Below are 121,896 nucleotides of genomic sequence, written 5' to 3'. Positions count from 1 at the left end.
CCCAGTTTATCAATATGCATAATACACCATGCTACTCTTAAAGATAAAAGTTCAGGGCTTAAAAATAACAGACTTTTAAAAAGGCTTTTAGGAGGAGGGAAGAGGGATATTACTAAATGATCAGGACACCCCAAGCTAAAGACCTTTTTAGGTAGGTTATTTAAAAAAGAGAAATATTGAAAGTACTTTTAATAGAATTCAAGCAAGACAACAGAATTTGCTGTGAAAGGGCTCAAACCTCTCCTATTTGAAAAACAAACCATGTGCGCCACCTCCCGGGGTACAAAACACAGAGCACAGTAACCACTCTTCTTCGGGCTCTCTCAAGGTAAGAAACCAACATGCAGGGTGGCTAGCTGTCTTAGGGACAGGGACATTCAATTTGTGTGCCTTCTTGATTTATAGTTTAGTGGACTAGACAGCAACAGTCTCAAATATTACTTGAATCCATTCCAGGTGTTCAGAAGCTTCATCTTCTCAAGTTACGTTTTCTGAGCCCAATTTCTGTCCAATACTGAATGAACTGATGAATAGTTGAAGCAAGAACATCTCAGTTATCTGGGCATAAGCTGGAAAAATCACCTTGGAGCTAAACTTGCCTGCCTCCTCCCTTCCCTGAAAGATTCAGATGAGATCTAAAGCAGTTCTGCTTTCTTTTCAGAGCTAAAGCCAGAAGTTAGAATTGAAAGTCATAAAGCACTTGGAAGAATTGATGGATGTAATTTTTTTGGCTATGAAGAAAATCTTAACAGGATTTAAAAAGACACATAGAATATGTTGAAAGAATTAATCATTTATTTTAAAGCAGCATAAAAAGTTGATTTTTTTTTTTTTTTTACATACTGTTTATCTGAAAAGGGCAAGACCTGAAAGTACAAAGTATCAATTTTTGAAAAATTCAGTAATGAGGCTTGACAGTAAGTGGGATCGACATCCTAACATCACCTGAAGACTGAATTAAAAATATTATACCCCGTTTTTCAAAGTTTTGATCCCATTTTCCTTTCAGGCAATGATAAAAGCACTGTCTATTAAAAAAAAAAAAAAAATCAGGTGAAGAAATGCCTCTACAAGATGGAATCATTTCCTTAAAGGTGAAATCCTTTCCACACTTCCTAAATAACTATCAAATAACAGTGGATGTAGTGTTAAAGTCTTAAAAGATTTCTGTATCTCCATATAAAATTTTCAATAAAAACCATGAACTGCCTGTTTCAGATAAATCTTATTTAAGCACTCAACCTTGTATAGTTTATGCACACAGAGAGTATTAGCTAGCAAAGCAAATTTTTTCCAGGACATATTGCAGTAATGCCTTGGTGCTATTGAGAAATTGCCCATTGTCTTTTCAGTACTACTTCAACATGACTTTCTTGAGTTCATCCTTTTCCCCAGAATTTTCCAAAGGACAGTAATGTTACAAATACGGCCATTTAAACATTCAACTATATAATTCCTCTCTAACAACACAGGAATAAACGTACTCTTCACAAGTTTGACATGGCTCTGTGAAAATTTCCCTCTTCAAAGAGGGATGTGATGAGAAGATGGTTACAAACAATGTGGTTTATTCAAGTATTTTGCATAAGTACACATTGCAGGCTGAGTTGCTTAACTGGAAAAAGCAGAAGTGTCAGTCAGCAAGAACAGCCAACAGACAGTAAGGGTCCACTATAGCTGGTAGTAAGATAAAAAACGGCAAGGCCTTCAAGGAAGGAGCTGTCATCTGCTTAAGGAATGCCACTAACTCTCACAGCTCCTTGTGGTCCTTCTCTCCACCCCTGTATTTCATAAGAACAGAGAAAAAGGAGAATATACAGGACCAGTGAGGAAGACCAAGCAGTTAAGTATTTCCAGGCGGGAAGTGAAAAAGAACTAGTAAATGCAGTCAGATGCGCAAAGGAGTTCTTTGCACACAGACAAATTCACAGACCACTGACATACTCCTTCTAATACTGGTGCAAGTATTTTCAACCTAGAGTTAATTTCTCAAGCCTTACAAACTACTTTAAAATAGGTCTGTGAATGGTCACCAAGAAAAACATATCTTTTGTTAGAAGGCTGAATTTTGGATATAGAGGCTTTCAGCTTTTAGGAACTTTTTTTTTTTTTTTTGTGGGAGAACGAGGGGGCCAGAAGACAATCAGAAAAATGAAATTTACAACCAGTGAATTAGTAGGACAGCAGCCACACTAAAATACATTGATTTTAAGTGATTATCATCGATTAAAAAAAAAAAAAGAGGAAACACCTATTGAGGGCTACTTCCTTTTAAATGTTGAAAATTACCTTCTGTGCTTTACTTCTCAGCTAGCTTAAAAGAAATTCTGTGTGTGCTTTTGTAGTCTAATCTAAAATTCCCAGTATGTCAAAAACTACCTGACCACAAAGATCCTGTCAAAACCTAGATACAATGAAAAGGACAAAAAAAGAAAACACAATATATTCTTATATTACTGCTGTACAGTCACCAATGTCAACATGTTTTAAAATAACCTGTTTTGTTGCTTACAGACAATTACTAGGGCTGAGACATAAACACTATGCACTTTGTTATATGGAGAGGGGAATATTCAGTAACTGGCCAATGATTCTACTTAAAGATGATCATGCCACTTATTCACCTGTGAGTGGATTATGCCCAGTAGCAGCAATGGGCACCTTAAAGTACACTGGCCTTCAAAATATTCAGACAAGTGAACCCTTATCAAAGCAGCCAGGTGACTTGACTGACATTACACTTACAGCAGCTTGTCAGCAACTGCAGTCGCTCTCCCATTCTGCTCTTCCAAGGAGGCTCAGCCCTGACCTGGCAGCCTGGTAGAAGACTCATTTAGCATCTCCACATTTCACACCACCAGCCAGCTTCAGCTCACCCATAGCCCCTCTTGTCAGTTACTGCAAGTCATAGAAGTGGCTTTTGCAGTATGAATCACATAATCACAGAAACACAGAGAAGGACCTTGACGATTATCTAGTCCAACCCTTAACCTAGCACTGACAGTTCCCAACTACACCAGATCCCTCAGCGCTAAGTTGACCCAACTCTCAAACACCTCCAGGGATGGGGACTCCACCACCTCCCTGGGCAGCCCATTCCAACACCTAACAACCCATTCTGGAAAGAAATGCTTCCTAATATCCAGTCTAATCCTTCCCTAGTGCAACTTGAGGCCATTCCCTCTTGTCCTATCGCTTATTACTTGGTTAAAGAGGCTCATCCCCAGCTCCCTGCAACCTCCTTTCAGGGAACTGTAGAGGGCGATGAGGTCTCCCCTCAGCCTCCTCTTCTCCAAACTAAACACCCCCAGTTCCCTCAGCCGCTCCCCGTAAGACCTGTGCTCCAGACCCTGCACCAGCTTCGTTGCCCTTCTCTGGACACGCTCGAGTCATTCAATGTCCTTTTTGGAGTGAGGGGCCCAAAACTGAACACAGGAATCGAGGTGTGGCCTCACCAGTGCCGAGTACAGGGGTAAGATCCCTTCCCTGTCCCTGCTGGCCACGCCATTGCTGACACAAGCCAGGATGCCATTGGCCTTCTTGGCCCCCTGGGCACACTGCTGGCTCCTGTTCAGCCGGCCGTCAATCAGCACTCCCAGGTCCCTCTCTGACTGGCAGCTCTCCAGCCACTCCCCCCAAGCCTGTAGCGCTGCTGGGGGTTGTTGTGGCCCAAGGGCAGCCCCCGGCATTTGGCCTTATTGAAACTCCTCCAGTTGGCCTCAGCCCATGGCTCCAGCCTGCCCAGGTCTCTCTGCAGAGCCTCCCTACCCTCGAGCACATCAACACTCCCACCCAACCTGGTGTCATCTGCAAACTGACTGAGGGTGCACTCGATCCCCTCGATCCCCTCGTCTAGATCATCAATAAAGATGTTAAACAGGAGTGGCCCCAACACCGAGCCCTGGGGGACACCACTTGGGACCGGCCGCCAACTGGATTTAACTCCGTTCACCACAACTCTTTGGGCCCAGACATCCAGCCAGTTTTTTACCCAGCAAAGCATGCAATCATCCAAGCTTCGAGCAGCCAGTTTTGCCAGGAGAATGCTGTAGGAAATGGTGTCAAAGGCCTTACTAAAGTCAAGGTAAACAACATCCACAGCTATACCCTCATCCAATAAACAGGTCACCCTGTCGTAGAAGGAGATCAGGTTTGTCAGGCAGGACCTGCCTTTCATAAACCCCTGCTGACTGGGCCTGATCATCTAGTTGTCCCGCATGTGCTGTATGATGGCACTCAGCATGAGCTGCTCCATCAGCTTCCCAGGCACCAAAGTCAAGATGACAGGCCTGTAATTCCTGGATCATCCTTCCAACCCTTCTTATAGATGGGCATCACACTGGCCAATTTCCAATCTGTTGGGACCTCCCTGGTCAGCCAGGACTGCTGGTAAATGATGGAAAGCGTCTTGGCGAGCACCCCAGCCAGCTCCTTCAGCACCCTCGGGTGTATCCCATCTGGTCCCATAGACTTGTGTGTGTCTATGTGATGCAGCAGGTCACCGACTGTCTCCTGGATTGCGGGGCGGTCGTTCTGCCAGCCTCTGTATTCTGGCTGAGGTGCGTGCCACCACTGCTGCTGAGGGCACGGGGTGGGCAGAGGGTTGATGGCAATGCTGCTGTCGCTGTGGTAACTGGGAATGGGTCCTCAATGATGCCAAGTCTACAATAGGAAGTGTCATACTTCACTATTTCTGCCATGGGTGCCTTTTCACATCTGTGACCTGGACACTTCTGCTCTTTGTTTATTTCAACTTCAGTGAAGAAAACCAATCCTTCAAGAATGTGCTCATCAAGGGGCTGGAACCTCAGAGGCCATTTCCAAAAAAATTCTACCCCCATTTTACACGGGGGTCAGTTCACATACCTGAATTGCAACAGAAAGAGAGTAAGATAGGAAATCCTCTTGGAAATCATGTCCAGGACCCAGTTAAGGGAGAGGTAGAATTCTGTCCTGAAATGGGAATGATTTTTAATGAAGAAGATCAGGAAGTGGGAGACTTGGGCTATCACAAGCATGCTTTCAATATGCTTATCAGTAATCGGCTCTGATACCACAGGGATGTGTCTGATACAAGAGATGTAAAATGTAGAGAGAAGTCCTACCCTTCTGATCTGCCCTCTGCCAGTGTTGTTATCTGTTTCTATAATGAAGCACTTTCTGCCCTGCTTTGCACAGTACACAGTGTCCTGAATCGCACTCCTGCACACCTTCTTCATGAAATTATTTTGGTGGATGTCAACAGTGAATTGGCTGACTTGAAGAAGGACTTGGGTGAATATGTTAAAACTCAGTTTCCAAAAACCACAAAATTGGTAAGAAATGAGAAGTGGGAAGGCTTGATTCGAGGAAGGATGATTGGAGCCTCTCATGACACAGGGAAAGTGCTGGTATTCCTGGGCAGTCACTGTGAGGTGAACGAGATGTGATTACAACCTCTGCTGACTCCCATCAGAGAAGATCGCAGGACTGTGGTGTGCCCTGTGATTGACATAATCAGTGCTGACATGCTTACCTACAGCTCTTCCCCTGTTGTGCGTGGAGGATTTAACTGGGGCCTGCACTTTAAGTGGGATCTTGTTCCTTTGTCAGAACTGGAAGGACCAGAGGGAGCCACTGCTCCAGTCAAGTCACCTGCTATGGCTGGAAGCCTCTTTGCCATGTATTATGAGTACTTTAATGAACTTGGACAATATGATAGACTTCTGATCATCCCCTGCTCCAGGGTGGGACACATTTTCCGTATGGATCCATCTTATCCAGGGGTTTGGCTGAAGCCAACAATTCAACAATTGTTGTTTCAGATAACATTCCTGAGGAGCCATTACCAGGACTCTGGATTACTCACAAACCTGGCCTTACATCTAATTAGGCCTGAGAAGCCAGAAAATCTGACTGGAAGATAGCTCATATCCCATTACCAATCTGTCTTTGCTTATCTGAACAGCAGCAAGAACTTCAGCAGCCAGAAATGAACAATTTATCAATCAGAGAGTCAAGTTTGACAGAAACTAATGTCTTGGTAAATTGTACAGACCTTTCTTAAAAGGATCAATCCGTTATGCTCTTACAATTTTTAATGAAGTGTAGCTGACTTATTTCTTTTTCCATAATTTCCTTTACTTTCACCTCCATAGGTCATTGTACCAGCCCCCTTCATTATGCAGCTCATATTACTACTTATATATATGAGGCTGATGTCTGAGATTGGGATATGACAACCAACCAACCTAGTTGTTGGAAACCTCCACAGAAATCAAAGAAGCTTTCAGCAGCACAATTATTCTGGACTATCAGAAAATTTAAGGACCACTCTCTCTCTCTGAAAATGTTTTGTGTTAAGCAACATTCCTAAGCCTTTTCATATTTAAAAGAAAAAGGCTAGTATACAAATGGTTCATTATTCTGTGAAATGCAGCCAGCCTATACACAGCAAGCAACTGGGTAGAATACCTACAGATTGACTTTAGATGATGAAGAGTTAACTGTTGTTAAACCAACTGATATGCTAACAAGAGACACCAACACAAATAGCTCTGTGATTACCACTAGTTAACCTGCACAACATCAAAGCTGAGAACTGGAATGGTACACTGCCTTGATATACTGGGTTTAGGTTGATCCAACATATTAATCCTAAATGCAAGCTCTATCTCCTTAAAAACAGAACAATCCACTCTACCTAGCTTCTTTTACAGAACCTGAAAAATTGGTTTATTAAAATTCTTAATCTATTTTCTTCAGCATTTAAATTGAGCCAAAAAGCCCATGATAATATTTCTAAAACTTGTGAAGGCAGTGGGATAGAACTAACATATTCGCATGCCTGAACTCAGGTTTAAGTACTTGAACTCAAATCACACATCTTCAAATCCCTAATGGCCACACTGATAGCATCAATTATCTAAAAGGTTGCATGCAATGAAACACAGCTTTCTGACATTTTCATGGTACATGATATTACATTCACATTAGGAGAACGCTGGTTCTGCAAGAAATATTGATATGTGTACAAGAAATGATTTGGAGTGCTGTGATTTGGAGCATCCCATCTATAATAAATAGAGAATATTTTCCAGCATCATCTTTACTCAAAGCTTTTGTTTTTTAGGTATGGTTTAATCTTATCTCTGAAGTTAGTTACCACAGCATAAAATACCTCACAGCACACTCTGGTAAAAAAATCTCAACAAACAGGGAAAGAGATCACCAGTAAGACACACTTTGTAACACTGTGGTCTGTCACTGTATTTCATAGAAAAATGCTCAAGAGCATTATTTTTCTTAATGTGCTGTAGTCTAAAAATGAACCCTCAAGGGTTTCTATTGCTCTTCTTGTTGCCAGAGCAACAAAGCAATACTCACCTGAATATCTGCCAGTGTAAGTATCAATTTACAAGCTAAGATGAAGTTTGTGCTGCTAGCAGATGTTGCTAACAGCATTTTTACTGTAAGCCAAATCTTAGTGGCAAGGGATGCCATGAAAACTCAACAATATATTACTATTTCATTTGTGCTACTTCATTATTGCTCCTATAATTCAAGTGTTTCTATTAAAATGTCTTGACCAATGACATTCAAAGTGAAAAGGTAAAACTGAAAGGCTTTTACATGAAATCTAGCACACTAAAAAGACTTTGTTAAGCAACTCACAAGAAATCTCACTTGTCATTAGAAAGCACACTAGAACCTTTCCCAATAAATTTCTTCCTAAAACTCTTGTGTGGTAAGGAGACAGGAGCAGCTGGGGAGAGGGAAGCAACTAAGAAGCATTTTAAGAGCGTACAAGTGTTAGTATTTCTGAAATGAAAAAGGGCTCATTGTTTGCCACTGTATCGATCAAAACATTCATACTGTGTTTCTGTTTGAAACAGGTGACAGAAGCATTACTTATATTACCATACTGTACAAGAAGGAATACAACTTTGAAATTATTTGTTATGTGTAAAACCAAACCCAGAAGGACCTTATGGGAACTGAATCACAGAACTGGAAACATCACACTCTTTTCAGAGAAAAGTCTATTGCTTTAAGAAAAACTCAAGGGAACTTCATGTTATAACATGTACTAAAAATTCTAATTATAAGACATTAAGAAAGAGATGTAAGGAAAATGGAATACAGAGAAAACACCTAAGCTGTATAGTTTTTTACATTCTTCATAATTCATGATTTTTCTTCTCTTAAAAACTAAGAGGCAGAGGAAGAAAGAGGCAAACTCAACATTTCCTCCTCTTTCCAACTCCTAATTGAAAGAGAAATAATTTTCAGATGTTGGATCACAACACCAATTATTTTACTCTATTCAGCCAAGCAATCTGAAAGTGCAAGAATTAAAAAGGAAATAAAAACCACAGGCACTTCCAGTTATGAAGTGAAATACACAAGTTAGTTTAAAAAAAACAACAGTGCTTTATTTTCACACACATTACGTGCACCTCTGTAGAAGCACCATTCCTGGGAAAAAAAAAATCTTTGCTTATTCCATGCAGAGTCAGATGCAGAGGCAGTGTGAATCAGAACGCTGTATGAAGGGACTATAGGCAGAAAATTTTCTAGGCGAGAGATTGGGAGATTCAGATCTAAGCTTCCTTTTTTTTCTCCTTGTTTCCCACACAGATATGCAAACTGCTCTGCTATTGAAATGCAAAGGAAATTTTTTTTCCTTTTATGTATTTTTTTTTAAAATCAGGTAACTAATACTTATCACCAGACTCCTCATTGTTTATCTTTCAAACCCACTATGCCAGTGTTATAGAAAAGCCACAGAGGTCCTGCAGTGCTCACTGACTAGATACAAGAAAAATTGTCCCATCTGCAAAGAAAAATACCATGTTCTGACCTCAGCATTAAGATCTGCACTTGCACAATGGAGGTCTGGTCAAATATATTCTTCTCTGCTCTCTCCCACTATTGTTTGCAGTCTTACCACATGTTTGTTTTCATCCAGTCAGTACACACACTTTTCATTTGATTGACACACCGGTGAAGCTGAACTAAACACCTCCAACTGCTGTTCAAGTTGAAAAACAAGCCAGCATTAAGACTTTCACTTCACAATCTGTCCATGAAGACAGATACTTTTCCCTTGAACTTCTAGGTTGCTGAGCTCAGCCAAAGGAAAAAAGGATTGTCTGTCTTATTTTGTTGTTTTCTTTTTGTTACATGCTCACTAAACATACCAAAAAAACATGGCAGAGCATGGACCTTAGCTTTATCATCTGTCCATACATATGCAGACCAGCCTTTTCTAAGTATCAGTCATCCTCAACTCAAAAAAACCCAACAAAAAAACCCCACAAAACCCCACAGTAGGGGGAAAACTGAAAGGGGTTTTTTTTGTGCACCAAAGTGGAAAGCATTTAAGTATTAATTTTTATAAAATCCACTACTTTGAAGCTAAGGAGTTGCATTTGGTTGTATGGAGCGCCTTGTGCTTCAAGACGAGTTCTAAGCCACATGCTTACCAGTGGTAGCATCCTTGTAAATTAAGAGAGGTAGTCTTGTTTTACGCTAAGGCTGAACAAGTTCCCAGTTTTCACCTCCTCAAACTATTTTGCAGTGACACTCAGGAAGAGCAACCCTCTCACATGGCAGCAGTGATCTTGAGGAAAATACATTTCTTCTTGATCTCACTTGCTTTTCTCTGCTGCTTAAGTCTGACCTTTCTCCCTCCCCCACACCATAAGCACAGTTTCAAAATGAACTGATGTAAACAGAAAGCAGTATTGATTTAATACAATTAATACGAAAGGTTATTAAGTATTTTTTTCCTCTTTTTCTACAGTCAGGGCTTGATTAGTTAGAAAATACTGACAGCTCCTTTTTTTGTGAAAGAGGGATGGACAATTTTGTTCAAACAGTGGAAGAACATCAAGGTGTCAGTGTGGTGTGTTTTGTTTTGGTTTTTTTTTCCCCCTTTAACAGAAGGTACTATTGAGAGCATAAAGGCTCATTGTACTGCAGTAGCAAATCCAGTACCATAGCACTTAAGAGGTGGTTAACAGTGCTTTGGTTCAGAATCAGTGTTAGAAAATAAAGCTTAAAAAGTTATGATGCAGGATATTTGGCGGGATTTCAACAACAATTTGTAATGAACGTAGAAAGGACTGAGGCATTGGCTTCTTCCCCTTGGCAAAGTACTTCATTCTTCATTCTGTTTAAGTCCCAGGTTTCATGATCAAGTTTCTCATTTCCATCGATGACGCACTAAGGAGGATTCGTCATTGACCATGTCATTGTCAGTGTAGCGATGCTGACACCGTGGTGGAATAAGCAGTAGAATGATCAGTATAAGGAGGATAATTCCACATAGGCTCATGAGAGCATAGGAGGCAATCCACAATACTGGTTCATGGAAAGAAACACTAGAAACACAGTTGCTTGCAACATCTGCTGTTGTGAAAGGGCCTTCAATCTCAGATACTGGAGACCCATCAACTTCTGCAAAATTACAAAAAGATAAACATTAAGTCTATAGACACCATTTAAAAGCAAATAACAAAAGATCTAGCCTAAATACCTATATAGCCTTTCCCTCCACCATCATACATCTCAGCATACTCATGTTTTATTGTATTTCTCATTGCAATAAAAATGCTAGTATCCTATGTTTATAAAATGGGAATCTGAAGCATAAGGAGACCATGACACTCCCACATCTACACAGGCTGTCAATGAGGGAACAGACATTTAAATCAGGTCTCCCAGAGCCCAAGTTAAGGCCCAAGCCACTGGATCACTTTTCTCTCTGGACTAACCTTTCAGAAATGTCGATTTAACAAAGCTTAAAAATCCTACACCACCTACACTGGAGTAGGTCAGTGCCTGGGCAGCTTTTGTTTGTTTCTGACATTCACAACAACTGGAAGAGTATCTCTGATGATTCTTACATCTTCTGTGTTTGCTATCTTCCAGGGTCTTAGGAAGCAGCATGCAGGTTCACTAGTTTCACAGATACCTTAAAGATTGTATCCAAAACACAAGGTGCATAGTGGAAAGCAACACAGATACTCTTTTTGAGCAGAGGTGAAAATTCAGAAGGATGGGTAGGTGAGGCAGGAGAGCTGGGTGACAGCTGCCCAGAAAAGGGAAATGGTGGAGAGGAATGTCAATGTCAGGAGCGAGGAGTTGGGACATGAAGGAGCAGTGATGTTAGGCAAGGAGGGAGACGCTAACCAAGCAGCTTGAAAAATGGAGATGACAAAGCTAAGGCTGGAAGCATGAAGGGGTGACTTGGCAGCTCCCTTTTCGAACACCCATCCATCTCTGTAACATCACAGACTGTGTGACTTGTTTCATTACCATCACAAACCCCTACTTGTTAAACCAGTATTTGCTAAAAAGGGTTATGCTGCCCATGGTTGTCACAGTAACCATGGCAAGTGCAGCAAAGTTCCCCTGAGTTGTGGACAGGGCTACGTGTATTGTAAAAGCAGAGAAAGTGAGTTGCCTAGGGCAACAACATATCTAGAGCATTTTGTATCTGCAGGTGCGTGGCAGGGGAAGGATGGATACCTTTTAGCTTGCTTGGGGCAACTAGGAGCCTGCAGTTAGTACTGTCTGCGCATTTTAACAAGTCTTCCAAACAGCTGTAATTCACTTCTCTAGTCAGGTACTTCAAGACACATTTGTGTATTTCTTATAAAGGCCTCAGTTTTAAGCTTCCTGTTCCATTTTTTGTTCATTTTATACACAGACGCACACTTGCCAAATTGTAAGCGATCCTGCCTACTGAAAACAGTTTCTCTTATTTACACGTGTCTTAGGCACGACTCCTGAAAGCATGTTTAAAGAGATTAGCATAAAATACCCTTTGGAAGGAAGAGAGGAGCCTGGGTTTCGGTTAAACCACAACAGGCAGGGAAGTGGCCTCTAATGTTCTTTGTGGAAAAACAAATGCAGAATAGCTGGGTTGCTTTATCTGCAATTTACTGGGAGACATTTTAGTTGGTATTCAGTCCCTGGACTCCCAACATCTCGTATTATTTTAAAATTTAAGTCTCATTAGACTTAATTCAACCTTATCACGGCCTGCTGCTGAAAGAGAGAGTCCTGCTCATCCTTACTCCTGTCCCTCGCTTCCTATTTTGTATTGGTGCTAGTGACTGGTACGCTGCAAGGAAAGTCAGGACAACTCACTGGTCTGATGGAAAATGAACCTGTTGTAATGAACAAAATGCCCAAACAAGGAATTTTCTGTAGGATCACTCAACTGAACCAACCCTGTCTCCAGCTGCAAGTGTGGGAAGGCTCCTTTAGCAGCAATATGCTGTTTGAATGGTCTGGGTGAAACCTGAGGCTGCATCCACAAGCATCCTAACACTGCTGAATACCAAACACGCACATGTACTCTCTCAGCGCATCAGATGGTAATAAACTGGCCTGTGCATCCTATATCATCAGCATATCTTTGGTAAGACACTGCGGTTACATAGACACGGTAAGGCAGCTGCACAGTAGTGGACAGACTTGTAAAAAACTATCTAAGAAGGTCTGTGAAAACAAACTACGCCACATTCAATACTAATGTGAAATGCAAGGCGTAAGTATTACTCCTTAGGAATTTAGTATTTTGAAGAAGCGTGGGGAAAAAAAAAAGCAGCACAGTTTTCCACCTTGGAGATAGCTTTGAAAATAAACAGTTCCTAATTACTCATTATTTGGCCTGAGTACAATAATTACTCCTATTAAAAAAAGCAATACAAAACTGTTGCCATAGTGGCTGACATTTTCAATTGCATTTTGAGAATGCTTGATAGCAGCACAGCCTCTGCTTTCTTCCCTCCAAAAAGAAGTTTTCCTTCACCCTCTTCTACCTCCAGAGATACTGAAAGGAAATCAAAAGAGGGGAAATTTGCTTAAATTGTTCAAACAAGCCCTTAACATAAACTAAGTCACACACACTTAGTATATTACTCATTAGCTGAATTAGGATATTTTGGCATATTTTTATTAGAACATCTGGTGGTAGCTACCTACAGTAAGTTCTTGACCCTGAATAAATGGGATTTCCTTCATCATTTACGATTACAGAACAAAAATGGCACCTCTGGAAAAATGCTGTTTTGTAACATTTGTGTCGAACTCCAACACACTCACTCAACCATCTTGAGTGGTTTGGAAAGGAAGCAAACCTGATATTAGATCAAACTTATCATCAAATTGTAAAGTAATGCTTGGAAGGGGCCCCTGGAAGTCACTTAGTCCAGCCTCCTACTCTGAGTAGGACTGTCACCACAAACAGATCACGTCAGTTGCTGCTTTATCTAGCCAGGTCTTGTAAAACCATGAGGATGGAGACCCCACGATCCCTCTGGACAGCCTGTTTCAGTGCTGTACCACCTTGCCGGTGAAGAAGAAATTCCCCCTGTCCAACTTGAACCTTCCTGAATATAAATGGTGGATGTTGCCCTTTGTTATGTAGTTTCATTTGCACGGACTCTTGGCTTGCATTCAATTTGGGTCTTCTCATATCCCCAGCTCTTTTTCTACAGGGCTGCTGTTCAGCTGGTCCCTTCATAGACTGTACCCATGCATGGTGGTTTTCTGCTTGAGGTGCAGAACTCTGCATTTCTGTTCACTGAAACTGAGGTTTCTGCTGCACAGTCCTCCAGGTTTCCAAGGCTCTTTCAGACTGAAGCTCTGCTATTCATCATGCCATCCATTCTCCTGAGTTTAGTGCCCACAAATCTGGGTGCATTCTGTCTCATCACAGTTTAGTGTGTAAAGTCATTAATGATTATAGTGTTCACTGCATTTCTTGCCTGAAAAATACTTATCTTGCTCCTATCATCTTCTCTCTTACTACAGAAATACTAGGGGTCTAATTCTGCTCAATGTCAAGGTAACATTATGTTGCTTCACTAATACTAACTAGTTGATCTGAACATCTTATCTCAAGGACATGATTCAAAACCTTTTCTAGTCATCCTGTAAACAGTAGGTTGAAAATGCCAACTTGAAACAATTTGCAATTAGTAACAGGCAGAGTAAGTCTTAAAGGGTTTTCACATGTTGAGGAAAAAGCAAATTTCTTTTCCTGCTACAACGGAATAACTTTCTGCAGCCATCTATCTAACTCTCCTCACTCTTGGTACACCCTGGAGAATGAAAATAGTGCAAGGAGTATCGTGAGATAAGCCAGTTCTCATCTCTAGCCAAGTCTCAACAGAAACTTGGGAGTTCAATGAAGTCAAGGCTTTTAGTCCTGTTTCTGTAATTTTTGTATTCACCACGTACCCATTTAACATCTTATAAAAACATGGGCTTAAATGTAGTGTTAACACTCTCCTGTAAACAAGAAAGCATAGGTCATTGCAAAGCCACACCAAACGGTCTTTTATATTTCTCTATTTCTGAAGATTTATGCCACCAGTAATTCAATTTAATTTATGCCCACGAACAGACTAAAAAGCTCCAAATAAGTTATATTAATATAGTTGCTATGGAGGACATGGCTGGCCTCCACAGGAAGCCAGTTAGGCAGCTTAAATCCCTCACACAGCACTGACTGCTAACCACTCACAGTTGTGGTTTTCTGATGAAAGTTGTGTTAAATATGGAAGCCACAAGCTGTGAAGAAGTGAATTCAGAATAACTGGCACATCCAGCAAAATGTCATCTGCCCCGTGTGAGTGGAGACTGACAAATCAGTGTATCTTGTCTCAGTCAGTGGCTTGTGACATCTGATTTCTCAAGAAGCTAAGTTCCCAAGATTCTAGGTCAGACATATGCACAAAACATGTACAAAGAAACAAGGAGGAAACGCCTTCTAGCACCAGCTGTGTATCGTCACGTGTCCAAGCTCATGTAAATTCAGATTTAATTTCTATTCAGCAAACTCACTTCTTCCTCTCTAGACAAGGTTGGCAGAGCTACATGAAGTGGCCAAACTCTATGCTTCCATGTAGCAATATTAACATTAAGGTGTTATTATGGTTTCTTGATTCTTTTTCTCAATAAAGATGTGCTGTCAAAGCAGTTGTTATGAGCACCAGCTGGCTCACGTCCCCTGCTGACCACATGTCGGTCAATATGTTCTGTCAAAATGCTCCCTCCCCCTTCCATTAAAGGCTGCAGCGTGGCAGGGACAGGAGGCAGCTCTATGCTTGCTAAAATGACAGTCAGGAAGCATGAGGAAGAATGAAAGGCAGGAAAACCGGGTCTGCAGAATTTGTCTAGTTATGATCTTTCCAGATGCATTGAAAATGTGGCTTTCATTGCTGCATGGTACCTCATAGAGGTCTTCATTAAGCAACCCACATCAGTATCCAGATTTTCTTTCGTATCAAGCTCAAAGATGACAATTTTGAACCCATTAACAATGGGCAAATTATAAAAAATAAGAAAAAAATCTTTTAAAATGCCCTGGAGCTACAACTCAGCTAGCTAGTATCTCTCTTTTTTTCTCCTCAATTACCTGGTTGCATTAAGCACTCAAGTACTTACTGACCTTACCCTTTCTAACACAAATACTGGGGATTAAAGAAGCACTGTCAGTCTAGTGCTTTTCTCATGCAAATCTCAGATGATACAATGTTTTTCAGGGCATAGACTACTTCTGTTTGGGGCAGAGAATGGCATGTGGGTGCACATCCTTTCCCTCCTCTCCCACTTGTATGTTCTTGTGGTGCCAAAGCAATATCTCATCAACAAGAGGAGGAAACCCCAAAATTTGTTTTTAACTATTCATGGCAAGAAAAGAGAAATCATGAGAAAGCAAGAAAGTTAACCAGCACTATAAAATCAGCCAAAAAATGATGAGCTTTTTCACATTTTTTCAGCAGCTAATTAAAAAATTAATGGGTTTCTACTCACACTGCGAAAACTGTCTAGAACCAACACAAACACCAGAAACCAAAATTTGAGTCCCATTTTCATCTTAGCTCTTTAAGTATTTCTGAGTGGTTGAAAAGGCACAATTTACATTAAGAGAAAAGCAAGATTTTGCATATTGCAAAAGTTAGTTGAAGAATCCATTTATGTCCAAATTAGAACAGCAACTATACAAAAATGAAACTGCATTAAACCCAGTGATGAGTCTCATGTAACTGTTGAGGAAATCACACACACAGACAGATGTCTCAGAAAGAAGATCTCTCAGAAGGCAGAATGCAGCTAAGATACCCAGAGCTGAGGCTGATTTACTTCATGACAAAAGACTGTTGCGTGCAATACAGATTGTTTTTTCTCCCCTTGAAATCTGAATAGCTTGGGACTGCTCAAAAACATACCCTTCACACTTCATGAGTAACCACACTTTTCCCCATCAGGTAAGCAGCAAAGCTGTTTCTCTGAGAGCAGCAGGTGTTTCCTCACTCACAAAGTCTTGAACAATATTTCTCTTACCTGCACACGGACTCACTGCAAAGCCCACTCTCCTCTGGGCTCTGTCAAATATTACATAGAAGCCTTCCATGACTGTAGCACCAATAACGAGAGCATTTGTGGAGGAAGAGATGCCGAATCGGTAGCACTGTAAATTCTCTCCTATTCCAAGAATAGGTTGAATATAAAGCTATTAAAAAAAAAAATAATGCAGAGTGTAAGAAGCAACACCACACAGTACTTAGAAGTCCAGATTTTTATACTCAAGCAGTCAAATTCCATTGGAAATAGAGAATGAATAGGGACAAACAGTTTTCTGCACCTGATTTAAAACTGGTCAAGGCTTACATGCAGGTAAGAGGTATAGCTCTTGGATTCTAAGCTTAAGTTTGAACACAGTCAGTTACTATGTGAAGGTCAACAGCAAATTCAGAAGAGCCACTTTTAATTGTACTTTACATAAGGGAAGGATAGCTGAGAAAGAACTTGGGTTGTGAACTCAAATGAGAGAATAATTCTATTATTAAAAAAAATTATCAGGATGGAATTGATTCAGAGAGCATTCAGTGTCAGCTTCAAGACTCTAGATTCATAAATTCAAGTCACATTTTACCCCTTGTCTCCTCAGGGAAGATGAAAGATTGCCAAGCTACATGATCAATACAGAAAAAGCTTATCATAAGGCTTTCCTGTATTTCAAGTTAAAATGTACTTAAAAGGTTCGTTCTCCCCTTTGCTCCTGACCATCCCCTAAGGTAAAAGACTGTATTAGTAATGTTAGAGGATACTAGCCTGTATTGCAACCTATACTGGGAGGGGAAGCCAGAGAGGAAAAATAAAAGTGGCATATTATATTCTAAAAGCTGGGATGGAATATTAATAAGAGATAAACCAACCAAGTTATAGAAACTGCTGAAGAGATCACATAGGCTCATATTCAGGAGAAGTGTTCCAACTCAGAAAGTCACGAAAAACAAATCAATTTGCTTCCCAAACTGAGAAGATCAAAATGAGCAGTGACATTCTGTATTGACATCTAATGTGGCTAAAGCTCGTGAAAACAACAACTTGCCTATTTTTCCTGACAATTTGAAAAAATCATTCCCAACTACATGGACTGCACTCAGAGGGAAAAGAGTTTTTTCTTTTTGGTTTTAGGTTTGACAAGTTTGTTATTTTCCCTGTTTAAAATTTGATTTTTAAAATTTAATTTGAAAATATTTCCCTTGCATGCAATAAACCAGTTCTCTATTACTGCTAAAAATAGTTCATATTTTTTAAGAGCATGTGCTTTATCATAGTAAAAATAAATGCATAACTGAATAAACAAAGAAGGTTGAGACCTGTGGTAGGACAGAGATCCGAAACGACCTACTGGAGTTTTCATCCCTCAGATAAATGGAAAGTTTGGGAAATAAGGACCAGGGTCTTTCAGTTTTATCCCAGCATGCAAGCTGTGAACCAGTCCAGAAACCAGAAGAGAATTCTTGTATCTATTAAAAAAAAAAAAGTGATAAACACAGGTTACATACATTTTGATAGTCTTTTGTAAATGATTGTTACCACTATTTGAAACTTCTTCCATTCCTATGGGGAAATTCAAGCATGAACACAAGTCCGACAAAGAGCTTTTTCTTTAAGGAACAAAGCAAACACCACCCAACACACAAATCAAGGTGTGTCATAACCCATTAGGACTTGGAAGAAGGGGGAAGAGGCAAAAGCAAGCTCAGCTCTCCCTTCCCTGTGTCTCATTACTTCTACTTCTGCATTGAACATGTATGACCTCCCTGAGCAATCAGTACGGCAAAGAGGTAAAGCACCAACAGACTTTTACTACCTATCTGCCTCTTCTCTGAACAGCTCTGACCAAACACAAACGTTTCGAAGCAGCAGACTTTTCTTAAAGACACAAACCAAAATATGAACTGTACAAATATGTAATGCAGTCATCTCCCTTCCTCACATACCTACAGCTTCTTATTCAACTTTAGAGTTTTGAAGCCAAGGGCTAAGCCAAAAATCTCCTGGCATCTAAGGGAATCAAGGTCTGCTACAGTCAACAAAAAGAAACATGTCCCTCTGTCTCTTTTGCTGCCCTGCACTCACTACCAATATAACTTGACATACTTTTGAAATAAGGTTGGTTAACAATACTTCTTAATATATCCATGGCACTAACAAAGAAAAAAGAAAACCCCTACAGAGCTTGTTTGCCTAAGACAAACATCTAATGTTTCTGCTCCCTGAAGCTGATCTGCTGCCAGATCAGAGGAAAAACCTTCCTTATTTGAGTGTATTACTTTGTGCTGGTTCTTATTCCCATGTGAAGCAACATCCAAGGCAGTATCTTGTTCTGATGCTGCACAGCCAAAGACAAAGCCTCTCACCTAGGTGAAGAAAGATGGAATCCAGCCTCTCTGCTCCCTCCATTTGTGTTTATCTGTGATATCGATTACTTTGTAAACATCAGCTCATACATCATTTATGTGACATTTTACAGGTGACAACTATTCACCCCACCCCACATACCTGCCAATGAAATATTTGTTAGGGCTGCACACTATTAGAGACTTAACACTTCCTGGTGCTCATTTCTGTTCTCGGGCCAAAAGCATACACTCATGTAAACACATAAGGAAACTTAACATCACAAACAGACTGCTTTTACCCTTAACTCTCAATGGACGCTTAAGCACATCTCTTGGAACGGGACAGAATGCTCTGCCCCTCACAGCTAGGTTCCAGGCCAGACCTCCTGAAAAATATAGTTCTCCTCTTTTTCCATTTTCTCTTGGAAAGCAGAGCTTGCGATTTGAGAAAAACTGCAAGACAGAACCCAGTCTGGACAGACCAAGTCTATTAAATACTCTATTTGAAGTGCCTACTTTCATTTCCCAGAAAGACTGCTTATTGCACTTCTTTGCCTTACTTCTGTATGCTGAAGAAATGCATTGGTGGGGATTTGGCTGTATGACACCTAAAAGGTTATTAAAATAAAGATTTTAGGCTTATGTGAGCCTTCCCTTCTTCAACTTAGTAACTTAGTATTATATTCATGCTGTGAGCAGACATGACATTCTGACTTCAGCTCAGTGAGGTGTAGTAGCTGCCACCCCTCTGTGGCTCATCTCTGCCCATCTGCCAAAACCACCCTACTTTAGACCTGCCAACATGAAACTGCATCTATAGCTGCTCCCTAAAAGACTTCAGTCCAAGTAAGTAAGGTTTAAAAAACAATCTGTACCACTAAAGAGCATGAAGCTCATAGCCTTAGTTTTTAATGGAGCTGAATAAAAGTATGCTTCACATGCAGTTATCCCAGCATACTGAGGGGGCAATAACATCTTGCTGGGAAGTTCATAACAAGCTGCTAGGAGCAGGAACTTGTTAACTTGGTTCACCTGTGGTCAGAGAAGTATGTCTGATGAGAGCAGATGATTTTACATTTCAGTGGTACATAGCACTGGGCGCTAAGAGTATGTCTCTGATGCCACGGTATAGTTGCTGAAAATACTCATTTACCCGACATTGCTCCTACACAGCTGGAATCTGATCCTTACACCTTATAACTACTTCCTTATTTAATAAACTATCTCCTTTGTTTAGAACTGTAAAAGTAATTTTTGATGGGTGGGGGGGGGGGTGTGTGTGTAGAGAAAGGAGTACAGCAGCAAGTTCCTTGAGACCGAAAAGAAACCCTGAAAGAGAAGAGTTAGTTTATGCATTTTTAATAGGAAGAACAAAAACCATTAAGCAAAGTGAGTGAGTGGTTCTCCTCTAATACCTTATCGATCAGTTGACTATTTACTTATCATATGGAAGGCCTTAGTTCAAATGTCCTGACCAACATCAGAGAGTAGTGTGGACCTCTGTGACCTCCTTCACAGGAGGATGCTCTATCCACAAGAAGCCTTTACAAGAGCTCTTGGGTAGGCTTCTTCCAGTTCCCCCCCCCATTGACTGAAATTGTTCCAGTCAATACTTAAGGGCTTTGCAAAGAGAAGAATTTTTCAACCAAGGAAGCTGAGTTGCCAAAGGTAACTGGTACATTTATTTCAGATACTGGACACCTGCAGGCAGTGAAGAACACTTCATGCCACGTCTCTGCTCTCAGTCAGATAGGAAAAGGATCTCAGTCTGGAATTAGCAGCATATAGGCAAATACTCTTTTTTGGGCAGCCAGCCAATCATCTGGTTACTGTATTTCCTGTGATTTGCAATGACTACCGCTGCCTGATTGTGGATACATGACAAAAATATTAAAATTGTCACACTGAAATATCTGGGATTTATTTTTCATCTTTAACCTTCTTGGCACTGTTCATTGTATTCAACTAAAATGTATGAATAGTTTTTATTAACCAGAAAATGCTGCTTCAGTTACTCTACATTCAGAGAAATCCACCATTGCCATGCCCTACTTCTAAAGCCCACTCTATTTCCAAAGAAAGATACTTTAAAATATAAATAATTCAGTAATGAAGGTCAAAAGCAGCTTTATTCATATGAATAATCCTAATGAATGGCATCCATTCTATACAACAATAAGCTTGGAAAGGAACTGCTTGCAGTAGCAGGTTCTTCTACTTTATACACACTGTTTTGAATGAAAGGACTGATTTTTTCACTCTTAATACTCTGAATCAGAGAAACAGAGATTATGTGCATGTCCCTGAAATGCTTAAAACAAAATATTCCATCTCTGCACTATTTCTGATGCACCTCCATACACACATTTCTTGTCTGTACTTGGATCCCCCTTTCCCCTTTTCACCTCTTCTTTCCCTTTTCCATTTCCATCAAAGACTATCAGTCATTTCTCACTTATTAACAGGAGTAGACCAGGAAAGATTCTGCTCTCCTCAGGTTAACACCCTATGACTTACAAGGTAGACAGCAAAGATGACACTCTTTTCAAAGATCATGTGGTCATTTAATAGGAATTTAACATTTTGAGCAGATGTAATGACATTAGCTTACCAGGGATGTGCGAGCTATTGCTTGCACAACAGCAGTGAAGACTTTCTGAGGCAGACGGAGGAGCGTGGTTCCACTGTCTACTATTGCTTTATCGGCATTATACTAGGGAGGGGGGAAAAAAGAAGTTGCACACTGTAGTTAATGTAATGCAGATTCCACTGTTTCATAACAATGAAAAAGCTGTTTCTTTTTGGTAGCTGTCCTCCCAAACCTGCATGTCATACCTGTTGGCAGCTCTCTCCAGCTGGTAGCTTGAATTCAAATGAAGTCTGAGACCAAAAGCAAGATATGGTCAGCCTAGACACAAGAGTGAGTCTATCTGCACCACACGGGAAACTACTGTGTGTCACCACAGCTGGTGCAAATAGCTAAGCCACTGTAAAAGAAGTAAAGCCCGGCCCCTCTCAGAGGTGCGAGCTAATCCACTTTTGCTCCCATACACTTTGGGCAAAAGCTCTCTCCTGCTCAGTACAGAGAGATGCCTAAGCATGCTGATGTAGCTTACACATATGTCCAAGCCCTCAGTCAAGGTCTCTGCTATCATGAAAACAACTCACTTTAATTTAAAAACAACACAGCAGCCTACTTTTAATGGCTGGCATATCTAATTTAGGAATAGTCAGAGAACATTACGTGTCATTACATGTAATGTTTGATACTGGCTCGAGAGTACAATGCCAATTGCCACACCTTTCTCTCTCAACTCTGAAACCCATTAAAATGGACAAAAACGAGTACAAAGAAATATGAAATTTCAATCTTGCTGCCTCAACATCTGCACTAAAGCTAAGCAAACATTTCTCCTCATTATTAAAACCCTAACACTCAGATTAAGAGATTTCAGCAGACTTCAGATACAGCAAACACCAAATAAATATTTTAAAACTTACACCTTTTTTCACGAATTCCTTAAAAACTATGATTAATTGGGGGGTTGGGGGGTGGCAGGGAAGCAAGTAGCAGTGGCAGCTCTTTGCACTACTTCTGTTACCAGATTAGGTAGCAGGATCAGTATAACTGAACAGTGACATGTTTATAGCATAATCGTAAAACAGAAGGTAATATACAGCATAAGCTTTTTAGGAAGAGGTCAAACAGCAAGCAAATTGAAAATACATTGGTTTAGATGTTATCAAGTCACAAGGAATATCTTTAGCACAGTGATGAATATAAAACCCACCAAGAAGTAAAAAAGTAACTCTGACTTAGTTATTTTCTTTTTGAAAGAAGAGCTGCTATAGACTGCCAAGCAGAACCAAAAGAAAAGCAAACAGGAAACCATTTATTACACACTCAGAAATACTTCTAGAGAGTGGAGAGAAATATCAGGGCATTCTGGAGTCCATTTTAACAGATTTGTAGCACAAATACGCAATCACCAGTATCCTAGAAAGGCACCCTTGGAAAAAAGTAGGTAGGAGGCACAGCCAAAAGGGTCAACCACTAACGTAAACCCATGCAAAATGCCTGGAGTAGCAGGATCACTCAGCTAGGGACTAAGCACCTGGATTTTCATGCTGTGTACAGCATACTTGCAACAGGCAGCAACTTGCCTTCTTAGTCTTCCTGGTTAATATTTAACAGTGCAGCCTATGCAGGGTACGCTGCTGGCAGCCCAGTACTTCTCTCAGCCCTGGTCTGCCAAGCTCAAGGCCACAGCTGCAGTGTAACACTGGACAGATTCCCAGCACTGAAGTGAGGGGACTACTTTTCCCTGGCAAGGAAAGGAGTAGTCTCTGGTGATGGTTACAAAAAATGTTCCATTTCCTAGAAAACAACTGAGAGAGGGCACATAGTTCATCATCCCATACAGTGAATTATGCATCCTCTGCAAGCACCTAACTAGCCAAACTTTAATCATACTAGCTCTAATTTACTGTTCTTCCTTTAAATTTTTGCAGAAAGATCTCCTTTCATCAAGAAAGGAATGATGATTTCTGTACCAGTGACTAGCATACTGTGCTGATACATACAATGTGAAAGCAAACCCTGGCTCAGAAAAGCGCAACAATAACAGGAAACTTTCATAACACCACTACATTTTTAAGTGAGCTGTTTTCCAGAAACAGCATGAATTAAACCATTAGTACAAGGGCTCCTCTTCAAAAACATGTTGACTGTTTTTTAAGGCAAGAAAGAAAAGCAAACACAAACCAATGGTTTTGCTTTCCTAACAGTGTAACAGAGGCAGGCATTTAAATAGACCTTGGTTTGCTTATTAACTTGAAAGACAACATGACTCATTTTAAATATTTTATATGGCAGTATGATTTCCATATTTTGTATGGAAATATATTTATGCACATGCAAGATTTTTATTATTAATTTCGCTTAATTTGTATGAACTATAAAAATTAGATTTAGAACAGAATTATTATGATTTCCACCTAAGAGAACAAGCATAAAATAAAATAATTCTAATGAAAACAGGGCATGAAGATTATAGAACTAAAATCAAACATGAATAGCAACAACCAACAGTAAGAAACAAATAAAACACACATATATTCTCCAGAAAAAAATGAGACGGTTTTGGAATAAAAATTGCAACAGTCTCATTAGACAGATGCAGAGATAGCAGAACATTATTTCTAATAAAAACCAGAAAACACATCCATCAGGAATAGTAACTGGTAAGGGTGAAGTGAGCAGAAGTGTATTACAAAAATTAAAAAGCAGGCATAGGATGAGATACTTTGGGAAGCGTCCCAGGATGACACCTGCCCACTGTCATTGTGACTTACATACTTAGACATTGCCACAGGGGTCAATCCAAAATCTTCCCTTTAATTTGATCAGAAATGCTTTAAAACCCTTTGGTTTGATTTCACTGTATAACAGAAAACCATAAGCTGTAGCTATTTAAAGACTGTTGTCTCCTTGAATCAATGCAGCATCTTCAGTGTTTAGACACATTCATTACAACTGAAACTAGTCAAGAGGCTGAGCCCTTCCAAACCACAGCAGCCTTATTTTCCGTGGACTGTTCACTTAACAATTGTAGCTCAGTTCCTAATTTACTGAAAATACTCTCAATTAAAGTCCTCCCTGAAGCAATTTTAGCATGCTTGATATACACACTGCATTTCACATGGGTCATTCATTTCTTTTCAAAGCTACCATGCAGCCTTAATTCTCAGAGGAAACGGCAATATGCATCTACTTGTAAAGACAAAACTGATCAATTAAGTGTTTTTCTTAACCAAACTTGCATCTTATACAGAAAGAAACACATAATCACAAATACCTCTCTGCAGTCCAATTCGAGATTTTGTCCTCCAACCTCCAGTTTGAGAATTTCAACCTGGTAATACCACTCCTCTTTGATTGGCGTGTACCAAATATCACCCTTGTACAAACTTGGTTCAATTCCACCCAGAACCTAAGGGAAAGGAGAAAGGAATTCACAGGCTTTAAAATCTCAGATGTTTATTTTTGGGGCAGGTACAGTAAAAAAAGGGGGAATATTTAACTCTGTGATATACAGAGCATCAAAATTTTAATTTAGCAGCATTTGTAAGTATCATACTGACAAGTTCTTTGTCAATAATAAAGCAGTATGAAATAGATCATGCTTCAGTCAAACAGAATTCCCATATTGGGTCAAACTACCAGCATCTTGATCTACAAGCTCACACTGATTCCCTTATGAAAGCCCCACTGTTTAAAATCAAAACAGTATCTGCAGTGGTTTAATCTAGCCAATGTATAAAAATGGGACAGAATATTAAACCTGCACATCATAAATTCACTTTATCAGATCAGAAAAAACTTAATACTGTTCAAGAACATTTCATTTTTCTTACACACATGCAAAATGGAATATGACCATCCTATCATTGCTATCACTATTAGCTTCCATCAAAACTGACTTTGAAGCTGACTGGGAGTATACTAGACCATCAGCCTTTGAACTGAACTAACATAAGCAAGTTCTCTCTTGGTCTTCATCTATCTCAAGTGTGTTAACATTTACAGTATGTGAATTCTCAGCAAAATAACTATTTGTGATCAATTCCTGTGCTGATATGCTTATTTCAGCTCCTGATTCCAGATAAGTAATGGCCAATTCTTGGTTCCATTAAAACTGATGGAAAGACTTTCCAGAGTAACGGGTTGAAGATCTGGTCTTTAGATTTTTTTTCTTTTAATGAATTGTCTACAAAAAAAGGAAAAGAGCCTTGATTCCTCTCCCCCTTTTCACATCATGTAAAAAAAATACTGTAGCATTTTGATGAGACTGAACAAGTTTAGCAGCTGAGTAGGGTACTACTCAGTTTGAGAAAGGTAGCAGAATCTGCCCTGAGGAAACACCACAATATTTATATGTTTTTCTTTATTAAAATTAAACCTGAAATACAGAAGTTTAGTCAAACATGAGAGAGAAAATAAGTATGGAGAACGAAAACAGACACTTGAATTTTGCCTAAATGCTTAACTTTTCCTTAAAAAAACTTACAAAATATTTCATATATTTAAATGCTAAATTTGGAATAAGTAGGATAGTCATAGAAAAGAGGGAGAGAGATTAGCAAAGATACATCTTCCCTCTCAGATTGACAGATACCCACAAGACTACCTCCGTTGGTACCACTTCCAGAAACAGGCAGTCCAGCACCACACATCTGCAAGGAGAAAATGTTGGGGATCTTTGCCTGCCTCACAAGAGAATCAAAGAACGTCTCCACAGAACTTGAAGGCTTGAAAGTGTTGAAAAACAAAACAAAACAAAACAAGAATTGAAGAAGTATTTATTAAAAAGGTTTTTTGCAGGAATGAGCAAATCATTCAAACAAGACCACTTTTCACAAGTAAATTGAGTTTCTGACAACCAGGTGATGAAAATTCTAGATATAATAAGTCATTAAAAAACCAACATCTGTCATTTTTCTGTTTCTGTTGTTTTTAAAAATATTTCTATCCTTGACCACTGTCACAGAAATCCCTAGAGCATGAGAGTATTTTCCAGTTGCAGTTTTCGAATTCAAATACTAGTTTCAGTTTCAGGCAGAAACTCTCACCAATGCTTTCTGTTTGGAAAAGGCTTTGTGTTATTAGAAAAGTCAAATGTAACTTGCCTTTCACAACTTCCCACAGTTAAAAGGCAGAATTTTAAAGTGAGGATTTTCAGTTTTTAAACATAGTTTAATTCCAATGAACTTTGAATTCAGTGGCCCTTATTTCTTCTTTTTTTTAAAGAACTTCATATCCAAGTATGCTCACTTCAGCTGATTACTGGCCAACAGGTTCTTTCCTGCACTGCATGTCATGATTTCTTTTGCAGTTATTAGAGTACTGTAATTTCACTGTAATTCAGATTTCCATGCAGGTATACCTTGTGACAGGCAGAGACCCTGGCTAGTTTGCGAGGTGCCAAGTGCTCTTACTACACAAAGCACAGAGCAGCCTCAAAAGCCAACGCTACTTAAGTCTTTGGAAGAAAGGAAAAATAAATCCCCTGAATACACTATTTGCCCAAACCATAGTTTGAGAAGCAGCTCTTCTCTGTCTGGCTGACAACAGTATATGACACAAGTATGGCAAAAGTCAATACAATGATCACACAACTCTTGAATAAAGCATTTTAATTCCAGAGTTGGCAGGCAGTATTGAATCATTTGCTCCTACAGAATATATCTCTGTAAATTTCTCAGATAGTTATGTGTAGGTTGAAAACTATGACTATGTAGTATTCCAATCATGTTTTCAGTTTTAGATTGTGAGATTATAAATTTTAAATTTTAATTTAAACTTCTACCTGAATTTCCTACCTCCGCAAGAACAGGATGTGCTTGGTTCTATGTTCATGAAAACACTGTAGCTAGTATTTGTTCTGAAATTATCCATATATGCCCTCCATCTCAACCTTTACTTGATGAATGGAGAATGTTTTAGAATGAACTACCAAGGGCTTTGCCAAGTAAGTTCATCAGTCCATTGACAAGTCTCGAGAAAAGTCATCAGAGCCCTAATACATACCCTCCACACATAGATCAGAAGCCTTTACTTTCATACTGTGGTACTACAAGCTCTGTAAAAGCTTATTCCTTCCAGAGGAGTTAAAATCAGAGCCTTCACCACCAGAAAAGGCAAAATCCTCACATGTGACTGTGGTACCATCACAACCCAATTTATTCTTTCTGGAACAAACACAAAGGATCCATAGGAAAGAGTGGTTGGAAGGGAGGAGAGTAATGCTGGCAGAACATCTGCTCACTTTAATAGTTGGATTTCTATTTATTGTCACTGTGAAAGACAGTAATGGTGGAAAGGATTATTTACCTTGGCTAAGGTATTGTAGGCAAGACCAAGAATCCCATGCCATTTAACCCCTGGTAAGAAGAAATTCTCCGATTCAAGAATAGTAGCAATGTTGATGGTGTAGCTGCCATAGATTCCTTTTGGGATAGTAATGACATCTGTACCCAGCACTCCAGTCCAACTTCCTTGACTGTACTTAACTGTGACATCAATCCCTTGAGATTTGTATGTACTTGACCTTTAAAAGAAAAAGATATACTTATGCATGAACTGTTCATTTAGAATGCAAGACAACAAAATATATTCAATCTCAATTTTTCCCAGAGAGAAAAAAAAGTGAAGCCTGTGAAGTCAATCACATATACTCACAGAAGAAGGGGGATGGATTGTAAAAGCAGTAAAAAGTGGAAAGAAAAAAAATAATCTTGAGTCCCTGTTTCTATCCTAAAGCCATCAATGATTCAAATCTTCACAATACATGTCATCTTTTTTTTTTTTAATCTAAGGTATTATGCCACCTAGTGCAACGTGTCCCTGACTCAGACTGGTCCATCACAATAGGAGCAATACTATTTAACTGGAGATGGAATGTATTAAGTGGCATTAGGAAATGAAAAGTTTCTGAATTCAAACCTAAAATTGAAATGCCAAGGTAACTGAATAGTTGTAGACTAAGACTTCATTATTTTATTAAAAAATCCATTTTGGGTAAATTGGAATGTTATTGTGAGTATCAGCAGTAAGACACAGGTCTTCTAAATCTGCAGTTTGGTCTATCAGGAAGTAAGCAGACTTGGATATTATTAACAAATGGTCACTGACTTGGAGAAGGAAAAGGAGTTTCTTCAAGTCCAGGGCAGCAAAGGCAAAGGAGCAGTTAAGTATGGCAAGTAAAGAAAGGCAAAGAATTCTGTTTAGAAGGCTTAACAAAAACATTAGAAAAAACTTAAATGGATTTTTCTTTTTAAAATCCTGTAATATAAATATAGAAATCATCTTCTGCCTGCATCACTACTGAAGAGCTACAAAAGTTCTAGATCCCTTACAACTTGTTCTGGTCCCGTGACTCAGCATACAGCTTCCCCTTCTGAAGAGACAGATGACCATGCTCAATTCATCTGAACAGACTTTTCACTTGACAGCTTTTTTAAAAGCTAAAAAAAAAATCAAGTGCAAAATAATTTCATAACACCACCTTTACATGTAAAACAACAAAAAGTGCAGGTGATTTATTAAGTGAGGACAGTTTTATCAACCCAGCTTTAATCTAATGGCTGCTCTGACAGAAACAGCCACATGAAGTGGCTTCACAACCACCTGTACCTGAGCTCACCTGAGAAAGAAATTGGTGTGATTTTGCCTATTACAGGGAACAACCTTTAGGTGGCAACACAGACAACTCCCATCCATTCAAGCAGACACTTCCTCTTAAGGGACAATTTGGCCATACAGATCAGATGCAACTGATCCTCTTCCTAGCTAAGGGAGGGAGGGAGTGGTAAGAGGCCAGGATCTAACCTTAAGCAGTTCTTGATACTCCCAACACCTTCAAGGCTCTTCAAGGCTCAGTAACTTGTAACATCCAAGACAGCAGAAATATATCAAATAATAGGTCCTACAGATGATACTTCAAAATGCAGAAATTCCAGAGATACTGTTACTACCTGTGTCTGGACACTTCTACAACTACTGCTGTTTTACTTTTCTGTGCAATTCTGCGTTTGTATGATACTTAGACAATGGAACATCTCTGCTCAGGCAGGGTCTTCAGAGCACCACTGTGATACTGGCAGTACATTTTATAAATCAAAACAGTCTGAATAACTAGTGACATAAGAGAAATCAGGGGTGGGGCAGGGAAAGGAAGGGAAAACAGTGTTCTTAATGTAGAAAAGTGTCCGTCTGTGGAACAGAAGAGGAAATGTCTGAAATCAGAAAGTGTGTGTGGGGAGAATGAAGCAAAGCAAATCTGCAAATACAGGTGCTGCATGACTAGCAAAAGCAGCAGCACACAGTTCTTCTTCCGTAAGTGGTAACAGACTGATGGACTGAGCTGTGGACCAGGACACTGAAAGACTGGGTTCATTTTCCAGCACGGCTGCTGATCTTTCCTGTGGAAAAGTCACTTCCTCACACTCTGTGCCTCAGCTTCCCCACTGCAGAAAAGGGTATGAGGACAGTCATCTCATTTGTAAAGTGCACAAATGTTGAACTGAAGAGAAGGCTTTATTATTTCCTTCAAGGAGCGAAATTCCTAATGTGGGAAGGGATCTTACATAATCCTTGTGGCAGTAAATTATATTCTGTTCTGCAAAACCACTTCCTGCTCCATCTTCTTGACTCTAATCAGCCTGCGTTTTTCCACCTCGCTGATCTAAAGGAAGAAAACTTCTTTGGAGGTCAAAACTAGAGACTTGTTCTAATTCATGGGCTGAGTATTTTAAAACAAACACACAGCACAAAAAAATTCCAAACAAGCTGTTTTGGCTGTGATAAGAAAATTAGAAATTCAACTCTTCCATCAGGACGGAGCGTATCTTAGCCAGAGGCAAGGAAAAAGGCCTCCTACATTATGGTGCTGTAGTGACGCTACTCCCTTCACCCTCTCCTTTCTGGTTACTGTCTTCTCTCCAAAGCAACCAGCAGAAACATGTTCCTCAAATCTCAAATGGATCTGAAGCCTCAGCTGAGAAAACTAGCAATGATTTAATTTTCTCATGCAGTTACTCCTCATTACCAGCATATAGCACTGAACAAAATGTAACCAAAATATTTCTCATGTCATGCTTCGTTTGAAAGAAGCTTAACATGGCAACAAGAAGTCCACTACACAGAAAGACCTGCTTAACACCAACCTCGCCAAATACATGTAATTCCTTCTTAATTCCATGCTCTCTTGACACTCTGCAACAAAACAGGACTTCAGATTTTCCTGCTCGCCTGCTCACTTTTTCTTAAGCACCAAATCAATGTCTCCACAGACAACAATGGCAAAGAAGGGACAGAAAACAGCAATCAGCAAAAAAGTTTAAACGAACATTTTGATCTTGTCTCTAGTGATAGATGGCACAAGATAAGTGATTCAGGGCCAACAACTTTATGACAAAGCAGACATCAAAACCCAGTATAAATTATTGATTTTTAACCAAGAAGTCCCATCTAATTTGCATGGGTTCTAGAATGAATTTATGGTTTACCCCAAACCACAAACTGTACAGGTATACAACCAAACTTGCAGGATCATGGCACAAAGCAGCATCTTACTTTTGCTTGCTGGTATATAATTTATATATTACCTCAATTTATTGCCCATAATTTTCTTACCTTCCTGTCTCTTGGAATGATCAATTCTTGAGCAGTTTGCTCATGAAACTCTAGATGGTGAGGCAGTAGTACTCACACTGAAATAAAACTGAATGTTGTTGCTGAATACTGACAGCCCTGAGTACGTCACTCTTTCACTTACAGCTACAGACCCATCACTGACACTTTAGTTTCAAATGTAAAAATCCCTTTATACATCCGTTTAAGTAGGTCTTTCATCATAAGTAGCATACTCAACAAAAACTACTTGTTATTTTGAACAGCAAAAGGAACAAAAGTGATTTCTTTTCAGTTCAGGACAAATTAGGCCATTTCCCAAAACCTTATACATCATGGTGACTTATGATCATCACAGCAGACTCAGAACTTTTCACGGCGAAGTTTTCTCAGGGCCACACAAAAGCACAAGTTGTGAAAAAGTTCATGATAACAGCTTTATTCATTTTGTACAGGAAGACTGATAATTAAACAGTAGACTTACACGACATGCGTTATATGACATACAACATCATTTAACAAGCTAGTTCTAAAACTACTCAAGGAGGACTCTTCCTGAACAATACACCCTCCAGGCCCTTTGAAACAAAGATAATGCTTTTCCTATGCACCCTCCTCAATTTCAGTCAAAAAACAATCATGCATTTAATTTCAGATTTTGATCGTTTGAATAAAATTAAACTAGGAGTGTGGCAATCAGGAAATTCGGACCCATCACTCTCTTTCTCCAACACAATATTAATATTCTAATAAGCACACATCTATAACTCAGTCCCATTAACTTCACAAATTACTAATCCTTCTTTCCCATCGTCTTCAATTTGCAGTTTATGACTTTCATTTGGAAGCACTTCATGACAATATAGGGAAAAACTGCAGGAATGATTACCAGATGAGAGGAAACCTATTTATCTAATTTTAAAGTGTTCCACATAGTGGGGAAGAAAAGTGCCCATAGGTCATTTGTCTCATTTACAAATGGGTAAAGGTCACTCTTAGGTAATTTTACAGATCCAGCTGATGTGATATTAAGGCCCCTGTCTATCATCTATGCAAAGTCATGACAACCAGGGAAGGTAACCTGACTACTGGGAAAAGGCTATCATAAGGCCAGAGAACAACTTCCTGGAATCAGTTCCCAAGCACATAAAGGGCAAGAAGATAATCATGGACACTCAACAAGGCATTTCACAGTCGTATCATGCCTCACCAACCTCATTGCCTTCTACAAGATGACTGGCTGTGCAGATGCAGAGGGTGCAGTGGCTGTAGCACATCTTGACTTCAGTCAGGCTTTTGACATCATCTCCCATGGCATTCCCATTTGGAAGCTGAGAATGTGGGGCTGAACAAACAGACCACTGTGTGGGTTGAAGATGGGCTAGGTCACTGGGCTCAAAGGGCTCAGCATCAGTCTCATGACAAGCATAGTGCCCCAGGGGTTGTGAGTGGAGAAAAAAGTTGTTCAACATCTTCATCAAGAACCTACACAATAGACAGACTGTACCCTCAGAAGATTTGGACAGGAGACTACGTTAAGGGGAGCAGCTGACATGCTGAATGTCAACTGCTTGAATCCAAAGGAGTATCAACTCCATGCATCAGGACAGACTGGGAAGCAACTGAAAAGGACTCAAAAGGATTTGGGGTGATGGTGAACACTAGGCTGAATAAAAGTCAACAGCATACTTGCCCTGTGCTTACAGCAAATTCCACACCAGGCCATATTTGAGGGGCTGTGAACAATATATCCAAGGAGTTGCTCTCCCCCTCTGGTCAGCACTGGTGAGACCACACCTGGAATAGACTGTGGCCAGCTGTGGGATCTGGAAAAAAAAGAGGAACTGGCAGAGGGCTATCAGGTCAGGGTCCACGAACATAGAACCTGTGATGAGAAGCTGAGAGGAGCTAGGCTTCAGCTTTGCAGACAAGAGGCTAAGGGGAGATCTCATAGCATTTCACAACAGCTTGAAAGACAGTTACAAAGATGACACAGCCAAACCTTTTTCCGCAGTGCCAGACACAAGGGGCAACACCCACAAGTTATATTTTGTGAAGTTCAGGTTGGACATTAGGAAATATTTCCTGCACAGGAGAGTGTGGCACAGCACTGAAACACACTGCCCAGAGGGATCATGGATTCTCCACCCTTAAAGGTTTACAGGATTTGGCTGGACTCAAGACATGCCTGACCTGATCTGGTGACAGCCCTACCTCATCTGGGATATGTACTAGGTGAAAAAAAAAACTACAGGGGTTTTTTGCAAGCAACGTTTTTGAAACATCTAACTGACTTCAGGGGGGGGCAGGATGCCTCCCAGGTGGCATTTCTTTGTATTTAAAGCATTTAAAATGGAAGAAGCATGGTATAGCCAGGTTCAAACATGCCAATGTTTGCACTTTTTTCTGAGCATATTGCAATACTCCATCAATCCAACCCAAACCAGAAATTGCTATTGCAATTGCTCCAGACTGTAATGACTTGAGTTTGAATCATTTCACAAAGCACCCTTAACTCTTCCGGGTGTAAATTTCAAGGTTTCGTTGTTAACTTCTTTATATCAAAGTTCTCAAAACACAGTGTACACTGACAACGCTGCTAAAAGACTTGTAACCTTCAAGTGATTTCCCAGTCTTTCTCAACACACAACCTCTGCCGTTGTTGCTGTTTCTAACAGTTTATGGTTCTTATGAGAGGCCTTGCTCTTCCAGACAAAATAATATCACTTAAGAGAAAAGGGAGAAGGATTGCTTGTACTTTTAATTCTTTGCAATTAAGTTTCCTCTATCCACTGCCTATGGAAGGGGATAGCTGGCACACAAAACTCTGCAGTACTGCAGAAACAGCTTTCCAGTGCAAATTCTGGAATTTCCAGACCTGTGTCATGTATCAGAGTGAGATGTGAAATATCTGCATTAACATCAGAATATGTGACAGAAGATGAGGCTGTTCTAGTAAGCAGCATAGAAATACTGGCTTTCCCTCTATTACCAGTGCATCTTATTGGAAAAAAGTGCAAAAATCCATGTTAAAATACATAAAGAGGTAATGAGAATGGTGATACTCTCCAGATTCCCAGTCCTCTAAGTATTTGTATCCATATGCTTCAGCTAAAGATGGACACTGTGTTTTGGAGAAGTTTACCTGAAATAATTGAAACTAGAGAAGGGCGGAAAGGAAGAAAGAAAGGATGGAGAATGATTCAGACAAAGCTGTGCTTGGCTGTGACTAATGTCAGCTCATGCTAAACACAGCAGATCTAGTACATAACAAGAACCAAAACCACCAAGTCATCTCTTACAAAAGACCAGATTCAGCAGATCATTGAGGCCCTCGGCCAAACTAAACAACAAATTAGTTTTTGATTAACTAATTTTGGTTTTGGATGAAACATCAAGTAACAGATACAATTACTGGGTTTTAATTTTTGTTTTTAAACAAAGGGAAAGTATGTTTAAACTTTTAAATCCTTCCAAGACTATTCGGATGAGAAATTGCCTAAAATTGGCATGATTTTAAAAATTATTTTTACCCTGTAATCTTTTTTCCTTTTCTCCAACTCTAATCAGTGCTGTGCTCAGAGCTCAGTTGCACTGCCATCAGTGGGACTGTTCATGTTAGGCAGGACTTTGCATCAGACAAGGCCAATCTTCCCATTCAGGCAACAAACATCCCACTCTCATGGGATGTCACAAGAGTGCCACAAACTGCCTCATCATCTTCTTTTGCATGGAGAAGCCAGAATCTAAAAGACATCCTAACCCACCATGGCATGCAGAACAGGTACTTACAGCGCGGTGTTGAAGTAGGAGGTGACATCAGGATCGGGCACACCTGCTACAGCAAAATTACTGCTCCCAGTGTCGACCAGAATATTTAACTGCCAAAACAGAAAAAAGGAGCGGTGGTTTTCATATCCAACTAAACAAACAAAATCGTTAGAATTTTTGTCTAAACTACCTTCAGTTTTAAAATAATGATGAAAGTTGCCATGAAAAATAAATATGAAGTGTCACTTTTGGGAAAGATAGGCTGCTGCAGCCCCTTCAAAACAGCTGATCATGCTGAAGTGCTTTAAAATAGTCATGTTCCTGGAAGGGGGAAAACCTGCCAAGCCCATATTCGCACAGCAGATGAATTCACAACCACCTCGAATTTCTTTTTGGTCCAACCCATGTGTCTCAGTAACCTGGCTCATCCGGGACACAGGCTGAATTGCACACTGTTTAAAGCACTGTTTGCCTTAGAGCTTATGAGGTTTCAAGGTAGGGGTTCCGTGCAAGTCTGAGCAGAAATAAGCAGAAGCACGAAGCTTCCTTGTGGCTTGACAAGCACGGGAACGATGCCCAGTTTGTCCTGAGCAGCAGCAACCTACCACAGTCTTCACTGCCTTTAAACAGGCGGATGGCATATTTACAAACACTGTGAAAAGCATTGATTGAAAGGTGGCCTAAGAGTGGGCCACTTGTTTGGTTAACTGGGAGAATGATTTAGGCCAAAAATTGCCTAACAAAACCACACAGACAAAATGAGATGCCTCCTTTCCCCATTTGGCTCAGGTAAGCAGGCTGGTTCACCTCAGCTGCATGACAGCTTGTGCTAACACAAAGCAGAAGGTAACAGCACGGGAACGAACAGCCGGATGCAGGATCACCTCTTTCAGTGAGACCTTGAAACTACATTAAATGTAGTGCCATTAAATGATAATTTAAGTCAGTCAGAACTGTACTGCTACCAAAAGCAGCGGTCACACTTTTTCCCTGCTCTTGGCTGGATGCTTCCCAGGGCTTCTTAGCATAAGCACTCGCACCCATGGGACTGTGATGCAAATCAGATCTGGTTCCTCACCTACAGTTACCAAAAAAAAAATTAGCAATCTGCCATATCAGACAGCTACTTGAAAAGAGATGGTAGGAACAGATACTAGAAAAGGACGATTGCCTCCTTTGGTGACAGTGTGGTCTCAGATTGGCTTAAAACAATTGTGAAATTATGCCCTAGGCAGCAGGGGACAACTGCTCCCTAGAAAAATACTAAGGAATTAAAAATTTTCCTGTAGGAGGGAATGAGATATGAGAACTGGGCTGCCTGTGCTTTAAACCCAGCTTCAACCAGCCGCTTTGGTAGTCCTCATCACTCCTTAAGACATGAGGCAGCTAGGAATCTAGCACTGAAAGTGGATGTGGGAAGGGTAAGAGAGAATGATAGGGGAAATGAGTTTAGTGTTGACAAAGGAAGTAGAGAAACAGAGCCGAGCTCAGAAAGGAGAGTACAGGCAAAGGAGGATAAAGTATTTGGAGAAGATGTACTGAATCCTTTTTTAATAAGTTTAAGACTGAGCATAGACAAAAAAAGGTGCAAGTTCGTGGTCAAAAATATCTTTGGTATGCTCATGGAAGGGGAGGGAGGAGATGGTTATTTTGTTTTATCTAGTTAATATAGTATGGGGCTGAGGAGCTCTGAAATTAAAACATGAACACAAAAAACTACTAATCCATGGGACTCTCTTTCAAACCGCATGCACACTCTGTCATTGGTATTCCCAGTCCTAATGCAAAAATTTTAAGATTAAAAAGAAACAAATCTGCAGCCTTCGTCAAGTGCCTCACTGCATCCCAAATTTTAGATTAAGCGGAGACAATACATTAAAATTTATTTTGCAGCCACACAAGCTAGACACAGACATTTAAACAAAAGGACATCTCAAATTCACCTGGCTCCAGGAGCAGAGGCTTAACAGAAAGTAAGAACCTCTGAGGCATGGCTTGCAATAAAATCCAAAGTTTGCTACATACTTTATTTCAGCAATATCGAAAGCCTAACATTTTGTCAACTACCTAACAAAGTAAGAAGTAGTCATTTTTCCCCCCTCTCTGGGATAGAAATCATATTAAAAATAAATAACAAAGAGCAGCTACAATGTGTGCATCTATCAGCACCAACAAAAGTTGCCTCAGAGGGGTGCTGCAGGGCTTAAATTAATTAGCCTTTCTGAGGGAGTCTGTGATGCTTAAGTAATGGGCACTATACATCAGCTGCATAAATACATGTAGGTGTTGCCCTAGCTTCAGCAATATGCATGACACCACACACGGAGGAGGACTTGGGGGGAAAAAAAACAAAACCAAACAAAATCCCAATCACTAAATATGACATATATGAAAGACAGTTTACCCCCACACCTTAAACACAATGTTATCATCACAGAGTTCACAAATCACTGAAGGGCAAATTTACTACCCACAGTATAGAGCAAATCAACATTTCCTAAAGAAAATAGATATCCATCCCCCTCAAAAAAAGAAAATACAAAGTCGGCTAACCGTGCAAGTGCCAGCCCACTCGGACACAGCAGCATTCATATGACAGACAGCTATTGAGGCTGACATTCTCTATCCGCATGTTTGTGCATAATAAGATGCAAGCAGCCGGGGCAGACACTGATTTATTGTAGTCCTCACAATAGCGCCAGTGATTAGCAGCTCGTTTTGGGGTGGGTATAACTTACTGAGTTCTCTTTCTCTCCTGGCTACCCTTTGGGTCTGAATTTTCTTTAGTGCCTTCACGTCTCATTAAGAACCACTTTCATGTTGTCACCACCGGAGCCTACTGTATTCTGTATGGCCTGCTGCTGATTTAATGGTGCTGCTGGGGGAACATCAGGCAAGCTCTGGTGAGTCACAGGGTGGCAGCTGAAGAAGCTATAGTCCAGGGCTGTCCATCCTGCCCAATCTTCAGCAGTCGGCCCTGCTCTCTCCCAAAAGATGAAGCCAAACACACCACATGCTCACTCCCCAGCTGCTGAATTTACCTCCCAGCTTACTAACGAAAACTGAAATCAGTGACACCTCAATTCTGATTCACGGAGCTATGCGCTATGATAGCTGGAGAGTGGTCATACCTCTCTGTGCCTTTACGTCTCTGCCACAGGGACAGAAGACCCTGGTGCTAAGGCAGAACCAGCAGCAGTGGTAGTGTCCTCTCCAGCTTCCTCCTCAAAGAAGCCCCAGAGATGGCGAATCAGAGTTCTCGTGGGCAGGCAGAGCAGGTTCCTAGTGTTTATTACTGCCATCTCAAGTGAATCACTTCCCGTCACCAAGAGCTGATTATTTAGTGATCACCTGGTTTTGTCAGAGATTGTCAAATGAAGTCAGATTTTGTGAAAGCCGAGGTGGGAGAGACATGGCTGAACAAGGCTATGAAGGAAAAACTGCCCAGAGTGCTGACTGATCATGTGCCCAGCATTAAAAACAATGAAAAAACACTCTCCTTTTGCTTTTGGAGGCACAGAAGGGAAGCCTTGGGTTTTGGTTTTTTTAATTATTTTTTTTTATTGTGGTTTCCAATCAGACCTATACAGCAGAAAGACAGCAAATGCAAAACGCTTTTTTTTCCTCCTGAAGGTCACCTTTACCACAGCCATGAGACGTAAAATCTGCACCTAGTTTTGTACCTGGAGATGATTTTGCTGGATGCATTTCCTATATGGAAATAGTGTTGTTATTAAAAATAAGAGGTTCATAAAGATCCCTAGCTCTAGAGTAAGCAAGATAAGTAACATCCACCTCTGCCATGACAAACTTGCAGAAGAAATCTGACACTCTATCTATATGTCATTAGGCCGTGCTTATAAAAAGAAACAAATCCAAACCTGTTTACTGAAAGTCACGAATATTGAAAGCAGAAGCCTCCTCAGGCCACACATTTTATATTTTTTCTATTCTGAAGAGGTAGAGACACTGAAAAAAAACCCAGTCATAATGATTTATTTCAACTGGAAGTCAAACACATTGTCAATACTTCAAGGATCCCTCAAACTTTCCAGTGCTTGATTTAGTGCCAGCATCAAATAGCACTTACTGTATGCTATCCTGCTTCAATAATTTAACTTACCACTATGTCTTTAATATTTTCAAGCTTTCCATTGCTGAATATTGTTGTATTTTGATATCAGAAAAAAAAAAATTGCCTATTGATCTGTCATCTTTTTTTCATTCAGCAAAGCTTCATCTATCTGTGGTTCAGATACCTGCCCTATCTGTTACAGCAAGTGGCATCAATGCTGTGTCATCAACACTAGGCATTATCTCTGTCTCATTTAACTGCCTGGTGAACAGCAATTTGCAGTTACCCCACCATGCATTCAGAAAGTGACTTCACATTTTCAAGGAAAAGTGATAAAATGTGGTGATCATTCCATTTTTGTTGCACAGAGGTTGCTAGTATCCTCTAGCAGGGACAGATGTTGCCTGTTCTGATCTACACCTTACTCAGACTTTAAGTTTCTCTTTTCTGTTTTAGTTTGAAATTGGGAGGTTTTGGCAACTTTCAGAAAAATATACAAAACAAATCCCACAGGCTACAAGTGCATAATGCATTTCTTTGAAGTAGCTGTCTTCGTGGTTTAGCATACACAGCCTTTTCCAGGTGGGAGTCCTAGGGCTTGCATGCAACCCTGTCGTGCTGCTGCTTTTGATGTGATTCCCTGGGTAACCCACACCGAAGTAGTGATAAAGTTTATCTGCATTAAAAGACCATGGAAAAATCCACTGTAGTTTTTCCCCAAGTTAACGGGTCTGATCCTTATAGGTCAAGCAATAAAGTTTCACCACTGGACAGAAGAAACCAGGCTGGAAAAACGTATTCAACTCTTCATCCTTGCTTCAGCTGAAGCACAGGGGGAAAAAAAAAAAAAAAGGCATAACATTTGCACAGATAGAGCCATAAACATAATAATCAGTCTCATTCAGTCTTACATTTACTCTGGGGTTCAGTTGAAGTCTCAATGATTGGCAATTGATAGCTTCCACCGCACAAGCCAGAAGACCAAAGCAGCTGGCTAAGAATTCATGAGGAAGACTACAAGCAATCATGCCTTCTCTGGAATTTTGAATTTTAACTTGACCCAAGGCTTTCCCTTTCTTTTCCCTTCTCTCCCATCCCCAATAAAGAGAGCGACCATTCCACACTAGTAACATTCATACGGCGTTCAAAATCTTGTCCTGCTGTGCTTTGATGATTTCTCCCACGCACACACTTAAAATAGGGCTTATAGTCCTACTCTGCTTGATGGAGTATGCCACACAGTGAACTATCACAAAGTAAAAATGTTTTTTTGTCCACATGTAGAGACTATAAATAGGAAGCATCCCATTACTGGCTCATGAGCTGCTACCACACATCACGATCTACTGGCTTAGTAGAAGTCCACCTCATCTAACAACCCCTGAACTTGTAACATCTCTTAACTCCCTCTCTTTCTTACTTTGTCCCACACATAATAAATGCTACAGAAAATAACTTACTAGACAGTGCTTAAAAAAGGTGCAAAGAAGTGCTACATTTCTTGTTAGGGATTAGCAGCTAGAAATCATTTGGGTAACAGCTCTTCTTTTTCAAGCTGGTTAATAGATAGGAAAATTAGTTGCCAGTTTAAATACTGCCTCATTTAACACAGCTATTCCTAATTACATTATGAGACCATCTGGCAAGAATTGTCTACAACAATCACGCAAAGAAGAAAGCACACTAGCAACTATACGCTGTGTTTGCCCACAGTTATTACGTGTTATTATTGGCACAGACTGTCAGTCAGGTTACTTCAGCAATTTGTTTCTACAAATTAATAATGTTACAATATAGAGAGGCTTTTTAAGCACTGAGTTACCGTATGCTTTTTTTTCTGTTACTTGGAATTAGCATTTACGGCCTACTTCCTAATAAACAAATTCAGAAGACTAGGCTGTAATATAGATCTGTTCTCCTTAAGAAATAAAACCTAATTAAAAGATGAGTTAGAGGAATCTTTGGAAGTGTGTCTAGATGTAGAGGCCTGCAAAGTTAGACATAAACTGAAAAAAGCCTCCACAACACCACATTTCTGCTTGCAGAATAATATATATTTTGCTGAACGGGTAGGGCTGAAACCAAGAAAGGGTAAGTTTGTTGGTCCATCTAACAAACTGGCACATTGCTCCTGAACACTGAGGCAGGGGTGGGACTCTCATTTTTCATTGCTTATAAATGGTTCTCGGACTGGAGCAGCCAAGTCCTCATTCCTCTGCAGCACTTCACAGAATGGTTGAGGTTTGAAAGGACCTCTGGAGGTCATGTGGTTCAATCTCCTGCTCAAGCAAGGACACCTAGAGCCAGCTGCCCAGGACCATGCCCAGATAGCTTTTGAGTATCTCTCCAAAGATGGAGACTCCACAGTCTCCCTGGGCAACACATGTGCCAGTGCTTGGTCACCCTCACAGTAAAAAAAGTGTTTTTCCTTACGTTTAGAGGGAACCTCCTGTGAACTGCCTTTGGTCTTGTCACTGGGCACCTCTGAAAAGAGCCTAACTCTGTACTCTTTGCACCTTACCTTCAGATATTTATGCACATTGATGAGATCCCCACTGAGCCTTCTCTTCTCCAGGCTGGGCAGTCCCAGATCTCTCAGCCTTTCCTCATATGAGAGATGCTCCAACTCCCTAAATGTCTTCATGGCCCTTTGCTAGACTCTCTCCAGTATGTCCACTCTCTCTTGTACTGGGAGGCCCAGAGCTGGACACAGCACTCCAGGTGTGGGTCTACCCATGCCAAGTAGAGGAATCCAGAAAACAACTCAGCTTTTTGACTGACAGCTGCACGACCACTGGCGATGATGAAGAATCACTCCGCCCAGAGCCAGATGACGCTCTCAGCTTGGACAGTATCATACTTCACCTTCGAGGAGGAAGCTGAGTCCTGGAGAAGTATTTCCTGTGGTGCCCTGAGGGAGGTCACCTCACCAAACAGACCTATCTGCTACTAGCGCCAAAAAATATTCTCCTGTAGTCATAAGAAGGGCTTAACCATGCAGCCAAGATAAGAGAGGCATTGTGAGAAAGACAAATGGAATGGAGATTAATGATTTTCTAATGTTATTTGTTCAGCAGGTGGTGCCCACGTTTCACTGTAACGTCACACTGGGGATGCAGATGAAGGTGATTTATTGGAGCATGGAAACTTGGCAAAACCAGGAGGTCAAGTATATCACCAAAGATAATTTCTGCTTTCATAAAAGCAGAAGTTTGCCACAGAAGATATGGTGTGCCTGCAGGTTGTAGAGTAAGCAGGAGAACAAGTGACAAATGGAGGCTCTTTAGGGCAGGAGCAGATCAAGTCCACCAGAGCATGTTTGGCATTTGCTGTCATTCCCCTCACCACATTCCCAGCTGGTGTCAGGATCTGGGATTTGATCCCCTATCTATACTACCTTTACATTCACTCTCTCCCCCAGCCACCTAAAACACTCAGCTATCTCTGGATGCCCTCACACCTGCACTGGGCCCAGCAGAAGACTTTTGCCCTCAATCTTTTCACGATCTGTACTGCTAGACTGGGAGGAAAGGTTTTTTTTTTCCCCTTTCTGAAAAGTGATAATCTCTTTCTTTGCTAGAAGATTACAAAGTACTATCTGGATTAGCCAATCTTTCCATGCTTAAGAGCACTGGATGCTTCTGTAGTTGAGATTTGTATTAAAAACACAAATGCTAAAATGACTGATTGCTCTGAAGTATAAACTTGCTAAACTAAATTGTGAGTTGAAATATGAGCATCTGACTCTGGGACTGATGAATAGTCATTTTGAAGAGAAATATTACAGGAAGTTCTTTATATATATTATCATTTTGACAATAAGGGAAGGCTATTATGGTTTAAAGACAAAAAAAATAGTCAGCCAATCAATCCTGGTAACAAAACAAAATATCTGTTCTTCATTTCTGCGCTCTCCTTTCTGTCAATGCCTTCGGTTCTCTAAACATTAGCATTCTTTCTGCACATGCCGTCTCATATGGTATCTTATTTTTCAGGCTGAAATTTATTTGCTGTGTCTAGATTTATCATACAATACATCCATCCTATTCATGCTATATGAACATGCTTTGCTGTTGAACATGAGCTATTACTTGCTTATCTTAGAGCTGTGTGAATCGTAGCAATTTTGTCTCATTGCCTTTTCAGAAAAGATTAACCTTTTTTCCTTTTTTTTTTCCCCCAGATACAAATCCCTCTCCCATATCACACCCTATAGCTGACAAAAAACTAGGTGTGTGAAGCAACCCTCCAGTTCACATAAACCAGCTACAGCTGAAGTCATGACCTGCTCTGGACACTGGGTTTTAAGGAAAATCTGGACTAGTTAGAGAAAGTTCAATAACAATAATCTAGAGGTTTAGGTAAATCTCACATGTAAATAAACACTGAAGGTCTTGAACTGGTTTGAGAAGACTGAGGAAAACTGTGATAGTCTTTTAACAGATGCATGGTTGCCACAGAGATGCCCTCAGAGCTGCACCTTTCAGAAAAAAAAAGGGTTGCATGTGAACCAACTCATATCTTCATCAGCCTTTCCCAGTGTTGCCAGCAATGCACATTAACGTCAAGTAGACTATTAGTTCTTACCAAGAGCATCAAGGCACCCAAGTGCTCACAAAGTTGAGTGAGGAAAATCCAGATATTCTCTATATTTATAGTAAACATGTTCTTGAATTGAAAGATTAATGAGTACCTAGATAAATCGAAGATTAAAAAATCCCCACAAACACACCCTGGAATTCGAGAATGAACGCAAGAGACATCAGCTACTCGCACTTAAGTGCACACAGAGCTCTTATTAAATCTGAAAGCATGTTTCTACCTGTTAGTAGGTGTATAGGAATTAAATTCATCAATTTTCTGCTAATTACAGTACAGCACTGATGAGACAGGGAGACTGTAAGCTGAATGCCACTGGGACTAACTCTCACATCTAACTGCAAGACTCAGGAGGAATCCCGGTGCCTACGCAGCCTTGGTTTAGAGACAGACTATGTCTAAGCTCTACGCCACATCTAAACTAGTAAGCCTCCCATCCAGAGGTCACCCCTCCCTCTCCAAAGAACACAGTGGCCAAAGGTGTCCAAAAGACAGCTATTAATTCAATAACTCAACAGCTAAAAAGAAACTGAAGAAATGCCTGAAGTCCATCTCTACCACCAGCCTGACTCTTGGAGATATGCTCATGAATGCCATTACTGCTTTCAGTCACCTTCTCAATCCAAGCCTCTTTCTCACTTTGAAACCACCGAGCGTAGCCATCGCAGAGCAGACCTGCTAGGTGCTGCTTGACAGGATTTTGAACTCTTTGAAGCAATGGCCAGCCACATCAGATGGCTATTAGTCCACAGAGCTATGGTCGCTCAGGACCTGAGAAGAGGGACAGCTTGTAGCTCCATAGTAAATAGAAGGGTGGTGGAGGTGGGCAAAGGGCTGCACAACTGTATTTCACGATACAGAGGCCTGTGCTTCTGCCACCAGCCAGTGAAAAAGGGTTTTGCTGTCGTCAGACAGCTCCCTTGGCAAGCCTCTATGCACTTGTACCCTTGCACTTAACCACAGCCTGTCTTGCTTCATTCCTGAAGAAAACCACTGTCAAATTACTTCAGTTGACCTGAAGCTAAACTTTCTCTGTAAAAAAAGACAAGCATCTCACTGAAAAACAACCAACCATCCACCTCAACGGTCTTAGGTTAAATGTCTGCTACATCTGTTCTGTTTATCAGTAATACTTAGGGCTTGGTAATTCTAAAAAACATAGTCTTATGTCAAACAATTTTAGAGGGTTCAGGGTTTTTTGTTTTTTTTTTTTTGGGGGGGGGGGAGGAGGAGAAAGGGACTCATCATGCTAACAGACTACCTTTCAGAATATAATATGCAAGGAGGTCTTTTTGCTTTGGTTTGGTCTGGGGTTTTTTGGTTGTGGTGTTTGTTTTTTTTTTTTTTAAGGAAATGAAACCAGTCAGCCTTTGTTAATGTATTATACCCCGTGAATGATTACAGTTAGAAGCTGCATATAGTTCAGAATTTCAATTTTCTGAGGCTTTTGCACTCCAAAATTAGCTTCCAATTTATTTTGTCAGGTCACCCTTTTTTTTACCTCTATTGTTCATTAGAGTCAGAGAAACTACTATCTGGAAAAAAAAGAAAAGGCATTTTTAGTTCTTCTTCTCTATCTAGCTTCATAAATCCTACACTATAAAAAAAAGTTTGTTTTGAAAATAAAGCAACAACCCTCCAAGTGCAGTATCTGTAAGACTGAAAGAGTTCTACACATTTGCACAGAGCCGAGATACACTAAATAAACACAAGAAGGCTTGAACTGACTAATCTTTAAACCTTCCTCATGCTGTACGAGCTTCTACACCCTGAGTCACCACCCGTGTTTACTGTGCCATTTGGAAATAACAGACTTAATCGAGGGTCATGTTTCAAACTTCAGTACAGAAGGCCATTCCTAATGTTCTTGAGTGTGGGCTGGGAGCATCTCTAGCCTGAAGAGTGCTGTTATATTTGTTGGTATTCTCCTTTTTGTCAAAGACACCACAGTACCCTTGCCCTTCAGCAGCTGGCAGAAGCCTCCCAGCAGAGGTGCAATCTTGCTACTGTATTTCTATCTCCATTAAAAGGTCTCCCTTGCACCTGAGGTCTAAACTTCAATCTCAAATTTAAATAAGACCCTGGATTTCAAATTGCACTGGAGATGTGAAACCAAGTGCCAAAGCTGCTCCTGCAATATTTAAGAAGCTTTTGAAGGCAGTGATTAACTTTGAAAAAGGCTACATTTTAGAGGTGGGTAGGAAGAAAAAGAAGTTTGCAGGACAGCAGTGAGAAAAGTCAGAGTTTTGAGAAGACTGCACACCATGTCTGATCTCTTCTCTCTCCTCCCCCTGTCAACCTGCTCTTATAGCGACGTGATTCTTTTCAGGTTTTTTTTTTTCCCCCCTCTGTCAAGATGTTAGTTTTGGAGATGGGTTTTTGTTAGCAAAAGTTTTTCAGAGCCTGGAGAGGTGAAGGCAGGACACTCCTGACACACCAGGTCTATCTGTTCTCCCCTGAACAGGCTGTTCCCAGTGGCACTGCCATACCCACACAGCAGGGCGGCTCATTATAATGTCCTAGCTGCACTTACCGCCTGCTTTCAGGAAGGGCTTGCTTATGTTTTTGAGTGCTCTTCTTGAAGAAGGACACTGAATGCTTATACAGTATTTTCCAGTCATTCCCCTAAAACACTGTGAAAAAAACGAAGTGGATAAGCATCATTTTTCTTAGGTTTTCTTTATCCAGACACTGCAACCCTCCCAAAACATGACAGCCGACTGACATGATTACATGGGAACCCCCACTTAGATGCTTAAGTCAAGTTCACAGCTGTGAAAGCAGCCTCTCCCTCCTGGAGTCCAGGAAACTACTGACACACACTGGGATCCCTGGATTAGCCAAGATTGTTGGACATAGAGAGGTAAATAAATCAGCACACACCTTGGAAAACCAACTACGAACTCCCCATACTTCAAGGCATGACTTCTGCTATAAAAATACCACAACTTGTTATTCAGGACTGGACTTGCAGCACTGCCAGATTTTGTTCAACATGTAAGAGTGGCTTTTGATGTTGCCAAACAAGGATGTTTCAGCATGGGGAGTTGAAAAGACCAGTCCCATCCCCTAATTCCCTTGAACTACGTCTTCTCCAACTGCTATAGCGGCTCCCACCTCTGTTCCTCCCTTTCTGCCCGGGATCCCATTTCTTTCGCACATCTACTGGACTGATGCTATATGGACAGCAAAGGGATATGACTGGATACACTGCTGTGGGCAAGGGGAGGGAGGGGATCAGGGGTAAAAAAAGGGCAAGTCCAGCTATGTCAAGCACAAGGACTGGACTTTGGTTATTCTGATTGTATTCACTGCTAGAAAAGTTGTGACACATCTCTGGGGAAAGACGTAGGGTCAGGTAGCTGCCCGCTGGTCTGTGCTGTCTTAAGTAGCCACAGGAATGTACACAGGCAGCCCTGGGTGTCAGGGCACAAACAAGGTGATGCAACTCCAGTGTCTTTATTTCCCTGGTAATTAATAAAGGGAATACAACAGACAGAAGGCTTTTGCTCCCCACTCCACCTGACCTATTTAGGATATTACCATGGAGCAGAATTTGCTTGTCATCATGGCTATTTCTTGGAATTATATAGGAGAGTTCAAATGCACAAACAGAAAGCAGCTTTCCACTCCATAATACCAGGAATGACTATTTGATTGGGGGTGAGGAAAAAAAAGGAAAAAAAAAGCTATTAAGCAATGTCACAATAATGTGTTCGATTTATTAAAAATAAGAACAACCTTTTTTATTCATACTTATTCTAAAATTTTTACTTAAAAATCTGGCAGGGCAATTTAAAGGGCAGACTTGATTCTCAAGTGAAATAAGATATGATTTTTTTCTAAATTCTTTTTTTTTTAAAGCAGCAATGTTCGTCCCCCTGCTATTGGACTCATTTATTTCTCTCTCCTCCTCAAACATGCACACTTTACTCTTTACCCTGGCTAATACTGTAGAGGCAGCAGCTCTGGGAAATGAACTAGCTTCGCCTGTGGCTCATACATCATTACAATTGTTAACCAAGTTCCACTATAAAAATCTTTATTACACAGGAGAACAGAGGCATGCAGGAACACAGCTTTATTTTCAGATACCAAGTTGAGTTTGTAGGGTGAGAAGTTAAAAGACTTTTTTATGCTCTCAGGTTGACAAAGGCTGCTGCTACACACTGCAACAACACACAGAAGACAGCTTCCTACTATCCATTCCTCCGCATATCAACCTGTATGTAGGAGTAAGCTATCTTCTACTTCTGCCAGGGGTTACAAACCCATTGTGTTATGATGGTACCTCAAGTCCTACAGCATCCCAGGGCTCTGACATGTCACGCACTATGAGGAAGGTAGCAAGTACAGCCACGTTGTTGCTGACACACGAGCTGATAGTGCTCAGGCCACTGGAATTGTGAAATTTTGCTCATTAGCAATAACAAACGTCATGCATGCCTGCCATGGAGAAAGTTTCCAAACCTGAACAAAAACGTGCAGGTAGTATCACTAGTATTTGGTCACTTGACAAGAAAAGGTTAACCCAAAGGCTCAGCAGAGTGCCAATGAAAGTTAACTTTAGCTGGAACATGTAAGACATGCCAGCATTCATAACTACAGCTGCAGAGAAAATTTCTGAACTCCCCCCCCCCATATATTATTTATCTCAGCAGTCCAAATGCAAAAACCTGGCACTTTGGATCACGCAAAATGTTTGTGTTATTCCCTGAAGGACTCTGCATCCATGAAGTAATGAGAAGATTATTCTGTGACAGATAAACTGAAGCACTGCGACTGCATTAGATGTTATCTGCTACAGCACTTCTCAGACCTTTGCAAAGTGTGACCACCTTTGGACTCCTCTGTTTTATTTGCAACCTGAGAGTCACTAGGAAGAAAAACAAATGAATTAAATAAAAATCTCTTTAGTCACAGAAAAGAATCAGTAGGACTGATGAATCATTTTCTGACACGCCTCACATTTCACTCTTACTTGTAGCAGACATCTACTAGACAGCACAGTGAAGGAAAGCACAGGTTTTTCCATACCACGTTTAAGCAGCATGGTAATATTGCCCCGCAGACCTTCCAAATTGGTATAGCGTCTTGAAAAGATGGTACAACTGTTGATTTCTTATACCACAAACACTGACAGTCAAGGTTTCTGTATCAACAGGTATCATAATGGAATTTGGGAAGTTTCCAATTAGGTAGAATAAATGAGAGAAAAAACTTCTCTCAAGATTTTGCAGTCACAAGTTCTAGCATATTATTTTGTATGACAAAACTATTGCTGCCAAAGGCAATCTTCAAAATTGACCTTCTGCTGACCTGATGTACTTTTTTCTTCCCTAATACCACAATAAAATTTTTAAGGGGGGACACACAGGAGCCAAGCTTCCATACAATGTCTTAGCAGGTAAGCCTTTTGTTTCTGTAGAAGCCCCAAATGGCTGATCTTCTTTGGTATGAAGCTTCCTATGTTAACAAAGTAAGAAACAGAAAGAGCCTGGGTGGGCAAGAAATTTCTCACATCTGGCCTTGATGTGAGACTGAGCCCAAGCTGCAGCACCACAGAGCAGGTCCAAGGCACCCTCTACAGACCACTCTTTCAGGCATATCCACAAACAAATGTCAAGGAATTATCTGAGAGATGGCCGCCAGAAGGATCCAATTACTTTTCCCCTGTCAAATGGCAAGAGCTGGCCTTTGATGCAAGAAGGCTTATGCTCCCTACCTCAAGGGGAGAGGCGACTCTCAGTCCTTGAGTTGTCTGTTTTTTTAAAACAAAAATGCCAATGAGAAAAAGTAGTGCTATCAAGTAGTTTTAGATCCCTAGGAATGGATTCATTTGTGTCTTTAAGGAGGAGAAGCTCCCAAGTGTTACTGCAGCATTAATACCTTTTATCTTTTAAATAAAACTGGACTAGCAACGACTCTGAGACAAACATTTTCCCTAAACACATACAGTCTAGCTTAAAAGCAGTTTTTGCTAGTAAGTAGGTACAAAAATAAACCAACCATAAAGCTAAATAAAATCAACTAATTTTAGTACTCGCAAGCTGAGCAGAGGACAAAATCTACAAGTAATTTATTTTTCACAATTTCACATTATTAGTAAGCAGTGGTGAAGGGAAAAATAGGGTTGTAGAGTGCAATTACTGTCTTAACAGATTCTCTTCAAAACGGTCTTATAATTGACACATTAATTGTATTCAATGAATTGTAATTTTCACTCGAATAAGATTTTTCCTATCTAGCTTATTTTCCTCAAATTTCCTCTCTGCCATACTCCACAGGTTTCATCTATTCGAGGAGGACTCTTACAAAACCAAGCTCTAGAACATCTGTCCATGGCCACCCTCCCCATAAAATATTCTTAGAAATAAAAAGGCAGTGAGAACAGAAGGAGGAGAGACAGGCAAAATGAAGAACAAAGGAACAACTCTGCTGGAGGAAAGAGGAGGGGGAAAAAAGAGTATTATTTTATCAATCTTTGGCAAAAGAAGGAGCAAACGTTGACTCTGGCCCAAGGCTTTCTGAAGGCACAAGAGCTGACTTTGCTATCTGACTGCCCCTCAGATGAGGTCAGCCAAAAGCCCATCAGACAGCCACGCCTGGAGGAAGCCCACCAAAAGGGCTGGGCAACGTGGGCAGCAGCATGCTCAGCGGCCAATCTTTTACCCCAAGAGGAAGAAGTTTACGAAGCTCCTTGGTGAGGCTCTTGGGTGGTTCTGGGCTGCTGCAGCCTTTGCTGCACAGAGCACACAGCCTCTGCTGTAGCAAAACCAAAACACGTGGTTGATGCAGACATCCTCAAGCTACCTCAGGTGCTGCCAACAGTAACTGATCTCACGGCATGTTGCAGAGCCACCCAGAAAAACACAGCAGATTGCTTGTGTGGAGGTCCCTGTTGTCACAACTAGACTGTTACTAACCCGAGTTAGCTGATTTCTACTAGCTCGGTTCTTTAACGCCTCAATCCAATCGCATGGGTGGCTGCGATGTAGGCATATGCAGAGAAGAGGAGACAGATAGTCAGCTAACTTGCTATTTTAAAACTAAGGGAGCTCATGTGCAAAAAATTGCAAATAAAATCTATTTCAGTCCTGGGCTATTTCAAGTGCTTTGAAGGACACTGAACTAACAGATACAAATTCGAATGTAAAACTTCTGATTTTAACAGCAGTCTAGTATCTGTAGAACACATAGTGCATTTGCTTCAGAAGTGCAGATCTACGTAGCAAAACCAGGTTGAAAAGCAGCAAATGTATGACAGTCCCATCAATGGCAGGAAAAAACACTTCCTTTTTCTGGCGCAGCTGAACGCTAGCTCTTTGACTTTGAAGATCTGATCTCAAATCCTAATCTGAGCAGAAAAAAAAGAGCGACAAGTTCCTTCACTTATTTACACAAATTATGATTTAATGATTTTACAGCCAGTAAGAAAAGGGAGAGAAGTAGGTCTGATTTATACTGGAGATGCACATGTGCAAAGGTATGCTATTGTACAAGCTTTCTTTTTCAGATGCAGGTACACTTGACAATGACAAGATTAACATTTCAGGTCAGACTTGACTGACCTACAGCAAGTGAGAAATTTTCAAAAATATTAAAATGTGGAGGCAATTTAATAGCTAACATGTCCTCACAGACTCAAAGTAAGTGCCCTTCACAAAAATAAAGACCCCTGCAGGGTGTAGTTTTTAACTCGCTCTTGCCAGATACTGTCCCTAGAGGTATCACAGCCCTCTGGTTAGAGGAGGAGGAAAAAAAGGAAAACCCCGAGAAAAAAAAAAAAGAGACTCCTTCCTTAATAATGCCAAACATACAGGAACTCCACATGGGCTTCATTTTGTCCACTGGCTCATTTTCCATCTCATTTCTACTCCAAATTCCAACTAATTTACTCAATAATAGGCAAAACAGTAATTTGCTCACACTCTACTTTACTCTTTCCAAATTTAATTGATGCCTTTGCCTTGATAGGGAATTAAATGTGAGGAGCAGTAAAAAAATGTGAACCTGACACCTATTGCCACCACCCCTGTTTCTCACAATAGATCTTTTGACCCGACCCACCAGGATCTGAATGCATGATGGCTGTGTTCAGCAACCCTGGATAACAAAGCTTCCACCATTTCTCTGAAGGAGAGAAAGTGCCTTTAAAGGAGCAGTTAGTAGGTCTCTAATCCATCAGACCTGGGAGAGGAGCACATCCTGAGGAAAAGCCATGATGAGCCTCTTCCATTCACTGTCACTCTGCACACAGCGCAGGCCACTGCAGCCCACCTGTAAGCACAGCAAGACAAAGCCTTGATACAAAACTCTGTGCTGTACTCAGGCCAACTGCACTGTAATTAATACTCATGTTTTGGGTTATTTTTACAGTACAGGCTCCACTACCTCCATCTATTCCCTTTTGCGAGGGCTAATTTTGTATAGAAGGAGGTGCCAGAATGCTCATTTGTAAAGGCAGAGACCTTTCTGTCAACCCAAACCTGGTATGTTTGCTTTGTCTTTGGCCAAAAATACACTACAGTCCACTGCATTACAGTACATTACTATACTAATCCTGTTGTGACTTTCAGGTCGTTGTCCTTTTTATTTTGCAGGCATCCAACAACAACCAAAATCTACCCAACTCATCATTTAACATTTGCATTTCAATAGTACTTCCATTAGAGGATCTGGAGGGATTTTGATGCTGCCACCTCAAAATATTCCAGTATACCACAGCACTGGTCTTTGCTCCTCAACCAGTCCTTTTCTCAGCTTTCATAAAGAGCTCAAAAATAAACACAAAAGACTCACATAACTATTATTAGTATTAAAAAACAAGACAAGCGGAAATAAATAGTCTTGAGTTGGAGCTTGCTTTCTTGTATTTCACCCTGGAAGGATAACATTTTCTAAACTTCTAGTATCTAGAAAGATGGTAAACCTCCTTTCAGCAAATTAAGAAAGCAGAATTTAGCTTCTTAGGGACTAGCACAGCTCCAGAAATCAGGCCCTTATCAGCCAATATAGCCAGACTAGTGAAGCGATGAAATTACAAGAGCAGTTGAATCTTTCCTCACAATCTTCCCTTCCTCCACCACTCAGGAAATAAGAGCTATCAACAATCAAGGAAGAATGGCTGCCTGTTGAGAACTTGCTAATGTGTGTGTTCATCACCTTCAAAATACCAAGCTATAAATTATAAGAGTCCAAAACACACTTGAGGTGTTTAATATATACCCTTCTTTAATAGCCAGAAGAAACTGAAGGAAAGATAACCTGCCACCAATTAAATGAAAACTGGAGTTTGTGTTTCACAGTGAAGGCCGTTAGACCCAATATGCACGCTGACCTTAAAACTCCAGAGCAAGTTTACAGGACACGTTTTTGCTCATCCTTTGCACAGAACAAACTGCCATTGGGAAAAACAATAGACAAAACCTCTTCATGCATAGAATGAAAAATTGACACTGAAATTTCATAAAGGAGCTGTGGCATTCAGAGCACAAGTCAGATTCTGTTGTGGTTTCAATACCTGCTCATCAGACCACAGCTCAGCTCCCAGGAAGCACATGCCTGGCCTCTCTTCGTAACCAAGTTGCAGGAATAACTTTTACCCGGTCTCAATAAAAACACAATTTGGAAATGCAGTGGGACAAGCAGGACTACTGCTACCTCATACAGTGAAGACTAGCACAGGAGGCAAGATGAGGCAATAGTACTTTCTTTGCAAACATTTAATGCAGTCCAGATGAATTTCAAGAAAGCTGTGAAGAACACGGGGTACTTTAAGCATTTACTATTGTATTGGTCAAAAGCTCACAGGAGAAGCAAAATTAGTATGAAGAGAACTGCAGTGAAGATAGTGAAAAAACCCTAAATGATCGTTGATTCAATTCCTCACAGTGCTTATAATCTCAGGACAGGCAAAATAATAAAAGACAGAGCAAAGGAATTCTATCAGATTATTTAAAGAAATAAGAAGTAAGAACAGTGTACACAATTCATATTGGGCTCTTACCACCTCTTATTTAAATCTGGAATCAGAAGAAGTGCATCTATACCAACAGGTGTAAAGCACATAATCCATCAGAAGTAGGACACATAATAATACATCCATGAAATAAGAGATAAATATATGACACTCTTGAATACAATAGACCTTCTTTTTCACCTTTCAGATAAGTAGATTTGCATGTGAATAAATGAGAGTTAATGGAAGTAACGACAGCTGACACCGACCTGATAGCTAGTCTGTAGATCTGATGAAATTTGGAAGGGTACTGTATTATAAAACTGGAAATTATCAGCAACACTTCGGCTGAAAACACTTGGCAAAACTGGATTGACTGCACCGAAGTCTCTTCCCTTGAAAATAAAATAAATTTGACTTCACACAGCTGCTCTATTTTTATATCGTCAGAACAAGTATTTCAGAACTGCCTTTGTGAAATTCAGTTCTGTGCTGTGTTTATCTCCTATATGACAAATCAGAATTGGAACAAAAGCCAAACAGTGTGCCTTAAATGACCCGAAAAAGAATTTCTTTCGTAGTAGCTTCCTTCCAAGAACGGAAATTAAAAAAGGAAAATTTCTAAAAATGCAATTGAGCGGTAAAGCAAACTCAGTAGCGCTCAAGTCTTTCACAAATGCTTATTCCCCATACTGGCACAGTAGCTTTCAACACTTAGCACACACACTTTCAAAGTTACCAGGCACCAACACTAATTGTAACTATGACTTTAAGTCTTGTGCCTCTTCTCACAGGCTGCTCTTTGGTCGTGGTCCACTGCAGCCTTGTTTGCATTTACCCATCCCCTCTCTGTGACACCATCTGGAGCAGCAGCTCTGCCATCCACCATTTTGCTCCGACAGCACAGAAGCGAAGCCATGCTGCTCTGCAGCTCTTCTTCATTGCCAGTTTCCTTCTTCTTCCTTAGCAAAGCGTCAGGGCAGTGCTACCCCCTGTGTGGGCTTGGCAGTCCTGGAAGAGGCCTGGGTGAGGAAGGGAGTTAGCTTGGGTGAAGGTCCCCTGCCGGAGGGGTGCAAGAGTAAAGGAAGGTGTCCAAGCATCACTTTGCACTGCAGCTTCTAACTTGAGGCAAAGTCAGATAGGGAGGAGCATTAAATCAATAAATGACAACTCTCCTTTTCTACCTGATCATGGCCCACTCTTGACTCCAGCAACTACTTGCCCGAGGAGCTTAACACAATCCCAACACTTGGCAGTATCAAGATACTTGCTTTTAATATCAGCATTGTGAAGGATTCAAGTAGTGCTAGCCTGCAGCGGCTTTGCAGCTTTATACTATTCATTGCAAAGCACAAAAACAAGTACACATTTGTGATCTTTAAGTCTTCCAGTTTCAGACAGGGAATGAGATAACAAATTCATCTCCATCAAAAGTAAAGAATAAATTTTAACTGCACTCTACTGAGTCACTACACACCAAGATCTGATTTTGGAAACACAAGCACATTTATAACCTTACTTACAACCTCAGTGGGCCTACTCGTGAATAAAACTTCACATGTGCTAAACACCAGTGGCGGTCTTTTAAATAATTAACTTTGCAAAACTCAGAACTAGTTCAAAATAGTAAAAGCTTTGCAACCAGATTCAGAAGGTTTTTTTCAGATGGAAAAAAGTCACTTTTATCTGAAACCTTACAATCACTTGTAATACAAGTAATAGTAGCTGTTAGGTGTAAGTGAAACCTCCAGGTGCACTGAGGGCAGCACATTTCTCCCTCTTAGACCTCCACCCACATTATGAAAAGCCTGTCATATTTTTCCTTCTCCATTTCTTCCAATTTCAGAATCCCCCTAGACATGTACGGAGATGATATGCTTGATAGCCACTTTTTCTACCTAAAATTATTTTTTTCATTTAAGACATACTGAATTGGATTATTAGTCCAATCAAATCTGGTATCATGATTCTGGCAGAAACCAATATTGAATGTTCCCTGGAGTATGCAGCACACACAACGCCACACTAATAGAACTAGTCAAATATGCAGCACACAACACAAAAGAAAAATTATTTCATGGCCTCTGTGGCTATTCTGTGATTCTATTGGGCCACACCTTGATATATCAGACATAGATAGCTCTTTTTTTTAAAAAAAAAAAAACCACAAAACCCAAACCCTCAATTTATTGATCATAAAACAACGCCACCCATTCTCAATACACACACTGAATCTACCTTTACATGTGTCAATTAGAGCGACGATGCAGCCAATCCTCTTACGTTCAAAGTGTAAAAAAGAAAGAGCTCACAAAAGTCCAAAAATGTAACAACGGCTAAACACTCCCGGTTGGCTTGGCATTTTGGCATTCATTGGCTTTTTATTACGTAGAGGAGCTAAAGCAGAAGAATAAGGACTTTTTTTGTGTACTCTGGAAAGGTAAGGGCCTAAACTCCCGAAGCAAACACGAAGTTCTGAGGGAAAGCCCCCAAGGCTTTCAGGAAATTAATCCCCACTCAGCTGACTAGTCATCCCCACCAGCAGCCCAGCACCGCTGCTCCTGGGATCTCATGACACAGATGAAAGAGCAACTACATTGCAAAAAAACTTTAGCAATGCTGGTGAAGGCAGATGGGGGAGATCGAGGGAAACACGGTCGTTTTGAGAACAATATTCAAAACGCACGCTCTCTCTGTGTTATTAATGACTAAGACACGAATTCTCGAAAGAAGGAGCTGGTTTTGCCGAGCCATCACTTAGTTTAGCAGGAAGATTTCGAGTGATTCTCCCGGGGGCACCGGGAGGATCTATCAAAGCGCCCAATCACAACGCAAAGCAGCTTAAAAAAAAATATTAAAAGAACAAAAAAGCACCCTCTGACTCTAAAACACAGTCATTTCGGCTGACGGAACCACGCGCTGACGAAAACAGCCTGAATCCGGGCACCGGCCCCGCAGGGTTTCCCGAGCAGCCCCCGGGCCGGGGCAGGGCAGGGCAGGGCAGGGCAGGCTCCCGCAGCCGCTGCCCGGCGCCGGGGCTCCGGGATGCCGGGCGGGGTGTGTGTGGGTTTGGGCCGGGGGGACGCGCCTCCCGCCCGACCCGCAGAGACTCGCTGCTGCCGCCGCCGCTCCCGGCAGAGTCTTTCGGCGGGGGGTGTGGGGAGGAGGTGCTAGCACATAGCACTGAGAGAAAGTTGTGTTCGGGCTGGGGGGCGGCGGTAGACTCCGGCCCCCCCCCCCCCCCCCCCCCCCCCCAAAGTTTCCCCTACCCCCCGAAGCCCGCAGCCCCCTCGTACCGCCTGCGGCGGGGTCCCGATCAGCATCTCCAGGTAGTAGCCGCGGCCGGAGTCCCCCTGAAGATTCTCCACCATGGCTAAAAAGTTGAGGGTGCCCCCAGGATCCGAGGCCAAGGCCAAGCCGTCCGCGCCACCGAGAGGTTCCTGCTGCCGGCTGCCGCTGCCCGGCCGCACCACCACCGGGGCGGGCGGCGACCCGCCGGGGGCGGCCGGGTGGGACACGCGGAGCGGGAGCGAGAAGAAAGCCCGGCTGAGCCCCACCGTGCCGGCCAGGAGGAGCAGGAGGCCGGGAGCCGCCAGCGGCGTCCCCATCCCGGCGGGGGCCGGGGCCGCTTCCCAACGGCAACGGCTCCGGACTGAGGCAGCGGCCGCCTGGCTGCTAGGCTGGAGCAGCCGGGGAGGGGAGGAGGAGGAGGGAGGAGGAGGAGGAGGGGGAGGAGGAGGAGGAGGAAGAAGGGAGCGGCTTCCCCACGCCCCGGCTTCATCTCCCCCTCCCCCGAACCGAGCTCCTCCTCGCGTTTCTCCGGCACGGCCCCCGGGTAAGTGGGGCGCCGGTCGCTCCGGGACTGTGCGGGAAAGTTGCTCCGGCCCGGAGCCCGTGGGAGAAATTTCCCGGCTCGGCCCGGCCCGTAGCCCCGCTGAGGAAGCGTGGCGGCGCGCTGGGGAGAAAAGTTTCCGAAAGCCTTGAAAGGGAAGAGTGGCGGGGCGGGTGAGGGGGGCTCCGTGTCTTCACGCCCCTCGGTGTGGCGGCGGCTCGACCCGCAGCGCCGGGGGGCGAGCGGGGCTCCGGCCGCCTCGGGACCCTGTGAGAGCGGCGGCTGTGGCCGGGCAGGGGGGGGAGAGGGCGGTGGGGATGCGGGTGCGTCTCCCGCGCGCGTGTCCGTGGCAGTGGCGCGGGTGACAGTAGCCGCGTTTCGCAGTGGCGGTGTCTGGTGTGTGTGTGTGTGTGTGTGCGCAAGTTCATCTGCTGTACTAATAAGAGCGAGGAATGAAAGACGTCTGCTTGTGAGAAAGCCTGCGAGGCTTTAAATGTCTTCATCATGCACGGAATTAATAACAGCAGTCAAGTGCGGCCCTTTGAAAGATGGGAACACTTAGGACGGAATTAGTCTCTACACCTCTGGAGTAATGACAGTGCCAGATAGATCAGTATTTGGAGCAGGTAGTCCAAAAGCCTTGAAAAATAACACTGGGCAAGTCTAGCCAGAGCCCCTTTGTGTTTGGTTCTGACCCTTTGCCCCCATTCTCTACTAGATAAAGTTGAAAAATAACCAGCCTAAGTCATACATACTGTCAGTATCCCCTGACCAATTTCCTCTCCTGGGCAACCGCCTAGTCTGTTCTTGTGTGTAAATCTGCTCCAAGCTGCGTGGACTGAGATCCCTCCCCTGCCATCGTAAACAGAAAAGGCTCCTTCCCTCCATTCCTTTAGAAGATTTCCAAGTGTTTCACAGCTATTAAATGAAGTTTCACTAGGAGTTAAACACCCGTAGTGTTCATTCCCAGGAAGGCTGAGCAAACTATTTGCTGGAAGGGAACTCAGGTGAGGCTGTTACTCGTAGCTATTGCCAATTGCCTGCAGAGGATAAGCCTTAAAAAGAAAACTGGAGCCCACCTGCCCTTGCTGAGGAAGAAAAGGTGTTTTCACTTTTTTTTCACTGATGTTTTCAGTATTCCAGCTCTCTGTCACTTAAAATCTGAAGTCCTTGCTCTCACTTTGTAGCTCCTCCCTTAGATCAGTTTGGTGCCTTGGGTGAAGTTGAGAGCTTTTCCCCGTATCCACAGGAGGATGTGGTCATGGTCCTGTCCCTGCTGCCCACAGAACTCTATTCAAGAAGAGGAAAGAGCTGTAGGGTGCTTACACTCACTTTGCCGAAGATGGGAAGCCTGCAAGGGGCTTGGCTTGGCTGGGGACTTCGGTAGAGGGCATAGATGAAGCTTGTGCTCAGGAGGTTATTTAACTTGTGGGAAACTACACATCTTAGTAACAGGTGAAATCGTGCAAACTTCCCTCACTGCATGAAGCTTTTATTTGTCTGACAGGTAGGAATGTGAAATATTGCAGTCCCGGTATGTCTAGTCTCACCTGCTCTAGGCAGAGCTGGAAAATTCTGCTCTAGGCTGATGGCAGCTGAACACCTGAGGGAGTGGCATCCTGGCTCACACAAAGAGGTTATCTCCAGGGTGCTACAGTAATGGCTTTTTCTAAGGTAGCTGGGATAGTGACAGGTTACACTGTAAGGCCTGTCTAGTTGGAACTGAAGCTGAGGGGGAATTAAAATGCTTAGGGCTCCTCATGAGTGAGCTGAGAACTGGAGAAATGCCCTCACCCGCCCCTCTGAAAAAGGAAACGTGGAAAGTAATCAGGAGTATAATTGCATACCCCCTCAGAGTGGTAGGGATGTTATTTATAACAGTCAGCAGCTATATACATTTTGTTTTAATTCTTTTACAGTGCAGTAAGTCTTCCCCCTTGCCACTGTTGCTAAGATACGTTACCATACTTCTGGGTATAGCAATCCCAGTCAAAAGAAGTGTATAGTTTCGAGGTATAGAAAATATAGCATAGCCTTCAAGTGTTCAAGAGAAAACTTGTATATTTTTACACTGTTTGTTAAAAGTTCTTCTTGTCCTGTTTTCCACAGACCTGGATAAGTCTTGTAGTAAATGCATAACAGACAGCTGCTGCATATGAAACGGTGTATGCGTAACCTTTCTGTCCTCACATCACATCATCACAGCAGGGCTCGTGTTCATGCAATAGCATGGTGTGAGCTTTCTACCTTGTCTCCTCTGCTCCTTTATTTACCTAAGTATCTGATAAGGGTTAGACTGTGCCATGTGCAGGTGAGTAGTCCTAATGCCTTTATGAACAATGGCAGGAATGGGCATTAAAAGAGCAGTGTAAACAACTGCTTTTGAAAGAAAACATTATAAAGTCTTTCCAGAGAGCTGAATGTATCCAAAACATTCCTCGGAGGGGAAATCTATCTGTATGCAATGAATGCCACTACAGTCAATATGCGCATTTATTTCTTTGTGCATCACATACAGAAAATAAATGAAATGCTAGAAATAGACACAAGTTTAAGTGTCTGTACTCCTTCTTTTCTAGAATATTTGGAGAATCTTTTCTTTGTATTTTTGTTATTCCAAATACATGTTCTTTGAGTAAATAATAAAAAAACCCCTTTAAATATCAGTCCTTGTAAAAAGGTATTTTTAAAAAGTCATTTGTCCACATATAAATTTGCAGGTGTATCTTGACTTTGATCCAACTCTGCATTAATTTAATTTGATGGTATTGTGGTGCTTTAAACTTTGAGATGCTTGACAGTGAATTAATGTATGTATCCATAACATAACCTTCCAGCGGTATTTACAGAATATAGCACATCATAAAAATGAAACTGCTCTGTGTTATGGACAAGGCATATTAACTAAGTCGGAAGGACAGTTGCTATACACGGAGATGTTAAATCAGGACTGTTGAGAAAACAAGCAGGAATGGAGAAGGCGGCTGAAGATGCAGAGGAAGTGCTGGAGCTGATCCGAGCTGAGGAACTCTGGATGGCTAAAAAGAGATCCTCTCCTTCCAAAAGAGGAAGCTATTAGGGGACTGCTCAGACCGAAGCAGTTCTCTGCTGTTCAACTGAAGAAGTCAGGCTGACCTGTGCTATTGTTATGCAATTATAAGGGCAGATGGACACAAAATAAAGACTTCTGTTCTAAAATTGCTTTGTCTACTTTCTGTGTTCCTACTGTTAGCATAATCAATACTTCAGTTTTAAGAAGACTGATCATTCTTTACTACTAATTGCACACTGGTACTGAAAGAAACCCAGCTGGACCTGCAGTGTACAAATGGTTAATTTGCAGAATGCGGTAGCCTTGGAAGAGGGGAGATTTTGTTCTTCCTGGACCTGATTGGGAAATGGTCCTCTCTGTCTGTGGCTGTCTTGCAGTCATTTTTTTCATGTTTTGGCCTTAATCCAGGGAAATGTTGCTGGTAAGTGACAGAGCAGTAAACAGTCAAGTGGCAGCAGAGGCCACAAGATTAGGCTCTTGTTGCGTGCGTGTCTGCTAGGGCAGTACGTCTTCAAAGGCAACGAACAAACCGGCTGCCCCATGGGACGAGAGATGTGCCACCCAGGAGAGCTATTCCAGTGGTACTGCTAGGGCTCTAGTAACATCTCCTGCACCAAAGTGAGGGCATGGACAGTTCTGGGACTTGTTTAAGGACTGAATATATGCACTGTGTATAGAGCTCATCCAAAATGAATTTTGGGGATATAGGTGCAAATGTTTAGCATCCTTCATCTCTTTACTGTGGGTAGAGGATCTGTGGGTAGGGGTGTCTTCTTTGATCACTGGCTGTGTGGTTAGTTTTCTGAGTGATGATATATCCCTTTGGCTACAGTTGAATGTGTAACATATTGAAGATCCAGCTGTTTTCTGTCAAAGTTCCATTAAAAAACAAGCAAAACACCATCCTTAGTTGCTGCTGAAGGCATGCATTCACTGGTGGAGCCTGGCTGAGCTGATGTCAAAAGTCATCCCAAGAGTTTGTTTTGTGGCTGTCACCCAGTTGGGTGCTGAGGTCCTTTATTTTACATCTTCTTCCCTGGAGCAAGATCCTCCACCCCAGCAGAATTTCACAGGATGTGAGCTTCTCTGCATTTATGGCATGAGGCCCTTTCTCCTGTAGAAATCTCCATGCCCCAAAATGTTTTCTTTCTCCCATGGGTCATTCAAGACCACATATACAACACCCTCTTTGTCCCACCTCATGCCTTTTTGTCTGACAAAGTGGTGTGTCACCAATCAAAGGGATGTAAAACCAAGCTTGTCTACTGCTTGTCCTAGTGCTAGAGCAGAGTGGCTGTGCAGAAGCCACCATCCCTCCATTGTGTAAAGAAAGGAGTAAGAGCAAAGGAAATGGAGGCAGAAACACAGCTGCAGGTCCAAATGCCTCATAGTAAGACTTGTTCAGGCCCCACAGACTCAAAGGGCAGCACAGAGTAGAGGTCAAGATTACGGTCATGGACATCCTGATGCTACAGTACTGTCAATACATTTGGTATTGTGTTTCTTTTGTCTTCTCTTTATCGCCTTTTGTTTGAATCTGTCTAGTAGTGGGCCTGGTGTAGCTCGTGACTATCTGGGAGAGTGGCTGTTTGAGCGTCTGCCCTGCATCTGAGGTAGACTGCAGAATTCTTGATGAATACATTGACCACTCTCAGAAAAGTGTTATTTCTCCTCAGAAAGCTATGTGGGCTTCCACAACACTATTCTTTAGCTGGCACCACGGAAGAAATAGTTTGTGGGTTAGACCTTAAAATGATCCAGTATCGACCTTCCGATTCCAGACCTTCCTACACCACAAACAGCAATGGTTATAAATTTATACACTATGAAAAATTAAACATGCAGTAAACTATAACAGCACTTTAAAAACAACACACTGAGAGTTGGCACATGCTGCTGAGATTACTCAGACACTTTTATAAATGTGTGGGGCTGCAAGCCACTTGCCCAGCACTGGTAGACTATTCATTTATTGTTAATAGTAAGAGTAGTAGGTACTGCTTGTTAGTGGATGTTCAGGAAACTAGTCAGCTTAGTCAAGACTTTTCAAAAGCGCTTCGACCTCCACGGTGTTTACTGGGAAGTGGAGGGGATAGAGAGTCCTCCCAGAAGTCTGGAAGTCTAGGCACTAGTCACTTTGGGGAGGTAAATGCGTGGAGTATGGTTTTGCTCCAATCCACCTGTGTGCCAGATGTTCAACAAGGAGACTACAGGCATGCTTCTGGCTGCACTCCACTTAAAAGCTGCAATTAGGAATATTTTTTAAATAAGTTTGTCATTTAATAGAGCTGTGGGTCTATATTTATGCCCATTCTTGGAGAGACTGAGGAATTTTGTGATGGACCATGTTGTATGAACAGCCAACCTTAAGATGGGAAGTTGCTGGCTGTCTTCACTTTCTTTGTGGTAGCCTGCATAACCACTTCAGTCTGGAAAGTTCAAAAAATAAAGGATCTCCCATGTGGCAAAATTAATTCCTGCAGCCTGTCTTTATAACTTACTTTTCATTTATTTTGGTCCCCCTTTCTTTATCACCCTGAAGCTGACCATGGCAGAGCCTCTGAAGACTGGATGCAGCGGGTATGTTTTGCCATAATCTATAAAGATCTGCAGTTTCCTTAACTTGGGTTCTTAACTCAGTGACTGTCAGCTGGACATAGAGCTTCCTTCCTTCCTTTCCTCTCCTCCTGGACCAGTAAATTTCTGGATTCTAGTTTAGATATGCTGCTATAGTAAATAAAATCAGAGATGCTGAAGGCTGAGCATGAACCACAGACTTCAGACAAAGTGTCTGAGTGACACTTGGATGAGGGAGAATTTGAAATTACAACCATGTGATTAGTAGGATTAATGAAAGATTTTTTTAAAGTCTTTTTTGTTTTGATAAAAGATTATTTGCAGTCTGTCAATGAGGTCTTTATTTTTGGCTTTTTAGTCTTGAAATGATACTTTGTTTATGAATTTTGCCTTTTTTTTTTTTTTTGGTCCAAAATAATAACAGGGATGTAGGTCAAGTCTTCTTCCCACTGGAAACAAAATTATGGCACTGGTCCCAGTGACCTTGATCTAAATCACCTATTCTGTATCCCATTTCTTTCTAATAAAAAACAATCCAAAACTTGATCTCCATTTTTCCAAAATTCTTAGAAAGATTGAAGTTTTTGTGTTCATGCATGTAAAGATAAACATGCACATGAGAAATGAATATGTTACTAACAAAGTAGTCCACAAGCACTGAAATATTCTCGGCATCTAAGCCATAGGGAAAACCCAGTGCATCTAAGAGATGTTTGTAGCTATCAGCTTTGTAAAATAAGGTCTTGCTGTTATCCTTTTGGGCCCCTGGAGACCCCTGAAATGCTTTACTGGGGCTAGGGAAAGGTGAAATGGAATCATGTTTTACAGAATGAACTCCAATGGCAACTGTAATGCTAGTTCATGATGTACCAGGGTATATTTAGCCTTTTGAGTGTTTGTGCTAATTATAAGCCCCAAATGCTACTTAAAACTCACACATACTTTACAAAACTGATAATGAACTGTTTTCAGCTGTGAATGTTGGATTTTCTGCAGGATAGAGCTAAAAATGGTTTAGGTGATTTAAGGTTAAATAAGTCAATTAGTAAAAGGACTGTTATCCTACAGTCGCCTGGTAATGACAGTAAATGAGACAGTCCAGATAAAATATGTCCTAAGGGAAAACACGCTGATTCCTTTCTAAAAAAAAGGAGAAAGATCTCTGATCTTAGAAAGTTTGATTACATTATTAATGTGTAAAATGTTACATGCCTTTGCACTTCAAATTTTCTCTGTCTTTACAATAGTTCGTTATTCCTCATCAGATACAGGCTTATAGGTCTTCTCATAATTTATGTCTCCTGCCGTTTGTTTCAAGTATCCAACAATGAGAATAATTGTGCTTGCCTTTTCGTAGTCTTTGTTTTCAGGAAACAATGCGTCAGGGAGGCTGTTTCAGAGATGCAGACTCTTGCAGGCAGCCGGCCAAAAGAGGCAGAAGTCTCAAAACAGAGCTTAAAACTTCAGGTGATTTTCCCCTCATTTGTAACTGTAAAGCCTGCTGAAGTAAGCTAGATTGATTTGCTGCTTATAAGGTCAAGATCTAGCCATTTTACTTCAATTTATATTTCCTTCTTAATAGTTTATACTATTTCTTATGTTGGGCATCGGAAGTACATTACTTGGAGCTGGTTGCATGCCTTCTGGTTGATAATGCCCACAACCTCAAATTAGAGAAGCTTATAACTTTGCTACACTTAAAGGCTGAAGTCTTCTGGGCTGCAGGTACTCATCCTATTTTCTGCAAGTTTGTTCCTGGCCTTTCTGAGAAATGCACTGGAAAAAAGCATATTGCTCCGCAGCTTAAAAAAATGAGTCCATCTGGGGGTATTTCTGTGTGAGAAGCAGATCTGGAATTTCCAGGTACTATCAAAAAAGACTCAAAGGAAAGTTGGCTATCTATGAGGTATGTATCTTCTATTGTTTTCATAAAAGCGAATTGAGCATAGTCATAGTTATTATCCTATAAAAAATCAGTTTACATGGGCTCAGTGGCAACCCATTTATCAGCTGATTTCTTCCAAGGTCCACTTTTACACCAAACACATTCCATCTCTTTGTTGATCTTCACCTTCAGGCTGGAGATCACTGTCTGGCCTGGTGTGGGGCTTGGTAAGACTTTGGAGTTGCTGCTCTTGGGCACTGCAGTGCTGGATACAGGGACAGAGATTGCAGAAGTGACAATAGACCTCTCAGGAGAGTGCAGATGGAGAAGACAGCTTCCACACTGAAATGGAGCAGGACTTAGCCTGGCATGCACAGGGCTGCTAACAGAAGAGATGTGACAGTGCAAAGAGAAATGGACCTGCACAGTGGTATAACTTGGAGGGGAAAAATTCCTGTTGGAATGACAGGAACGGGCTATTGGCACAGAGCAGAAGAGCCCATGGTAATTTTAAAACACTTATCAAATGAGGTAAGTGCATGAAAGCCTCACATGAGGTGATTTGTTAACTAATTAAGATTTCCTGTAAAGGAATCTGTTCTGTCTTTTTTTGAGAGCAACTAGACCTTCTGGATTCTTACAGACATGTCATTGCTTTTTCCTTCGTAGTGTCGCTCTGCTGGATGAGTTTATTGACTGCATTTTAATACCTTCTGAAGAACCACACAAAAAAACCCTTCACAGTACTCTGGTCTCCATGGCAAAGGTTCAGCTGCTATTGCTTTTGAATATGAATTTCAGGATATAGTGCTGATAATCCTATTAGCCTGTCTAGGAAACAAAAAATAAGAAATAGTAGTTGACTCAATGTTGGAGGTAATCTCCTTTATTAGACTTGTATGAGAATACATGTGTCATCTTCCTAGGGTCTCATATAGGCTGAAGTGCCATATTTTGACCATATAAAAGGACTGAGTAAGTTTTTGGTTACCTTATATTAGCAATACCCTTATCCATCTCCTGTACTCTATTAACACCTGGGTAAATCTTATGCATTTATAACAAAAGAGAGCTGTAACATACAGTTTGGGTTCACTCCACCATGTATAAGCAGACTCTGCTTTAAATAGTTCATAATAACCATTTGGATTTGAAGGAAAGTTGGCAGGAATGCCTTCTGCTAGGTGACCTTTGCAAATGCATCTGCTGCTGCTACATGTAGTACCTAAGAAAATGGTGTTTACTGTACTAGTTTTCTCCTGGGAGCCTGGAAAGAGGACACAGCAGCTCTTTGAGACTTGGCAGAAGATATTCAGAGATGTCACTCCCCTCTCCATTTCTGCCAAATACAATTAGAACTTTTGCTGGGGAGAAAATCATTTAGGGGTTGCACCTAAATCTTAGAAAGGAATTTAAGACACATGTGAAATACTTCATTTTCAGCAGCTGATGCTGTAAATAGAATGTAGATACTAGTAATAGAGTAGAATTTGGTTTTCTTGCAATGAATACAAGGCATAATGTGTTTATTGACTTAAAAAGAAAAACTGAACAAACAGAGTTAAGAAGAAAGCATGCATGGCTGCTTTGAAGGAAAGAATGTTTTTATTTCATACTTTGAAGAAATTGTTCAAGTAGTTCAGCCGTGTAAAAATGTGATCCCTCTAATGCTGCCAAGGGCAGTGAGATCAGGGATAATCTGCTGAGGAAATGCAACTCACGCAAGCCAAAAGGAGAGTTTTAAACTTACAACAGCAGTTTTTCCAAGAATGAAGCATGTGCGGAAGGGGAGACTTGTACTGTTCTTTGCTTGCTGAAGAATCCCCTTACCTATTTTGAGGAACGTTCTTAAGGCTCTTTGCTATAGATGTGTGTGGATGTAAGGGACAATCTGACATATCTTCTCCCTCCATACTCCCTTTTTGTCCCAGTTAAAAGCTCCATATAAGAGTTAAGTGGCTTCAGGAAAGCAGTTACATTTCATCTTGCATTATTCCTCTTCCAAAAGAATTGCAGCATAACTGCCAGAAAAAGTGTAGACCAAATTGGTACATTTCAGCATCATTACATGGTGATACAGAAATCAATGTTCCCATCATTGCTGTGGTAATGGGTGATGTGTACATGCCAGCCTTATCATGATACTGAGGGTGTGCAAGTTATTATTCATATTAGTGTGGTACAGCACTGCCCTTGTGCACTGCTGCACACACCCCCTGACTCCCAATTTCCACTGTAAAATTTAGGCAGTGCTTCCTCTACATAATAGAAGTGGGGAGGAAGAAGAATGGATGGAGACCATTTCCTCCTTACCTGTCCCTTGCAGATCAGTGTTGCCAGGTCTGTGTGGTTCTGTGAATACTGAAGGGAAGTGTCTGAAAGAAGGGTTCTGCTGCATAGGTAGTCCTAGGCTCCTGGCATCAACCTGAGATAGATGAAGTCTCAGAGTGCAGGTCTTTCTAATTAGAGAGGGAGAGCGATACCCCTTCCAACACATTGCTTCTCCTAATATCCCATTGACTTCTTGTTCTTGGAATATTATAATATCTCTTTGGTATTCCTGTAATCAAAAACTTTGGTGAAATTGCTCAGTAGTCCTTACCAGTTCCAGATATAAGAACCTATTTAAAACCGTCTGCTTCAGAGGGTCCTAACCCCCAAGTAGTTTTCTGTGTGATGTGGAGGTACCCTCTGGCCATGCCTAGGTTCTGCTTCCAGATGTGCTGTCTGGGTGGACAGTGAATCTAGTTTTCAGTAGGACTTTTCCTAGGACAGTGTAGGCATACTTATTAAGTGGTATACAGCATTAAATTACTTTTTGTTTAAGCTCTTCAAGTGACAAGGTAAAATACCATTTAGTCACATGAAGAGCTTGGTGACAATGTATTTACTATTGTTTGTGAAGAACTAGTACACTACAATAAGGGCATCATAAAAAACCCCAAAGGCAGGATTTGGGTGATGCAGTAATTAACTCATGGAGCACCCACTGAACGGTGAGGACAAAAGGTAATCTTGAATAATTATCCATTTAGTGATTTCTGCCCACCTTGTGAGTTCAGTGAGGAAGAGATCCTGCAGATAAAAAAAATAATGTGATAATGATGCTAAATAATAATTAGAAAAGAGGGAGGAAGCCTGAGAGAAAGCTATACTGACAACTTTAATTCTGACTTTAACTTAGTGCTTGACTATGTATCTTTAATGTTCGTTCAAAGTAGTTCTGGTATACGCATGCCTACACACCCTCTTTGCAAACCTCTGTAGTCCAAAGGATAATTCTTAAATTTTAGGGGGAGCAGGGGGGAATCTCCCTTTGTACTTAGGAACATGAAATGATTCTGTCAGTTTTTTCCCCCTGGGGAGGTCTGAGACAGTAAAAACATGGGATTATAGTGGAGTATCCCTTCTGTATAGTTTTGACTCTTACAAGTATTACTGTACTGGAACTCACTAATGATTAAAGAGCAACCACTTCTGAGTGACTGCTGAACATTGTCCAGGGGCCCTACAGGACAACTTAAAACAAAAACAAAGAATGCTTGATTTATTTAAAACTGAAGCAAAACCAGATTTAGGTATGTTGCCACTGAAACTATCAAGGTACCTATGATGCACTTAGCTATTATTTTCATTCATCTACAGGGATTATTTCTCTAAGACATGTACAAGGACATAACTATTGTTGCTTTAACTCTTTCAAGTTCATTTGATCACTGTTTTTCTCATGCTTTCTTCAGTCTCTCAGAGAGTTTATCAGTGCCTTCTCTTCCTTAGTTCTGATTCCTCTTTCTCCACATATTTCTTTATATAGCTGGCATCAGCATTTTTTTGTAGTAGCAATTACATAGCTTTCTAGACATCATCTTTCTATTCTGTGGACAATGGGAGTCTTTACATCTTGTTCTCATTTTTGCCCTGTAACTTGTTTTGGCTGTAGTTGCCCAGCACTTCCCTTCTCTTGTTTTCAAAGTCCTCCCTGGAGTCGTTTGTGCTACAGCTGGAGTCTATAAGGTCAAAATACCAATTTTCTTGAGTGGGCAGTGATGGTATACCTATTGTAGCAGAGAAAAATGGTGGTGCTATACTTCTCAGCACGTCAGACTTTGTTCCTTCACCCTGCTGTATGACTTCTCTGCCCCTTCTGGGCAGAGAAACTCCAGACACAAGTTAGTGATATTCACCAAGTTAGGAACGCGCTGAGTTAGAAAGAGATTCTGCAGGAAAGAAAGGTAACCTTAATGATAATCCTAAAGCATTAAGGGATGAGCCATTTTGTATCATTTTGCCCTTCAATGCTTATGCTCCTTGTCGTTCTACTACCAGCCATCCTTGTTTTGCTCTGGAATCAAATTTGTAGCTCTGCGTTTGACACAGTGGTTTGTTTCCTTCTTCATTATCATGGTACCAGGGTTTCAGTTCACCTTTCTTCCAACCTGACTGACTGACTCTGCTCAGGTTTTTAGCAGTTTTCAGGTGTTTCTCCTAGCGATGTGCCTAGGGTATTGTTTTTGGTCTCTCTGTTATCTTTATATTTACCCTATCAGCAGCACTTTTGCTCCTGGCCAGTGATATTGTTATGCTCATAGCACCCAGGTATGTTCCTTCCTTCTTGTCTGCTCACATACTCATCAATAATTCTGTTTATACCTCCCTTATCTCCCTTTTGGAGAGATACAACTGCTTTAAAGATAGCAAAACCAGAAATTTTTTTCTTCCCCCCTGATTCTCACTATTCATCTTTCTTTTCTCACTAGCAGCGTTTGTGTCATTTTTGTTGTTATTGCCAAGAAAATACCTTTTTAAAAACCAGTGGTGCACTGCTCTGGAGCCTTTTCTCCCACGCTATCAAACAGGCATGTATATTTTTAAGCACAGTTCACCACGATTCTTAATTTTGGTTCAGTGGATAAGCCTTTCCATGTATCTCTTGTTTTGTGCCTCAACATCAATGATAGTATCTATGCCTATTTCTTCATTTCCCTAGCTACCTTCTGCAGTCTCTTAAAGCTCATGCAAATCAGACTGATTTTTCATTTTTCTCTGTTCCTCATGATCTCCATCTTTTCTGAAGACTACCTGTTGTTTGTGTAATATTCTTACCTTATCCTTATTATGGCTGTTCTGTTCTTCTCAGCTCCCTTGCCACCTGCCAATTCAAATTTTTCATTTTAGCACACTTTTCTCATTCCTTCCTTTTTCTACATCATACTTTTCTCATCTTGTCCTTTGGAATTTTTTCATTAACTCCTTTCACTTCTTGTTTGTTTCCATAGGTTAAATCTCTTTTTCGAAGGAGTTTCTGTGTTTTGCTACTTAATCCCAAGCATACTGTCTCTCATGGATAGCATTGTTTGTTTTCTTTACTAGGATATATTACTCTGGAAGGTAAGCTTGCCTGATGTTTTTATGTTTTTGTTGTTGTTTGTTTCTTTATATAATCCTCCTCCAAGTGTCATATTGGAAACTGTTACAAGGGGTATGAGCCTTTTATTTCCAGATTTATCATTATTCTGTTTCTGCTCAGAACTAGGGTAATTTTAGGATTATATTTCCCAGAAAGAAAAAATATAAGAAGACTTCTTTTTAAAGGAATCAAAGACGTAAGAACTCACAAGCATCCTCTTCTGTACCTGAAAAAATATTGCATCGGGCAATCCAGCTGTGGAAGGGAGAGGAAAACTTTGGAGAGGGTTCAAGGAACAGCTAAATGTAACACCTTAGGCTGCATATCAGTTTCTAGGCCTTTTTTAATCCTATGCAGTTTCATCCCATGTGCCAAATACAGTTGGTCATAGATTTCAGATGTGCTGAATGAGCCACAAGGAGAAAGAAAAAGACTATAAAACTGTGATTCATGGGTGTCTGGAAGCCTGGAGCCAGAACCCAACTGTGAAAGGCAAAGTAAAATATTTCTGGTTTGGGGATTCACCATATTGTTTAGGGTCCTGATTTCATGTTGAGTTTCTCTGTATTTGATGTAACACTCAGCTCCTGTAGGCAGATACTTTCAGTGCAAGTCTCCCCTTTCGCTAAAAAAACCCCATTTTTTTATCCTTTACGTCTCTAGAGGAAAGAACATTTGATGTGACTATGTCTGAAAGGTTCATAATCCAGAATGTGGTTGTTGCATGAACCCTTTTAAAATTTTTTAATTAAAAAAAAAATCATATTGTGATTTTAAAATTTATCTTCTTGATTTGGGGACAGGTGATTTGTCATTTGCCGTCACAATCAGAGTTTGGCAGTACTGAATGCAAATACCTCTCATTCCCACTAGAGGTGTGGAGATGTGGAAGGATCACTTCCTTTGAAAGGGTAGGCCTTTGTAACAGAAGAGACAGTGGGGGAAAACCACTGAAGAATCTGAATTTATATGACACAATTACTGGGGAGAAGGTCCCCTCATGTATAAACTGAGGAAGCTGGGAGAGAGTTATGAGAAAACTTTCATGTGGAGGCATGCCTGAATGCATAAAGATCTCTTAAAATGGTCTTAGCTGTAACTAAGTCTGGAGTGGGCTTATGCCTCTGTTTTAGAGGTGTGAAGCTTGGAAACCTATAACAAAGCACGCAGGCTCTTTAAAGACCTGGAAGGGTGTCTCGCTCCCCTGTGCAATTCAGTTGATGCACAGCTGCAGGGATTTAGACCAAGCATTTGATTTCCTGTCTGGCTTATAGAAACCAGCATAGAAAGAGAGGGGAGAATGATAGTGCTTCCCAGAAAGGGAAAGGATATGCTTTGGGTAAGGGAAGCCTGGGGGATCATGTCTTCACTGTAGAGAGCTGCCCTGGGCTTTTTATGGGGGGAGGAAGGGACAGATAGGGAGGCAAATAATAAGGGCTGGTCAGGAGGTCTCTCACTAGAGTGTCATGATGCTCCTTATCCTGGAAGGTGAGACCAGCCTGTGGCCACTTTCAATATGTTATTAAAACAGTGGGCCTAGTTCAGGGGCTCTGATAGCCAATTTACTGCTGCTTCCTTGACACCTCAGTAGACCACCTAGATGCAGAAGTAGTTCAGTCCGTGTAGGGGAATTCTTTAGTTTGAATGTTAGATTGCACAACACAGCTGTAGTGCTTTTGAAGTTCGACCAGTATGTGTGGGTGCTGCTATGCTGAATCAGGCAGATTTGTTGGCCTGGGGAACATCTGTCCTGTGGTCCCCTGAAAGATGTAGACAGACCTGAAATGGATGTAGACTGATGAATCTGGTCTGTGTGTTGGACTCAACACTTGGACCTTTTCCTGTCTCCTGCACTGCAGGGTGTTGTATTGTCTGCACTCCCAAAATAGCTCTGGAAGGAATTTTTCTCCAGGAGGAAAACCTCTCTGAAGTATAGTTTCTTCCATGCCCTGAAAGAGTGTTCATGCAGACTCACAGCTGGGCTGTATTAGCAATAAATTATAGGATTTGACAGGTAGTCTGGTTGGGCTAATTTGGGATTAAGGGGTGGGAGAGAAGAGATTTGCACAGGCTTCCCACCTAACTGGAATAGCAAGGGAGTATTTGTTTCAGGGTGCCTGCATGCCTCTGAACAAGTCACAGTGTGGCATTCTGTCATGTCAGCAGAGGATTATTACTTTCCTTGTCTTCTGGCACAGATGTATTCAAAAGCCATGAAATTCTTATTTGGGTTTTAGTAATTTCAGTCCAAATTATGATTCTGAGGACCTTGTGCTTGTTACCATCTAAACTGGGAGACTGCTGAGTTCTTTTGTCTTCTCTCTTCCTCTCCCCTGGCATTTTGCTCCCCTGAAATGTACCTGAATGAATGTCTCTGCAATATACAGAGACACAATCACTTCAGTATCATAGAATCATGGAAAAATCTGGTTGTAAAGGACTTCTGGAGGTTACAGAGATCAAGGTCCCACTTGCAGTCATAATATTCCTGACACTAGGTCAGCTGTGGCTCTGCCCAGCCAACTCCTGTAAAGCTCTGAGGATTGTGAATCCATGATCCCTCTGGGCAGTGTGTTTCAGTGCTGTGCCACACTCTCCTGTGCAGGAAGTATTTCCTAATGTCCAACCTGAACCTCACAAAATATGTCGTGGGTGTTGCCCCTTGTGTCTGGCACTGCAGAAAAAGGTTTGGCTGTGTTGTCTTTGTAACTCTCTTTCAAGTTGTTGTAAAATGCTATGAGATCTCCCCTTAGCCTCTTGTCTGCAAAACTGAAGCCTAGCTCCTCTCAGCTTCTCATCACATGGGCCCTGACCTATCTGGTAGCCCCCTGCCAGTCCCTCTTTCTTTCTCCAGATCTCTATTGAACTGGGTTCCCACAGCTGGCCAATCTGTTCCAGGTGTGGTCTCACCAGTGTTGACCAGAGGGGAAGAGCAACTTCCTTGGATATGTTGTCCATGGCCTCCCAAATATATCCTGGTGTGGAGCTTGTGCACAGGGCAAGTACAGTGTTGGCTTTTATTCAGTCTGGTTACCAGGTTGCTGTCCACCATCACCCCAAGTCCTTCTGGGTCCTTTTCAATTGCTTCTCAGTCTGTCCTGATGCATGGAGTTGCTTCCTCCCAGCTACAAAACTCAGGTTCTTCACATGCTTCTCCTTGTTGAATGCCAGGAGTGTTCTGTTGGCCCAGTCCTCCTGTTTTACAAGCTTCCTCTGGATTCAAGCTCTGACATTCAGCATGTCAAGTACTCCCCTTTTTCTCATAGTCAGGTCACCTTCTCTGATTGTCATGATTTTGCGTAGATGGCAGACAGAGACCTTGCTATCGCATCAGACCTTGCTATCGCATCAGACCTTGCTATCACATCAGCCAGCAATTTCAGCACTCTTTGGTAAATTCTGCAGATCTGGGTTAGCTTTTATGTATAATCTGCAACCAGTTGCTTTCCCACTGTTGGCTGTCCTCCTTCCCAAACTCTTTGGTAAGCACAAAGGAATTGGACAAGGCTTTAACTTTGAAGACTAAAGGGAAAAAACAAAAAAAAAGCATTGAATATATTGACGGTTTTTGCATTGTCCATCTCTGTGCCTGTGCTGAAGTACACACTGTCTGTGCATGTATTTTTGGAATGTTCTCAGAGAGTTAGTGTAAACTGCCAATGCTGATTTAAAAAAATAATAGCTTTGCATTGTGGCAGATTGGCTCTGTTTGTAGTACTCAGAACTCTGTCTTAGCTGAGGTTCAGCATGTTCTGCCTGAAAATGTCTGTTGAAAATGTCTCAGGCAACCTTCAATTGGATGAAACAATCATGCTCTACAACTGCATCTCATGCAAAAGAACGTCCATCAGTGTTAAATGCTTTCCTTGAGGTTTTATATGGTTTCAGAGCTGAGTAATGCTAATATAATACCATGGCTCAGCTAGTACATGGTAATTTGTTAAGTTGTAATGCGATGTAGTTCTCAGAGTGCTTTGGAGGGAGTGCACCAAACTAATGTGGAGAGAGACAGACTACTCTTCATATTCAGGACATTTGTTATATGTTTAGGGTATTTGTCTTTCCACCAGGGTAAGGGCAACAGAACCATGTAAGACTGTCATCCTCTCTTGTTTTACTTCTACTGATAGGTAATGATGAAAATAAGAGCTGACTGGGTCAGACCTCTATAATTTGAAGCAAAAGATAATCAAGTTATCTGAGAGATCCAAAGAATTTGATGAAGGTGGACCAGAACTGCAGGACAAAGGTATGCTTCGGCACAACGGGAACCTTAAACATAGTGCTTGTGTAACTTGGTAAAGGGTTCAGATTAAAAGATTACGAAACAAGCCGCTTTTTTTTTTTTTTTTTTCCGGAAACTCTTTCCCACTTCAAAGAACAAGAAGTTTCCTTACAAGAATGAAAGGCGGTGTATTCATAACAAACAAGTCAAACCACGAATGCTTTTTGTGGTAGGGACTTGCTGCAAGCAGCAGAGATGAAGGGCTCATTTCCTCATAGCATAGGAACTGAGGACTGCTGGGGAAGCCGCACCGGACCACGTGCCTTCTGAGCTCAGAACCTGGCAAATATCCACCCAATGCCTGGCATAAGTTGGAGCAGTTTCAGGGAAGCTTTAGTTACCTGCTAGGTCCCTGGGCCCCTTGTAGCTGTATAAAGGAGAAAGAGGCTGGATCTACAAACCATGCTCCTCTCTTTTGTGTCCCACGTGCCAACATCATCTCAATGGACCCTCCTTCAGCAGGAACCAGGAGAAATGCCAACAAAAGGCCATTGTGTTAGCTTTTCCTGGTGGAAAATGAGCCTTGTGTAAAGCCTCATGTTGTCTTGTGCTATTTCTGCCCTTCCACAACATCAAAAGGTAAGGTTTGTTTCCATGCTAAAAATACAGCTGGGAATATAGCTAATGTTTCAGGATACAAGTTTAACATGAAGAATTAACCTCACAAGGAGTACTGTCAGTTACAGAACTATACTAACAGTCAGGTACGCTATGGATTTCATTTTTTCCTTGCAAATATCTAAAGCTTAGTAGTTGTCATAAATGCTCAATATTGAGTCACAGTTCTTCTCTTTTTGTCTATGTAAGACTAATGTATGAATATAACAAACCACATTTCTTTAATAATTAAAACTTTCCCGACTAAATAAATGTCCAACAAGTCCTATATGAAGCAATTAGTGTGCTGGGGTATTTGCTCCAAGACAATGTTGTGATGACGTGCAGTACCAAACTGTCTCATCTGCAGGTGAGAAATGCAGCAGATTCTCATTATTCATTGCAATCAATGCACATGAAAAAAAAAATTGCACTTAAATATCTGGTAATTTTCATACCTTTAAGCAAAAGGTAATAATGAATAATGGTCCAAAAAGTGAAAATACTGATTACTGTTAAAATACTTTTCGCTATTCATGAACTGTTTATAAACTGTGTCTGAATTCTGCAAATCTGTTCAGTGGATCATATAGATGAACAATTTTCAATTTATATGTGCAAACTGTTTAGTCTGACTATTTGCCCCCTCTGATATATGGCTGGTTGTGTGGCTACATAGTTGTTCCTCGACTGAAGGACAGATTTTTAGGTAGTAGAATACTGAATAGTAAATATTTGTGCTGCTGCACTGAAAAACTCAATTATGTGCAGGCATTTTGCAGAGAATAGATATTTTTCAAGCATTCACATGAATCAAAAAGCTATTCACTGGAATGTTTATGAACTTCAAAGCAGGGGTACATGAACAGAAAAGAGCATAAGAGTGCTTCAAAATTCAAAGAGACATTCTTAAACATCACTTGGCTGTGCCAGCCTTAGGCCAAGTGTGAATGCTGTCTCTGCTTACTATTTAATATTCTGGAGATACATGCACTGAATATTTGGGATGGTGAAGTGTTCTAAGTTTCTGTTTTTCTTAAAATATTATGTCAGTTGGGGTTGTAATCAAGGGAACTGCTCAGAACTTCAGGCAACTGGTAAAGGGAATCAAGGCATTAAAATGTCTGCCCTCCTTCATAGGTGACAAAACTTTTTTCTCTCTTCATGAAAGCTATCTTGAAACTGTTTGACTGGGTGAATGATTCTGGGATCAGGGAGAATTTGAGTAAATGGACACCTGTGGACTGTTGAGGGACCCCAAAAGAAATCTGGGGAGAAGTATGTGCTGATTTTTGGCTCATTTATGTGGCATTTCCCAAGTTGCACCAGACCACCATTAAGAGACTAAGAAGAGCAAAAAGTAACTTGAAGCTGGCCACTGGCCAAATGGTAGTATGGACTGTAAATGTCATATTTGGAGCATGGTGTAGTTGTTTGTTTAACAAATTATATGCAGACTTATCACTAATCTCATGATTCTTTGGTGAAGAAGGAAATACTGGAACTGGGAAGGAATTCCCATGCAAGAGAGTGATTCAGTACTAGAACACATGCCTGGGGAGGGTTGTGATATCTCCATCCTCAGAGATTTTCAAAACTCTTTTGGATGGAGCCTGGAGCAACCTGGTCTCACTGTGAAGTTGGCCATGCCCTGAGGAGTAGTCCAATTGAATCCAAATCTTTCTATGATTCCAAGTGCTGAAAGAGGTGTCCCCAGGGAGAAAGCAGAGGGCATAAGGCATGAGATTAATAACTGTTTCCTATTTGGGCTGCAGGGCAGAATTCCAAAGAGCATAATAGCTGGAACACCAGGAGCCTTGCACAGTTTCTTTACTCAGCCTTGATTTTTCTCTTGTGGACTTTATCTCATCTCTAAAGTCATGGGAACTGAAAACTGATGCTACATTTTTTTCTCCTCTTGTCAGAGAAACATTGCTTTGGATTGTGTTATCTGTCTTGTCTAAAACCAGTTTTAGCATGTTTTTAAACAACATAAATATCAGGCTAGGAAGAGAATTATTGTGTAATTAGATATAACAGTATGAAATTAAGAGGAAGGTTTAGGACAGATAACAGGGAAGCCTTTCATTGCAAGACTTCAAGGGATGCAGCAGAATTTTTAAAGTCATTTAAAACTAGTCTGAAAAACTTCTCAAGACTAACACTGTATAGAAATATCTTAGATCCCTTGCCTGCAAACTACTGAGCTCTTCTAAGTCCAACTAGAGAGGACAGAGCATATATTCGACTAGTCTTTTTACATCCCAAGGATTTCCACAGTAACACACCAAAACTGCTTTATAAATAATATTTCATTTTGCATGTGCTGGCCTAAACTCAAAGCTTTCTTAGGAAAAAGGACTTATGGACATCTAAAAGCTTGGCAGAACGTTACATCTACATACACTGGGGAAAGTTTTATAGTGTTTGTTTCTGAGTACAAATAGGCAAATGAATAAAACTCTTTTTTGGGGGATTAGGCTGCAATGCCTAGATTGAAGCTAAAATATATTTAGCATGTTTAAAAACCATGATTGGCTGTGTTCTTAAGTAAGTAAAAAAGGTTAACAGGTAGAAAGCAATGATTGGACAGCAGTAACTGTTACAGAGAAATAAATGTGGGCTGGTGGACCCTGATTTGCTTCAGCTGCTGTAAAAGTGAAGCTGTGAGAGAAGAGCCTTGGTGTAACCTCTAATCGCCCTGGGGCAGTGCAGCCATCTGATCATAGAATGGTCAGTACCCCACATCCAGTGGGATATTCATCTGGGTGATGGTGGTTTATGACTGTCCAGATCATGTGCTTGCTCAGCTTTATAAATTCTCTGCTGTCACAGGCCAGATGTCACCAGGTCTCTTTGAAAACTGAAAGGGTAACATTTAGAGTCCTGGTTGGGATCAGCACATAAAGGCATAACACTACCTTGTAGAGGTACCATTGCCATTAAAGAATAAATTAAATGTAAGGTAGTGTTATCTCTACCTTCAGCCTTGAAAAATTTTAGCAACTTTTTTGGACAACAGCTTGGAACATTGAGAAACTTTGTTTTGCAAAATATGCAGCATTGTTCTTGACAATGGAAAGAAATTAATAAATAATTAACCACTTGCATAGATCACAGCACTCTTTAAAGCAAGGAGGGTGTGCTTTGAGAGAACAGGCAGAAGTTTTAGAGCTAGAGCACCTGAAAACTGCTGAGAACTGGGCTTGAACTTGTTCAGGTGTAACTCTGTGATCCATGACAGAGAGTCCCTCAGTCTGACAGTTTCTCCATGCTTGTGCGAAGTATGCTGATGAAATTTCAAAGGGTTACCAGTCATGTGTGATGCATAGTTTACAGATATTTGTATTACTGAGTGAATCAGATCTGAGAACTAAGTGAAAGATAGCTGTTGTAGTCAATGAAATAACTAATGATGAAGGTTATGAAGGACTTTGCATTTTAAAGCATTCACAGTGAAAAATGGTGTAGAAAACATAGGCTCCTTGCATGCTGATGTATCAAGTCACCCATCTCAGTCTCTCATTCAAGTCATGAAACTACTTCTAGCCGTACTTTTCCTTTGAGGAAGGCAATGTTATGTGTATGAGGCAAGATTTCATTTCTGTACTATCACGAATATTTTCCAGTTAGCATTTTGTTATAGTCTGTGATTTGTGCAGAAAAAATTTGTTTAAGCCCACTGAGGTGTCAATGTGTTGATACAGAGCCTCATGAAAACACTATTGTAGCAAAGGACGGGAAGGCTGGACTGTTAACTGTCTCACTGGTAAAACTCCCAGACCAGCAACAGTATCAGAGGATATGGAACAACTTATCACTTATGCTCTTTGCTATTGAAGAGGGAAGAGCTTTCATTTTTCCTCTAAGGATAGCGAGTCCTTGGAGGTCTAGCAAAACTGGAGATGTTATCGGTACCAGGTCAAGGGAGGAACCTGATATACTTGTAATGGTCTGCTGTTGGCACTTTGGTCAAGATGGTGAAGTGTCTGTGATATGGAAAGTGAGAATCCTACTGTCAAACACCTTAAATGCAAGAGCTTTAAATCCTGAATAGTTACTGTGATGTTGTTTATTGAGAAGATATCTCTGATCTCAACGTCAGTTATATTCAGTTACATAGGAATTTGCTCTGTAAATGCAGAGAGCTTTCTTCTCTCTGGGAATGTTGACTTTTCCAAGTTCTGGTCTTTCTGACCACTAATTATCTTTCTAATTGAACAACATTGTCCTGAGACACGTAAATGAAATAACCGTTGCAGCTGATAAAGAGCTCTGACACTCACTGTATAATCTTGTCCTTGTAACATGAATGCTTTCTCTGTCAGAAGAGAACACTTTAAAGTACTGTGAATTTTTGTGGCTGTATTTTGCATATCGCATGAAAGAAAAATAGTATTTATCTGTACAGCAATTTAATTCTGTTTACACATTTGAACAAACCAACAAGGTAGGAATGCCTTTTGTTAAGCTTATTTCAAATCTTTGATTTTGCAAAGATGGGAGCATTGTCTTCTGTGTGGTTGTTTTTTTGTTTTTTTTTTTTCATTTTGGCATTGATTCATCGTAAAAAGAAATAGTAAACATAATGAAAAATTATATTTGATTAATAATTGCACATCGTGTCAACTGTGTGCATTAGATTTTTAGCTATGCATATTTTATCACAAAAATTTAGAAAATTGATAAAAAAATCTTTCGTAGATTTCTATAAAGATGCCACATTTTAAAGTATTTAAATTGTTAAAGAGAATTCTAATTATAAATAATTTTCATCTTCTGCTCATATAACTTGTTCATATTTCAGGATGTGTTCTTGTCTCCATTACATTAAAGCAAGAACAGTTCAAGCCCTCTCGGGTAGGTCAGTTCATGCCCATTCCCACCAGATGTCAGTATGATATAGATAAAAAGAAGCACCAGCACAAGAAGAAATATTCCAGCTCTACAAAGCTTTTCTGCCAGAATTTATTAGTCATGGCAGTCTTGTAAGGCACATTCATCTCTTCAGGTCCAGGATAATGGAGTCTATAAGGAACAGCCTTTATTCTGATGGTGCTGGCACTCACCCAGGATGCCAAAATGTCAAGGTTGAGTCTCTGATTTTGAACTCAGGGCAGAGTCTGGAGTGTAGAGATATTCAGTAATTAGGGCAAGTGGCAGGAAGGAGATTGCATTTGTTTATGAGTTATCTTGGGTTTTCTGGTTTTACTGTTTTTCACAATACATTCCCGTGGCCTAAATGTGGGGAAAAACCCCCCGCTGTTTCATCTCACCAACACGCTCTTGAAGTTAATCTCTAAAGCAGTAATGATAGTTAATTGGAACCTTTTGTCTTTGCAACGCTCACATTTTCCAGTTTTTCCTATTATTCGCATCTCCTTCCCCTGCCTCATCTCTGAAATTGGCCTTAAAATAATCTGAAAATGGAAATATGGCTATGTGAAAGGTATTAATTTCACTTGGGAACTGTACTGCTTTGAACACTGGGAGAAGAAAATAGGAAGTCTTCTTGTGGAATTGCTTGTTTGTTTATTTTTCAGACACCTTGTCTTGGCAAATTGAGTCACTGAAAACTCCTGAATTCTGTCTGCATGGGTAACAGCAATGAAATTAACTGGCTAACACCAAACAATGCAAAAAATTTAAGACAAAAGAAGTAACTGCCTATCTCCTGATCTTAGGGAAGAGTTCAGGACATATATTCCATCTGGAGACTACTTAAGCTTAAAGGAAACATTTCTGTCTACTCTCCCTTGTGGGGAAGAGGAAAATCCAGAGATGTGAACTGATTACCTTCAGATTATCCTTGGTATTACAGAGTCTGCATTTTCCATAATCCTTACCAGAGCTTGATCCAGCTTCCATAGCCAGACTGGGTAAGGCAAGAACAAGATGGTATCTCTTGTATTGTGCAAACTCTGGCATTAATTTTTCAAAATTACCAAGGAGTGTTGTGCAGCAGACTTTTTTATATGCCTCATTATACTTTTTTGGCTAGTGTATTGCAGGCTGCCATACGGCTCAATATAAAAATCTTTATGGGTATCTGCTGTCTCTCATAATACATAAATATATGTTAATTAACACTAATTAAATCAATCTAAAACATATATGAAACATAGCCCTACAAATTAGGTAATTGAAGTATGTTGGCCAAGTCCTTAGCTTTTGGCTAAATGCTAACTGTTCAAAGTCGATGCCTCATGAAAGCATCAATAACACTCCACTACTCTGTGTGTACTTATGCTGTGCAGACATTCCTAGTGCTGGTGAGTTTTCTTATTCACTGAAGGTACAGGAACAGGAATATAAGTGCATGTTGTTATTTTAAACACAGCTGGAAAAACTACTTGCAATACAATAGCATTTCTTGCTGATGCTCTGAATGGGTGAATTTTCTCTTGTGTCCTTCTGACATCAGTGGCCAAATTGGATTCACAGGCCAGACCTGGCCTATATTGTAGCAGGGCTGAATTTAAAACCAGAGTTAGGAAGTAGGAAAGAGAAGGCGGATTTGCTTACATGACTGTGTCTGGAAAGCTGTTCAGAATACTGAGAAAGCACAAAGTATTGTCACAGGCAAAATGTCTCTCTACTCAAGGAATTTCACTTAATCTCTTGCCATTTAATATAAGCCATTAATTACTAATTCAGACATCGAGAAAAGATGGGAAGACAAATGATTAAACAAAAACTTAGGGAAACACTTTTCCTCCCCTTTCCCAGGATGAACTCCAGTCCAGCACCTGTCCTCCCTTCTTCCTACTCTCCATGTCCCTTGTCCCTGCGTGTTACAGTAAGTCCCCACCAACTCCTCTGGGCAGCATAGGAGGTTTGGTCCATGTGTAATGTTTTTTTTTCTGCTAGTACTTGCTTCTTGCTCTTTTTTTCTACTGCTCTGTGCTTCAGTCTGCTCTGGCCTGGGCTATTCCATGAGCACTGTTCCTTTGGGGATGCCCCTGCTCTGACATGACTTATCTGCAGGCTGCCATAAATTTGGGCTGTCCCTACCAGAGTGTGTGTTGCCCATGGGCTGCAGTCCCTGGGGCTTGTCCCTACAGCTGCAGGCCTTCTTCAGTGTCCTCACTGTAGTGTGGGTCACCCACAGCCACAGTCTCTTTGGGGTGTGACTGCTCCAGCATGGCTCACCCATAGTCATGGTCTCTCCAGGGTGTCCCTACCCCAGTGTGGGTGGCCCATGGGCTGCAGTCACTCAGAGGAAAACTTCTTCTGGAAGGGAGTGCCTCCTTCCAGGAGTGCATCTCCAGCCATGTCCCCAGAAGCAACGTCCATGTGCCCTCTTCCCTTCCTTTCCTCCAAATCTGTCTCTTTACTTTTTCTTCATGGGTCTTCATTGGTGTGTCCTCCTGTGTTTCCTGCCCCCAGTGCTTGTCACCATTTCTTAAATATACCTGAGCAGAGGACCCATGAAATTTTGAGGTATGAATTGTTTTCATGTTTCAGAGCTATGTGGACATGGCTACGATCAGCTCAGGGTAGTTCAAGGCCTCCTCTCATACAGGTCACCCCTGCAGTCCCCTGCTACCCAAATCCTGCCACCAATGCTCAGCACAAGTATTCCCAGTGGGGTGTGAAGAATGTCCTAGCTTACCCTCCAGGTGCCTATAAAACACAGAAAGATTTACACAGCTCTGTTATTCTGAAAGAAATAGTCAATGCAGCACTAAAAAATAAAAAAAAAAGCAAGAAAGAAGAAAAAAGCTTTTTCTAAAATATTTATCCAGCTTGTGTATTTTCTTTCAGATTACTTATTTATTTTAAGGAACCAAAGTGTTTGCTGACAGAAGCATAAGACCTTTTATAGGCTAAAATAACAGCAATCTATCTCCTGCTGTAACTCTCTGGCAGCTACTAAATCAATGACAATAAAACATCAATGTTTAAGACTCTACAGTTTATTCTGAAAAAAAAAAAAAAAAGCTATGGGGGTGCTCATTGTGATTCAATAATTATGCACAAAAGGGAGCTCAGTCTAAAACTAGGCATTTGGCATGTGTGTTATGTAGAAAAACATGGCATCTCAAACCAACAGTGTTAGAGCCAGACCCATAAATAAGTGCAGGGACTGAAGGGCAAAATTCCTGACTTTGGCACTGATTTCCTGTTTGACCTTGAGAAATCACTTTAATCTTTGATGAAGGCAGGGCTGCTGCTATTTCCACATTGGCAAAATGAGAATAGCATCAGTTTTTGATCAGTTGTTTGAGGGTACCTGATGGAAGTCACTAAGCAAGTATTGATTATAGCAGCTGTGTTATAAATATTGGCTGGAGAAGAATTCAGTTCATAGTTTTCCCACAGGAACAGGAGAGTCAGCATTGTGAGAGAACTTGCCCATGATGTAAAGTAACTTGGTTTTCTAGTTTGATTGATCTAAGTTGTTTACAGATAAATCCTTGTTTGGAATGAAATGATACAGCATTTGCTTGGTTGTTTTTTTGCTATTAAATTTTAATATTTGTGGTGTTCCTTAAAAGGGCAAAAAATACTAGTAAATTATTACATCTGTTTGGAATGCATTATAGACAGACGATTATTTATTGTTTAAGAAAGAAGTATGTATACATTTTCTGAAACAACACTATTTAAAGACAAGATAGAATTTTGCCAACAATGGAAGAAGTGATTTTAAAACGTCTCAGAATTGAAAATCAGCAATATTGCTTATTTAGAAGAGGGAGCTGTAACCTGCTGCGGAGTTTCTTTATGTTCAGAAAACACATCGATGGAGAGGTGCGGAGTGATGCACAATAGCCAGTGTGACTGTAGGAGCAAGCTCACTCATTAAGATCAGGATTCATTTGCTGTTGTCAGTTTATACAATGTAAGTGACATAGGTGTCAACAGAAGAATAGTTATAGAGTCAAAGGGACCTCCGGAGGTAATTTAGTCCATTCCCCTAAAGAGGGTCAAGTAGACCTATATGATTTCTGACAAACGTTTCTCTAACGTATTACTAGACCTCTAGTGATGGAGAGACAGCCTCATCAGGAAATCTACTTCACTGTTTCACCTCAATTTCCAGTAAAATGTTTTTCTTACTGTTTACTCTTTCTTGCTGCAAATTAAACTTTCTCTCCTAGCTACTATTTCCATGAAGGACGGATTATTCCCTTCCTCTTTGTGATAGCTTTCTATTTATTTGAAGATGGCTACCCTGTACATTTTACTCTTTACTTTCAGATGAATATCCCTGTTCTTTCAGTGTTTCCTTCCCTCTGGACTCTTTTCTTCTAGTCCACACTTTCCTGGAGTGCAGTGCCCCAGCCCAGCTGTGTTCGTACCAGTACTGAGTAGAATAGAAGGATCAATTCATGCCTCAAAACCTTATTTCTGTTTCTGTATCTCAGTATGACACTTGCCATTTTCACAACAATGTGACGCTGCTGACTCATGCTTAGTTTGTCATTGGCTGTAACACCTACATCCCTCTTTGCAGAACTGTTACCTAACCTGTTTCTCACCATCTTGTATTTGCACAGTCTGTTGAGTGTAGGATATTGCAATTGCATCTGTTTAACTTTATTTTTTTCCTTATTTTGCTAGCTCACAAATATAATTTTGCATTCTATTCCCATGTGCCTCTAGTTTCTTCTAGCCTTATTCCATAGTTGCAGCTATTAATGACAACACTGAACAGGACTGAATCTAGGGTATACATATGTAGATGGTTCCTTCTAGACTGAGTTTTACAACTTCCTTGTGTAAATGGTATGTCAGACCATATAAAAAAACTTATTAAAGTCACAACAGAGGATATCTTCTGCTTCTCCTATATTCTGAATAGATAGAAACTAAACAGATTTGAAGTAAAAACCTTTTAGAAGCGTGTATGTTCATTCACTCTAGAATGTTTATAGGGGTGGCAGTTACAAAGGCCAGTCTGCAGTTCCCTGTTTTTTCCCTTTTTAATGATGTGCACTCTTTTGCACCATTGCAGTCTTCTGCTGCCACCTCACCTGTCCTCCTCCTGTTCTGAAAGGTGACTGCTAATGCTTCTGAGGTTGCTTGTGACAGTTCTGTAGAAATCTTAGGATGAAGTCCATCATGACAAGTCAATTGCTGTCTTCTTTCCTTCATAAAGGAAGGATCCTTGATTCTCTCTTTTATTATGTCCTTTTGTTACTAATAGTAACAGGGTAGTTTGCAGGGTACACCTTTCTTTTGCATCACTTGATGCAAAAAGGGCATTAACCATCGTGGTCTTCTCAGCATCATCTGTCAATCACTTTCCCTTTCTGTTAAATAGCAGAGTAACACTTTCCTTATTTATAGTGAACAAAGCTTTTCTCAGCCTCTTTCTTACTATTAATGTATTTATGGAATGATTCTTGTTACCCTCTGTGTCTCCTGCTCATTGCTTTCTCCTTTATCCTTATGTGTTTATGTTATTCTTTTATACTTGTCCTTGGTAATCTGATTTAGTTACCTTTTATTGTGTTCCTCTGTCATGTCTAACATCAGTGAGCAGCTCATGATATATCTTGTTTATTATGCATGGTGGCAAAATGAAGGATAAACAGTTTCAGCTCTTGATAATTTTTGCCTAAATTGCTGCCGTGCAATAAGGGTCAGTTACTGAGAACATTTACCATTCATCTTTTTGGTAGATTTGACATGGTGAATGTTTAGGACTCACTTTTCTCCCCTCACATTCCCTCTTACAGCAGAATAATAACAAGTGCCTATCAAAAAGTTCCTTGGTATGTTTAGAAGTAGTGTGACCTATGGTTTAGTCTACTATTCTGCAGAGATAAACCACTGCTAGTTTTCTGTGTCCAAAGAGAGACCAAATGTACTATTTTTACCACATATCTTAGTATCCAGTGGTTCATAATTAAGACAATACAAGTGACTAATAACAACACTAATACAATCCAAGAGCTGACTTCAGTTTATATTTTAGTTTTAGATCCATATTTGAACTGCCAAGGTTCAGTGTGTTAAGACAATCTTATATGGTTTTACACTAATGATGATCATCTACAGGCTCCCACTGAGGTGAGCATAGTGGCTTATATTAAGTGCTGTAAGAGATGAATGCATTTGTACTGAATGCAGTAAAGTGAGTTGCAGTGACAAGACAACTGTCTAAACCCAATTAGCTAAAGTGAATCCCAAAGATCTAGACCTATCTTGTTTGAGAAATGTCACCTAACATTGTAACATGTGTTACCAGGAAACATTCTGTTTGATCATGTTAAGAGCCTTCAAGGAACCAACGCTCAGATAACCTGCAGATACTCTGCCTGAAGACATGTGAAGGGAAATGCAAAGCAAGTTAAGAGAACTCATGTGTAGAGTTTTAAATTAAGGCAACTCATCAAAATAATCTAAGAAAAATTCCTTTAAAATGAAAATGAAAAGAATATGACCTTAGATGACTAATTTCATTAGTTTGACTAATGTTCGTTGAGGATTTTGGAGATTTAAAGCACCATATGAGGCTAAGTATTCTTTTAGACTGCTGCAGGGTTGGATAAATGATCTCACATTTCTCACCTGCCTACACTCTATGTTTCCACCCCCTCTGCTCGCAATCTGGGTTTCGCTACTCTCCCTGGCCTAATGTCTCAGTATGTTCTGACTCCTCCTTCTTAGTGCCAAGACATACCGAGGAACAGGCTAGAAATAAAGGCAGAGGCAGATTCATGTTTACTTTGTACACATACTCAGACATTATGTAATTTCTATGGATCCTTATATATACATGAAAAGACCTGTTTGTGGGGAAATTGAAATATATATTAATTTTTAAGTTCAGTGTACATGATATTGAGCTGGAACCTGTGCTTGGATATTGTCTTGGAAGACAGTTAGTGCCCAAAGCAAAGACTGAAACAGTACTTTGTACAGGAGAGGATGTTTGTAGCCGGGATTTTCTGGCATTGCTGCATATTGTTGTTAAATGAGCAGGAGTATACTGCTTGATATCTCTTGGTAAGTCCTCATTCTTGCAGAAAAAAGTCCTGCAAGGCCCCATAATTTGTCTAACTACTCAGACCTAACACTGAATCTTTGGAGACATCATGAAGAGGCCTTCATTCAGCAGCAAGCAGTTTGCCACTGCAGTGATGATAATTGTAATTATCATGAGCATAATAAATAAATGGCAATGCATTTTTTTAGCTTTAGGAGCTCAAGTAATCTGGCAAACAGCTTGCTACACTCTATCACACAATAATGATATTCACTGCCAGCCCAGGAAGTTTACCTAGGGGCTGTGACTCATGTTTGTTTTGAAAGGCATGGCAATAAAGGCCTGTGAATTATGTCTGTTGTGAAGAACACTGCATTTAAGTAATTACAAATGCAAAACTAAAACAAATCCACAAGGCAAAAATATGCTAATTGATCACACTATTCCACACACTTTATGTCATTTATTTATTTATTTATTTATTTATTTTTAACAGGTTTTGCCATTGAGGTGGATTTCCTGGGACTGTTTAATTTCTAGTGCACTGGGGCACATGTGTAACCTCCTGCCCTTACTAGAGCAGCTGGATGTCTCCCCCTTCACTAACCTCCCTGCTGGAACACAGTGGGGAATGGAAGTGTTCAAGGAATGCAGGGAAAGGTGGGATGCTGGCTGAAAAAGTCCTGATCATCACCAGGAGCGTATCTTTCAGATCTCTTCTCTTGCCACCCGTTAAAAACGCTGTTTAACAGTCCTCGGGATTTATACTGGATCGTGAAAGAGCAGGGCTGGAGGAATAGTCCAGGGGCTTGGATAGAATGTTGCTCCAGGTGCACAGCTCCACTGTAGACTCCTGTACCCTGAGCCCTTGCTCAAGTCACAGCTGAGTGGTGGTGGGTCGCAGACAAGGCCAGCCGCTGGGCCTATGTGTGACACGGGAAAGAGACTTCATCTTTGCTTTGGAAATGTGTGAAATACCAGCTGAGCTGCAGGGGAGTATATGGAAGAACCAGCACTGCATGCCTCTATTAAATGCATGAAGCTCGAAGTATCCTTAGAAGCATTTTTGTTGAGCCAGTATAAAACCATTTCCTACCAACACAGTGCTCCTGTTATGGAGATAGTTTTTGTCAACCGAACCCTGGAGATCACTTCCTACAGTGTACCCACACTCCCTCCCCTGCTTCCTTCCCTTTATTTCCAAGAAACACAACTCTGCCAGTTTAATTGTGAGAACCTCCCTGGTTTTGGTCACAGTCACAAGCTGATTTTCACTGCCATCTCACCAATGTGGTTGCAGCTGCAGCCATTTTACAGCCTGGCATGAAGGACTTTCTCCAAAATCACATAACGTAAGTTTGTTCTATAAGAGAAGTTCAATTTGCCAGGTCTGATTACAGTTCATCAGCCACAGTGGGGCAGGTTTCCAAAGTGCAGATGTTTCACTGCTGTATTCAGTCCACAAATCTTGTTTACCTACCCAGCATAAAGGATTTTATGTACCAAACCCTGTAATTTTAAAAATATGCAGCTTCTTCTCAGCGAATTCCTAATCCTTTAAAATGAACAATGAGAGGAAAATAGTCAAGGGACTAGAACATTTTTCATATGAGGAGAGACTGAGAGAGATGAGACTGGAGAGTTCAGCTGGGAGAAGGTTTGGGGGGATCTTCTTGATCAATAAATACCTGATGGGAGGGAATGCAGAACATGGAGCCAGGCTCTTCTCAGTGGTGACCAGTGACAATGCACACAAATGAAACACATGAAATTCCATCTGAACACAATAAACCACTTTATCCTATGAGGGTAGTCAAACACTGGCACAGGTTATGTGTCCTTGGAGGTATTAAAAAGCTGGCTGGACACAGTCCTTTGCAATCTTGTCTAGTTAACCCTTCTTGCTCAGTGAGGTTGGACTAGGTGATCTCAAGAGGTCCATTCCAACCTAAATGATTCTGTGATTCTGTGAAAATAGGAGTAATTCCCTAAAGTCTTCTGGAATGACTCATACTTGTGTGAGTAGTTTCTTGAGACACTCAAGCCAGCCTAAGTCCAGGCTGCTAACAGTCCTGTCCAGCTCCCTGGCACTGGGTACATGTTTCTAGATGTCTTTAAAGGCTGTTAGAATTAACACCAATTATAAGGCTTTTCAGCCTTCTGGGATCACTGTGCATTGGCTTACTTTCAACAGAGTATCACAGTTGCTCTGACTCCAGGAGATAGCCACTGAGTGAGCCTGAATCTGGAGAATGTGGAGGCTTGCCCTGACCTGCAACTTGGACAGATAAAATATGTCATGGAAGGTAAGCTAAGGGAGTTAAATGAATAATTAAATGAATAATTGAATTAAATCCAGTTGGCGGCCGGTCACGAGTGGTGTCCCCCAGGGCTCGGTTTTGGGGCCACTCCTGTTTAACATCTTTATTGATGATCTAGACGAGGGGATCGAGTGCACCCTCAGTCAGTTTGCAGATGACACCAGGTTGGGTGGGAGTGTTGATCTGCTCGAGGGTAGGGAGGCTCTGCAGAGAGACCTGGACAGGCTGGAGCCATGGGCTGAGGCCAACTGGAGGAGTTTCAATAAGGCCAAATTCCGGGGGCTGCCCTTGGGCCACAACAACCCCCAGCAGCGCTACAGGCTTGGGGAGGAGTGGCTGGAGAGCTGCCAGTCAGAGAGGGACCTGGGAGTGCTGACTGACAGCCGGCTGAACAGGACCCAGCAGTGTGCCCAGGTGGCCAAGAAGGCCAATGGCATCCCGGCTTGTGTCAGCAATAGCGTGGCCAGCAGGGACAGGGAAGGGATCTGACCCCTGTACTCGGCACTGGTGAGGCCGCCCCTCGATTCCTGTGTTCAGTTTTGGGCCCCTCACTATGAAAAGGACATTGAATGACTCGAGCGTGTCCGGAGAAGGGCAACGAAGCTGGTGAAGGCTCTGGAGCACAGGTCGTACAAGGAGAGGCTGAGGGAACTGGGGTTGTTTAGTCTGAAGAAGAGGAGGCTGAGGGGAGACCTCATCGCCCTCTACAGCTACCTGAAAGGAGGTTGCAGAGAGCTGGGGATGAGCCTCTTTAACCAAGTAACAAGCGATAGGACAAGAGGTAATGGCCTCAAGTTGCACCAGGCAAGGATTAGACTAGATATCAAGAAGCATTTCTTTCCAGAAGGGGTTGTTAGGCGTTGGAATGGGCTGCCCAGGGAGGTGGTGGAGTCCCCATCCCTGGAGGTGTTTGAGAGTTGGGTCGACATAGCGCTGAGTGATCTGGTGTAGTTGGGAACTGTCAGTGTGAGGTTAATGGTTGAACTGGATGATCTTCAAGGTCTTTTCCAACCTAGATGATTCTGTGATTCTGTATCTAATTTCTAGGGGTGTAGTGCAGAGAAGATGTTAGGGAGACATTAAACATGCATCTGTTCTTGTCTGAGAAATTACAGAGGTTTATGTTTTTGGTTTTTTTTGTTCTTTGAAGAGATGTGTTATTATAGAAATGGTTTATCCTGTTGTTTATCTCACCTGTAGGAAACCTTCAGCTGCTAGTAAACCAAATGCCACCTTTGTGCTCAGAGCACTTCCAGTGCCAATGTTCTGCTATTCCCATGCTGTAACAAGTACATGAAGAGCCCCTAAAAGAAGGTGCAGAACCTGAAAACACATTCATATCACAGATGGCTAGTTAGTCAAATATTATGAATGGTCCCTTAAGAGGAATGCTCTAGAATAGTCTCTGATAACAAGAGAAAATAAATAATTTTGAGTCTTTTTATTTTCTTTAAAAATTGCTTCCTGTAACATATAGTATATAGGCCACTGAAAAATTTAATTTCACTTTTGCTTCTGATCCTGAAAACTATTGGGCAGGCACTTAGCAGCTTTGCTAAACTGGAGCCATAGCAAAGAATAAATTATAGATCAAATCATTTCTTGTGTGCTGAACTGCAGGTTTCAGTGGTGTGCTTCCTGGAGCTGTGGTGGGTGAGCTGTCAAGGCAGCACGATGTCTGATGCATGGGCTTGCTCCAGCATCTTCTCCTCCCTGCTCTGTGCTCCTCCACTTCATGCCATGCCATCCAGCATGCCTGGGGTTCAAGTGGTGAGGCTACTAAGTACATGACTTTGCAGATAAACTGGGAGATTTATTTTTTTTCAGCAAACCCTGTTACCTCTGCCAGCCTTCTAGTTTCTCACCCAAGTGTTGTTTAGAATTACTGGCAACCTTTGCTATTGCAAAGCTTTCAGTCAAGATGAGTCAGGCTAAAATAGGCATCGAAGAGTAATGCATAAGACTTGGGAAAATAAGTTTAAAATCTTTCACATTTGCCTTCTAGCTTCTGAGTTATTCACAGCACATTTGTTAGGCACTTTTCTGCAAATTTTGAGGCTAGAAATCGTTTTGAAAAAACAAGTAAGTTATGGTCGCTTGCCTCCAGGACTTGAGATGTGGTAGAAAACACCAAGGCTAACCAGGACAAGCTGAAAACTGCTGCTGATGCTGGGTGCCCCAAAAGTCAGCTGCAGCTCCATGCAGTAGCTCTGGCATTGTCAACAGCCTTCTAACAATGAGAGCAGTCCATGGCCATGTCACAGTGGCACCATTTCAGCTGCAAGATCTGTTCCTCTCCTGGGTCTTCTCTGTAATTTCTTGAGGTCTGAGGTGGTTTGTTCCCTTTCTGAATGAAGAGAAAGACTCAAAAATTCATTTGCAGTCTTTGTTCATTCAAACAATATGCTATTATTGTTTTTCTACTGTATTTAGAATAATTAACTTGGTGTCACATCTTCGGTCAGCAATAATTAGAAGATGTCCAGTATTTGGTGTGTGTAGCCCTTCCATCTGCCAGAGAGGCTGGCTTGAATATATAGGAATGCTTTCAGGAGTCTGTGTTATTTCTGTGTATCATTCATGTGTGATATTAATTTTGTATATTGTATTATCTATATAGTATATCCTATTAATTTTGATTGGATGCATTTAATAGAACAGATTTAGAAAGTTTTAAAGTTGCGTTTTAAAGTTATATATGTTATTGCAGTAACAGTAACCACTGAAATTTCACACAGCAATAATGAATTGTCTCTTGTAACCAAGGAATGCTGCATGCTTAAGTATAGTGAATGTGAAGTAATATGTACTAAAAGCAATAGTTCAAAAAGACATTTCCAGTTTATAGGAGGGTAGCTCAATAATAATCCCTCCCACCGTCAATGGGATATGTTTTGATTCACAGTTCCATTATGGAAACTGCCTATTTCTCTGTCAAAGGCTTGGCTCAGAAGATTCATGGTTGATCCCCGTGAAAAACAGGTGATTGGATTTTACTCTCATTATCCTGCCTCTAGTTGTATTGAAGTGTGTTTTAAAAATATGATTCTGGAAAAGAAGAAAGGAGAAAGGATGAAGTTTAAAACAACCCTTAAACATCAGAAATTAGAGACTCCTTGGGCAGCAGGCTAGTCAATATCTGCCTCTGAAGAAGTTGATACTAGCCAGGGTCAGAGCCAAGAGGCTGAAACAGGAGGGCTTTGGATCTCATCAAGTATGGCAGTTCCTTCTTTTAAAAGAATTATCAAAGGGAAAAAAATACTCCCAACCCTAAGGCATATGGGTAAATAAACCTTCGAGTGGAAAGGAGAGGCCAAAGAAAGATTTGTGGGGGGAAGGGATTTAAGGAGGACAACTTTTCATAACCTGCTCGTGTGAAAAAGAAAAAAAAAAGGACAAATTCCTGAAGAAAGAAGGAAGACAGCTGATAAATATGATGCATGCTAGTGTTTCTTGCTTTGCTGGCAGAAGAAGAACTGGCTGAGACTTTTAATGAACATTCGCTGTTGACTTTTATCAAGATGTTGCAAAATATTGGAAGAAGCTAATGATATGCTAAGTTTTGGAAACTGTAATTGGTTTAACCTTAGAAACTTTAAGCTGGATCATTTGATATTGAATCCAAGAAGACTCCTGGAAAACCTTTTGTGTTACCTTGAGTGGGGCAAAAACTAAAATACGGTTGTGTAATGATGTAATTCAATACTAGTTCCAGGTAGAATAAACATTTTCCAACTTCATAACTTTTAATAAAGCAAGAAGACATTTTTGACATGATCTATTCTGATTTCTGAGAGATATCTGAATGGCTCCTGCCATTTTTCTTGATAAAAGAAAAATTATGACAGTACAAAGGTAGCAGTAAGGTGGGTTAAAATTGTCCTTGCTCATGAGCCATGGGAGTAATGTGGGTGATGAGGGTGTTAACATAAGATTTCTCCATGAATCTGTTGGTTCAGTGCTGCTTAGTATCTCAGAGCTAATCACAATAAATCCCAGGTGATGACACAGACATAAATAAATAGGAAAGAGTACAGGTTACTGATACAGGCTCGCTTTGATCTCTTGAGGTGGGTTCATCTGAACAACATGAGTTTTACTAATGTGACATGCCAGGGCACATATCCAGGGACAAAAAAAAGGAGGTCTCACTTGTAAGACAGGGCAATGCATTCCCAAGGCAGTAGATCTGCAAAGGAGGCAGAGGCGATAGCGGGTAATCAATCAAGCACAAACTCCAGTGCAGTGGCATAGCTAAATAGCAATGAAAAAAGGAGGCAGGGGCCAGTACTTCTGATTATTAGCGAGATCACTCTGGGAATACCATCTGTTCAGGTGTCAACACTTTAACAAAAGAATGTTGACAAGTTAGAGGTGATGAGCCATGTGAGGTCTGCGCAATTTGCCTTAGAGAGGAAGTTGTAGCTCTCAAATATTAGTCAAGATAATTAAAAAATCGCATTTAAAATATTAAATGCTTCAATCTGCCAAAAGGTGGCTGTGTAAAATGAGCTGAAGTTTCAAAGATACAGAATTCGTGCAGCTGCGTAAGTAAGATTTGCTGGTGTTCTGCACCTCTCAGAGCATTTCTACTTAGGAGCTTAGACATGAAGCCAGGAACACGAATTTTATTGACTGGTTCTGAGGTTCTCATTTGGAATCAGGGAATATCAGCAGCACACTGGTTTTGTTTCACACCTTGAAGCCATCTCTCGCTCCCAAACCCAGGAAGAATCCGTCTGTTCTTCAGCTAAAGGGAAGGCATCTCCCTAGGCAAGTGGCCTCCTGCAAGCCATCCTTGCCTTAGCTGTGTGGACCTTTAGCCCCATTAGACAGAAGAACATATTTGTTTTCTCAAAAAGCCAAGCAGAAGTTCCAGCAGAGCAATCTGCTTCCTATGCTAGTCTTCCAAGCTAATCTCACTGATGGTAATTGCAAACCTTTCTCTCTGCCCAAGCCTGGTGTTTTCATCTGAATATTCCTCACTTTGGGAAATGATTATTTGACTAGAGATCCCAAGTTAATGTCTCTGAGATATACTTTGTCAGGATATGAAATTATTTTTCTTAATGGCAGAATAACAAATAAATGTGTGTTTCCTCCCCTCCTAGCACTAAGCAACCAGGCAAGGAAAAATGTCAAGTTTTTGGCTGTATTTGACACAGAAGTTCAGTACAGTTTTAAAATCTTTCCTTCAGATACATTTACCAGGATCTATTCAAGGAGCTGTACAGAAATACTGTGGGTACATTGGCATGTTCTCTTGAAATCCTAACACTGCTCTTTGAGGAAAATGCATCACAGAAATATTTCAGGTATCGTGCTGCCCATGAATCATGCATAATGCTCTCACTCCAGTAACGTTTTCTTTTGAACGGAGTTTTTTCCTACAATCTGGGACCCTAAGTGTTTTTCAGAGTTCCTGGTAACAGAGTGTCTGCTCTTAAAATGGAGTATTTGGCAGCAGAAGTATGCTCTGAGCTCTCCCACGCAGCTGGTGCATAGGTGAGCAGCAGCACCTGCACTGAAGCCGTCCGTGCTCAGTGGCAGGACCATGAGCTGGCAGGCAAAGACAGTGACAGGGTTGGGACCCTGTCCTGGGGTGAAATGTGTTTTCGCACTCCACAGAACAGGGGTTGTAAGAAACACAAGCACCAAAGACAGAGAACTCTCTTATTCAGCTGCATTTTCCACAAGAGTAGGGTCATGTCAAGGGTTATCACGCACGAGGGAATTAAGCCACATGATGCAGAAGAGACTGTGCGGTATGCCACCCACTGGGGCCTCTGTCACTACAGTGTCAAATCTGATGCCTGAAGGTCTCCCCAGTTGAGACACACTGAGGAAAACCAACAAAAATTAAGGGAGATTGCTATTGAACTTCTTGAAGGGAATGAAGAATTGCTAATGAAAGAATGAATGTTGTGTCATTTTAGAGTGTCAGCTCTGTAAAAGGGGTAAAGAAGTCTTAGCAGATCAAAAATAAAAAGTGATTCCAGGTTAGATAGTAATTTTGGAGAGTTTTAGTATTTAGCTTCATAAAATGCTTTTTAGGAGAAAATGGCTTGTTTTCATGCAGTGTTTATTTCCTTCAAGAAGCTGTAGGTTTTTCCTAGAACTCCAATTAAAGGGAAGTCTTCTTTGCAAAGCTTTCAATTTTCAGCACTGAAGGCTTTCCTTGTTGAGTGAGGAGGGAGGGAGAACATGGGATGAAGAAAAGTCCAAATCCCTTAAAAGATTTTGGGTGTCAAATTGTATCCACAACATCCATTTACTCCAGGCAATTAAAGAAAATCCTGTTCTCTTTCCCTACCCTCTCCCAATTTTCAACAGCAAACCAGTACAGCTATGGGATGTATGGTTTGGGTAGCATGAATGTGACAAAGCTGCAGAGGGAATGATACTGCAGGGACACTCTCCTGGGAAAGGGACAGGAAGAGCAGTGAGGGCAGAGGAAGGCTCATCATCATCATCGACTGCTATTGAGGAGAGACAAATAGAGTTGTTCAGGAAAGCAGGCAGAAAAGTGGGGGCTGTCTTGTGGGAGGAGAGAGCAGTAGGGCTTAAGCCTGAAGAAGACAAGGGGAAGATGGGTTTTTTATCACAATGGGAGTAGATGTTTCAGCTCTGGATAGTTTTGGTTTTGTTTAGGTTTTTCTTGTTTGGTTGGTTTTTGGGGGGTTTTGGGGATTTGGTTTGGTGTTTGGGGTTTTTTTTGGTGGTTTTTTTTTTTTTTTTTTTTTTTTTTGTAGAGTTTAAATAATTAAATTCAAATGCTGGTTTGGGTTAGCTGAGCTCCACAGTGAGACACTTTCTGATTCTTTTTTGTTTGTGAATAAATATACTTTTCAAAACTGATGTTTTTAAGTGTCCTTCAGATACAGTGGTTGCTCTCCAATTCCTCCGGGAAATCCTGGATGCGTACTTAATATCTGCCTGACTGCTAGCAGCCGAGTAATGGCACTGAACACATTTTTCAGACAAGGAGCTATCACCGGGATATTACCAGGTAAAGGTGAGCAGTTCAGGCAATCACTGGGAAGACGTGTGGAACTACTGATTCAGCACTGTAATGTTTAGGTAAATGCTACAACAGCTATTTAAAAGAGAAAAACTAGACACTTCTTACGTGTGACTCACTAATCACTGTCTGTGCTGTACAGCCTGGAGTACAAATTCCTTTTGTCATGAAAATGCTTGCTCCTTTGATCCCCACAATATCATTAAACAGTTCTTAAGAGTAAGTAAATCTTTTGGCACATTCTTTGCAAAATAAGCATTTCAGGCTTCAGACGCATGTGGGTGTGTTTGTGATGCTGAGGAGATTGATACTGATACAATTTTTAGCAGCGGGTGCAGACTGTGCATTGCTTTGCTGAAGGAAAGAGAGAGAGGTTTTCCACCTCCTTTTCCAAAGCAATTATGTAGAAAATTGAAATGCACATGGTAGCCATGCAGGATTACTGCACAGAGGATGCCATTGCAATGGAACCTATTTTGCCTGGCTGTGGATGTAAACCTGCCTATTGACACATGGCATGTGCCCATCAGCGTGCTTCTGTATTTATTGCTTCTTTATTTTGAAGAATTTAATCTTTGTTCTCCTTATTCAGGTAAAATACATAGAGGGTTGTTCTGTTGAGGACATTACCAGCTCTTTCCCATGACAGACAAAGGCTACAGATGGGTGGGGCGTATGTTTCAGATTGTATCCTGACTCTTGGGGACCCAGTGCAGAGTGAAGACACAGGGAGGTTACTTTGTTTTATCAGAGTGTATGTGCATTAGGGTCTGTGGATCAGTTTCTCAGCTGTTTTAATTCCTGGGAATGGTGGTTTTTTTCTGGCTCTATCCACATCAGCCCACTGCCTCGATCAGCTGCCCTGCTCTTCCTTCAGAGCTCTGTGGCTAGTAAATTTAAGGGGGAGGCAAAATAGTTATCCATAACAATTTCACCAAAGGTTCTGTTGTATTTATCTAGTAAATTCACAAGGCTTTAGCTAAAATGGGAAGAGATTATGATCTTACTGAAAGAATAATGTAAATCTAAACCATTCAAAGAAGCACGACTGTTTAGAACTGTAAGAACAGCATTCTCACGCCACATAGCACTCTGTGTGAAATAAGTTTATACCCTTCCAACATGCCATCTGGCAGCAAACAGTATATTGGTTTGCATCCCAGCCTGTGATCTTGCAAGAAAAATTAAATCATATATAATAAAATGCAGTTTTAAAAACCAACGTTTTCAGTAATGTGCAGTGGAACTAATGGACTTAAAAGTGTTTCGCTATCTGTCGGAAAATGTTTTGGTAAACAAGAGCTCTCAGTTGTGATGTGCATATGAGTAAAGGGATTTATGTCACACTCAGACACACTGTTGTTCATCTGCATAGGCACCCTCTGAGTTTTCAGAACATTGAAATCTGCATTTGTACTTGAGCCACTACAGTGGGAGGAATCAGATTATGGGGTCTGAACTGGTATCCGAAGTATGGGTGAAGTCATTCTATGTTTGGGAGAAAATGGCTGCTTTAGGAAGTTAGAGACTGATTGCAGCAAGATAAAATCTGTGAAAGTTTATGTCCCTGAGGGCCCCTAGAACCACTTTCTTTCTCTGATTTTGGTAGCCCTAGATTTTAGGGAAGATTGATTCATGTCTATGTCGGGTAAAGCATCTCTCCAATGTAAAGCATCTTCTTTCCTAGTACTGTGATAATTCCAGGAAAAGGAAGTCTAGTGAAAGGAAGTAGTAACTATTTGTTTAAAATTCTCAGCAAATCAGGCAAAAATCTTTTATGTAGTTGGATTAGGGACAAATGTGTACTTCAAGGGAAATAAACAAGATAAAATACATGATGATAGATCTGTTCTTATTAGGTTTAATACAGGAAAATTAGGCTGCCCACTGGATGTCTAATGAAATGATTAGGTAGAACCTTCTATCTAGCTGTATACACAGAGTTGCAGAGATTTGATTAAGTTATATGAAAAATAACAATGGAGGGCCAGCTTTATGGGGATGAGGATGGGTTAAAATAACTCATGGAGAAATTGCTATAATTAAAAACACTCTAACCAGTATCCAGAATCTGTTTGTCTCCTTCCATTAAGGGTGAGTCTTCAAGTTTGCATTAATACTCTCTGTGCCTTACCCATATCTAGGAGCTCTTTCATTTGTCACTCCATGTAAATTTAAATTCAAATTCTAGACTCCCAATCAGTGTTTTGAATCACTGGGATATTGAGTGAGTATATAATTCTTAGCTTAGACAGTGAACATCTGTTGCCATTTGTGTCCAATATGTAATTACAGCAGGGGGAGCTGGACAATCGGAGATTAAAAAGATGCTGCTTAATCTTCCACCACATGTTTCCACTTAAAAAGAATAACACACTAGAGAAATCTCATAGTAACTCATGATATATCTGCTTCTCCCCTTATCCTTGCTCAGTAGATAAGGCTTCATTCGATTTCTGTCTGAAATTACCATCTCATGTGGCCCATGTGGTAGGGCATGCTCTGAATGACTCTATTCCCAGTTTTCCCCAATTAAAATATTGCACCTTGTGGTCTTCCTTTTGCATGTGATAATATATGGTATTTATATGGACTAATTTTTACAAAGAGAGCACCAGACATTTGGAGAGAATGGGTGTTAGCATCAGCAGAGCTGGGCAGAGCCCGTTGAGATGGATAATGCAATCCTCCCTCAAGCTTTCTGGCTGAGCTACAGAGCATGCTGGATGTCAGACCAGCAAGGAGAGCATGACATGTTTTTCCTTTTTCTTAAGATCGAACTATAGAGTTTCCAGTGAGACTACTCAGATGCATTTATAGGATAGCTAGAAGTAGCAACTGTGGTGCAGTGAAGGCAAGCATCAGGGAAAGGGCAGAAAGCCAGCAGTGGTACAGTCATAAAGACGGCACAGCATGCTTTGTCTTACTGCAGAGCGATGTTGTCAATGTCCTTTGCAACTGTATTTACACAAATGTATACCTAAGAGCTGATTCCACACATTGACCTTTAAGAAGGGACTGGGAGGAAAAATTGGGTTCTATATGGAGCAAAAGATGATATTCCAGAAGCAGGCAATGGGAGAGGGAAAGGTCACAGTAGTGTTTGCCTCAGGAGCTTTCTCTGCCAGTGACTTTTCCCCAAAGTGTGAAAGTACATGTTGGGGGCAACTGGAGCACACTTGTGGAGTTTGTCCCATGTGTGTCCTGTTGGAGAGGCTTTTAACAGATCACCTGTGCTAGCTCAGTGGAGCTCAGAGTGATATCTGGGTATTTGGGTGTGCACCAGCTGCCAGAGCTCACACGCAGGAGGGAGCATTGCTGTCAGGATATTCATCCCTTCAGAGGAAGGAAGGAGAGAGGCTGTGGTTTTATGTCATTTCAGAAGATGTGGAGACACATTAAAGGAGTCCCTCTTTAGGTAACTTGTATGTCTTGATTTTTCTGGGCAGGGTGCCTGCCCACATGGACTGGCTGTGGGTAGGCTGCCAGTGTGTGTCCTTCCCATGGCAGCCGTGTGAGATGGTGTGAGTGTGGCTTCAGCTGCTGAATAAGGAAGTTGTCTGTTCATTAACTGGAAGAACTGTCCATCCCCTGGAAGTCTTTGAAAAATGTGAGTACAGAGTTGTATGAGACTGACAAAACAGTTCCTGTGTTTCAGTGAAAAATGTTTCACTCATTTTGTACTTGAGGGGGAAAATTATTTAACTGCTGGTAGTAATAGCAATGCACAATGAGATGTGTCCAGATTATACACACGACCATTCTAAACTAATACAGTTTTCATATTTGTGCTGTTACCTTCTGTACTTTTTCCAGTACATTCTTCTGGTTGTTGTTTTGTTTTGTTTGTTTGTTTGTTTTAACAGCTAATGTACTGAAACATTCATGTCCTCTAATTTTCTTTAGGACAAAACTGCAAAGATTTGTAGAATAGATTTTTTTTTTTTTTCTGAAGAAAATTAATTTAGAACTGCATGCCACCTCAAGAGGATTCTGATTTTCCTAAGAACAGGCTTTGAGACTCAGAAGGATTTAATGAGAGAAATTTACCAAGGCACTGGATTTCAAAATGTCACATGTATTAGGTTCAGCCCTTAATATTATGACATGGTAAGATGGTCTATCAGACTTCTACTCTTAAAAAGTGTTTTGCTCAAATAGCAGGTTCTTTTAGCTGCAGAGAGACAATTAACAAAGAACTATTGACTTGTTTAGTTTGAAATATAAACAGTTATAGCCTAAACATCCTTGGAACTGCTTTTGATGTGAAACTAATGACACTGATGTGGCTGAGGGAGTGCACAATGTTGGATATTCAAAGATGGTCACAAGTAATGATTCCCCTTTCCAGTCTAAATGCATTTTACTCCATCTCCTAGTGCATCTTTAACCTGGAAAAAAAGCAAATTAAGATAGAAGAGACCCAGACCCAGACTCAGGTCTTGCTGAAAGCAATTGGAAGGAGTCCCCTTGACTTTGGTGGGACCTGCATCTGTCCCTGTCAGCTTTGTAAGCCTTCCCATGTCCACATCCTCTCTGTGCCTGCCTGGGGTTGGGCACCTTTGCTTAGAGACCTCCCAGCTCTGCACTGGCTCACAGTACTGTCAGCAAATGGTAAAACAAGCCACAGAGACTAAGCTCCATCTGTAACAAGTGTGAGATGGAACAAGTGTGATGGGTAACTTCATGGTAAGGGCAATGACAAGAATTCCCACAGGCCTTTCCTGTGTGCACTGCTTGACCTGTGGGTTGTAAAGCCTCCATCTTATCCTTTTTCTTCCCCAACTTTCATGGTGGCAATGTGCTACTGCCTGCTCAGCACATGGAGACTTTTCCTGCCCCTTCACTCCTTCTCCAGGCATGGACATAATCTTTGCCTCAGCACAGAGGACTTGCTTGCACTGCACAACCACCTCCAGCAGCAGCTCATCCTTGAACAGTCCACTTAGAAAGCCTCAAGGGACTGAAATGGAAAAGTAATAGTGTATGTGGAAAAATAATAGGTATGTTTCTTACTGCTTTAGTGAGGGGCATGTCAGGAAAGCTGCTTCCTCTGTCCGAGGTAAACGCCAGTCCCTTTGAAAACATGAACCTGAGGCCCTGGCCAGATGGGCTTATGCCCATGGAGCAATTCTTACTTGAATCAGTTTGGTGGTTCCAATGAGACGGTATGTGGAGCAGCAAAATGCAACCACTGAACTTGAAGATGACAGATTATTTACAGAAAATGTGTGGGTGTGTGGATGTGTGTGTTTGTCTGCAGTTTTTGTGCTGCCTAAATGCCAGTGGCCATTTAGTATCATTTCACTACATTTATAAATTTTGCAGAGCTTTTAAACCATCCACAGGAAGAGGTGGGAAGGTTTAAGAGACAGCACATTCATTACCTGCACAGTTCTCCATGTGGCTGGCATAGCTCATTCTCAGATAAATGTTGAATTTGCATCCACAGTCAATACTGAAAAAAAATACTCTTTTACTGCAACATTATTTTTTTCATGTTTTTCTGGTTAGTCACTTTTGGACTCCTTTTTTCTTTCTAGGGTCTGTTTTTCCCCAAAATCTCCAACCCACCTAAATTCCACAGAGCTTTGATTGCCACAAAAATATTACAGGAGTTTTTCCTGTCAGTTTGAATTTTTTTGAGGAGTTGTATAATACATTTTTCCATCTTCTGTGGTGTACTTGGAAAATCATGTCAGAAGAAACTTACTTAGCACAGTAGAATTTAATTATGCATTAAAGTGCTTCAGAATCCATGGTAATCTATGGACCAGAATAAAGGTACAAGCATTTTTGCAAAGATGTTTCTTAGAGTAGCATGTGCTTTATTTTGGGTATACATGAAATCTTTACTTCATGCATATAAACATATCTTTGTATATAAACAAATGATAGCATCCAAACAATAAGATTTCATGCATTTACCTCAAAATTCTGAAGAAAATGTGGTGACTGAAATACACGTATGTCCCTAAAAACCAACAGGTGTTGTTATAGCTTGATTGCATTTTCTTCTTCCCCTTACTTTAAAGACCTACTGATACCAAAAAGCCAGTCAAAGAGGAACTCTCCAAGACTCAAAATCAAAGTATTAGAAAGCAGGCATTCTTTATTGCAGCGTTGGGTGCATGGGGTACTGCTCCTCTACAAGCATTCACACCTATTGTGGTAATTTGTCTTGGCTTTATACAATGAAGTGTTACATATTCATGATAGTTCCAAAACCACCTGTACATATTCATGATCTCTCCACAAAAAGGTGAGTTTTATTATAATGAGCTCTAAGAAGTCATTTCCATGTGTTCTGCCCTGGTCTCTTCCTAGTTACGCCTGCGCAGTGGCTCCTGGTGGTTGTGGTCAGGAGTCTTCAGGATGAAGATTGAAGATGACTCCTCTTCCTCTTGTGACTTTTTACCCAGTTAGTATTTCCATAATCATGATAACTCAGTATTCATTGAGTCCTGTCCCTTATCTTGGGACTCAAGATTTGCAGCTCCTTCCTGCTGAGAGTTCCTCCTGCTAAGAGACCACCCTTTTATTGCATTATCCTGCCTGTCCAGTGTCTTCCTTAGTTGTCCTGCATCCATTTTGTTAAGGTTCCTTACTTCACTACTTTGTGATTTTTTGTTTTAGTGATAGTGATCTGTATTACAGAATCATTTACTGTCAGTAACAGATATATATATATATATACTTATATCCTTTTGATAACTTTAAGTTAAAGAACTCCTTCCAGTGGAAGGAAAAATCAAGTTTGTCTTCTGGCAACACATTAAAAATGGAGTTCTAGTTTTCCATCAATACATCTGCCCTCACTAGATGAGTTCAATTTATTTAATATTGTGCAGTGAGCTAGTCTGGGACCCAAAGTTTTGGCTTTCCATGCTGTCCACAACCACAAGATTGTTCTACGGAGGGGTCTAAAGGTCATATAGATGTGCTATTTCCCTTTCAACAGGGAAATGTGCTTTATTTTTGTGATGATATGGACCTGGTTTCTTAAGCGTGGAACGTATTGTCTGCCTTTCTTTCCTCCTAAACACATTTTTAGAAAATGATTGCAAATTCTTGCAGAAGGATTATAGTGTCAACTGCGGGGAGCCTCCAGCTCTGCAAGAAAATGATTGATGGTCAGTGGTGAACACCTGCATATTGCATCCCTGTTGAAATGCATTCATTTAATCTCAGGGGCATTCATTTAATCTAAACTGCATTTTGCAAACTTGAGCACACTGCTCAAACTGAAGACAAGTAGTTTTTTTTGACAGTATCCATTTGTGGGGAATAGTGTATAACATGGAGTGTGTATTACTAAACCTGTCTCAAAACAGAAAGATCTGGGAATTTGCTGAAGATGAGATATACTTCCAAAGTCCTTTTTTTTCAAATGCAGGTAAAAATAGCCAAGCTCTTTCCTTACAGACATCACTTAATTTGTTCTCCCTCAGTGAAAGCCATTTAGTATTTCGGGGCTGCAGAAACTGCAACTTGGATCTCTTTGGAGAAGAGAATTTTGTCTTCTGTCTCATTAGCTTCGTTCTAAGTTCATATATTTTCCTGTGCCAGGCAATGCCTGCAAAGCTTCCAATCTCAGAAACTCCTTAAAACTTTTACAGTTCCATAGCTGTTTTAGTGTGGTTTTCCATTGACTCCACCAGGCTCTGTGTCAGGCCAATAGTGGCTATTTGTCAGTGTATCCATGAGTTATATTGACTTGTATCATGCCAAATTTCATCAGTGTGTTTGCAGTTCCTAAGATCTTTGGCACAGTAAACATGTTATATAGTTGGTACCACTTGGAAATTGCACAGCTTTGTAGTGCTAGGCAAATAATAATACTATTTTCTATGTGATAATGGAAGACACAAAGTTCTTTTAACAAATCTCTATGCTGCTGTTCTGATGGGGGCCTTTTTATCTCCGTGCCCCCCCCCTCCCCCCCCAATGGATTTTCTGACATTTCTGTGACCTCTTACAGAAAGAATTAGGTGCACAGTTACCAAGCAACAGAAAGTCAGGCAAAACACTTTCAAAGCCCTCTAATTGCCCATAATGGTAAGAGCAGCATCCACGTTTGCAAAAGCTTCATATACTTGATACTTATTCTGCTGCGGGAGCTCATTTACCTTTTATTATCAGTGTGGTGTTAAGCTGTAACCACCAAAGGAGGAGATGGAAGTCTGAAGGGTCTGTGAGACTTGGAGCTGCTCCGCATATAGAGGGCCATAAGGAACAATTGTCATTTTCACAATTCATGCCTCACATTTCGTTTATCTAGAATATTTTAAGTGCTTAACTGGCAAGAGAGAAGGCACATTCATCTTTAAAATATTAAAACCAAAGCGAATGCAAAAAAATAACTTACAGAGACTTTCAGAGATTTAAATGAGAGACCAAAGAAACGCTTTAAAGCACAATGTATTCTGACAACTTATCCTCTAAGGTTTTAAAATGACATGTTTCATGAGTCACACAATGAAATCTCTTTGGGGGGTTGGGGGGGGGGGGGGGGGGGGGGGAATGCACGGATACATGTTTGAGAATTTGAAGGGTTTCTTTTTTTTTCCTCCAGCTTGTACCTGACTGCATGTGAGGAGTCAGACTGTTCTCTCCTTGCATGGTGTATCAGGAACACTGTGTGCCACTCCTTACTGAAGCTTCATTGTCCTAAAAGGCTGTAACAATTTCCATCTACTCTTCACAACCCACTTTCCTCAGGGGCATTTAGAAAGTGTTTTGCTTCAGGCACTGCACGGCTCCTCATGGAGACCATCATGAAGGGACAGTCCTAGTCTTTGAGACTGGGCATTTTGTCTTCACCTTGTTGTTTCTGCAGAGGATGGCGATGGCCATGGGCTGGGACAAGTGATGGTCACTGGCTTCACTGTCCTGCCACTGTGCCCCAGGGAAGCCCCTTCAGTCCTGAATGGGAGAGGTGGTGTGTCTGCGCTCCAGATATCAGTGATCTGCTTTTCCTACTCCAGCGAGGGCTAGTTTTAGTGTTCAAAAAGGGCTTCTCAGTATTTCTGTATATACTTTCGTTTTCAAGAATACAGACATGTTTCTTTAGAAACAAATAAAGCTCTAGAGCTTCCTTCTCATGTCATTTACACTGGGCTTAGTGCCGTGAAGTTAATAGACGTTATATTGGCATAAGCGAAGACAGGCAGGGACCAGAAGCCAAGTTTTTTGGCCCAAGACCCAAAGCAAAGCATACTCCAAACTTGGCATGGCATTCTGAGCAAGAAAGCACCTTACTCTATTTATTTATTTATTTACTCCTTTTTTAATTGGCTGTGCTTCTGTCCTCTAGCCAGAAATGAGGTTTAATGGAGTGGTATCATACAGTGGAGGTGAACTGGCCAAGGGCTCAGTCATGCACTCTGTCAAATGCTATAGCTCCAGTCCAGCAAAGCCCTTAGGCATCTGACTGCTTTCAGAGAGTCTCACGAAATGATACAGTGCTTCAAACTGACTCACGAATTGCCAAGAAACATGGACACAGGCTAGGTGGGTACTCAGTGATTTGACCTTAGAGGAAAAAAAGCAGAAGCTTAAAGTATCTGCATGCACATAGACATTTGAGCTGTGTTTTTCTATTTAGGACATTTTTACTTCAATGACTGTGTACTTACCATCATTTCCAGTGAAGTTACTTTCAAATTACTATGTAGTTTATTGCTTCTGTCTCATTAACTTGTCTTGCAACTGTATGTGGAATGTACCATCATTTCCAATCTGGAAAGCTCTTCCTTGGAAACATATACTGACATTTCAAGAATATTTCTGTTATGTTTTCAATTTTAAGAGTAGGCATTGTTTGGAGACATACAGTCTGGAGGCATGAGAGGAAAGGGAGAATTATTATGTTTGCCTAGTGCCTAAAATGAAGCTATTTTTCCTGTGTTTGGTTAAACTATTTTTAATAGGAATTGATCATACTGTGAATTAGAACTTCCATTAGGAACTACATGTTAGAAAAGCACAAGTAGTCCTGGCTGAATTTAGATTTTCATTGCTGTAGGGTGCCTGAGAGCATATTTATGCTGACTCTTGCAGTTAATGTGGAAATTTAAGTGGTATCCTCTTACAGTTATACTAACCCCTTAAATCTTGCCCACCTTCCTACTATTATGAATTCAAATATTAACAATGTAATCAGCACTACTGTTAGTAGATACATCAAGACATAAATATCAACACTCTATATGAGCCAGATTTATAATTGGGAATAAGATGAGGAAAGCAAAATTGGAGTGGAAGACTGCAGAAAGGTTCCCATCCTAATATATGTTTATTTTTCCTCAGTATTGCAACGGTTGTGGAAGCAAACCTCAGTTCTAGCACATCATTACTGTACTTTGTGTAATATGTTGCTATCAACAATAGTCATTTCAGCCCTTTGATAGCAGAAAGCTATACAGATGTTATCTAGAAATGAGAAGCCTTTGTAGGCAGTTTGGTTTAAAAAAAGAAAGGTTCATGTTGTCCATATGCATTTCTTGCAAAACACCAATGAAGGCTTAAGCAAATTCCCGATAATAAATATGCTATTGACTTCAATGAGGGCAGTGAGAGAAAAATATAATATGTAAGTACCCTCGTGATATAGGTACCCTCTGGAGGAAGACGAGGTGGTTGGCAGAGTAATTGTGATAATTCTGGGGTTTTGTTGGTGTAAAGATACAGACTAGAAAATAGGGGGTTTCTATTGCAAGTGAAGGGAAGATCAAGAACGCAATTTTCATTGCTCCTTCTTCTCCCCAATCCAAAGGACACACACATCCATATGTGTATCCATATGTGTTCTCTTCAAACTATTTGTACGTGTGAAGGCTTTGTGAGTCTAAACCACTACTTTCTCTCTTTCCCTAAGCATGCTGCAAGGAATAAATCCTATATATGTTTAGTTCTGATTTACTTTTTTTCAGTGGTTAGCATTATACTGCATAGCAGAATATTAACTGTCTGCTATAAATTTTCTTTACTGTTGTTCCAGCTTTGATAAATACTCTAAAAGATTTTCTTTCGAACTTTAATCACCACCAACTCATGTGCCTGAGCATTCCTATGTAGGCTACTTATGCTTGACACTGAAATGGGTAGTGTTGCAACCAGGTCTTAATTGAAGAGTTGTACCTGTACACCACTTATGTACAACAAACAACTTTGGCACCCATCAGTTAACTACCTTAGAAACATGCCGGAGGAAGCAATCTTTAGGGATAAGTTCCCTTTTCTGGTGCACATGAGGGAAAAAAGAAGTGCATCATTTGTCAAGGTCCATGTTCCTCCATACTGGAATGTCTCACAAAGCAGGGAGCCATGTGATCCCAGAGTGCTTGGCAAATTAGCTAGGTCTGTATGCAAAACCTTCTAGGGTCTTGTACTGGGTCTGGCTGAGCTGGAATTGGTTTTCCCCTACAGCAGCCCTCACGGTGCTGTGTTTTATGCTGGGAGCTGGCAGGGTGTTGTTGGCACCCTGGTGTTGTGGCTACTGCTGAGCAGGGCTTACACAGCACCAAGGCTCTCTCTGACATTTTTCCCCTCAGTGGGACGGGGTGGGCAAGATCTTGGGAGGGGACACAGCCAGGACAGCTGACCCGAACTGACCAAAGGGATATTCCAGACCATGTGACGTCTGCTCAGCATAAAGCTGGGAAAAGGAGGAAGGGGGTGGGGTCACCCTTGGTCCTCCAAGGCAACCACTACACGTACGGGAGCCCTGCTCCTGAGAAGGCCCCACATCGCCTCTTCATGGGAAGTAGAGAATAAATCTGTTCTCTTTTATTTGCTTCCGCGCATGGACCTTTGCTTCGCTTTGCTTATATTAAAACTGCTTTTCTTTTACCCACAAGGGTTGGTCTATCTTATTTTCTTTCCCCTCTTTGCCCTGTTGAGAAAACAAGGGGAAGTGGGGAGAAGTGATAGAGTGACTTGGTAGGTATCTGGCATTTAGTCAAGGTCAAACCACCACAGTCTTTTTTGGCATCCAATGTGGGGCACGACAACGGCAATTTTATGTTAAGTGTGCTGTAGCTATAGTAGTTATTAAGTGACAAACTCTTGTGCTGGTCACGGGTTTGTTGATTGCACTGCTTATCTTTATTTTGCTAAGCTCAGGAACATGCTGCAAGGAATTGGGAACATCATGAGTGGTTTTATTCTGCAGGCTCCTGAGGTACTTATTCATCCTTATGTTAGCTTGCTGATATTGTTTATTAATGTTCTTTGCCTATTGTGAGTTGTGTGGAGCTCAGTATGTTTTTGGTGTAAGAGAAGGCAAATTTTGGGTGAGTCAATACCAAAATGTGCCCTGAGGTTGCCTGTCCCTGGGTGGCAGGGGGAGTGAAAGGAATTGGGCAGATTTCTAGGATGGTTATCACCTCCCGTAGCCTGGGATCTTACCCCTGATCTTACCTCTTACAGGCAAGCAACCCCACAAAATTGACACACCACCTGATAGAAGGGTGTCTTGCCTATCCCAGCGAGAATCAGCAACTTCTAGCACTTTACTGGGGCCTGGCCTATGCTTATAGAGCTGCAGTTCAGTACTCTTAAAGGACTGTGGTTGACATGGGAACTCAAACAATAACAACAACAACAACAACAGATTGCCCCAGTAGTAAAAAAGAAACAAAGGACAAGGAGAACAACAGGCTCATACCCTCGATTAATAAGGGAGGAGAAAGAAGAGGAAGAAGCTGGTCCTTCAGCAAAGGAATCGGAGGAGGGAAAACCAGAACTGAAACAGGACTGAAAATGAATTGAGGAAAACTGAGATCCCTTTTATATCCCTGATATAATAACATACATTCACCTTCTGAAAGTTCAAAAAAGTTTCCTTACAGAGTAAAGAGAGTGGGGAAACCTAACTTCTAGCCTCTTCCTCCATTTTCTTCATCTAGTTGTCTCCAGAGTTAAGCACTTCCTTTTCATGGGGGAACAGTGGTTCACTATGTCCTCATATTATTTTCAGAAAGAAATATGCCAGCCCCACATGTCCTTTGCAGCAGAAACCCATCTGAGAAGCTTTCTAGCTTTGCCTCCTACCTCAGGGACCTTCAGCTGTTGGTCAGGCCTGGAGATCCCATTTTTTTCTGTATTCAGGGGGAGATCTAGAGCTGTCTGTAGAGGATGATATGAAAGTATCTGTCATTCACAAATTCCCATCTCCTGTTGTTTCTACTGATGGCACTTCTGGACTCGCAGCTCTCAGCATCTCACCCACTGCAGTCTTCTTCTCTAGCTGTCAAAAATAGAAAATTGCTCTGGGATTTTTCCTGGAAGGCACTATTACTTTTCAAAAATGATTGCTGCAGAAGACCTCAACTGAATAGCAACCCTTGTGAGTGTGTTGCTACTCAAACAAAACAACTTCAAACTTGTTGTGGAGTGTAACTATAACTGTATTTCATTTATTTCGTAAGTGCCATACAAAATTACAGGCATAGATTAGTCAGTAAAGTCAGATGTGGGTCCTGGCTTCTGGTACTTTTTTGTTATGCAAATAGCAAACGGCAGTAGTAACTCACTCCTAAAGGTAATGGCAACATATATCTGCCTCCTTGTTCTGTATGCTCAGAATGCATACTTCTCGGAGCTGTCTGCACCTTGGGGCTAGTGTCAGTGGAAGACATACTGGTTCTAGCCATGCATATGTAATATTAAAAAGCCAGGCATCTCCCTTCTCACTGTCAGACCCTTCTCCTGAATACAGTAAGTACCAATTCACAAGACAGGACCTTGTTATCTAGCTTGAAGTGTGGCAGTGATACATCTGTGACTGATTGCTGCTTGATCTTCATCTGTTTGACTCAGAAGTTGTTCACACTTTCAGTCCTCTGAAGGCTGGGTCCTGCCACAGATCATCCTGTATCTGGTCCTAATTCTTGAGGACACAGCTAATATGAGTAACTTCTGTGCTTGGCTCATAGAGACCCACTCCTGGAGGTGTGCTCTCGGGCAAGGGGGTTTGAACACTGGTTCAGAGAAGCTGAGACAGTAGGGGTCTGGCTGTGGTCCTCACAGCTGCTTCAGTAACTTCTTAAGTGTGCAGATCTGAGGTTGTCTCTGGAGCTGGTCGGGCCAGGATGGCTCTGCAGAGCTGGGATGTGTGCTGAGCACAGTGCTGGGCTCTGGGAGGCTTTGTGGAGTAGTCTGGTCCATTCTTCTGGGAGGGGGAGCTTTAATGTGAACTCATGCTTTTGGTTTTGATCACCCCAGGTGTCTCCATTTCTGGTGGGGATATATGTACCGCAGTGATGAAGGAAAGACCGGCCTTTAAAAGCTAACTGACACTATTTTGTGGAAATAGTTTTGTTTTAAAAAAATGAAAACTGTCTCTTGAGCCAGGATGAATGAACTTGGAGGGAAAGATTTTTGTCTTGGAGAGCATCTTTCTATGAAATCTCCATGCCCAAACTATTTTTGGTTTTGGAAGCCAAGAGGCTGGATCTTTAGAACCCGGCCCCCTGGAACAGAGATAAAATGGGGGAAAATCTCAAGCTGAGAGCCTTTCTTTTCCCTTTTGATCTTCCCCTACCCAGGCAGATGTGGCTCAGTTTGGCTTTTTCTTTTTTTCTGAACAACTCTACATTAAAAGATCTAAGGAACCAGCTTTTTGACTTAGACTTGATTTGTCCTCACTGTCACAGAGAAGCTTTTACATTCATACCTCAGATCCTTACCAGTTGTCCATGTGTATTCCCTGCATGGGCTCAGTATGCCTGTCTGTGAAATGGATTTGCAGGGCATTTACTGCAGGCATTTTCTTCAAGCCTTGCAGGTCACTTCCTCACACACAGTTTCCAAGCTCATTTGGGAAACAGAGTGGCTGGCCTTGTGAGTAGGGCTGGTTAGCCCTTTTTCACTATATTATTTTTTCTGAGGAGAGCTGCTCCATACCTTCATGGGTAACAGCTTGCTGTTCCACAGAGGTGACCTTCAACACAGGCTAGGCTTGGGGAGGCCATTTCTGTGCACAAGCTCTCAGCAAGTGCAAGCCGTCACAGGGTGACCAGGTTGCAAACTCCTGGGCACTACAAATTATTTTTTAGCACTTCAGACAGACTCTTCAGGTGTTTTACTCAACTGTTATCTCCATCTCTGAGGTTTTTCTGGAATGCTTTGCCAACAGAAAGCAAGATCCTCTAAATAATCTTTTCTCTGTTTTTTGGAAGTCCCTCTAAATAAGAGGCTGGTTGTGGAAGTATCATTTTAGATGTAAACAGGTTCACTTTTTTATCTCCCTTTACAGGTTTGATCTATCCTACTGTCCTATTTACTCACAAATGAGAATGAGGCCAAATTTGATACTTTTCAGAAGCAATGTGGGTTTCTTTTTCAGGGTTACAATACCTGTAAATGCTCAGGCTTGATGGAACTTGAGAACCTCATAGAAAAGAGATTCTCTAGCAGCTCTTTCTCCCAAAGAAGGGGGTATAGTCTATTATGGCCATACAAATTACTGTACCAGTAATGGGTGGCTGTGCTGGTTTAGGTCTGACTCTAGGTACCTCTTTATCAGGTACATAGATTTTCCTGTTCCTCTCTCACATTTACGCACCTCAGTGGGAAAGGGAATGGATATCCGTGACTCTGCATGAACATCCTCATAATATCCACCATCCTGCCTGAATTAACAAGTTTGTCATGTGAAAAAATGTAAACGGAATTTTCCTCCTCATGTCCATTCTACTATTCCCATGCTTTATACCAGTCCACATCCACCCTTCCATGTGGTATCTCTGTTCCACACTGTTTAACTACCTGTCATGCAAAGCTGAAGTTGGGTGAGCAATACTGTGTTGCCTTTGCTAAGACGTTAACTAGGTAGTTTGATCCAGCTCCTGGTGAGTCATTTCATGCTAACCAAGAAAGATATGTAATGTTTACTCACTCTTGTTTTCTCCACAATGGAGGAGATTAGTGCACTGCCACACTTAGCAGTGGATAAGAGAATGCAAGATACTGTGGGAATAGGGGCAGACATGGTCTTTGTCAGCAAACTCCAAACGTGCCCATAGTCCAGCGTGAGCACATCATCTTACATCAGAGGAGTACCAAGGCTGGAGAAGTCTGACTAAAGGCAGCTCTTGCAACCTGCTTTCTCCATAGTGCGTGCTTAGTCTTCTCATCCTGTACAGAGAAAGCTTATAGATCAGAGTATGTGATTACATGAATAAGGAGCTAGGCAGATTTATAGTTTCATGGGTCCCTTTTGTTCTGACTTTTTTTGGGTTTTTTAAGTGTTTGGCTGAGCAATACAACTTTTGGAATGTAATTCTTTAAAAAAAATCCTGGAAGATTGAAATCAAATTACATGAAGCCTTACTGAGTCCTTTGTACAAGTTATTCATTTAGATTCCCAGCTCAGGTCTCAACCACATGAGCCTCATGAATGTCAGGGAGCAGTAACTGCCTTTTTCTTCTATCTATTATCTATGAGTAAAGACTGACTTTGCTATGGGGTCATATAGTGTTTTACTACCTAAAAATGTTTGAAGGATATTCCTTAGATTTTATTACTGACTTTGCGGAGCATGGTCACTTAGATAGAGATGTCTCTGACAAGCACATAAACTTCTTACGTTAATGCAGAAAGACAGTATGAGTCATAGGTAAAAACCTGACTGCCACCTTACAGCTGAAGTCATAATTTCACATCTGCAGGGAGTGAAATATATAACTGGTAAATGGTCCCATCTCTTAAATAGTCAAAAGATTATATTGGCCTACTCCTCTCAGGAAGAATGAGGTTTGAAACACAGTCTTTGTCCTCTAACTAGAAATCACAAGGCAAGTAACAAGGAATTCGCATGTTTGTCTGGAATTTCTAGTCAGAAGTTCCCTGTTCATCAAAGAGGGGCCAATATATCTTCATGTCCTGTACACTGACATGGCATGTTGAACCTTTCATCAGAGGATACCATACCTTCAGACAGCTTTGCAAGTCCGATGCAGCTGTATAACCTATATACTTCATTGGGACATTTGGAGAGCATTGCCATGTCTTTTTCTCACTCTAGGCACGTGCATGAACTGTGAGATTTTCCAGGAATCTAAGCGCATGACACAGCCTAAGCCATGCATGTACACTGTGTCTATCCAGGATATCCCAGACTAGCAGAGGGATAGCTAGACCATGTCCTGGCAGACCTCTGTCTTTGCATTGACTGTATAGAAAGATCTGTGGAATGCATGTGCTACACAAAGCTGATGTTTGTCAGGCTTTTAAGAGTAAAAGTCTGAGGAATTTAGCCATGAACATGCAAATGAAGGCATGGATGCTTCTAGACTAGGCTGGAACCATTTGCTGATATCAGTGGTAGGCAGCCTCTCAGCTTTGGCCCTGTATCCAGTCTAGTCTGGGTGTAAGATTCCTTCTCCTTGACAAGAGCAAATATCTACTTCCCATGTCATACTATAGATACAATAAATATCTGACAGTGCAATAGTAATTTGTTCCTGTTCTGCAGAGATTGATGCTAGTTTTGGGGTCTATAATAGCTTCTCAGATGAGTGTACACTAACAAGTGAATCAACAGCGAGTATGGGAGCACAAATTCAAGGCAATGTGAAATAATGCGAAGTAATACAATTCAAAGATATATACATGAGAATGAAACCAGTCTGTGAGATCTGTGGACAAACAGGGTGCAGGTGCTGCACAGACTCCTGTCTCACCCACTGGCATGACTTGGGATGTGTGACATGTGGTCCAGTGCTTTAAAGGTCTAACGAAATCTCCTGCTGTACCACATAATAAACAAGAGAGGTGTTGACTGACTGTGTACTGATTGCAGTTTATGAAATGAACAGCAGGTGGGAGAGAAGCAATATGCATCTTCTGGTAGACCTCTAGCTAACAATGCTACATCTGAAAATATATAGCATGCTAGTATTGAAATCAAACATTTTATTTTGTGCTACCTGGAAGTGGGGAGAGGTGGGGAGGAGCAGAGTGGTGGGTAGAGGAAGGGGGAATCGGAAATAATGGGATTTGTGTATGATATTATTTTTCTTTTTGGTCTCTTTGGTTGTCCTTTTTCCATTTTATACTCATATTTCTCTGATGCCTGACAGTTTTGTCATTCGTCAGCCTTTCCCAAGCAGTCTGCCTCCACATGATATCTGCCTACCTTGGTGGCAGGCACCTCCCTGACTATTCATCTGTCTCTTGCCTCCTGCCTTTCTGTTTTGTCAATCTGTTTATTTCAAAACAGTTTCTCTGTGCCCCATCTTGCTCTTGTCCTTATGCCTATCCATCTATCTCCATTAAAATCTAAATATTGAATATCAATAAAAATAACACAGCCTGCTTGGGGAGGAGGTCATTTGTGTGATGCTTTATGACTGACTGTTGATTTGTGGTCAAACGCAATGGTCATAAAAGGGCTGTGAATCAGGCAAATGACATAAAATGCACACATCAGCAATTAAAATCAGCTGTATTATCTGGGCACCCAGCAGGGCTGCCTAGTTAAGGCCCTGCCAATGTTTTGATTATTACAACTCTTTACAAGAATTCATGCTGTTCCTCTCTCCTCACCCCCACATCTAATATTTGACCCTTCCTCTCTTTCTGTATGGCTTAGCTGCTTACCCTATGTTTTGGTTCTCTCCTGCAAGATACAGCTTCCTCGGTCTTTCTTTCCCTCCCTCCGAGTCATTGCAATGCAATACAATATTGTCTCTCCCTCGTCCCTAAATGTCGACTGCATTTCTCCACCTTGAGATTCCTCCCAGCAATGTTTTTCTACCTGACATGTCCATTTCAAACACCTTGTCCTAGTGAACCCCGTCCTGCCTCTATCTCTGTCCTTTCATTTCCTAACCCCTCCCTTGCTCCCCCCTCGCAGAGGAAGGCATTCATCACCTGAGCGCTGCAGGCTGCTTGCAGCGGGTGGGAGGACCCCAGGATTTGTGTGGAGCTTATGGACTGCAGAGGCACTTTGCAGGAGCACCGGGTCTGCCTGCCTGCAGCTGCTTGCAGAGAGGCTGCATGGAGATGGTGTCTTTCTCTATAACCTTCATGCTCACTGCACATGCTCGCATCCCTCCTTTCAGCGTGCTTCATGTTTCTCCCCTCTGTATTTGTCTCCCTCCCACAAGCTCTTCTCCCATACCTTTTTTGTCTCTGGCTATTGAGCTCCACCATGGAAATATTCCCTGAAGCACATGTGCAACCCACTGTGGACCTGTCCTCTTCATGCTGCAGCATATTTTTGGAGTCAGTGGGGCATCTACCACACATCTACCACTTCCAATATATATATTGAAAAGACCATGTGATGTACAAATATTAAAATGACTATATGGTTATATTGAATGCTCATCTGTCTTCATGTCCTTATAACATTCCTTCATTGTAAATGCTTAGGCTGCTTTAAATGAAATGATTTAAGAGTGGAAACTAATCTGTGATTTCTAGTATTTCATTTAGTGTTGTGGGGTTTTTTGGTGTCTGGCCAGTAGACGGTTGTCAAAGTTATTGTGATGTAGATTTCCTTTTGGTTGAGAAGTTGTAAAAGGGGCCTGGAGAACAGATCTTCCTGCATTCTCTTTGGGGCCATCTCGAGTCAAGCAGTGAATCAGAGATGGTGTCACCTGACCACAGGCAGGTAATGTCATTTGAGACTCTAGGGTTTCCAAAACAGCAGCCAAGAGCTGGTAAATGTGATACAGGCCCTAGAGGAGGCATGCAGCTTCCTGGTGAGGCAGCTCAGGGATGGTGACTAAATGAACTCTACTCCCTCTTGCTACTGAATCCTGCGATGAGTGTCAAAAATAGATTGTACTGAGAACATACCCAGATTGCATACTGCCACCTTCCCACCTGGTAAGAAACTCGCTTGCAAGGTGCAGGCATGGGCTATTTTAGATTTTTCAGCTGCTTTATTTCCCCATACTAATCAGAATCCAGTTACCATCTATGTAGCCTTAGAAGACCAACTAAGTGGCTAAGAGAATGAGAAGGAGGGAACTTTTAAGGTGTTTTGAGAAACTTGGGATGGATTTAGAGGAGCTCTAGAGAAAAGTCACTTGCCTCCAAGCAAAACTTTTTCAGTCTATGAGATCTGAGCCTACACTATTACTCATGATGATTTTTGTTAAATGCAGGTCATTCCCACTCGCAGAGCAGCATAAGGAAACAATGCACCTGCTTGTGCTGCCCGCATGATGCATAATGAAGAGATTTTATTTTGTGTTTTGCATGAAATGCAGATTTTTGCTTGAAAGGGTACAAAATAATGTATTTTGAGCAGTGAGTTCCAAACTTTCAACTCCTGGTCTGGCTTGCTTAGGCATATATCTTACATAACATATGATAACAATTTTCTGGTAGGAGTTTTTGTATTATCCAAAGTAATTAAAGAGGAACACCAAAAGGAAATTTCTTTTTTTTTTTTTTTTAATTCTCCCTCTCCTCTCCTACTATCTAGCATGCAAAGAAATAAAATCACCCAGCCATCTGCATGCCCCTAACCTCACAATTGCTGGAGGAGAGTTCTTCTGCTTATCCATCTTTGTGCTTCCATTTCCAAACACTTGTGGCTGTCTGTGATTCCTGGCCTCATTGAAATCAGTGACAAAATACTAACTAGCTACAGTGCTGCTGGATCTAATATTGATGGCAAATACTTAGGTTCCAGATGGTTAGGAAGATTTCTATTTTCCATGTGCATTATTTCCATATTTTGTGGATTCATGAACATATTTTGCTTTAATCTGTGATATTTGTTTTGTTGTGATAGTGGACAGTAAATTATGCCTTGAAACTGATGTTTTCAAAGCCCTGAGACCAGATTTAGAAATATTTCTTAAGGTTCTCTCTATATTTTTTTAGTATTTGTTTAGCTTTAAAAGTGCTTATAGGAGCTTGTATTGTGTGAGGTCAAGCCAGGAAGGTTAGGTTGCTTGCTGAGTCACCACTAAACAGACAGGGACCTTCCTTAATTTATATCATGTCAAAACACATTTTGGTAATTTATTTTGGTGTCTTCTTCAGTCCTTTGGTAAATGAATAGACACCATTGATACAACAGACCAAATTAGGTGTATTTATCTTGAAGGAAAAAGGTTCGTTATCCTGGGTACGTGATATAAAAATGAACAAGCATTTGTCCATATGCTCCTTGGAAATGTTAACTCAGCATTTAACTACAAAGGGCACACATTAAACAGTATTAGCTGATATGGCAAAGCAGCTGCAAGGCCCACCTGGCCAAAAGTGTTTTCCATTCCTTGCAAGTGTACGAGATGAACATGGCTACATACTTGGGGATGTTGGCAGAGTGAGGCATCTGGGGCTGGAAGAACCTTTCGCTAAGGGGCATGTAGATGTGCTGCTGTGAAGAGAAGAAGGAGGAGATGAGGCAGGGAGGATGAGGAAAGAGCACTGCCACAGAGGGAGGGATGCCAGGCAATAACAGGAAAAACAGTTCTAGAGCTTAAATGAAGTGGTGAGTCCCAGGAAGATAACAAGATGATGGGTTTGTTACTCTTAATTTGCAAAAGACTCTATTCCATAAGCTAGAAGGGTACCTGCCTGAGGAGGGAGGCAAGGAAAAGACACTTGACATGTGGTATCATCAGCATGTCGGTCATGAGTCAGGGAGTCAGTGGCAGGGGGCTTTCAAGAAATTTGACTCTCTTTGCAACCTTTAACAGCCTCATCTATGCACAGTTGCAAAGGTTGGAGATACATGATGATCGTGTTGATGAGGTGATGGCTACACTGTTTGGAGGTTCAGTGGTGAGATGCTTTCTGTCAGGTGTAGCTGGTTGTTGATACTCTTGACTGTTGTTTGGGAAGAGGTGCTTTGTTCCTCTTTTATTTTAAAGATGTGGCCAAATACGAAAGAAATTAAACGCCAGAAATGCGTGTCAGGAGAATCCTAGATAAACTAACAAAAGCCAGGAAATTCAGAGCTACTTTCAGCTAATGCTATGATTTTTACCAGTCTGGGGAGAACAGGGAAAAGGGTAGTCCCAAGGTCACTTCAAATCACAGGACTCTGTGAAGCATTGCTACTGCTAGCAGAAGAGTTGAGCTGGCAGAGGAGACTTGCAGAGGTACAGGCCTATAAAAATACATTATTAAAGAACATCTGAATGAAATGGCAACCAGAATGGAAAATAGCAAATAATACTTACAGCATTAGAAATTCATTCCAGTTTTATGGAATATAGCTTGGGTATAAATATAAAGCATTACATTAAAATTCATAATAACAGATTATAGTCTTCTCCCCTATCTGTACCACTGCAGACAGTGTGCTTGCAAGAGAGCTAAGCTGAGCAATTTAGGAACAAGATTGATAATTCATGTGGCAGTTATTCGTGACTTCCTCCATTCACCACTTCAAAAGTAGCCAACAAGAAGCACCACCATGCTGTGGATGGCTTCTCTGACAGCCATCCGGACAATTCAGCCTGACATCAAGAATCAAATTGCTGCGGGTGCTGAGCAACACTGAGAGGAGCTGTGCTGATGCATGATAGTAGAGTAGATGGAGACACATGCCTGCCTCAACCTGAACTTCATCTGTCACTACCAGCTTTTTGATCTTCTACAATTTTAATGAATTATTTTCTACAACTATAATGTATTCTAATGTCTTTTAAAGATTACTCCAGCTGAACTGGACATATATCTCCATAAAACAGAAGTAGCAGTAGCACAGCTAAGATTTTGTCACCATTTTCCTTTTAATAGAGCTTTACTAATATTCTTGCTCTATTACTACTGGAGGTTTTCTGTACTGTGTCCTGTGTGAGAGAGAGGGATTACTTTTTATTTCTCAGAATTTCCTGGAGAGCGTCATTAAAATTGCTAAGGTGGGAGTGGAATAGATGATGTTACCCTTTATGTGGAGGGTAGTGATGATTGTATATATGGCTCATCTGCATTTCCCGTGGCTTCAAGTTCGAGAAACAATTACTGTTCCTAAGGTGCAATGATGACAGGGGTAACATTTTCAGCAGCCTCTGATGGCACATAATTTTTTAGTCAGTTGACGGATTTGAAAAAATTGCCTATTTATTATGTTTGAGCAATATTGTAAAATACGTTTCATATCCAAACTTCGTGATTTCTGGCCTGAACTCCAAGCTCACGTGATGTTTCTTGTGAAGCTAATATGCAACACAGAGCTGTTTTGCAGTGTGAGCTGATTTAGCAGTGTGAGCAAAGTGCTGATGTACAGAATACCTGGGCTGAGGAGTTATCTGAGTTTTCTTTCTCTAAAAAAGATTATAATGTTCTTCAAAAGTTGATGAACATTTTTTAGTGAACTTTTCATAAGACATGAACAGCATTTGCATTGTGATCTGGAGAGGCAGGAAAACCTCACACTTTGATTGTCATGGGTTAGGACATGGATGTTTTCACTGGAGAAGAGAGTCACAGCAAGGAAGTATCAGGTTTGGCCCCATAAATACCCGGGGGTTTTTATCACGTTAAATGGAAAAGAACATAAAAGACATGTTTGCTTTCATCAGCCAGAGCAAAAGGTGCTGCTCAGAACAGGTACACCGAGTAGTTACTCAAAGCTACTGCTGTTCTGAGGTCAGAAGTGAGGATCACTAGAGGATTCACATGGGGACCTTCTAAACTGATCATGCATGATGGCATCTCCTGACCTCTGAGATAAGTTCTACTGATTTCTTGTCAATGTGCACGGACTTAGAACTGTGGCTGTAGATGTTAGCAGTGGAGGATGGAGCTTTCACACTGAGTCAGATAACATTGGGTTCCCACCTCAAGCTGTGAGCTGGCTCTGACTCTGCCTTTACGCATCCTGCCCAGATTCATTGGCTCTCAGTGGATGTCAGCTCAAGGGAGCTCCGAAGAGCTAGTTTCTCACTAGCAGGCCACCAAGGGTCCCTGGAAAGCAAGGAAACTCTCTCCTGCCTCTGTATCATGTACCTGCATGAATGAGGCTTTGTGTCTTTGCATTAGTGTTTGATATGATAAACCCATTGATCTATGTCAGTTCATGCATTTTACTTGCTACATTCAGTGAGCAAACCTCTAATGGTCACCAGTTTTGTGAGGATGTATTTAATATCATAAATATAATTAGTTATTACTGTTAGTCAGTAGTCACAACCTTGGAATGAACTGTCTAGAGGATCTGAGCTTCAAATGGGTTGAGAGCACTGTGTCGAGGAAGAGCACGTGCAACTCAAAATGTTAGCATTGGCTCCATCGCTGGCTGTGCAGCTGGGTACATTTTATACTGGACAATGGTCCTTTCTGGGAGAGGGAAAAGGAGTTAGTTCATCATTCAGAGGTTGCATTCAGCAGCACACAATCCACAGTGAGTCACTGCCGAAATGTATGGCAGGGCAGGAAATCACAGCTGTCTGGAGTGATTGCCTCCTGTGCAATTATGAAATATTCCCCCCACTGCCAGAAACAGCTACCCCCAAGATGAGCAGGAGGTGATTTTTTCCCATCTACTTTGTATAGGTCTGCACAGCTGAATCAAGCCCAGTACTTCTAGCCCCTGTAGCTGTACAGAGAGACCTTTTTTCTTAAACAAAAACATAACATGAACAATGTCTGACGGGTGTGGTGACAACTCCTGTAGGCAGCGATCAGACAGCGGCAGTGGCAATAGCGATATCTCTGAGATGTATGAATTGCCCAAATTAATCTTTTGGGTCAATTTGAAACCTAAAGTTGGGAAAGGCTAATGTATCTAATTTCACTGCTAATCAATTTAGCAAAAACCTCCAGTTAGTATAGTTATGTCTCAATCCTAAATCATTTCCCTGGACTTTTCCGAGGGCCTCCAATATGCTGTACTTTGATGCTAAGAGCTGTGGTTTTCTTCCTTTCACTTTCAACTTGAATGTGCAATTCTGCGTTTTTAGAAGAAAACTCTGCAGCATGCGGAACACCGATGATATAAAGCAGGATAAAATGAATTCAATTTAATGCAGTATAGATAGTGCAGCGAGTACTGCATTACTTTATTTCTTTCCATATTTAATTCTTAAAAGATCTCTCCACTGAGATTATCTGATTCTTCTCTAGATGGTATTTTGCAGTCTTTCTTCAGATTTCTAGTCTAGTTTGCTGGGCATATGCAATTACAGCAGAGTCTTGATTATAGTCTTATAAATGAAGTAAATATGTTTGAGGACAGCAGTGGGGATAAATCCATAAATACACAAAAACCTACATGAGGAGCAGTGATTGTATGCATTGTTTGGGTCAGTCATCTGGATGTAGCGGGGGGCAGCTGGGAGAATATGAGCCTTTCTGTACAATTGATATATGGAAATGTACAGATCCCCTTATCTAAGACACTGGGTGAGTGGGGCTGCCCCAGCTGATAGACAAATGCAATTAATATGGGTATGACCTCCAGACCTTCTTTTGCTCTGAAGCTCATCAGCAGAAGTTGCGTTAAGAGTAAGCTGTTCTGGATCAAGCTGTCTGGCCATTGTGGGGTGACTGTACCCACTGACCAGGTAAGTCCCTTAATACTGAACTGATTGTGTTTTGGCTTACACTGCAGCATCCAGAGCAGATACAGGAGCTGTCAGAAAGGCAGAGACTCATAGCTCTGAAGTGAATATGAACACATGACCTTTTGGATCCATTGTTAGTGAGAAACAAAGGATTTGTTTCACCATGGTCCTAGGAACTTTT

General features: G+C 41.2%; 1 protein-coding gene and 1 pseudogene across 2 annotated transcripts; one reads left to right on the top strand and one right to left on the bottom strand.

The window, feature by feature from the left end:
- The first annotated feature begins 3,942 nt into the window (after nt 1–3,942).
- On the top strand, nt 3,943–6,186 carry LOC141971711 (polypeptide N-acetylgalactosaminyltransferase 11-like; annotated as a pseudogene).
- A 1,957-nt stretch (nt 6,187–8,143) lies between these two features.
- BACE2 (beta-secretase 2) lies at nt 8,144–56,922 on the bottom strand. Of its 2 annotated transcripts, XM_074929223.1 has the most exons (9): nt 56,597–56,922; nt 34,687–34,775; nt 27,595–27,811; nt 25,884–26,012; nt 24,560–24,694; nt 21,313–21,414; nt 17,673–17,822; nt 16,351–16,519; nt 8,144–10,443 (listed from the first exon to the last, which is right to left on the bottom strand). In XM_074929223.1, exons 1-9 carry the CDS (start codon nt 56,906–56,908, stop codon nt 10,190–10,192), a joined length of 1,557 nt encoding a protein of 518 aa, XP_074785324.1. In that variant the 5' UTR covers nt 56,909–56,922; the 3' UTR covers nt 8,144–10,189. The 2 variants fall into 2 exon arrangements, with proteins under 2 accessions (XP_074785324.1, XP_074785334.1); XM_074929233.1 differs by lacking the exon at nt 17,673–17,822.
- Between the last annotated feature and the right edge of the window lie 64,974 nt (nt 56,923–121,896).

This window comes from Athene noctua, chromosome 1 (assembly GCF_965140245.1).
Source record: "Athene noctua chromosome 1, bAthNoc1.hap1.1, whole genome shotgun sequence".
In the NCBI taxonomy this organism is placed as follows: domain Eukaryota; kingdom Metazoa; phylum Chordata; class Aves; order Strigiformes; family Strigidae; genus Athene; species Athene noctua.
The sequence above is the reverse complement of the archived record's forward strand: the minus strand, read 5'-3'. Positions and strand labels throughout refer to the sequence as shown.

Excerpts from the sequence above, each read along its gene's own strand:
- BACE2 (XM_074929223.1), bottom strand. The coding sequence starts at position 56,908 with ATGGGGACGCCGCTGGCGGCTCCCGGCCTCCTGCTCCTCCTGGCCGGC. Across the intron at positions 26,013-27,594 it reads CCTACAATACCTTAGCCAAG|CCTTCAAGTTCTGTGGAGAC; the intron begins GTAAATAATCCT and ends AACACTTTCAAG. Across the intron at positions 16,520-17,672 it reads GGATCTCTGTCCTACCACAG|CTTTATATTCAACCTATTCT; the intron begins GTCTCAACCTTC and ends TTTTTTTAATAG.